Source organism: Phascolarctos cinereus, unplaced genomic scaffold, assembly GCF_003287225.1.
Source record: "Phascolarctos cinereus isolate Bilbo 61053 unplaced genomic scaffold, phaCin_HiC Scaffold_4;HRSCAF=312, whole genome shotgun sequence".
Taxonomy (NCBI): domain Eukaryota; kingdom Metazoa; phylum Chordata; class Mammalia; order Diprotodontia; family Phascolarctidae; genus Phascolarctos; species Phascolarctos cinereus.
This window is the reverse complement of record NW_027555847.1, coordinates 727,145,285-727,289,154: the sequence shown is the minus strand read 5'-3', so window position 1 is coordinate 727,289,154 and position 143,870 is coordinate 727,145,285. Positions and strand designations below refer to the sequence as shown.

General features: G+C 42.7%; 5 protein-coding genes, 3 long non-coding RNA genes and 1 pseudogene across 14 annotated transcripts; 5 read left to right on the top strand and 4 right to left on the bottom strand.

Moving 5' to 3' along the window:
- Positions 1–1,880: 1,880 nt before the first annotated feature.
- On the top strand, positions 1,881–25,841 carry LOC110202543 (vomeronasal type-2 receptor 26-like). The gene is given in 8 exon segments (XM_020978757.2): positions 1,881–2,008; positions 2,010–2,087; positions 6,059–6,347; positions 9,702–10,353; positions 10,356–10,504; positions 20,120–20,347; positions 22,328–22,451; positions 24,931–25,841. Coding segments are annotated over 8 exon segments (2,520 nt in total). The 5' UTR covers positions 1,881–1,919.
- Positions 25,842–39,443: 13,602 nt separating this feature from the next.
- On the top strand, positions 39,444–66,071 carry LOC110202539 (vomeronasal type-2 receptor 26-like; annotated as a pseudogene).
- LOC110202557 (uncharacterized) lies at positions 64,947–73,399 on the bottom strand. Of its 3 annotated transcripts, XR_013486529.1 has the most exons (4): positions 73,063–73,399; positions 72,236–72,335; positions 65,851–65,958; positions 64,947–65,206 (listed from the first exon to the last, which is right to left on the bottom strand). It is a non-coding gene; the product is annotated as an uncharacterized LOC110202557 (long non-coding RNA). The 3 variants fall into 3 exon arrangements; XR_002322752.2 differs by lacking the exon at positions 73,063–73,399 and having other exon boundaries at positions 72,236–72,823; XR_002322753.2 differs by lacking the exon at positions 73,063–73,399 and having other exon boundaries at positions 65,851–65,955; positions 72,236–72,823.
- On the top strand, positions 73,013–79,020 carry LOC110202549 (uncharacterized). The gene is made up of 5 exons (XM_020978779.2): positions 73,013–73,121; positions 73,626–73,725; positions 75,906–76,032; positions 76,551–76,646; positions 77,240–79,020. Exons 1-5 carry the CDS (start codon positions 73,069–73,071, stop codon positions 78,538–78,540), a joined length of 1,677 nt encoding a protein of 558 aa, XP_020834438.1. The 5' UTR covers positions 73,013–73,068; the 3' UTR covers positions 78,541–79,020.
- An 8,222-nt stretch (positions 79,021–87,242) lies between these two features.
- Positions 87,243–140,057, bottom strand: LOC110202573 (uncharacterized). The gene is given in 9 exon segments (XM_078154498.1): positions 87,243–87,453; positions 87,455–88,280; positions 125,510–126,033; positions 134,992–135,159; positions 135,244–137,000; positions 137,699–137,794; positions 138,337–138,463; positions 139,248–139,348; positions 139,981–140,057. Coding segments are annotated over 8 exon segments (3,609 nt in total). The 5' UTR covers positions 139,284–139,348; positions 139,981–140,057; the 3' UTR covers positions 87,243–87,378.
- Positions 91,749–97,797, bottom strand: LOC110202547 (zinc finger protein 69 homolog). Of its 3 annotated transcripts, none has more exons than XM_078154505.1 (5): positions 97,304–97,797; positions 96,182–96,280; positions 92,839–92,965; positions 92,261–92,356; positions 91,749–92,063 (listed from the first exon to the last, which is right to left on the bottom strand). In XM_078154505.1, the coding sequence occupies exons 2-5, from the start codon at positions 96,215–96,217 to the stop codon at positions 91,915–91,917; spliced, it is 408 nt and encodes a 135-aa protein (XP_078010631.1). In that variant the 5' UTR covers positions 96,218–96,280; positions 97,304–97,797; the 3' UTR covers positions 91,749–91,914. The 3 variants fall into 3 exon arrangements, with proteins under 3 accessions (XP_078010631.1, XP_078010632.1, XP_078010633.1); XM_078154506.1 differs by having other exon boundaries at positions 97,691–97,797; XM_078154507.1 differs by having other exon boundaries at positions 91,863–92,063; positions 97,717–97,766.
- On the top strand, positions 97,788–103,050 carry LOC144457167 (uncharacterized). Its single transcript, XR_013486533.1, has 2 exons — positions 97,788–98,602; positions 102,242–103,050. It is a non-coding gene; the product is annotated as an uncharacterized LOC144457167 (long non-coding RNA).
- LOC110202558 (uncharacterized) lies at positions 98,606–108,200 on the bottom strand. 3 transcript variants are annotated; one of them, XR_013486530.1, is made up of 4 exons: positions 107,231–108,200; positions 100,683–100,805; positions 99,572–99,669; positions 98,606–99,336 (listed from the first exon to the last, which is right to left on the bottom strand). It is a non-coding gene; the product is annotated as an uncharacterized LOC110202558 (long non-coding RNA). The 3 variants fall into 3 exon arrangements; XR_002322754.2 differs by having other exon boundaries at positions 107,559–108,200; XR_002322755.2 differs by lacking the exon at positions 99,572–99,669 and having other exon boundaries at positions 107,559–108,200.
- LOC110202545 (uncharacterized) lies at positions 108,246–112,666 on the top strand. Its single transcript, XM_020978766.2, is given in 5 exon segments — positions 108,246–108,769; positions 108,772–108,812; positions 109,591–109,717; positions 110,260–110,355; positions 111,055–112,666. Coding segments are annotated over 5 exon segments (1,905 nt in total). The 5' UTR covers positions 108,246–108,573; the 3' UTR covers positions 112,500–112,666.
- Positions 140,058–143,870: the final 3,813 nt, after the last annotated feature.

The window sequence follows — 143,870 nt, the reverse complement described above, 5'->3', positions numbered from 1 at the left end:
ACTCCTTTACACATCACCCACACCACTGTATCATTTTTACCTATCTCAGAGTTCTGTGGCAACAGACAAGTGACAGATAAGCAAGAGCAGGTACACTGGGAGCTGTAGTCCAACAGCACACACAGGTGACCCAGGCCTTGGCATCGCCTTCTCACCAGAAGCAGAAGTGGGATCCGGCATCCCCCTGGGCGTCTGAGAAGCATTTTAAGGACCCAACTGCTCACCTTCTGGTGGGAGGAAGGTGCTAGAAAAGGGGCCCTAAACATTGTCTGCTTTACTCACTCTGGCCTGCTTCTAGCAGCAGGTGGGGAACCCACCCTGTTTGGTTGAAACACACAAAAATGCACAGAAACTTCTGCAAAGATAATTCCACTTACCATTTGAATTAATTACCAATAATTATCAATAATAATTAATATATTAATTTAATATATTACCTATTAATAATCACTAATGGGCCTCATTTAATCAACTAACTGGGGTATAGGAGTGTTTTCAGTGAAGACTAGTACATCTGGTGTGAGGGCTGCTAAGTCCTTTTCAGGGCTGCTTTCCACCTTTGGTGTCCACCTGTTCCACCTAACTCTCAGCTGTGGCTCCAAGAAGCCATAGCAACCTCAATGGCCACAGGCCATTTTGGCAGATGGGCTTAACCAGGTTGAGGGTAACCAAGGCATCTCAAAACCTTTGGTGAGTTAGAGGGGAGTCTACCCCAAGCATGTGAAGGCCTCTCCTGGTGGAATGGGCAAATGAGAACATTTCTCAGCTGACTCATCCCTGCAATTCTCAGTTATTTGCCACCACAAACTGGTCAGAAGCTGATTACAGGGATATTTTTCAGGGTGAGTCAGAACTGCTCAGCGAAGTCTATGGGATCCTCCCTGGGGCTGGGACACTCCTTGGCAACAACCTGGAGTTCCCCAAACTTCCAGAGCTTGAAACCATAGGTCCTGATCTAGTCATTCTCCTTAGGGTTTTCACCTGGGAAAACTTTGGCTCAAACCTTAAAAGGGAGCATAGAAACTGAGGAGCTGATGGAGTCTTTTGGGAAAGGTGGGTATATTTTAGGTAGTTGGGTAGTTTGATGAGCCCAGGTACACATGATCTCTTGCTCAAAGAACATGGTAGAGACTGTGGGCATGAGTGGTCAGCTCTCAGTGCAGCTGTCTGAACAGAAAATCTTTGGTGTTCTCTGTTCATATTGAGTCCTATCTGATACAGCCAGATCTAGGATGCCCTACCAAAGCCTCCTCCCTGAAGTAGCAGCACGGGCATGCCACAGAGTCCCTTCAGCCCTATTCTCACACAGAAACACTCGAGTACCCCGTGTTAACAAGAGGTCATTAGGACTCCAAAGTTTCACCCATCGTGTGAGATCTGCTGGGAAATGGCAGGGAGAGGTTGTAAACAAGTTATTCCACTTCTGTTTTTCCCTTGGATGCAGAGACACAGCTGGAGATGCTCCAAGCAAGAACAGTCCCCAGAGCTCCTGATGATCTTAGATGTCTCTCTGCTGGCTAAGGAGAAGGTGTAAAAGAAGCAATTCCTTCCTTACCTAAATACAAAGGCATTGAGAGACACAGTGGTGTCAAATATCCAGAGAAACCTTATAAATTCAGCCTGTGTTCTTACGTCATTGTCCTTGTCCTAGACAAGGTCTTTACTTGTGTTCATTTGTGTTTCCTCAGTTAAAGATGGAAGACTCCACTGGACATCAGCTGCATTTCGGTTGCTGGTCAGCTCCCCATCAGTCAATGACTCAAGCAGTTGACTTTGCTCTGGTCAAGGAAGCTCCTTGGCTCCTCCCAGGTTTGGGGCTTTGGCTAATTTTCAGGGAGAGGGTGCTTCACATTCAAAAAGACACTTTCTGGATTCTTTCTACCCTGGCCTTGACACTGCTCCTGCAGCTTCCTGCTTCAATGTGCAGGAGTGAGAAGCTCTTCTCCTTTCCCAAAATCAGCCCCAGCCTCACCAGAGATGGGGACCTGGTGATTGGAAGCTTTCTCCCTCTATTCAGTGAGAGTGAGTAGTTTTACAAAAGCAGAAGTTTTTACAAGTCAGCCCAACAGGGACTGCAGGAGTTATCAGTAAGTACCTCTCTGTATGAAGGTGTTAATTTTAATTGAATTGACTTTTAAAGCATTCTCTTTTTAAAGAAAGGGAAAACAGGGAAGCCCCAGTTGCCATGCCCAGTGACACTTCCACCCTCCCCAACTTTTGCTTTTGAAAACTAATTTTCATTTCTCTCATTGTCTTACAAAGTTGAAAATGGTTGATATTTTACCTCTCTGTCTCATTCTTTCTCTATTTTCTGTCTACATCTCTGTCTCTCTTGTTTCTGTTTCTATCTGCTTTGTTTCTGTCTCTGTCTATATCTCTATATATCTTTTGCCCTTAGCTCTGTCTCCATGTATTTTCTTTCCTGCACTTCTTCCTTCCATGGGAGTCTTGCCCCTGAGAAGCTCCATTGATAAGAGTTAAAAGGACTCACTATAATTTATTCTTCCACCTCCCATATTCTGACCCTCAATGTCCATACTGACACTATAAATCCAGGTCTTTGTGTTCCAGCCTAGAGAACCCTAAGATGACTGGCTAGGCTTCAGCTAGGAACTGGGGGATAATTCCTGTTGCATTTCTTGGGATGGCAGAGGCAGATTTGGGAACCAGCTAGAGTAAAACTGAATCCTTACGGATATAAAACACTGATGATGAAATATCTGTCATATTTAGAGATATCTGAAGTGCCCTGATTTTTGCTTGAGTGTGAGTATTTGGTCTTTGTTTCTCAAATAAGGTTCTGCTGAGCTCAGAGCAGGAGACAAACTGGAACTGGACCTTATTTACAGAATTTTATTAGACTACGTGAACATTGTTCTCATGGCCAGGCTGACACTGAAATGTTGTCTGGGCTCTGCTCCTGGTGCATCATGAGGAGGAAATACAGCAGGAATCCTTTGTCTAGCAGTGCAGCCTTAGATGTAAACCTCTGTGAGTCTGCACATCACGAACGAAGGTGGAGGCGGTGGGGTCCAGACTTGACACACACACACACACACACACACACACACACACACACACACACAAGCATTTTTCCTCCACAATATTTCATTCCAAGCAGCTTCACTATAAGGTAGATGAGGGATTATAAGGTGGATCAGGATTGTGGAATAGGGTTATAGAAGATAGATTATGGGGGAACAAATGGTACTTGTCAGATGGGCATTATGACTATTTCCTCTGGATCTCAGCCTGCACACCTCTTGCATCTCTCTGTCTTTCTCTCACTATAGATATACTTTTGCATTTCTCTATTTTACTTTCTGCCCTTCCTTCCCCTCATCCCTAATTATACCTTCTTTAATTTTGCAACATAAGGAAATTCTGCCCCTTAGAGTCAGAAAGATCTGAATTCTGTCTCCGACATTTACCAGGTTTGTGATGCAGGGCAAAATACTCAACCTCTGTGTGCCTCTCTGTGAATAATAACAGCACCTGCTTCCCAGGGGTCTGGTGAGGATCAAATCAGATCATGCATATAAAGTTATTTGCAAACCTTAAAGCACTATACAAATGCTAACTCTTATATTACTCATTTCTATTTCTCCAATGTTTCAAGATAGTGTCCTTTTCTCTTCTTCATTATTCTCCACCTGACAGGGTTGATGATGGTTGGCTTTAGAGGGGAAAAGTGTTACCAGCATCTATGCAATTTAGAGCAAGATGTTGCTGTGAATCAAATTTCCTTCTTATCTCTATGTTGCCTTTGATCAACTTTCTTTGTGAGCCAGGGTCCTGGCTTATTCTGCACTGCCTCGTTCTAATTGCAGAGAATATGAGTGACCTTAGAAAGAAATCAACCAATTTACCTGGCATTTATTAAGCATCTCCCTGTGCCAGATCCTGTGCTACACTCTGCAGATACAAAGATAAGAATGTGAGAGTCCCTGTCCTCAAGGATCTTATATTCTAATGGAGAGAAGAACATATTTGTATATAAATATGAACAGAGTAGAATCAAAATGAATACCAGGTGTGGAGGGCACTAGCTGTGGAGAGAGCTAAGAAATACTTTGTGAGAGCCTTTGGGATGGTAGACAGCTGATTTAAAAAAAAACATGTAAAGAATGGACACAGCATCTCAAATTCTTGGAGATCTAGCAGTTAAATTCTCATGGGGTAAAATAAGGTGCTTTTTGCAGATAAAACCAGTTTGGACATGAACACAAGAGTGAAGGGACAGATTGAGGGATTCTCTTCTCAGTTACTGCCTCCCAGAAAACTGCACTGGTTGTCCTTAAAATTAGGATCTGACAGAGAAACATTCCCAGATTGTAAATCTTTGGGAGAACATTGGCATGAATAGGAGAGATCTTTGCTGTGGATTTTCTGGTTAAAAATGGGTTAGATGTGGAAGTCTTTTAGGTGACTTTGACTTTCTCCTCTTCTATGTCTTTAATAGCAAAGAGAAAGAAGAGGGGAGAAAGGAATGGAGGCCTTGATTTGGTTCTAGTTTTGAAATAAGACACAGAGGTTAAGACCTGACTGCAAATACTGCGTGCAGATTTGGCAGGCTCCCAATTTCCCAGTCTGGCTCTGATCCTTTTTCATGCAGTTCTCTCCTCGATGATAATGATGACATTTATAAATAGCTTACCTGTACATAGTGCCATCTCCTGATGGTGCCTATAAAATGCCAGTGAGCACCCACTACTGCTGTTATGTGCCTTATTATTATTGTCTCATTTGATCCTCACAAACACCCTGCCAGAGAGGCGCTATTATTATTCCCATTTTACAAATGAGGAAACTGAAATAAGCCAAGGTTAAATGGCTTACCCAAGATCACACAGCTAGTAAGATTCTGGAACTGGGTTCCAGCTCAGGTCTTCCTGACTCCTGGCCAATAGCCATGCCCACTATGGCACCTAGCTATTTGCTCCCTTATACCCATTCCATGAGCTTCTTGAGAGCAGGAAAGAAAGAAGCAAGCATCTATTCAGTGTATATTATTATGCTCTTTTCAAATATTACCTCATTTAATCTCCACAGCAGCCCTGCTAATGATTATTATCCCCATTTTGACCGATGAAGAAATTGAGGAAGACTGAAGTTTAAGTGACTTGCCCAGGCTCTGAGGCTGGATTTAAACACAGCAGCCCAATCCCAGCAATTTCTTTGTTCAGATAATCAGCAGGATTTTATTCATTCTTTACTTTGAATCCCTATTGCCTACTTCCACCCTTTGTGTTTATACACTAGGTGTTTAATAAATGTGTGCTGGCTGATTAAAGCCCATCTTTTGAAAGTTATGACAAAATCCATAAGTCTTCTCTTATGATATCATTTGAAAGTGAATGTCCCCTTACTCATCATTCCCCCATTTTTCTCTACACTATATGTGCATATATCCCCCACTCCTTTGTATTAAAGGCATGAGGGCATTTCTTGCCTCTCTTACTTTAGCATAGAGCTCTCTGGGAACAAGGACCATCTGGATCACTGACATAAGCACATTGGCTCAATATTTATTAGTTGAATAAATGGATGACTCTGACAGGCACATTCAACTTAGAAGTTCCAAGCAAATAGCCATAAATATCATAGGAATTTTGTGAGGGGAACAGTACAGGAGTAAGGGAGACTGTTATTAATAATCAGCTTGGTGCAGAAAGGTACAACAGAGGATAGAGGGACAGGCCTCAGGTCAGGAAAACCTGTACTTAAATGCAGTTTTGGACACTTGCTGGCTGTGTGACCCTGGACAAATCAGTTGACTTCTGTTTCCCTCAGTTTTCTACTTGTGAAATGGAGATTATAGTAGCACATACCTCCCAGGGCTGTTGTGAGAATCACATGAGATAGTCATTGTAAGTTGCTGAGCAGAGTGCCTGGCAACATATAAATGTTAGTTACTATCATTGTTGCTGTTGTTATTGTAAACACAAAATGACCTGGAGCGCTTCGTTTTGACCATCACATAACTGAGAAAGCTTTCCTTCTGAAATGAATTTTCTATTCAGGCTTGGTTAGTGGTTTCTGATTCTCTCCTCCTTAGGTGGCTGCACAAAAACTACCAGCAGGCCATGACCATAAGGTTTGCTGTGGAGGAGATCAACAGGGACCCTGTTCTCTTGCCCAACATTTCTCTGGGCTTCCAGGTCTACAATGCCTACCACAGTGATAAGAGGACCTTGGAGAGCTCCCTGTGGTGGCTGTCTGGGCAGGGCCAGTTCATCCCCAACTACAGCTGCAGAGAGACCAAGTCTGTGGCTGTCATTGGAGAAGCCACATCAGCCCTGTCTGTCCAGATGGGGACCCTGCTGGAGCTCTACAAGAATCCACAGGTGGGTGATATTGGGCCTGCTACCTTCTAAATTTTTATCAGGCCACTCCAGTTTAGGAGAAAATGGAGGGACCTCTCATCGACCTAAAGCCAGATTCTACAAAAAGAATAGAATCAGAGTTGCCTAATCCTATGCAGGGGTGAGGTTGGGTAGGATTAAACATTTGGAGAGTGCCTACTGTGTGCCAGGCTCTGTGCTAAACACTCTTACAGACATTATCTTACTTGATTTTCCCAATGACCTTGTGAGGCAGCTGCTGTTATTCTTCCCAATTGAAGCATACAGAAATCAGGTGACTTGCCAGTGTCGAAGGACAGATTCGAACTCAGATCTTCCTGATTCCAGATCCAACACTCTATTCACTGCATCCAAAACCTGCTTCATATGTGGCAAAAGAGACTAAGAAGAAACAGTCATACAGGCAGTAGAAGAACAAGAAGAACAGAACATCAGAAAAACTAAGATAAGACAAGTTATCAAGGAGAAGAGGAGGATCAACATTATCCAAAGATGAAGACATATCTGCATGGATGAGGATTTCATAAAGTCCATTTGATTTGTCAATTAAGGGATCATAGGTGACATTGGAGGGAACAATTTCAGATAGAATTTATGTACTATATTGTAGAAGAGAAGAAGAAAGTGAGAGGAGAGGAAAAGAGGTTGAACATAAATGAATTTGTTAAAGAATTAATCCATGAAGTGGAGGTGAGGTATAGGACAACAACTACCAGGATTAATAGAATCCAGTGAGCTTGTTTCTAGGATTTGAAATGCGGGACACGAGCATATTTGTAAGTAGCTGGGAAATAGCCAATAAATGGGAGAGAGGACAGGTTAGTGAGAGAGGGGAAATGACAGAGAAGGCAATCTAGTGAAGAAGATTGACTCAGATGGGATCAAGGGTGTGTTCAGAGAAGTTTGCCTTTACAATGAGGGAGGCTACATCCTCACATTATACAGGAGTGAAAGAGATAGTAAAGGAAGATATCTAGATATTTTACTTTATAAGAAATGAAAAAAGAACTCGTTAAAAATGACAAGTTTTTTGTGAAGTATGATGCATGGTTATCTGTTAAAAATGTGGGTGGAATTAATGCTGCAAGAGATATTAAGAAGGCTAATATTTATTTAGTATTTTAAGGTTTGCATTTTACTGTACAGGTATGAAGTGCCTGGCACACAATTAGGACTATGAGTGTTAGCTATTTTATTTATTAGTTGTATTATCTCATTTGATCCCTCACAACGGACCTGGAAAGTAGGTGCTATTGTTATACCCATTTTACAAATGAAGAAACTAAGCTATATAAAAGATAAGTGACTTATTCAAGATTTGAACTCAGATCTTCCTAACTCAAGAGCCAGTGCTCTATCAGATGAGAATTTTTGGAATAGCCACTTGAGCCAGTGAGACAGGGAAACAATTTGGAAGAGGAAAAGAATCATCTTTCTGCAATGAGTTGTTTTATTACAGTTGAGTTGTTTAATAAGAAGGATCTGTAGAGGACCCAGTTAGCACACTTTTCTTATTTTCCCCAACTTTCTTCAAAAGCATGTGAATAGAAAGAAGAGGTTGTGAATGGTAGGAGTAATTCAAAGTTGGATCCTGCCGAGGTAAAATTAGTGATAGGGTAAGGGATTTATTGGATTGAGTGTAGAGAATATTGTAGAATGGAATTCATTCACCAACGAGATTAAATAGAGCATTGAAGAGAGAGTGGCTAAATGAGGTTATTGGACTGGAGAAAGACAATCTCCAGATTTTCAGTATTCTTCCTAATATAGCATTTGTTATTTCCAGTACTGACCATGACACTCTAGATGTAGTCTGAGTAAGACAGGCTGTGATAGTTTTCCCTCACCCTGGGCACTCTATTTCTTGCTAAAGACCAAGATTTCATGAGGTTTTATGGCTGCTCTAACACACTGGTGATGCATATTGAGTTTGCAGTCCACTGTCACATCTCTTTCACATGAAATGCTGCCTACTTAACCCCCTTCTGCCCTTCTTGTACTTACGAAGTTAACTTTTTTGAACTCATGTCTAAGACTTCACATTGATCTCTGTTTCATTTCATTTCTCAGATTTAGCATGCTGTCCTAGCTGATTAAGCCCTTTTTTGAGCCTTCTTCACTCTGCCATACATGTTGAAGTTAGTCCCAGCTTTTTGTTATTTGCACAGCTAGCAATGGATTTTGGGTCATTAAATGATGAAACATAAAATAAATTGTGTTTCAATGAAAAAAGAAGACCTACCTCCAGGTTTATGTATTATTTAACAAGTCAGGGTAGAATTGTGCATTCTAACAGCAGGCCAGTCAAGTGGTGTTTGAATCCAGGGGTAAGGGACTCCTGAGAGGTAATTGTCTTTAGGTGGAAGGAGAATGTTTCCACATGATGACCTTATAAACTTTGAAAGGTCATAAAAGCTGGATTTCCTGTAATCTCCACTAGCATTGTATACTGGAGTCAAAAGCAGTGACTTTGTCAAGCAGTAGGAGACATTAACTTTTGCAATGGGAGGTGAAAGACGCATTAATAACAGATGAGACACAAAGAAAGGAAGCTGGAAATTCAGGGCAAGAAGCCTGGGAACTCAGCAGAGAGTCACACTGAAAAGGAATTTCATGCGGACTCCACCAATGGAGAAGAGGACTTCCAGAAACCCGGAGATGTGGATTAACCTTTTAGCCACATGTGTTCTCTCAATTTCAGCCGATTCTCTTCATGGACCTTGAGTGCAAGTGAAGAGTGTGCCCATACTTAGGGGGTGTGTTTTCATGAGAACTATCCTTGCTATACCTGCTTAGTAAATACCTTTTCTGAAAGCTAATTAAAATCTGGAGAGCCTGAAAATTTCTGATCTACTCCTCCATCTTCCCAGAACAAATTCCCAAATTATCTGATTTTAAATGTAACTTTTATACATGTAAAACCTATAGGGGTTTTTTTTTTGGCCGTAACAAATATGTGCAACACATACATGATGGAAGATATTTGTTTTCACAAAAATTAATGCCAACTGTTTTATTATAACACCTGACTCTGGGCCAAGAAAAAATATAACAGTACATTTGGGAAGGAGGGAGAAGACCTTCTAGGTGAAGCAGTGATAACTGAAGAATCAGAAAACTCCTTCATTACCAAGCAAGTGACTAAATGAGGGGGATAAAAATGGAGATCTGGGTGGGTTAAAATTCCCCTATAACAGAGAGCTTATTCTAAAAACCACAACAATTATCCCCACAGAGAAAGGACTACTTGATGAGAGTTTGTAATTTCCCACAATTCTATCATTACTACAATAGTCATAGAATTTAACATTTCCCATGTTTGTTCCTATTGTCCAGCTGAGCTTTGGCCCTTTTGATCCCATCCTCAGTGACAAGGCCCAGTTTCCTTCTCTCTACCAGATGGCTCCCAGAGACTCTTCCTTGCCTCAAGGTGTAGTCCAGTTACTGGTACATTTTAAATGGACCTGGGTAGTTCTGGTGACCACAGATGATCTCAGGGGTGAGGAATTTCTTTGAGAAGTGACAGGGGAGATGGCAAAGCATGATGTCTGTGCACCCTTGACAGAGAAGATCCCTGTCAGTGAGAGATCACATGAAGAATCAGAGCTGTATTTTATGCCTAGGATTATTGCATCTCCAGCTAGGGTAGTGGTGGTTCATGGTGATACAGATTAGTTAATGGTTCTCAGATATTCACAAATGCCATTTTCTCCAACAACTAAGGTGTGGATCACCACTTCTCACTGGGACATAACTATGAGACCCTACTATTTTGATAGTTATGCTTTCAGTGGAGCTCTCACATTTACGTACGTGACCAGTGAGGTTCCTGGTTTTAAGTCTTTTCTCAGGACAGTGAACCCTAACAAAGCCCCAGAGGACATCATACTTAAAAAGTTCTGGTTGTCAGTATTCCAGTGCCAGGATAAACAGGGGAAGATAGATCTACAGCAGTGTGCAAGAAATGCTTCATTGGAGGCTTTGCCGATATTCTTTTTGACATGACTATGTCTGGCCTGAGTTACACCATCTACAATGCAGTATATGCTGTGGCTTGGGCCCTTCATACAAAGCTTCTGATGAAATCAGAGATTGCATCTGAGGAAGGTGGAGAAAGCTGGGTGCCTCATCCTTGGCAGGTAAGTTGCCTTTAGGAACTGGTCTTGTCCATTGAAAATTCCTGATATTTTGACTATGGAACTTACATTACAGTTTTCTTTCACAGATTTCTCACCTCTACAAGTGATCTGACCAAGGCAGCATAGAGTCCAGCTACCACAAAACTCAAATTATAGAAATTACGTCTTTCTCCATTTTAGTATTTAAAATTGACTTAACCATCTCATACTTGTGAAGATGACTTTTTGAACCCATAAAACACTTTTTATCTCTATTACATTTCATTTTATTAACTGTAACTGAATTTCTCCCTTTCATTTCTAGGATCAAATTGAAATCCTCTCTTTCGCATCCAAAGCCCTTCAATATGTTGCTCACTCCATAATTTTCCAGTCTTCTTACATCTTAAACTCTGCTATCATGGACTTTCAGGTTGAGTGATACTGTCCTCTTTATAGTTCCTCAAACAAAACACTCCATCTCCCAACTACAAACATTTTCATTGGCTGCCATGCAGGTCTGATATTTTGTGCTCCTTTTCATCTGCTGTCTTTTCTGGCTTCCTTCAAGTTCAGACTAAGATGCCACTTTCTACAGGAAGCTTGTCTTTAGTCCTCTTAATGCTACTGACTTTCTTCTTCTGATTATCTCCATTTCCCCTTTTTATACCTTTTTTCTATACAGTTCTTTGCATGTTGTCTCCTCCCAACACTGGGAGTTCTTTCAGGGAAGGGACTGTCTTGCTTTGCTATGTCACCACATACAGCACAGTTTCTGGCACTTAGTAGGTGCTTAATTGATGCTTATTGACTCTTGGCACACTGACTGATTTGAACCATTCTCTAACCTTCCAGAGATTCTTTTGGGTCTCGTCTCCATCATATTGAAATTGGGTGTCCCCCAGTGTTCTGTCTTCAGCTTTCCTCTCTTCTCTCCTGTGATACTTCACTTGGTGATCTTAATAATTCCCATGGTTTCAATGATCTTCCCTATCCTGATGATTCTTGAATCTTCTTAGCCAGCCCTCACCTCTCTATCATATGTGAAATTTATCAAAAAAATTAAACTGAGGAAATTCTCTGAGCAAGATAATTTATAAATAATTAATATTAATAAATAACATACATATATAAATAATACATAAAATAATAATAAATAATTTATAAATTGGTCACCAAATCACTTAATAAAGGATGGGTCCAATGGCACTGGCTCTTCCCAAAAGACCCTGAATTTAAGATATAAATCATTTTTATGTGAAGAGAAGAAAGAGCAGAACAAAAATCCTGTAATCAGTTCTGAGATGAGCATCATCATGGGGTCTGAGAATTATGAGTGGTTACATAAAGGAAAGTGGGCATAGCCTGTATGTTGGATGAAGATCACCTCTCTTTATCTCTAAGGAATACCTTTGTGAATCTGTGGGTTACACCTGCATTCTGACATCACTGATAAGGACCCAGATATAAAGACAAACTGGTGCTTGGCAAGTTAGTTAAACCATGTTTGTAAAATATGGGACAAGGTCAGTTAGGCCAGCTTCTCACGGATACAAATCTTGCAGAAAATGTGGACATAAGGTTTTATGAGAATACTGAGAGCAGACTTTTTCTATGACTAACTTTGTGGAAAAGCTTAAGACTTTCATATCTAACTTCAGGGAAAGAGGAGACTGAACTTTTACAAGCGGGAACTTCTACACTTAGAAACAGAAAAGAAGCTTTTAGGTTGGTTACATAGAATACAGAATCTTGTTACAGAATAATCACTTACCAGAGCAAAATCAAATATAAAATACAGTACCAAGAATTAATTTTCTCATCTCTGTTGACCTTCAATTTTGCCTCTTCAGCCATCTATTTTACATCTTAAATGGGATGTCCTGTGCACATCCTAACCTCCACATGACCAAAAATGAACTTAGCATTATTCCTCCAAAGGACTCCTCCTTCCAAACTCTATCTCCAGGGTAGTGTTCAAACTGCTTACCTGAATGCTTTTGGTCCAAAAATACATGCTATGTTCACCATACAGTGAACACAAACTTAAAGGGCAAACAGTAGTGAGGCACAAGTGTTCAAGAGTATTCTGACTTTCAGAACTGAGAGTCTTTTATGTTCTTTTCTCATAAAGGCATTCCAAAGTTCTGCGACATATTTTGTGAATTGATTAACTAAGAGACTGTGTCTCTTGTTTCTCCAAGAATATGGTAGTTCTGTTGGCTAGATCATGCGGTTGGATTCTCTTGGGCTTGCTCCTTGATACCAGCTGAATTTATCACCACCTCTATCTCCAGCCTCAGTTGCACTCCTTTCCTGAGAAACTGTTGGGCTCTTTCCAAAAGAGCAAAGACTCCTAGATGTGGACTGGCAGAAGCCTTATGAGTTCTGCTTCCTTAAGACTTCGGTTCTGAGACTTGCCACCTCTCAGACCTTTCACTTTGACAACTCTTCTAGCAGCAAGACTGGGCCTCCTCATTGAGAGACCTCACTTTTATAACAATAACCATCCAATTAAATTTCAAGCCCAATGTCCTTGCTTTAATACACATTCCTCAAGTTCAGTTAAATTCTTTGAGGCAAGAAGAGCTGGATTTTTAAGTTAACCCATCCTAGTCTAGCTGAACTCAGAACTAAATGCAAAGACAAAGAACTGTCACTTAAGCAGTTAGAGACAGGCAGTTAAAGAACAAAAACAATTACTTGTAAATAGAAGAAATAAATTAAGGATGCAAAATCATTCTTTATGATATATATATATATATATATATATACAAAAAACACACACACACACATATATATGTGCACCATAACAATAAAGTACATAAATAAAACTATAACTTTAATAATAACTTTTTAAAGCTTACCAACAATATAAAAACCCCTCTGGGCAATACAGTTCTAAACTGAAAATTAAGAGTACAATGACAATCACTCTGAGGACATTGTTATGAAAATTATTAACATTTGGACAGATGTTTGGCTCTCTGATATCATTTACATTTATATATACCTCTACCTAATCTCTGGAATAATTGGCAAGGCAAAATTCAAGTTATTAGAAACATTTGGTAAAAAACAAAAAAGTATAGTACAGTGCCCTTTGCTAGACAAATACCAGAAAGAAAAGTTGGGGAAAGAGCAGACTCTTTCTTTGAATTTTCTTTGAATTCTCAGTCCTTGAAAAAAAAAAAAGGTGGATACATCTAGCAAGGTCAACCAGTCTCTCCTGCAGATGACCTTCCACTATCTCTCCCTTCTCTGCCTCATCTCAGTCCTACTTTCCCATTTAACCTTTTGCTTTGTGCTCCTGTCTTGCCAATGCTTTGTGGCTCAGCTCTTGATGTATGCACTCCTTTCTCTCTCATGCCAAACCTCAGACTCCCAGTTCCAACTTGCTCAATACTTTTGTACAGATTGCAGGTGGTGTAACCATATCTCTTAGTCAATCCAAAGAGTCTACCTGACTTTGACCATGCCTTTGTGGGGAGAGTATAGCCAGTGTAATTTTGGAAAGAAATAAAATAAATTATCAAAAATTATTTTACTGAATTAGAAAAAATAATAAAATTCATTTGGAATAACAAGAATAACAAAGGAATTAATGAAGAAAATGTAAAGGAAGAAGGTTTAGCAGTATCAGATCTTAAAATGTATCATAAGGCAGTAAAAATCAACACTACCTGGCAATGGCTAAGAAATGGCAACGTAGATAAGTGGAACAGAGCGGACATACAATTTACAGCAGGAAATCAGTATAGTAACCTTGTATTTGACAAGTGCAAAGACTTAAGATTTTAATGTAAGAATTCATTATTTAGTAAAAATTGTTGGGAAAGCTGGAAAGGAGTATGGCAGAAATTAGGCACAGGCCATTATCTTACAGCATTTAATAAGATATGGTCCAAATGGATACAATACCTAGATATGAAGAGATATATTACAAGAAAAATTGAAGAACATGGAACATATTACTTATCAGACTTATGTATAGACAAATAATATATGAATAAACAAGAGAGAGAAAAGAATGAGGTGTAAAATGGATAATTTCAATAACATTAAATTTTAAAAGGTTGTGTACAAATAAAACAAACAGCCAAGATCAGAAGGAAAGCAGAAAATTGAGGAAAATGTTATAGACAATTTATCAGATAACAGCCCCATGTCAAAAATATATAAAGAATTCTGTCAAATCTATAAATATACAAGTCATTCCCCAATTGATAAATAGTCAAAGGATATGAACTGGTACTTTTGCAATGAAGGATTCGAAACAAATTTATAATCATATAAAAAAATGCTGTAAATCATTATTGATTGGAGAAATGCAAATTGAAAGAACCTTGGTCATTTTACATTTATCAGATTGGCTAAAATTATTGAAGAGGAAAGCAACAAATATTGGAGGAAACATGGAAAAATTGAGACACTGATTCATTGTTGGTGGAATTCTGAACTGATCCCACATTTTGGAGAGCATTCTGGAATGCCTTATTGCCCAAAGTGTTATTAAACTGTCTGTACACTTTGACCCAGCAATATCATTACCAGGTCTATTTCCAAAGATTATTAGAGAAAAAAAAGAACCTATATATTCTAAAATATTTATAGCAGCTTCTTTGTGGTGGAAAAGAACTGGATTAATAGCAGGGATGTCCATCAAATGGGGAATGGATGAATAAGTTGTGCTATATTATTGTCATGAAATACAACTGTGCTGTCATAAATGAAGACTTCAAACATCTTAGGAAACATGGATAGACTTACACAATGTAACGAAGAATGAAATGAGCAGAACAATGACAAGGTTGTATACAGTAACATTAATATTGTTTGAAGGATAACTTTAAGTGAATAAGTCACTTTGTCTATTATAAATACTCAAATTAATTATAAAGGACACATGAAGGAAGATATTATCTACATCCAGAGAAAGAATTCATAAATAGAAGTATATAAAGAATGCTTATACATATGTATGTTTGCATGTATGTATACACACACATACGCACACACTTTTTTTTCTTTAGGGGTAGATATCTTTAGGGCAGAGGAGGGAAGAAAAAAGGCAAAAAGGCAATTTACATGATAATTTTATTATATATTTAAAGGGAATAGAAAGTTATAAAAAATAGATTTGCAGTTTCCTGTGCAATCATTGTTTTATTATACTACGTTATGGAAATGATTATTTTATTCCATAAATTAAAAATAAAATAAATTTTTAAAGTTTTTTTTGGAAAAAGAAAAGTGGATTAGAAGGAATAAGGTTTATAATGAGGATGAAAACCAGGTTTAGGAATATTCAGACACTGGAAAAAATGGAACAAGAAAAGTTTGGGATAAAGGAAAGAAGAAATAAGGATAAGGGAAAGTTTCAGTTGGTAAACGTACAAGTGGAACCCTTGTGAGTAATCATAGCATCAAGGATCAAGCGTAGCTGAGGATGACACAGCGGCACGTCGATAGATTAAGGGGCATCAAGGGACGCATGAGGCTAACTATAGGTATGTTTCAGTATTCCTGATATCCAGAATGAAATTGAAAAAAAAAGATGAAGATTGTAATCACTGAGTTCTTTCCTTAGAAAGAAAGAGAATGTTCTAGGGTCAGATTTGGATTGGGTGAATAAGATGGATATCAGAAGGTAAAAGTAAAAGTTGCTTAATGAAGGTGGTTAATGGGGGGTCCTGAAGTGGTGATGGGGAGTTTTCTGACTTCTACACCATGATAAGTAAATCAGTAGCTACAAGAGGAAGTGTAGTCAGAACTGGAAAGGAAAACAAAGAAACCAGTTTTCAGGATAGAGCTTTGTCTCAGTGAAGGCTAGAAGATGAAATGAATCAGAAAGTGGTAAGTTTAAAATGAAAAGAAGTTTGTTAATTATGGGACAAATATTCCAAAGGGCACAATGAGAATGCATATCAGATAGCTGCTGTTCAGAGACCTTTAAACTCAAAATCTACAGACACTGAGGAGCAGGGAGAGGCATCAGGATCCGACAACACTTACTGTTCAACTTGACTATTTATAATTGGCGCTCTACCTTGTTGCTTTCGAATACATCCTTTCCAAGGACATATTCTAGCCATGAGCCAGATCTCACTAAGATCATGGGATTTCCAAAAGCACCACGTTTCTAGGCAGACAGGTTCCCCTACAGAAACATTTTTTTTTGCTTTTTGGTGTGGCAATCAGGGTTAAGTAACTTGCCCAGGGTCACATAGCTAGTAACTTTCAAGTGCCTGAAGCCAGATTTGAACTCAGGTCCTCCCGACTCCAAGACTGGAACTCTAGCCACTGGGACATCTAGCTGCCCTAACAATTTTCTTTTCTACTTGTGCTCACCCCTTTCATGTATCATGAGGAATAAGAAAATGTAATGATGACAATTAAGAATAATAGTTATCATTTTTATAGTGTTTTAGGATGTGCAATGCACTTTGATATATTATCCTATTAGAAGTTTTTACTTCATTTTAGGGAGCAAGACTGAAAAAGGGTAGGTAAATTGCCCAAAGACTTAGAGCTAATAGGAGGGTAAGGCAGAATTCCAGATCACATGTATCATCACTTCAAATAGAAGTACAAAGTGGGGGGGGGGAGGGCAGAGCCAAGATGGCAGAGTAAAAGCAGTGACTTGCTTGAGTTGCCCCCAAACCCCTCCAAACAGCTATTAAAAAATTGCTCTAAACAAATTCTAAAGCAGCAGAACTCACAAAAAGACAGAGTGAAACAAATTACAGCCCAAGACAGCCCGGATGGTTTATTGGAAAGGTATATCACACCAGGCTGGGAGAACAGGCCTCAGTGAACCTGGAGCAGGCCTCAGAGGACTGAATCACAGGCAGCTGTGGTGATTTCCAGACATCTCGAGCCACAAACACCAATGACAACTTAGAAGGTCAGTGGGAAAAGTCTGTTACTGTGGTGAGAAACAGAAGAGTGGTCCCAGACCCAGTCTCCAAGCGTGGCCCTGGGGCAGCGGCTGCTTCTGGAGCTTCCAGACCACAGACTCAGTGGGGAATTGAGTGGCTGGTCGGAGGGTGATTGTAGGGATCTCTCTGCTAGTTCAGGATTCTCTTGCTTTGCCCATGCTTGGATTTGGGTCACAGTTCTTGGTGGCGGTCCTGGGGTGAGGAGGAGTGCTAGCATGGTGGAACTTGTAGTAGTGGTAGAGAGGAAGTTCTCCTCACAGTTCCAAGGCAGAAAAGAGTGCTTGTGGTCACTCATAGACCAAAGCACAGGCCAGGAAAGGAGTAAATACCTCACCCCTTATCATACCACCTTGCAAGAACTGAAAATTTACAGGTCCCTACAAGTATCTCTGAAAACAGCTGTATAAGCCTGCAAAGCTTGGGATAGTACATTCTCCACACTGGAAGCAGACTCTTACCTTAACAAAGAGTTTAAAACTCAAGTAATTGGCTGGGATCATGAGCAAGCAGTGCAAAAAGAGTCAGACTATATTATCTTACTTTGGTGACAAAGAAGATCAAAATATACAACCAGAAGAAGACAACAAAGTCAAAGCTCCTACATCCAAAGCCTCCAAGAAAAATATGAATCAGTCCCAGGCCTTGGAAGAGCTCAAAAGGGATTTTGAGAAGCAAGTAAGAGAAGTAGAGGAAAAACTGGGAAGAGAAATGAGAGTGATGCAAGAAAATCATGAAAAACAAGTCAACAGCTTGCTAAAGGAGACCCAAAAAAATACTGAAGAAAATAACACCTTAAAAAATAGCCTAACCCAAATGGCAAAAGAGGTCCAAAAAGCCAATGAGGAGAAGAATGCCCTAAAAAGAAAATTGGCCAAATGGAAAAGGAAGTCCAAAAGCTTACTGAAGAAAATACTTCCTTAAAATTAAAATAGAGCAATTGGAAGATAGTGACTTTATGAGAAATTAAGACACTAAAAAAATCCAAAAGATTGAAAAAAATAGAAAACAATGTGAAATATCTCATTGGAAAAACAACTGACCTGGAAAATAGATCCAGGAGAGAGAATTTAAAAATTATTGGACTATCTGAAAGCCATGATCAAAAAAAGAGCCTAGACATCATCTTTCAAGAAATTATCAAGGAAAACTGCCCTGATATTTTAGAACCAGAGGGCAAAATAGAAATTGAAAGAATCCACATCTCCTCCTGAAAGAGATCCCCAAAGGAAAACTCCTAGGAATATTGTAGCCAAATTCCAGAGTTCCCAGGTCAAGGAGAAAATATTACAAGCAGCCAGAAAAAACAATTCAAGTATTGTGGAAACACAATCAGGATAACACAAGATTTAGCAGCTTCTACATTAAAGGACCACAGGGCATGGAATATAATATTCTGGAGGGCAAAGGAGATAGGATTACAACCAAGAATCACCTACCCAGCAAAACTGAGTATAATCCTTCAGGGGAAAAATGATCATTCAGTGAAATAGAGGACTTTCAAGCATTCTTGATGAAAAGACCAGAGCTGAATAGAAAATTTGACTTTCAAATACAAGACTCAAGTGGAACATGAAGAGGTAAACAGGAAAGAGAAATCATAAGAGACTTATTAAGGTTGAACTGTTTACATTCCTGCATGGAAAGATGATATTTGTAACTCATGAGACCTTTGTCAGTATTAGGGTAGTTGCAGGGGGGAAAATTCTACATATGTAGATAGATAGATAGATAGATAGATAGATAGATAGATAGATAGATAGATAGATGACACAGGGTGAGTTGAAGATGAAGGGGTCATATCTGGAGAATAAAATTAAGGGGTGAGAGATAATTATACGGGAGAAGGAGAAAGGGAGAGGCAGAATGGGGTGAATTATCTCACAAAACAGAAAGAAAAGGCTTTACAGAGGAGGAAACGGGGAAGGTGAGAGGGAATGAGTGAATCTTATTTTCATGGGATTTGGCTTATGGAGGGAATAACATACACATCAATTGGGTATGGAAATCTGTCTTACCCTACAGGAAAATAGGGGGAAGGGGACAAGAGAGCAGGGGTGTGATAGAGAGGAGGGCAGATTGGGAGGGGTAATCAGAAGTAAACTTCTGAGGAGGGACAGGGTCAAAAGAAGAATAGAATAAATGGGGGGGGGATAGGATTAAGGGAAATAGAGTTAGTTTTTCACAACATGACTATGGAATTGTTTTGCATGAGTACACATGTATAACCTGTATTGAGGTGCTTGCCTTTTCAATGAAGGTGGTTGAGGAGGGAGGAAAGGAAAAATATTGGAACCCAAAGTTTTAAAAACACATGTTAAAAAAATTGTTTTCACATGCAACTGGGAAATAAGAAATACAGGCAATGGGGCATAGAAATCTATCCTGACCTACGGGAAAATAGAAGGGGAAGGGGATAAGAGAAGGGGGGAAGAGATAGAAGGTAGGGCAGATTAGGGGAAGTGGTATACAGAATGTATGATATCTTGGGGTAGGGGAAGGGATGAGATGGGGAGAAAATCTTGTGGAAGTGAATGTTGAAAACTAAAAATAAATAAATTTTTTAAAAAAGGAAAAAAAAGAAGTACAAATTCCAATTGAGCAGCCCCAGCATATCTGTCAGAGTGCATAGGTCTTAATTTATGGGATAGCTCTGGCCTCAGACACCAAGAAATGACAGCTTTCTCTTCCCTTTCAGCTCTACTCCATTCTGAAGGACCTTCAATTTAACAACAGTGCTGGTGATCAGGTGTTTATGGATGAGAAAAGAAGCTCTGAGGTTCAATATGACATTAGGAACTATATGGCCCTTCCTAATGGTACTGAACTCCTGGTGAAAGTGGGAGAATTTATCCCCAAGGCTCCATCTGCTCAAGATTTCACAATATGTGAGGAAGCCATCAACTGGGGATTGTTACGTTCAAAGGTCAGAGATTATCTGCAAATCAATTTACATGTTCAGTCATAAGAACACATCTCACTGTACCTCACTAAACTTTCCATATTTATGCATAGAAAATATCACTCAGCTTGTCTTTCTTTTTTGCCTTTAAAACAAATTTTTGGATAAAAAAGGTAAAAATAAGCAATCAGATGTATATTTCAAAACAGCAATATTTAGCCTCATAGGAGACAGTAGAGGAATGGACATTAAAAATCAAATTGTCTACCCCTTATTTTGACAGATAAGAAAATTGAGGTACAAAAAGCTTTTAATTTGCCTGAAAGCCATTGCTCTTATCTACTTTCCTGCATCTTCATGAATGGTGGTGAAACTTCCACTCAGTTCAATTGAATTAAAATAAAATTTATTTCAGCTACTGCCCAAATTTTTTTTTCTATTGAAAAGAAAATTAGTGTGACCTACATTTTTCCAATTTGGACAAATATCTAAATGCTCTCTAAGATTCTGTGTCTCCATAGTCTCTAGCCCTTATAAATCTCTGAAGGTTCTCATCCCAACTAATTCTCTATGGTCTATAATTCAAGGCTACAATCTCCCTATTGGGACTCTACAGGTGACCTAGAGGGTCATGTTGATGTCTTTACTATTAGTTGCTTCAGATTTCAATTTTTGGGATATTTTCCCTAAAATAAATTACCTGGGATAAGTACCCCAGTACTGCTTGACTGATTAACATCAATTAGTTTTTATAAAGGTACATTTACTGAAAAGATATAGCAAAAAAAAATGAGTACAAACATTTTTCCTTCCCCCACATTTTGGAAAAACTCACCCTTGCATCAGTCACATTATGCATATACATACATATATGCATGTGTATATTATACACATATATGTGTGTGTATGTGTGTGTATGTGTGTGTGTATGTGTGTGTGTGTGTGTATCCCAAAGTTCAAATAGTTTGTAAAAGAATGTACTTCACCAAATAGTTTTCCACATTCACCATTACTACTGGACAAATTATTGATTCTTATACTGTTGGACTTGGGTCTTGCTTCTCAGAGCTTTGTTCACTTCATGTGTGGCAAAAAGAAAAATTCTAGTGCAGGCTTTCATCACTGGATTTATGATCACTCACACTCCCAAGCTTGTAATACCAAAATTTGCAAGATTTCTTCAAATAGAAGGAGAACAGAAGAAATGCAAAAAGGCAAATTCAGGGGCCTGTGGTCACTGGCCACATGCTGGCTTTGGGTGGAGAGGGCCCAAAACCTTCAGTCACCCAGAGTATTACAGCATGTCTCTGACTCAGACAGAAAAAAAAAAAACCTATGTCAATTCTTGCCTTTTGAACACATTCCCAGTTCTGGCTGAGCAGCCAATCAAATAGCCCCTCGTTTTCACATAACTGAGGGGAGGACAAGCATTGGGAACGTAAGGGGTTGCTTGTAATGGAAAACAAAACATTTTCATTACACAATATCACTCTTTTCTGGAAGCAAGTAGCCCAGCCTCTTCCACATGGACTGCCCACAGACAAAGCGCAGTACTTTCCCTCTGTGTCTCATTGACTAGGTCCCAATTATGGGACAGTTAATTCACTCCAATCCTACAGGCTTATGGTCTTTGCATATTAAAATATTAAGCATAATTTTGGATGATTGCCAACCTTTCACTGAGCAACTTGGGTCATTAGCAATACAACGATCCAGGGTATATTCAGCAGTACAAAATGTAAGTGTTCTAAGATCACAGGGCCCAAAGCTCCCATTTTACAAATGATAAAACTCAAGTTCCAGAGGTCAAGAGCTTCAGCCAAAGTTCCACAGCTGGTAACAGTGATAAAACTAGAGAGTAGATTTCTTGAACATTCCATTAGTGACGCCCATTGACATGGCCAACAGAGCAGTTTCACAGGTTACACTTTCTTGGGCCACACCATTCTTCATAAATATCCCTTTAGTAAATGGTGTTCTTTCCATTCCCTGTTAATGGCTTAGATCCCCCGTTCTGTGTGCAGTGACAGCTGTCACCCTGGTTACAGGAAGACAACTATGGAGAAACAGCCTGTCTGCTGCTTCAGCTGTTCCCAGTGCCCAGACGGGGAGATTTCCAGTGAAATTGGTAAGTGTCTATAAAGGGCTTCTTTTCTGAATCCTTTAGTGAAGAACAGTGTGGCGTTGAGCTTTTGGAGACATATACAATGCAAAGTAACATCACTGCCCGAGTAGTAGGATATGAACTGCAGAGTTTGGTTGTTGTCCTTTGTTCTAGAAGAGGACTGAAACAACTTCTCTACATTCTCAAGTTATGGTGCATCTGACTGTGGCTGATCAGACCAGTACAAACTCAGAAAGCTCTACCACAAGTAAGGCATAAATACTCCATGTGAACATTCAGGGTGGATTCTCTAAACTTATACGTCTTGCATTTCTTTAGAGCTACTCCTGTTCTGCTTTGCAAAGACTACAGCACCTTCTTTGATGAGGGCATGCCATGCTGGTTGATCCTGTGCTAATGCCTTCCATATCACTCAATCAGTTCTAAAGGTCTTTGGAGAGACCTTGAGAGTGTTTTTTGTATTGCTTCTATGTGAGCACTTGTCTTGTGTGGGTTCTCTGTAAAAAAATAGTTTTTTAGGCAAGCATATGTTTGAAATTTCAATAACATGGCCAGCCCATCAGGGTTGCGCTCTCTGCAGTAGAACTTGAATGCTTGGCAGTTTAGCTCAGGAAAGGACCTCAGTGTCTGGTATGTTACCCTGCCAGGTGATCTTCAGAATCTTCTTTTTTTCCAAATCTTCTGGTTCTTTAATATATAAATTGCTAACTCCTGTGCAATCCTGACTCTAGTTTCCCACTAATTGTATTATTTCTTTCTGGCTGCTTGCAGTATTTTCTCCTTGACCTAGGAATTCTGGAAGGATGTGGGGAAAAGAGACATTAATGCACTGTTGGCGGAATTGTGAACTGATTCAACCATTCTGTGGAGCAATTTAGAATTATGCCCAAAGTCTATAAAACCATACACACCCTTTGACTTAGAAATACTACTACTAGGTCTGTATCCCAAGAGAGATAAAAAAAAAAAGAAAAAGATCTATATGTACTAAAAATATTTATAAAAACTATACAAAATATATATATATATATATATATATATATATATATATATATATATATATATTTCTGGTGGCAAAGAATTAGACATTGAGGAGATGTCCACAAATTGAGGAATAGCTGAACAAGTTGTGCTATATGATCTTAATGAAATATTATTGTACTACAAGAAATGATGAGTAAGATGTCTCAGAAAAACCTGGAAAGATGTGCATGGGCTGATGCAAAGTGAAATGTACTGTATACAAAGAAACAGCAATATTGTAAATTGATCAGCTGTGAATGACTTGGCAATTCGTAGCACTACAATGATCCAAGAAAACTCTGAAGGTCTTAAGATTAAAAAAAATGTTACCTATCCCCAGAGAAAAAAACTGATGGTAGGGGCAGCTAGGTAGTGCAATGGATAGAGCACCGGCCCTGAAGTCAGGAAGACCTGAGTTCAAATCCGGCATCAGACACATAACACTTACTACCTGTGTGACCCTGGGCAAGTCACTTAACCCCATTGCCCAACAAAAAAAAAGTCAAATAAATAAAAAAAGAAAAGAAAAAACTGATAGTATATGAATACAGATTGAAGCAAACTTTTTTTAGCTTTTTTAATTTTTACCAAGCTTATTTGTCTATGTTTTCTTTCACAACATGATTATTACGGATATGTTTTGTATGACAACTCATGTATAACCTATATCAAACAGTTTGCATTCTCAATGGGGGGGGGATGGAGAGGCAGGAAGGGAGAGAATTTGGAACTCAAAGTTTTAAAAACAAATGTTAAAAATTGTTTTTACAAATAACTGGGAAAAAACAAATAACTGGGGAAAATAAAAAGCTAAATAAAGCAGTAAAAACAAACAAAAAACAAACAAAATAACAAAAATAAATCTTTAAATATTCTTCTAGTGAAGTCTCACATCTGATAGTGAAGACATGTTTGATTATGAAAAGTAATGAATTATGCAAGGGAGGAAATGAGGCCTAAACAGGCTTTTCTATTAATGCAGATCACTTGGTTCATAAAGGAGTCCTCAGGGATCAGGCTTGGGGTTATTTTGACTTTTTTTGTTAATAAAGCATCTAAAAGTACTTCATGCAGTGAATCCTATGTAACAAACGATCTCCTAAAGTCAACCCAGAGGACACTGGTTCTAGAATATCTTGCTTAATTAGGTCATACATTATGTTAATCACAACATAAGCCACTACCAACCAAATGTGGTGCACTAATTACAGACCAGGCAAGGTAGGGTTTATTAAATACATGCTAAAAGCCAGGCAAAATGCTAAGTGCAGGGGGTCCACAGAAGGACAAAAATAGTTTCTGCTTTCAAAAAGTTCACCTTTTAATTGGGAACAAAATAGGTGAATAATAAGGTAATGAGAAGATATAGAGAGTACATGGAAGGTTTCTCAGGAAGAGGTCACTAGCAGTAGTTCCTCCTGTACAAGACATACTCTGACCATACTTCCTTCCTCTTTAGATATGGACCACTGTGTAAAATGCCCAGAAGATGAATATTCAAATAAGGATACAGATCACTGCTTCCCCAAGGTTGTGGCCTTCCTGGATATTGCAGAACCTGTGGGGATAACACTAGCATTTATAGCTGTTTCTTTCTCTCTCCTGACAGCCCTGGTTCTCTGGGTTTTTGTAAAGTTTCAAGATACTGCCATAGTCAAAGCCAATAACCAGACTCTCAGCTACACTCTTCTCACCTCCCTCATCTTCTGTTTCCTCTGCTCCTTGCTCTTCACTGGCCATCCCACTGCAGCCACCTGCCTCCTTAGACAAACAACTTTTGGAGTTGTCTTCACTGTGGCCATGTCCTCCATTTTGGCAAAAACCATTATGGTGGTCCTGGCCTTCAGGGTCACAAGACCAGGGAGTAGAATCAGGATGTGGGTGCAATCTAGGGTGTCCAACTCTGTTGTCCTGATCTGCTCTGGAATCCAAGTGATTCTCTGCGGCATCTGGCTGGGAACTTCTCCCCCCTTCCCAGACATGGACCCACACTCTGAACCTGGTCACATCATCATTCAATGTAATGAGGGCTCTGATATTGCCTTCTACTGTGTCCTGGGCTACATGGGTTTCCTAGCCCTGGGGAGTTTCATTGTGGCTTTCCTGGCCAGGAGCCTGCCTGACACCTCCAATGAAGCCAAATTCATCACATTCAGCATGGTGGTATTCTGCAGTGTGTGGGTCTCCTTCCTCCCCACATACCAGAGCACCAAGGGTAAGGCCATGGTGGTTGTAGAGATCTCCTCCATCCTCGCCTCCAGTGCTGGGTTACTGGGCTGCATCTTTATTCCCAAGTGTTATGTGATCCTGCTGAGGCCAGAAAGGAACACCCAGGAAAGGATAAAGAAAAAAGTAGATTCCAAGAGCTGAAGTTACTCTAGGATATTGCCTCACAATTCCTGCAAGAGGCATAAAAAGTTTCAATGAGAACACATCAACATGGGATGCCTATCATTCACCATCTCATTGATATTTTAATTTCATCTGGTTCTTTCACTAACTCCCCACATGTTGTCAGAGAACCCAGTTTTGTCTTGGTAAAGTTTAACAAAGAGCTGTCTGAAAATGTACCACAAACTTTTTTTTGTTTAATCGGCATCATTAACATTTTCTCCATCACTTCCCTAAGTCTAGAAATCACCAAAACAATAAATCAAGCCCTATTGGCAGCATTTTTCAATTTCCAAGATGTAATTTCTCTCACTGAAAATTTAACAATCAACTCTCCAGAGCTGGTATAACTGATTTTTGCAGAAAATGTGGTGTTAATATTTTTTAGGGTCCCACATACTATATTCTTGAAGCCACAACTGTTATTTTGGATTCTCTTGAAAGTCTATGCAACATCACCTTTTCCATACTACCCCCTTCTTCAAGTGTAACCTATGCTCTGACTCCTGGATCAGTGAATCACCCTGGTTTATCTTCACTTAGAGGTCACTCCTCTGTCTTCTACACTGTACTGTTCTGTACACATTTTTTGAACAATGATTCAGATACATACAAAGGAGACATCTTAATCAATTTTGCACATAACCAAAATCTAAGTAAGATAGCTACTATACTCAGTGAGTTCTCAGGTTGCCAAAATCCTTTTATTGGATAGAACATTAAGCACAGTTGAATCAGGTGAAATTTAATAGGGATAAAAGTAAGGTATTACATATTTGTTTAAAAATCAACTTCACAAATATCTTATAGGAGAGATGCCAGTATATAGCAATTCACTGGAAAAAAAATTTAACACGGGGTTTGTGAGATTGGAAGGAATATTAAAAATGGAGAAACAGATCCCAGGCCAGGCAAGCCAATGTGAGCTAAGGCTGCATTAAGAGTTTTATGTCTACTATTGATTAGAGAAATGCAAATTAAAACAACTCCGAGGTACCACCTCATACCTATCAGATTGGCTACTATGATGAAAAACAGGAAAATGATAAATGTTGGTAGGGATGTGTGAAAACTGGGACACTAACACATTACTGGTGGAGCTCAGAACTGATCCAACCATTCTGGAGAGCAATTTAGAACTAACCCTGGAGGACTATGAAATTGTGTATAGCCACTGATGCAGCAATACTACTGCTATGCCTATATCTCAAAGGCAACAAAAAAAGGGAAAAGGACCTATTTGTAAGAAAATATTGATAGCAGCTCTTTTTGTTGTGGCTATGAATTGGAAGTCGAAAGAACGCCCAGCAGTTGGGAAATTGCTAAACAAGCAGTGATATATGATCGTAATGGAATATTATTGCACTAAAAGAAATGACAAGCAGGATGATTTCAGAAAAACCTGGAAAGGTTTAAGTGAACTAATGCAAAGTGAAGTGAGCAAAACCAGGAGAACAATGTACACTGTAATAACAATATTGTATGAGAAAAACTGCGAAAGACTTGGCTATTCTCAGCAACACAACAATTCAAGATAATCCCAAAGGATTCATGATGAAACATGCTATCCACCTCCAGAGAAGGAACTGACACTGTCTGAATACAGATGGAAACATGCTATTCTTCACTGTATCTTTTTTTCTTTCATTCTTTTTTATTCTAGTCTTCTTGTACAAAATTACTAATACAGAAATGTTTTACATGATTGCATGTGCATAAAATATATTGGATTGCTTACAGTCTCAGGGAAGGAGAGGGGAGGGACAGAGAGAGGGATAGATTTGGGAACACAAAACTTTTTAAAAAATGTTAAATATTGCTTTAAAATGGAATTAGGGGGAAATAAAATACTATTTTAAAAAAGAGTTCTACGTCTAGTACCAAGCAAGGAGTGGGTTAAAATTTAGTTTGGCCCCACTAATTGCATAAAGCCAAGACCTTCATACTCTACCTTATCCTACCATATCTGGTTCATTGTGTTCAATTCTGGATGCCATATTTGAGAAAACACATTGATCAAAAGGAGAGCATGAAGAAGAAGACTACTAGTATGTCAAAGAGACTTCAGTTCATGCCATATGAGAGTCTGCCCCAGGCAGAAGGAAGATAGGTAGATAGATTAATCCGTACTTTAATAGAATGAAGGAGAGATAACTATATGGAAAAATAGATGAAGGAAAGAAGGAAGGAAGGAACAAAGAAGGAAGCAAGGAAGGAAGGAAATGAGAGACAGAGGGAGGGAGGGAGGGGGGAAAAGGAAAGGGGTATCTATTAAGAACTTAACATTTTCCAAGAATTGTGTTTAGTGCTGGGAGTATAAACTCAAATGAACAAGACAGTCCCTGCCCTCAAGGTACTTACTTTCTAATAAATGAAGAAAAATATAGTGGGACACTGGAAAGTGAATGGGGGTATTTGTGCTGGGGAAAGGTTCCTGGAGCAACGCTTCTGGAAAGAAAGAGAATATTTCAGGACAGTCCGTTGAGTTGGGAGTGAAGGGTCCATCATTTAGGCTTTTCAAGAAATGGTTGAATCTGCAAGGGACTTGCCAATAAGGAGAGGAAGCTCTAGGGAGGGCACCTTGAGGAGATAAAGGAATTGGTGAGTAGGTAAAGGAAGAGAAAGACTCTATGAGGGGAAAGTGAGATAGGAGTGTATTTCAGGCATGAAGAAAACTCTCTGCAAAAGAACAGGTATAAGAGATGTAGTAGGCTTGGATTCTTAAAATCTGGCCCTCTTGCATTAGCAATACAAATGCTTAGATTCATTAAGAGTCTGGCCAATATGGTGGATTCTTAAAATTTTGCTCACCTCACCACTTCCACCCCACTTCGATGTTCTAATACACCTTGCCTTGACTAAAAGAAAAGAAGGTTTTGGTCAAATTCATTTGGGCAAGACCCCAGTCTCTTGCTTTCAATATTTTAGGGTCCCAGCACCCTGTAGGCTCAACATTTTGGTGGCCCATATGGTGAAACTGCCTAACCCCAAGCTCTTCTCCAGCCAAGACTGGAAGATATGTAAGCCTTCCCCCTCTTTTTTGCCCTGCAGTTGGGATCACTCTCCAAGCACCTAAGAAGGCTTGAAGGTGCTTTTTGGACAAACAGTTAAGAGGCTGTCTCACACTCAGCCTGACGCTCTCAGGCTCTCAGTCTACTGCTTTGGTTCCAGGCCATGGACCTGGGTACACCTTCTGCAGCATAGAGGACAAGGATGGACACCCTCTCTGTAAGCTTATGCCCAATAGTGTCAATTTTCTCAATGCTGGGGAATTGGGAAAGCTGCAGGTGCTTTTAGGTTCCCTGAGGCTTACTTACTCCCTTCCCTCTACACTCCTGGATGCTGCTTCATAGAGGCTACAGGGAAAAGTTAGAACAGCTAAAAATATCTTGGCAAATTCTGGAGGTTTTGTGATGAATCTTTATGGAGTTTTGAAACACCTCCTTACAACCCTGGTCACTCCCTTCTCCCCCTCATTTTCCTTGAGTCAAGAGGGTATTTCTGTTAACCCCTCTCACAAGAGAAAACAGTTTCACCCTTCCCACTCCCCACACCTTTGAATTTGCCCTCCCCCACCTACAAAAAGGAAGGAGGGGGAGGGGCAACAGCTACAGCATGGGCCACACTGTCAATGACTGTGGGCCTTGGGGCAACCTTCACCTGGAAGCATCACCCAGGTTCAGCATATCCTGCTCACCACCCTCAGCCACCTTGGGGAGAGAGGGAAGGGAGATGGGTCAAGGTAAAGAAGCTGGCCAGCCTCTGAACTCAGGTAAGCCCACTCTTTTAAAATTGTAGTTTTAACATGTTAATGATGAGATGCTGATTTTCTGCGTAAAGTAATTTGGAAATGCATTTAACAAAATAGAAGTCACCTGAGTGGTAATGTGTTTGTTTTAAGTTTCAAACAGGTAAACTTTTATATCAGTTATATCAGGCAACTTTTCATAATTTGGTTATAGCTAAAAGAATTTGGCTATCACTTATGAAAACTGTAACATTGTTGGTTATTGCTTTAATCTGTAAACTTGTGAAAAAGCTTGTTTGGGTTATGGAGTTCCTAAACAATGGACTTGGCTTGCTGAGAATTTGCAAGTATATAGAAATAATCTCTATTAGCTTTTGCACTAGGACAAATTTAAATTTGAAGTGTAAATCCTGGAAAAGTTTTCTTTAAACTGTGATTAGTAAAACTTGCTGTTTAAGGTAAAAGTTCATGGGACTGTAAATTATTTTATTTTCAGTTGTCTGATGAATGATAATAATCCATCCATAATCAATAGTCAATAATCCAACATCTGAGAGAAATTCCATAAGCTACTCAGAGAGAATATGATACTGGTGGGAAGTCAGCATTGGGAAAAGCTGAGAGGACAATTTTAGCCTCAATCTAAAATGGGATCCTCCTGGTCAGTTTCCCCACTGTGTTCCTTTGAAAAGAAATGTTACCCACCTAGCTATTCCTGAGTCTGGCTATGAGGTAAATTTGATACTGCGTGATTGGAAAACTGTGAATTACCTGAGGTCAAGCAGAGCTAAGGATGTTTTATCCTGAAACATTGGGGCCCTACGTCTAGTTCCTGTTTTATCCTTTTATAGCAGATTTCTATAATCAGAGCAATTGATCAATAAAAGATCAATAAAAGTGTGTGAGATCTTGCTGTTTTGACTTGAATGTGTCATCATTCAATATGCCAAACAACTGAAATGAAATCAGAAACATCTGATTTTGAAGGGAGGCAACCTATTCGGCTTAACCATTACTTAAGTGTCCTCCCAAGTCTTTCGTTATAACTGAAATAAAAATTAGTCTACGGCAAATTCATTTGTGTAACCACTGAACCCAGGGGTAGAAAGCTTGTACCTGAAAAAGCGTTACCTAAACTTTTGAGAAAGTAACAAGATCAGACAATCCTGTAGGTCAAATGTCAATGATTCTAATAGGGCTCTTTTACTTCTCCCTAAATGTGGACCCTGAAAATTTGGTTGTCAGATTTGTGTCTTCCAGACTACAGGCCATTCACCTACAGTCACTAGCAAACACTGGGTACCAGCCAATGTTCCCCCCATCATCCCCTGGATGCAGCCTGTGTTCTGTTCCAGTCAACCTTCTCTTTGAGACTCCCTTGAGGCAGGGACAGTGCTACACCCCTTGTCAGTGGGAAGCAGTTTCAGAAGCTGAGAACTTCACCCATTACCCCAAAAGAATTTGGGTATCATTGTGTGGGGGGATGATTTGGATGAGATTTGAATCCTTAAAAGGAAAAGACCATGTCTTTGGGATCTGGACCCCAAAAAGGGAAAGCCCTGAACTTTCTCACATGGCCCAGGTCCCTGGCTTTCACCTGGAGGAATCAGCCCGTCCCAGTTAATTAACTGCCCTTTCATTGCCTGCACTTGGCCCCACCCTAGGCTTCTACTCCTTGATCCTATCTAGATCCCAGTCTCCCTTGGCCACATGGTCCAGGTCCCTGGTGTTCTACCTCCTCACAGTCATCCCAGATTGCTTGGCCATTCCTAGATCTCTCTCACAGTCCTTCTATATATAAGAAACATCTTGACCGCCATTAAGGTGCTGGAATTCTTAAAATCTGGGCCCTCCCCCCATTGATGTTCTAATAAACCTTGTTTTGGGCTGGAAAAAAAAAAGAGAGGGAGTAGGGTGTGTGTGTGTGTGTGTGTGTGTGTGTGTGTGTGTGTTGTGTTGTATCTGTGTTTGTGTGTCTGTGCCTGTATGTATTTCTGAAGAAAAGAGAAAGGCAAAAAGAAGAAAAGAGAAAGGCCACTTGGCTGCAATGCAGAATGAGGGATGGGAAACAGTGTCTAATGAGGCTGGAAAGATTGGTTGAGGTCCAGGTTGAAAAGAAAATAAAAGAGCTTATATTTCATTTTATGGGTAATAATAAGTAATAATAAGCCAATGTAGATGCTGATCAGTGGAGCTGCTTGGTCACATCAGTGCACTGAATGTAGTGACATGATAAGGGACTTCAGGTGAGGAGGCTAATTAGGAAACTGTTGCAATAATCAAAGTGAGAAATGAGGAAGCTCTTAACTGTGCTATGAAAAATGATGTTTAATGATCATAAAAAAATGGAAAGACTTGCAAGAAATAATGAAGAATGAAATGAGCAGAAGTGAGAGTACATTGTATACTATAACTGCAATATTGTTTTAAGAACAACTTTGAGAGATTAAGTTATTTTGACTATTATAATTAACTATAAAGGACATATGAAGGAAGCTGTTATCTCCAACCAGAGAAAGAACTGATGAATAAAAGTATGTATAGAATGTGTGTGTGTGTGTGTTTGTGTGTGTATGTGTGTGTGTATGTGCGTGTGTGTGTGTGTGTGTGTGTGTGTGTGTGTGTGTGTGTGTAATGGTAGCCATCTCTCAGGCAGATCAGGGGGAAGGGAAGAAAGAAAATGAAAAAAAGAAATTTCCACGAGGATATTGTTGTATATTTGAAAAGAGTAGCAAGTTGTGCATGGTAGATTTGCAGTTTCATGTGGAATCATCTTTTTTATTGTCCTATGTTATGGAAATGCTTGCTTTATTCCATAAATTAAAAATATAATAATTTTTTTAAAAATACCAGAGAACTACACCTAAGGGGAATCTCATGAGATTCCAAGAAGGGAGAAAATTTCCAGAGCCAGGAGATAGGAGGCAATGTAATGAATAAAAGCCCCAAGAGACAGAATGTTCAGGTAATTAATAATCAGATAGTTAATCAGGCTAGCTTATAATCAATAAATTGATAGTGATTTCCTTCAGTAACCAAAGACACCAAGGAAGACTCAAAAACACCTACATCAGAAGTGTACATTGCGACAGGAAACTACCCAGGCAAATGAAGATCAGCCTGATTACTGAGTATTTACTGAGGAGGTGGGCTTGAAGTCTTCAGCTTTTTCTGCTGAAAACATGGCTTGATCAGGAGACTCAGTAGGCTCCAGCAATCACAGCAAGGGAAACCACTTTCATCTGGACCTCTCTGGCTAGTTTTCTTCTTCTTGAGCTGGGCCACCCTAAATTTTGATCCAAGGCATCGAGGACAATGAGGCATATTCAAGGGAAGAAGATGTAGCCTAGGCTAGCTTTTGTTTACAGAGTAGGTAGAAAGCAAGAATCCCTGCCTCTCCTCTGTTTCTTTGGTTGGATGTTGTGCTTTGTAGTCAAAAGGATCAGAGTGACAACACTATATTGGCATCGAGGTACAGCATGATAGATTGTGCCTGATCAGAAGTCTCTGCCACAGTTTGGGCACAAATCACATGAACATTTGGATTGGAGGTGTCTCTAAATTTGTGGAGTTTGTGTTTCTTTTGAGATGCTGCCATTCTGCTTTGCTCATAGAGAGCACATTGCCTGCTTTGATGCAGTCACGACATGCTGGGCAGTCTGTCATCAGCTTTTCCCACGTCACAATCAATACCAAAGTTCTTCAGAGAGACCTTGAGAGTGACCTTGTATTGTTTCTTCTGACCACAGTGTGAATGCCTGCCTCATGTGAGTTCTCCATAAAATAGTCTTTTAGCAAACATACTTCCTCTGCCCAAGGAAATGTTTTGCACATATGTCTAGCTTGTTGAAGGAAAATACCTGATTGCTTTGTCAGCTCAAAAAAAATCTTTTGCTAAAAATTTACACACAAACTGATTCAAAGTAGTTTTAAATAGCAAATAGTGGTATTTTAAATAGTAGTATTCTCTCAGGAGGTAGAAGCCAAGATGGTGAAGTAAAGACAGGGATTTACCTGAGCTCCCCCCAAAAAAACCTCTTCAAATGCCTTTAAATAATGACGCTAAACAAATTCTAGAGTGGCAGAACCCACAAAAAGATAGAGTGAAACAATGTTCCAGCCCAACACAACTTGGAAAGTCAGCAGGAAAAGTCTGTTGCACCAGGGTGAGAGAGGAGCATAGCCTAATGCAGGCTCTACCAACACAGACCAGTACCCAGCAAATGAGGAGCAGGCCTCAGGGCAACTGAATCAGTGGCAGCAGTAGTGGTTTCCAAACCTCTCAGCCCACAGGTGGTAAGGGGAAAAGACAATGGATTAGAAGAAGATGTACAAAGGTCCCCTTGCTGGCACCAGGGGCAGGACTCTGTTGCATTGCCTATACTTGGATCTGGGTCACAGTCCTGAGTCTCAGTCCCAATGAGAAGAGGAGCAGTAGCACAGCAGAGCTGGTGGCTACATGGGAGCAGGGACTCTGGTCACAGTTCCAGGGTTGAAAATAATACTTGTGGTCTCTCACAAACCTGTGTACTACAGGAGAGTAGTAAATACACCTCTCCCTGAATCACACCACCTTGGAAGAACCAAAAACTTATAGGTTCCTGGAATTAGCTCTCAAAACAGCTGCACAAAAAACATGAAGCTTGGGACAGTGGCCTCTCCACTTGGGAAGCAAAGCCCCTTTAGCATAAAGTTAAAAGTCAAGAAATAGCTGGAAAATAAGCAAAAAACAGGGAAAAAAATCTGACCATAGAAAGGTACTATGGTGACACGGAAGATCAAAACACACACTCAGAAGAAGATAAAGTCAAAATTCCTGCATCCAAAGCCTCCAAGAAGAATATGAATTGGTCTCAAGCCTGAAAGAGGTCAAAAAGAATTTTAAAAATCAAGTGAGGGAGGTAGAGGAAAAATTGGAAAGAGAAATGAGAGTGATGCAAGAAAATCATGAAAAATGACTCAGCAGCTCGGTAAAGCAGGCAAAAAATACTGAGGAAAATAACAACTTAAAAACAGACTAGGCAAATGGTAAAAAAAAAAAAAGGCTCAAAAATCCAATGAAGAAAAGAATGCTTTGAAAACCAGAATTGGCCACATGGAAAAGGAGGTACAAAAACTAACTGAAGAAAATCATTCCTTAAAAGATGGAATTGGGCAAGAATTGGGAAGCTAATGACTTCATGAGATATCAAGAAGGCATCAAACAAAATTAAAAGAATTAAAAAGAAAGGAGAAAAATGTGAACTATCTTGTTGAAAAAACAACTGACCTGGAAAAGAGATCCTGGACTACCTGGAAGTCATAATCAATAAAAAGAAGTCTAGACATCTTCTTTCAAGAAATTATCAAGGAAAAACAAAGAAATTATCAAGGAAAATTGCCCTGATATTCTAGAACCAGAAAGAAAAATAGAAATTGAAATAATCCACTGATCACCTCTTGACAGAAATTTCAAAATGAAAACTCTCAGGAATATTATAGGCAAATTCTAGACCTCCTAGATTGAGGAGAAAATACTGAAAAAAGAAACAATTCAAATATGGGGAGCCACAGTCAGGATAACAAAAGATTTAGCAGCTTCTTCATTAAAAGACCAGAGGGCTTGGAATATGATACTCTGTAGGGCAAGGGAGCAAGGACTACAACAAAGAATCACCTACCCAGCAAGACTTAGTATAATTCTTCGGGGTGAAAAATGGATATTCAATGAAATAGAGGACTTTCAATGATTCCTGATGAAAAGACCAGTGCTGAATAGAAAATTTGACTTTCAAAAATAAGATGCAAAAGAAGCATAAAAACATAAACAGGAAAGAGAAGTCATAAGGGTTTCAATAAGGTTAAACTGTTTATATTCCTACATGGGAAAATGATACAACTCCTAAAACCTTTCTCATTATTAAGGCAGTTAGAAGGAATGTACATAAAAAAAGCAGAGACGTGAGTTGAATGTGATAATTATCTTAAAAAAAAATAAAGAATGTCAAAGAATACACTGGGAGAAAAGGAAAAGGAGAGGTAGAATGGGATAAATTATCTGACAGAAAAGATGCCTGAAAAAGATTTAACAGTGGAGGGTGAAATGGGGGGAGTGGGGAGAGGAGCACAGGAACCTTACCCTCATTGGAATTGGCTCAAAGAGGGAATAATATACAGACTCAGTTGGCTGTAGAAATCCATATTACCATACAGGAAAGAAGGAAAGGAAAGGGATGGGATGGGGAGAGATGATAGAAAGGAAGGAAGTTTGGGAAGGGTCAAATTCAGAAGTAAAACAGTTTTGAAAATGGACAGGGTAAAAGGAGAGAAAGAGAATAGGATAAATAGGGTCAAAATAGGATGGAGGGAAATACCTAGGTGATAATCATTACTGCGAAAAAAAATTTACAGTGAATTTCTCTGGTAAAACTTCATTTTCTAAACATATGGAAAACGGAGTCAAATTTATAGAAATGAAAGCCATTCCTCAATTGATAAATGGTCAAAGGATATGAAAAGGCAGTTTTCAGGTGAAGTAATCAAAGTTTTCTATAGTCATATAAAATGCTCTAAATCACTATTGATGAGAGAGATGCAAATTAAAACAACTTCACACCTATCAGATTGGCTATTATGACAGAAAAGGGAAATGACAAATGTTGATGGGGTGTGGGAAAATTAAAACACTAATATATTATTGGTGAAGTTGTATGCTGATTCAACTATTCTAGAGAGCAATTTGAAACCATGCCCAAAAGGTATAAAACCATACATACACTTTGACCAAGCAATACCAGTACTAGGTCTGTATCCCAAAGAAATAAAAAACAAAAAAGGAAAAGGACCTATGTGTACAAAAATATTTATAGCAGCTCTTTTAGTGGTGGCAAAGAACTGGAAATTGAGGGGATGTCCATCAATAGAAGAATGGCTGAACAAGTTATATATGAATTGTGAGGGAATACTATTGTGCTTTAAGAAATGAAGAGCAGGGTGCTCTTAGGAAAACACGGAAAGACTTACATGAACTGACGCAAAGTGAAATGAGCAGAACCAGGAGAACACTGTACACAGCAACAGCAATACTATATGATGATCTACAATGAATAACTTAGCTATTCTTAAGCAATACTGTGATCCAAGACAATTCTGTAGAACTTATGAGGGGTGCTGGCTATCTTCAGAGGGAGAACGGGTGGAGCCTGAATGCAGATCAAAGATTTTCTTTTCTTTCCTTTATTTTTCTTGCAGTTTTTGTCTGGGTCTTCTTTCACCAGAATGCTTTACATGGAAATGTGTCTTGCATGACTACACATGGATAGCCTATGTCAAATTGCTTGCCTTCCCATTTTTTTGTGGGGGGGGGTGGCGGGAGGGAGAGAATTTGGAGCTCAACATTTAAAAAATGTTAAAATTGTTTTTACATATAATTGGGAAAAAATTAAGTATTAAGATTTTTAAAAATTTACCTTCTCACAGATCAACGGTCTAGACATTCATTTTGAAGCTGTATCTCCCACAAAAACTTGAAGCACACTGTTAAGAAGTTTGGGGTTCTTAGACCGAACCTCACAATACCTCAGATCCAGGGGTGGCACAAAACTGTGCTTTAATCTAACTAGCCTACTTCAGGTGATCTCTCTCAATTAGAATACATTCTACTGATGACCCTACTACGAGAGTGACCAGGTATTAAAAGCTGCAGCACATAGAGCACACTAAGAACAGAAACAGAACATAGGGAAAGAGTCAATCCACAGCCAGAGTTTACGACAGAAAGTTCCCCCTTGTGGACAAATTTTCCACTTCGGTACAAAAAGATAAGGCAGAGTTTTCTGATAAGAATCTGGGATACAGAGCTCTGGTCCCTTTGTGACCACAAAGTTTTAGCAAATATGACCCCAAGAGATAGTTTCCAAGTAATTAATAATCGACTTATTAATTATGCTAGCTAATAATAAACTGACAGTCAGTGGTTTCTGTTGGTAACCAAAGGAGTCATACAAGATTTAAAAATATAGGATAGGATAGGATAGGATCTGACTGGATTTCTTTCCTCTTCAGATGTAGACCACTGTGAGAAGTGCCCAGAAGATGAGTATGCAAATAAGAAAAGAGATCACTGCTTCCCAAAGGTTGTGACCTTCCTAGATATTGTAGAACTTTTGGGGACAACATTAGCATTAATAGCTGTTTTCTTCTTTCTCCTGACAACCCTGGTTCTCTGGGTGTTTATGAAGTTTCAAGAAATTCCCACAGGCAAGGGATATAATATCTTTATATCTAGGTCAGATATCCATTCTGACCTTATCTTGCCAAATGGTATAAAATTTGTCAGACTGATTATCAGTTTTCTCAACAATTTTTACCAAATAATGAATTATTATCCCCAAAATTTCAAACACAAGTTTACTGTAGTCATTTCCTGCTGTAAATGGTATAACTACTCAGTTCCACTTATCTACCTTTCAATTTCTTAGGCAGGACTCAATAATTTTGATAGTTACAATTAGTTTATAATATGGTTTAATATAATGTAGTTTAAGACTTGGAAATGCTAAATTTCCTTCCTTTTACATTTTTCATTAGTTCCTTGACATTATTTTCCCAAATAAATTTTGTTATAATTTTTTATAATTAACTAAAGAAACATTTGGTAGTTTAATTGGGATGGAATTGAATCTATAAATTAGTTAGATTAAATTGTCATTTTTATTATATTGGCCTTGCTACCAATGAACAATTGATACTTCTTGAATTATTTAAACAGTTATATTTGCATAAAAAGGGTTATTTTTATAATTTCATTCACACAGTTTCGGGGTTTGTCTTGGCAGGTGTATTCCCAGCAGTTTTCTACTGTCTAGCATTGTTTTAAAGGTGGTATCTCTTAGTATCCCTTCTTGCAGGGTTCTGTTTGTGATATACAGGAACATTGGCGATTAATGTGGATTTGCTTTCTAACCTGCTACTTTGCTAAATTTATTGTTTCAACTAACTTTTTAGTTGAGTCTTTGGGATTTCCCAATTATATCACTACATTGTCTGCAAAAAAGAGATAGTTTTATCACCTCATTGTCTATTCTGATTTCCTTGTATTTCTTTTACATCTCTTATTGCTATTGCTAGGATTTCCAATACAATATTGAATAATATTAGCGACAGTGGACATCCTTGTTTCACTCGATCTCATTGGGAAGGCTTCTAGCTTACCCCCATTACAAATAATGCTTGCTGATGGTTTTAGATAAATGAGGACTTTTTAAATCAATTTAAGGAAAAATCAATTTATACTTATACTTTCAAATGTTCTTAATAGAAATGAGTGTTGTACTTTATCAAAACCTTTTCTGCATCTATTGATATAATCATATTTTAAACTTTCATTATTGACATAATCAATTATATTCATAGTTTACCCTATGTTAAACTCTCAAAGCTCTTTACATGTGTTACCTTCTTTGAAACTCAAAAAAACCCTATGAGGTAAGTGCTATTATTGTTCCTGTGAGATCTGCTGGGAAACGGCACGGAGAGGTTCAAAACGTGTTATTCCACTTCTGTTTTTCCCTTGGATGCAGAGACACAGCTGGAGATGCTCCAAGCAAGGACAGTCCCCAGAGCTCCTGATGATCCCAGATGTCTCTCTGCTGGCTGGGGAGGGAGTGTATCTAGATATCCATATCTAACTACAATGGCTGTCGAGTATCCAGAGGAGCCTTACAAATTCAGCCTTTGAACTTACATCATTGTCCTTGTCCTAGACAAGGTCTTTACTTGTGTTCATTTGTGTTTCCTCAGTTATAGATGGAGGACTGCACTGGACATCAGCTATATTTCAGTTGCTGGTCAGCTCCCCATCAGTCAATGACTCAAGCAGTTGACTTTGCTCTGGTCGAGGAAGCTCCTTTGCTTCTCCCAGGTTTGAGGCTTTGGCTGATGGTCAGGGAGATGTTGCTTCTCATTCATAGAGTCACTTTCTGGATGCTTTTTACCCTGGTCTGGACACTGCTTCTGCAGCTTCCTGCTTCAGTGTGCAGGAGTGAGAAGCTCTTCTGCTTCTCCAAAATCAGCCCCAGCCTCACCAGAGATGGGGACCTGGTGATTGGAAGCTTTCTCCCTCTGTATTCAGTGAGAGTGAGTAGTTTTGCAAGAGCAGAAGTTTTTACAAGTCAGCCCAGCAAGGACTGCAGGAGTTATCAGTAAGTACCTCTCTGTATAAAGGTGTTAATTTTAAGTGAGTTGACTTTTCAAAGCATTCTGTTTTTAAAGAAAGGGAAACAAGGAAGCCCCAGTTACTATGCCCAGTGATACTCTAATCCTTCTATCCCCTCCCCAACTTTTGCTTTTGCAAAGCAATGATCATCTCTCCAATTGTCTTACAAAGCTGAAGATGGAGAATATTCTTTCTCTCTATCTTTCACTATTTTCTGTCTATATCATTGTCTCTTTTGCTCTGTTTCTGTCTGTTCCTCTCTGCCTTTGTTTCTGTCTCTGTCTATATCTCTATATATCTTTTGCCCTCAGCTCTGTCTCTATGTATTTTCTCTCCTGCACTTCTTCCTTCCACAGGAGTCTTGCCTCTGAGAAGCTCCATTGATAAGAGTCACTAGGATTCACTATAATTTATTCCTCCACCTCCCATATTCTGACCCTCAATGTCCATACTGACACTATAAATCCAGGTCTTTGTGTTCCAGACTATAGAACCCTAACAAGGATGTCTAGGTTTCAGCTGGGAACTGGGTGACCATTAGTGTTTCATTTCGTGGGATAGCAGAGGTAGGTTTGGGAACCAGCTAGGGTAAAACTGAATCCTTAGGGATGTAAAACACTGATGATGAAATATCTGTCATATTTGGAGATATCTGAAGTGCCCTGATTTTCCCTTAAGTGATGCATGAGTATTTGGTCTTTATTTTTCAAGTAAGGTTCTGCTGAGCTCAAAGCAGGAGACAAACTGGAACTGGATCTTACTTGCAGAATTTTATTAGACTATGTGAACATTGTTCTCATAGCCAGGCTGACACTGAAATGTTGTCTGGGCTCTGCTCCTAGTGCATCATGAGGAGTAAATACAGCAGGAGCCCTGTGTCTGGCAGTGCAGCTTCAGATGTAAACTTCTGTGAGTCTGCCCATCATGAACTGGGGTAGAAGTGGTGGGGTCCAGACTTGAACACACACACACACACGTACACACACACATTTCTCCTTCACAATGTTTCATTCCAAGCAGCTTCACTGTAAGGTGGATGAGAGCTTAGAGAGTGGTAAAGGATTGTGGAATAGGGTTATGGGAGATGGATTGTGGAAAAAGGCAAATGGTGCTTGTCAGATTGACATTCAGACTTCTCCCTTTGGATCTGCCTGCACACCTCTTGCATCTCTCTGTCTGTCTCTCATTATAGAAGTACCTTTGCATTTCTCTATTTCACTTTTGTGTCCCCCTCCCCCTCCTCCCTAACTGTGCAAAATGATTCTGTTACTTAGAGTCAAAAAGATCTGAATCTTGGCTCAGACATTTACTAGATTTGTGATGCAGAGCAAAACACTCAATGTCTCTATGCTTTTCTGTGGATAATAATGGCATCTACTTCCCAGGGTTCTGGTGAGGATCAAATCATATCACACGTATTTGCAAACGTTAATACAAGGCACTGTGAGTAGATGACACTATGCTCGGGTGAGCTATATGAATGTTAGCTCTTATATTCTTACTCATTTATATTTCTCAATTATTTCAAGATGGTCAGTGTCCTTTCCTCTTCCTTCATTATTCTTCACCTGGCAGGGTTGATGATGGTTGGCATCATAGGGGGAAAATATTCCTGGTCACTATGTAGTTTAGACCAAGTTGCTGCTGTGAATCAAATGTTCTTTTTATCTCTATGTTGCCTTTGATCAACTTTCCTTATGAGCCACGGTCCTGGGTGGATACAAAAAAGCTTATTCTGCAATTGCCTCATTCTGATTGCAGAGAATGTGAGTGACCTAGAAAGAAATCAACCAATTCAACTGGCATTTATTAAGCACCTCCTGTCCTGTGCTGACTGTGGGGATACTAGAATAAGAATGCGATCATCCCTGTCTTCAGTGGAGGGAACATATTGATATATAAATATGAACAGAATATAACTAAAATGAATACCAGGTGTGGAAGGCACTACCTGTGGAGAGGGCCAAGAAAGGCTTTGTGAGGGGTGTGCCTTTGGGCTTGGGGGACAGCTGATTTTAAAAAATGGGAACAATGGACACAGCATCTCAAATTCTGAGAGATCTGGCAGGCAACTTCTCACGGGGGAAAAAAGAGGTGCTTCTTGAAGATAAAATCAGTTTGGACAAGAACACAAGAGTGAAGGGGCAGATTGAGGAATTCTCTTCTCAGCTCCTGCCTCCAGGAAAACTGCACTGGTTGTCCTTGAAAGTAGGATCTGACAGGGGCAGCTAGGTGGCGCAGTGGATACAGCACCAGCCCTGAAGTCAGGACGACCTGAGTTTAAATCCGGCCTCAGACCAAACACTTGACATGTACTAGCTGTGTGACTTTGGGCAAGTCACTTAACCCCAATTGCCTCACTTAAAAAAAAAAAAGTAGGATCTGACAGAGAAACATTCCCAGATTGTAAATCTTTTAGAGAATATTGGCATGAATAGGACAGATCTTTGCTGTGGATTTTCTGGTTAAAAAATGGGTTAGATGTGGCAGTCTTTTAGGTGACTTTGACTTTCTGCACTTCTACATCTTTAATAGCAAAGAAACTAGTGGAAAGACAGGTTCTGGTTTTCAAATGAAGACACAGAGAGAACTATGTGTATGAATTTGGCAGGCTTCCAATTTCCTAATCTGCCTCTGATCCCTGTTCATGTAGTTCTCTCCTCAATGATAATGATGATATTTTAAATAGCTCACCCATACATAGTGCCACCTACTCACAGTGCCTACAAAGTGCCACATAGTTCCCAATACTCCTGTTATATGTTTTCCAATTATTAAGTGATTTGAGCCTCAAACCACCCTGTCAGAGAGGTGCTATTATTATCCCCATTTTACAGATGAGGAAACTGAGAGAAACAAAGGTTAAATGACCTGCCCAGGGTCACATAGCTAGTAAGAGTTTGGGACTGGATTCCCAGTTAGGTCTTCCTGACTCCTGGCCAGTAGCCATCTCCATGGTGCCACCTAGCTGCCTGCTGCTTTATACCCATTCCATGAACACCAAAAGGGCAAGAAAGAAAGAAACAAGAATTTATTCACTGTGTATTATTATACTCTTTTCAAATATTACATCATTTAGTCCCCACAATAGCCCTGGTAATGATTATTATCACTATTTTAACTGATGAGGAAATTGAGGAAGACTGAGGTTTGAGTTGCTCAGGATCCAAGGCTGGATTTAAGCACAGAAGCCAGTCTCGGCAATCTATTCATGCAGAGAGTCTCCTGGATTTTTTCAGTCTTTCCTTTGAATTCCTAGTGCCTACAACCACCCTTTGCACATACCAGATGTTTAATAAATGCTTGCTGGCTGATTAAAGCTCATCTTTTGAGAGTTATGACAAAATCTACAAGCCTTCCCTTATGACTCCATTTGAAGTGAATCTCCCCTTACTCATCATTCCTACATTTTTTCTCTACTATATATGTGCACATATTCCCTGCTACCTTGTATTAAACACATGTGGCCATTTCTTGCCTCTCTTACTTTATTGTGGAGCCTTCACTGAAATAATCACATTGGCTCAGTATTTATTAGTTGAATAAATGAATATTCAAATTAGGAGTTGAATGTAGATAGCCAGAAACATCATAGGAATCCTGTTAAGGGAGCAGTACAAGAGTGAGGGAGCCTGTTATTAGCAATCAGCTTGGTGCAGAAAGGTACAACAGAGGATAGAGGGACAGGCCTCAAGTCAGGAAGATTATGTTTAAATCCAGTTGCAGACATTTACTGGCTGTATGACTCCGGAAGACCTCACCTCTGTTTCCCTTGGTTTTCCACTTGTGAAATGAGGATAACAGCAGCATATATCTCCCAGGGCTGTTGTGAGAATCACATGAGATAGTCATTGTAAGTTGCTGAGCAGAGTGCCTGGCAACATATAAATGTTAGTTACTATCATTGTTACTGCTGTTATTAGAAATACAAAATGACCTGGAGTGCTTCATTTTGACCATCACGTAACTGAGAAAGCTTTCCTTCTGAAATGAATTTTCTCTTCAGGCTTTGTTAGTGGTTTCTGATTCTCTCCCCTTCAGGTGGCTGCACAAAAACTACCAGCAGGCCATGACCATAAGGTTTGCTGTGGAGGAGATCAACAGGGACCCTGTTCTCTTGCCCAACATTTCTCTGGGATTCCAGGTGTACAAAGCCTACCACAGTGAGGAGAGGACCTTGGAGAGCTCCCTGCGGTGGTTGACAGGAGGGGGTCAGCTAGTCCCTAACTTCAGCTGCAGAGGGCAGGACAAGTCTGTGGCTGTCATTTTGGAGGAGCCACATCAGCTCTGTCTGTCCAGATGGGGACCCTGCTGGAGCTCTACAAGTATCCACAGGTGGGTGATATTGGGCCTCCTACCTTCTAAACCTTTATCAGACCACTCCTGCTTAGGAGAGAATGGATGGACCTCTTATTGACTACATCCAGATTGCACACAAAGAGTAGAATAAGAGCTACTTAACCCCGTGGAGGTTTCAGGTAGGGTAGGATTCAACACTTAGAGAGTGCCCACTCTGTGCCAGGCTCTGTGCTAAACCCTCTTACAGACATTATCTCACTTGATCCTCCCAACAGCCTTATGAGGCAGGTGCTGTTATTCTTCCCAACTAAAGGAAACAAAAATCAGGTGACTTGCCCACAGTCACCCCACCAATAAGTGTCTAAGGACACATTTGAACTCAGATCTTCCTGATTCCAGATTCAATGGTCTATTCACTGAATCCAAAACCTGCTTCATATGTGGCAAAAGAGACTAAGAAGAATCCATCATACTTAGCAGAAGAACCAGAAGAAAAGAGCATCAAAAAAAAAAAAAAAGAGAAGATAGGACATAAAGGAGAAGAGCATGATCAACAGTATCCAAAGCTACAGAGAAGTCAACATGGAGGAGGATTTCAGAAAGTCCATTTGATTTGTCAATTAAGGGATCATAGGTGACTTCGAAGGGAGCAATTTCAGATACAGACTTCAGGTGTTATATTGTTGAGGGGAAGAAGAAAGTGAGAGGAGAGGAAAAGGAGAAGCTGAATATAAATGAATTCGTTAAGGAATTAATCCATGAAGGGGAGGCAAAGTATAGGGCAACAGCTACCAGGATTAGTAGGACCCAGTGAGCTTGTTTCTAGGATTTGAAATGAGGGACACGAGCATATTTGTAAGTAGCTGGGAAATAGCCAGTAAATAAAGAGAGATGACAGAGAAAGCAATCTGGTGAAGATGGAATTGGATAGGATCAAGGGTGTTCAGAGAAGTTCACCTTTTTAACAAGAGGCTACCTCCTCACCTTATACAGAGGTGAAAGAGATAGTAAGGGAAGGTACGTGGTTCTTTTACTTTATGAGGAGTGGAAAGGGAACTCATTAAAAAATGACAGATTTTTTGTGAAATACGAGGAACGGTCATCAGTTGAGAAGGTGGGTGAAAGGAATGCTGTAAGAGACTTTAAGAAGGCTGACATCTACATAGTACTTTCCGGTTTGCATTTTACTGTACAAGGATAAGGTGCTGGCACACAATTAGCACGACATGTTTTAGCTATTATGTTTATTAGACGTAGTGCCTATTTGTTCCTCCCAACAGACTTGGAAGGTAGGTGCTATTGTTATATCCATTTTACAAATAAAGAGGCTAAACTATACAAAGAATAATTGACACCCAAGGTTTGAACTCAGATCTTCCTGATTCACTGTGCCACCTTCCTGACATTCAATGAGAATTTTTGTCATTTTAGCCAGTGAGATAGGGAAACAATAAGAAAGTGTAAAATATGTGTCTTACTAAAATGAGTTGTTTTTTTACTCCAGTTGAGTTGTTTAATAAGAAGAGTCTGTAGAAGATCCAGTCAGCACATTTTCTTATTTTCTCCAACTCCCTTCAAGAGCATGCAAATAGAAACAAAAGTAATTCAAAATTGGGGCCTGCCAAGGGAAAATCAGTGCTAGAACAGTCAGTAGTGAACATCGTAGAGTGGAATTCAATCACCAATGAGATGAAATAGAGCAGTGAGAAGAGAGTGGCCAAAGTGGAGCTGATAGACAGGGAAAGATAATCTCCAGATTATCAGTATTCTTCCTAAAATAGTGCTTGTAAAGAAGCTATTAAAGGATATTTGAAACATCAAAATAACCACATTTGTGCACACAAAAGGACTTTTAATATCTAAAAATTATTGTTTCCAAAGGTCTGTGAACAAAGTACACATATAAAGTAAAATATATATTTCTGTGTCAAAGCGGAAATCATTTAATTGTCTAATTTTATCTTATTTTATTTATGGAGTAAAACAAGCATTTCCTCAACATAGCGCAATAAAAAAGATGATTGCACAGGAACCTGCCAGTCCACCATGTACAACTTCCTATTCCCTTCGAATATACAACAAAGTTATCTTGCAAATTTTTTGTTTCTTCCCTCCCCAATCCTTGCCCTAGAGATGGCCACCATTAGACATATTTAGACATATACATAATATATATGTATAAAATATATTACATATATATGTACACATATGGAAAATTATTCTACACATACATCTATTTATCATTTCTTTCTCCAAATGCTGATAGTGTCTTACTTCACATGTCTTTTATAGTTAATTTGGGTGTTTATAATAGGCAAAATAATCTACTCACTTAAAGTCAGTCTTAAAACAGTACTGCTGTCACTGTTTAAAATATTCTCTGAATTCTGCTCATTTCACTCTTCATTATGTGATGCACATTCTCCATGTTTTTATGAGATGATTGAACTCATCGTTTCTTATATAGCACAGTAGTATTCCATCACAATTGATGGGTAGATCTGCAATTTCCAGTTCTTTGACACCAGAAATAGACCTGCTATAAACATTTTAGAACATACTGGTTTTTTCCACTTTTCTTTAATCATATTTGGAAATAGACATGGTGGTAGCATTGCTGGGTAAAAGGGGATAGGCAGTTAAATAACTCGTTGGGCATAATTCTATATGGCTCTCCAAAATGGTTAAATAAGTTTACAATTCCTCCAACAATGAATTAGTTTCCCAATTTCCCCTCAACTTTTGTCACTTTCCCTTTCTATCACTTTAGCCAATATGGTATGTGTAAAGTGATATCCCAAAGTAGTTTTAATTTGCAATTTCTAGTCAATAATGATTTAGAACATTTTTTACATGACTATTCATCATTTTTATTTCTTTACTGGAAAACCGCCTATTCATACCCTTTGACCATTTATCAATTGGGTAATGACTCATTTTTATAGATTTGACAAAGTTCTTTAGAGAGTTGAGATATGAGACCTATTTTCCAGAAACTGTCTATAAAAATTTTCCCCAATTTTCTGCTTTCCTTTTCATCTTGGCCACATTTGTTTTACTTATACAACAACTTTTAATATAATGTAATCAAAATAATCTATTTTACACCTAACTCTGTTCTCTCTAACTCTTGTTGTCATAAATTGTTCATTTGCCCATAGGTCTAATAAGTGATACGTTCCATGTTCTTCTAATTTTCTTGTAATATCTTTCTTTATATCTAGGTCATGCATCCATTTTCACCCTATCTTGGTAAATGGTGTAAGATATTGATCTAGCTCAGTTTCTGCCATATGGTTTCCAGTTTTCCCAACAGTTTTTTACCAAATAATGAATTATTATCCCAAAATCTTAACATTTGTCAAATACAAGGTTATTATGTTTATCTATTTCTGTAAATTGTATGTCTACTCTATACACTAATCTACCTGTTTATTAGCCAGTAACAGATAGCTTTGATAATTACTGCCTTATAATATAGTTTAAGATCTAGTACTGCTAAATCTCCTGACTTCACATTTTTTTCATTAATTCCTTTGATAGTCTTGATTTTTTGTTCTTCCAGATGAATTTTGTTATTATTTTTCCTAATTTAATAAAATAAATTTTGGTATCTTATTTGAGATCACACTGAATCTATAAATTATTTTGGTAATATTGCCATTTTTATTATATTGGCCCTTCCTACCATGAATAAGTAATATTTCTCCAATTATGTAAACATAATTTTACTTGTATAAAGAGTTTTATTCTTTTTAAATATAATTCCTGGGTTTGTTTTGGCAAGTGTACTCCCAGGTATTTTATACTGTCTAGAGTTATTTTAAGTGGGGTATGTTTTCTTATCTCATTGTGAGGTTTTGTTTGTGATATATAGGAGAGCTAATGATTTATGTGGATTTACTTTAAAATTTCCTACTCGGCTAAAATTATTAATTGTTTCAACTAACTTCTTACTTAAGTCTTGGGGATTTTCCAAATATATCATCATATTGTCTGCAAAAGAGACAGTTTTATTACCTCATTCCCCATTTTGATTCCTTCAATTTCTGTTTCTTCCCTTATTGCTATTACTAGGATTTCTAATAAAATACTGAATAATGTTGGCGACAGTAGGCAACCTTGTTTCATCTTCCTGGGAAAGTGTCTAATTTATCTTCTTTGCAAATAATGCTTGCTGATGGTTTTACATAAATGTTTTTTTTTATCAATTTAAGAAAAAAATCCATTTATGCCAATACTTTCAAGTGTTTTTAGTAGAAATGAATGTTGAACTTTATCAAAGGCTCTGCATCTACTGATATAATTATATGATTCTTAAACTTTTATTATTGATGTAATCAATTATGTCAATAGCTCTCCTTATGTTAAACCATCCATGCATCCCTGGTATAAATCCTACTTGATCGTAATGTACAGTCTTTGTAAGGTATTGCTGTAATCTTTTAGCTAGTGCTTTATTTAGGATTTTTGCAACCACATTAATGAAATCAGTCTATAATTTTCTTTCATTGTTTTTACTCTTCCTAGTTTAAGTATCAGTATATTTGTTTCATAAAAGGAGTTTGGTATGATCTCTTCTCTAGTATTACAAATAATTTACTTAATATTGGAATCAGCTGATCTTTAAGTGTTTGATAGAATTCACTTTGAAATCCAGCTGTTGCTGGTGCTTTTCTCTTAGGAAACTCATTTGTGGCCTATTCAATTCCTTTTCCAAAACACACCTATTTACATATTTGATTTCCTTTACAGTTAATCTAAGCAATTTACATTTTTGTAAATATTCTTCCTTTCACCTAAATTGTTAAATTTATTGGCATATTATTGAGCAAAACAACTTCTAATTGCCTTAATTTCATCATCATTGGTGATATATTCACCCTCTTAATTTTTGATACTTGTAATTTGGTTTTCTTCTTTTTAAAAATCAAATCAATTGTTTATCTAGTTTTTGTTTGTTTTATTTAAAAACTCCCAGTTTTATTTATTAATACAATGTCTTTTTTTAACTTTCAATTGATCTTTGTTTGTGGAGGAACTCTGGAGAACCTGGAAATTTCTGATCTACTTCTCCATCTTCTCAGAACACATTCCCAAACTGATTTTAAATGTAACTTTTATACATGAAAAAGCCACCGGGGTTTTTTGGCCCTAACAAATATGTGCAATACATACATGATGGAAGGGTTTTGTTTTCATAAAAATTAATGCCACCACATGATGAAACCCTAACTCTTATTATAACACCTGACTCTGGGCCAAGAAAAAATATAACAGTATATTTGGGAAGGAGGGAGAAGACCTTCTAGGTGAAGCAGTGATAACTGAAGAATCAGAAAACTCCTTCATTACCAAGCAAGTAACTAAATAAGGAGGATAAAAATGGAGATCTGGGTGGGTTAAAATTCCCCTATAACAGAGAGCTTATTCTAAAAACCACAGCATTTATCCATGGAGAAAGGACTACTTGATGAGAGTTTGTAATTTCCCACAATTCTATCATTACTACAATAGTCATAGAATTTAACATTTCCCACGCTTTTTCCTACTGTCCAGCTCAGCTTTGGCTCTTTTGATCCAATCCTCAGTGACAAGGCCCAGTTTCCTTCTCTCTACCAGATGGCTCCCAGAGACTCCTCCTTGCATCGAGGTGTGGTCCAGTTACTGGTACATTTTAAATGGACCTGGGTCGTTCTGGTGACCACAGATGATCTCAGGGGTGAGGAATTCCTTCGCGAAGTGACAGGGGAGATGACAAAGCATGACGTCTGTACACCCTTGACAGAGAAGATCCCTGTCAGTGAGAGATCACATGAAGAAACACAGCTGCTTCATACCCCTAGGATTGTCGAATCTCCAGCTAGGGTAGTTGTAGTTCATGGTGATACAGACTCATTAATGGTTCTCAGATATTCACAAATGCCATTTGTTCCAACATCCAAGGTGTGGATCACCACTTCTCACTGAGACATCACCATGAGACCCTACTATTTTGATAGTCACACTCTCAGTGGAGCACTCACATTTACGTACATGACCAGTGAGGTTCCTGGTTTTAAGTCTTTTCTCAGGACGGTGAACCCTAATAAAGCCCCAGAGGACATCACACTTAAGGAGTTCTAGTTGTCCACTTTCCGGTGTAAGGATGAGAATCAAAAGCAAGAGCTAGAGCAGTGTGACCCAAATGCTGCACTGGAGGCTTTGCCTACATTCCCTTTTGACCTGGCTGTGTCTGACCTCTGTTACATCATCTACAATGCAGTGTATGCTGTGCCTTGGGCCCTTCATACAAAGCTTCTGATGAAATCAGAGATTGCATCTGAGGAAGCTGGAGAGAGCTGGGTGCCTCATCCCTTGCAGGTAAGTTTCCTTTAGAAACTGGTCTTGTCCATTCCTGATTCTTGATATTTTGACCATGGAACTTATAGTACAGCCTTCTCTCACAGAATTTCTGAACTCTACAAGTGATCTGACAAGGACAGCATATAGTGAAGCCACCACAGAACTCAAAAAGTGGAAATTATGTCTTTCTCCATTCATTTCATGGGACTTTTAGCCTTTGGTAAATGTTGGTCCCATTGTTATCATATCTTGAACTTTGGTCACCTAAAATTGTGGATTTTATTTTCAGATGAACCATTATTTATTGTTTAAAATTGCCTCACCCAACATAAGCTTATGAAGATGACTTTTTGAACCCATGAAACACTTTCTTTTTATATATTTTATATTTCATTTTATTAACCCTAATTTCAATTTCTCCCTTTCACTTTTAGGATCAAATTGAAATCCTCTCTTTTGTATTCAAAGCCCTTCAACATCTGCCTTACCCCATAATTTTCCAGTCTTCTTACATCTTAAACCTCACTATCATGTAATCTGAGGTTGAGTGACACTGTGCTCTTTACAGTTTCTCACACAAAATACTCCATCTCCTACTACAAATATTTTCATTGATTGTCACACATATTTGATATTTTCTCTCTTCTCCTTTTCTCTTTCTTTGAATTTTTCTCACTCCCTGAAAAGGTGGACACATATAGTAAGGTCAACCAGACTCTCCTGCAGATGACTTTCCTCTATCTCTCCCTTCTCTACCTCATCTCAGTCCTACTTTTCCATTTATCCTTTTGCTTTGTGCTCCTGTCCTGCCAATGCTTTGTGGCTCAACTTTTGATGTATATACTCCTTTCTCTCTTATGCCAAACCTCAGACTCCCAGTTCCAACTTGCTCAGTGGTTTTATACAGATTGCAGGTGGTATAACCATATCCCTTAGTCAATCCAAAGAATCTACCTTATTTTGACCCTGACTTTGAGTAGAGACTATAGCCAGTGGGAGCTTTGGGGAAAAAAAAGAGGTAATTAAATTAACAAAAAAAATTTACTGAATGAGAAAAAAATAATAATAAAATTCATTTGTAAGAGCAAGAATAACAAAGGAACTAATGAAACAATGTACAGGAAGAAAGATTAGCAGTACCACATTGTAAATTGTATCATAAGGCAGTAAAAATCAAAACTACCTGGTACTGCCTAAACAATGGAAACATAGATAAATAGAAGAGAGTGGACATACAATTTACCATAGCAAATAAATATAGTATCCTTGTATTTGACAAGTGTAAAGACTTCATATTTTAAGATAAGAATTCATTATTTGGTAAAAATTGTTGGGAAAACTGGAAAGCAATATGGCAGAAATTAGGCACAGGCCAGTATCTTACACTATTTACCAAGATAAGGTCAAAATGGACATAATGTCTAGATATGAAGAGATATATTACAAGAAACATTAAAGAACATGGAACATATTACATATGAGACTTATGTATAGGCAAATAATGTATGAATAAATAAAATGGAGAGAAAAGAGTGAGGTATAAAATGTATAATTTCAATTACATTTATTTTAAAAAAGGTTTTATACAAATAAAACAAATAACAAGGATCAGAGGGAAAGCAGAAAATTGAGGGGGAAAATACAGATAATTTATCAGATAAAGGTCCCATATAAAAATACATAAAGATCTGTGAAATCTATAAACATGTGAGTCATTTCCCAAATAATAAGTGGTCAAAGGATATGAACAGGCAGTTTTGTAATGAAGAAATCAAAACAATTTATAGTCATATGAAAAAATGTTCTAAATCCTTATTGATTAGAGAGATGCAAATTACCTAGGGGTGTCATTTTACACTTATCAAATTAACTAACATGCTTGAAGAGGAAAGCAACAAATATTGGAGGGAATGTGGAAAAATTGGGACATGTTCATTGTTGGTGGAATTCTGAACTGATGCAACATTTTGAAGAGCATTCTGAAATTATGCCCAAAGAGTTATTAAACTGTCTATACCCCTTGGCCCAGCAATAGCACTACTAGGTCAATTTCCAAAGATGATTAGGGAAAAAAGAAAAGAACCTATATGTTCTAAAATATTTGTGGCAGCTCTCTTTGTGGTGGAGAAGAACTGGAAATTTCAGGGATGCCCATCCAATGGGGAACGGTTGAACAAGTTGTGGTATGTGATTGTCATGAAATACAATTGTGTTATCAGAAATGAAGAGCTCAAAAATCTTAGAAAACACTGATAAATTTGCAAAACATAATGAAAAGTGAAATGAGCAGAACAATGGCAAGGTTGTAAACAGTAACATCAATACTGTTTTAAGGACAATGTTAAGTGAATAAGTCATTTTGTCTATTATAAATACCCAAATTAATTATAAAGGCCATATGAAGAAAGACACTACCTGCATCCAGGGAAAGAATTAATAAACAGAAGTATATAAAGAATAATTATCATATTTATGTTTGCATGCATGCATATGCACACACACTTTTTTTTTCTTTAATGTTAACCATCTTTGGGGCAGAAAAAAAGGCCAAAAAATAATTTACATGATAATTGTATTGCATATTTAAAAGGAATAGCAAGTTGTACATAATAAATTTGGAGCTTCATGTGCAATCATCTTTTTATTATACTATGTTATAGAAATGCTTGTTTTATTCCATAAATTAAAATACAATTTTTTAAAAAAAGAAAGAAATGTGGGTGAGAGGGAATAAGGTTCATAATGAGGATGAAGACCAGAATTGGGAGTACTCAGACACTGGGAAAGATGGAATGATAAAAGTTGGGGATAAAGGAAAGAGGGAATAAGGATAATAGAAAGTTGCAGTTGATGAACATGCAAGTGGCACACTTGCTAGTAATAATTGTAAGGTCAAGAATCATGACCATTTCTGTGTGTAACCAAGGATGAGACAATGGCGAATGAATAGATTAAGGGATATTAAGGGATATATGAGGCTATCTATAGGTCTCTGTCATTCCTCCCAATATGAAAAATGAAATGGAAAAAAGATAAAAGACTGTAATCCCTGAGCTCTTTCCTTAGGAAGAAAAAGAATATTCTGGGGTCAGGAAATGACAACCAGCAAGATTTGGATTGAGTGATAAATGTGGATATCATGAAGGTAAAAGTAAAAGTTGCTTAATCAAAGTGGTTGAGGGAGGATCTGGAAGTGGCAATGGGGAATATTCTGATTCCTATACCATGATAAGTAAATCAGGAGATACAAAAGAGTAGTTAGAACTGGAAAGGGGAACAAAGAAATCAGTGTTTTCACAATGGATCCTTTTCTCAGTGAAGGCTAGAAGATGAAATTAATCATAAAGTAGTAAGTTTAAGATGAAAAGAAGTTTGTTAATTATGGGACAAGTATTCCAAAGGGCACAGTGAGAATGTATACTAGATAGCTGCTGTTCAGAGACCTTTAAACTCAAAATCTACAGACACTGAGGAGCAGGGAAAGGCATCAGGATCTAACAAAACTTATTGTTCAATTTGATTATTTATAATTGGTGCTCTACCTTGTTGCTTTTGAATATATCCCTTCCAAGGACATATTCTAGCCAGGAGCCAAATCTCACTAAGATCACGGCATTTCCAAAAGCACCTCCTTTCTAGGCAGACAGATTACCCTACAAAAACAATTTCCTTTTCTAATTATGTTGACCCCTTTTAGGTTTCATGAGGAATAAGAAAAGTAATGATGACAATTAAGAATAATAGCTATCATTTTTATAGCCCTTTAAAATATAATTGATATATTAGACTATTAGAAGTTTTTACCTCAGCCCAAAGACTTAGAGCTAATAAGTGGGTGAGGCAGAATTCCAGCTCACATGTATCATCAATTCAAACATGGGCACAAACCTCAGCTGACCAGCCCCAACATCTCTGGCAGAATGCATAGGTCTTACTTCTGAGAGAGCCCTGGCCTCAGACACCAAGAAATGACAGATTTCTCTTCCCTTTCAGCTCCACTCCTTTCTGAAGGACCTTCAATTTAACAACAGTGCTGGTGATCAGGTGTCTATGGATGAGAAAAGAAGCTCTGAGGCTCAATATGACATTAGGAACTATGTCTCCCTTCCTAATGGTACTGAACTCCTGGTGAAAGTGGGTGAATCTATCCCCAAGGCTTCTTCTGGTCAAGATTTCACAATATGTGAAGAAGCCATCAACTGGGGATGGTTAGATTCAAAGGTCAGAGATCATTTGCATATCAATTTACAAGTTCAGTCATAAGAACACATCTCATTCTAATTACCTCCCTAAACATTCCATATTTATGCATAGAAAATATCACTCACCTTGTTTTTCATTTTTGCCTTTAAGACAAATTTTTAGATAAAAAAAAGGGAAAACAAGCAATCAGGTATGTGTTTCAAAACACGGCAATATTTAGCCTCATAGGAGACAGAAGAAAGGACTTTTAAAAATCAATTTGTCCACCCTTTTTTTTTGACAGATAAGAAAACTGAGGCACTAAAAGCTTTTAACTTGCCCAAGGCCCTGTGCCCCCAAAGCCATTGATCTTATCCACTTCCCTGAATCTTCATGAATGGTGGTGAAATTTCTGCTCAGTTCAGTTGAGTTAAAATAAAATTTCATTCAGCTACTGGACCAAAGTTTTCTTTCTATTGAAATGAAATTTAGTGTGACCTAGATTTTTCTAATTTGGCCAAATATCTAAATGTCCTCTAATAAGTCTATGTCTCCATAGCACTCTAGCTCTTTTAAATCTCTGAACATTCTCATTCCAATTCATTCTCACACTGATGAGTCAGTGTCCTAGTGCAAGGCTGCAATCTCCCTGTTGGGACTCCTGCAGTAACCTGGAGGAGTCATGGTGATGTCTTTTATGAGTTGCTTCAAATTCCAATTTTTTTAATGTTTTTCCCAATATAAATTACCATGAATAAGCACTCCAGTACTGTTTGACTAATTAACATTAATTAATTTTTACAAAGGTATATTTACTGAGAAGATATAGCCAAAAAAAAAGGAAAGTTACAAACATTTCTCCCTTCTCTACATTTTGAAACAATGCCATGCCTATACCAATCCCGTTATACATATATTATATATATACATATGTATGTATATGTATGCATGTATACACACACATATATGTACATATACACATACACATATCCAAAACTTAAAATAGTTTGTAAAAGAATAGTTATCCATATTCAACATCACCACTGGACAAATCACTGGTTCTTATATTGTTGGACTTGGGTCTCGCTTCTCAGAGCTTCGTTGACTTCATGTCTGGTAAAAAAAAAAAATCTGGTGTAGGCTCTTATCACTGGATTTATGATCACTCACACTCCCAGGCTTGTAAGATCAAAATTTGCAAGATTTCTTCAAATAGAAGCAGAACAGAATAAATGCAAAGAGGCAAAACACAGGAGCCTGTGGTCACTGGCTACATGTTGGCATTGGGTGGAGAGGGCCCAAAGCCTTCAATCAACAACAGTATTACAGCATGTCTCTGACCCCGACAGAAAAAAAAAAAAGAGCCTGTGCCAATTACTGCCGTTTGAATGCATTCTCCATTCTGGTTGAGAAGCCAATCAAATAGCCCCTCATTTCCATAATGAGAGGAGTGCCAAAAAAAATATTGAGAATGTAAGATGATGCTTGTAATAGAAAACAAAACATTTTCATTACACGGTATTGCCCCTTTCTGGAAGCAAGTAGCCCAGCCTTTTCCACATGGACTGCCCACATGCAAAGGACAGCACTTTCCCTCTGGGTCTCATTAACCAGCTCCTGATTATGGGACAGTCAATTCACTCCCATCCTATAAGCTGATGGTTTTGCATACTAAAATATTAAATGTAATTTTGGATGACTGCCAACCTTTCACTCAGCAACTTGGGTCATTATCAATGCAATGATCCAGTGTATGTTTAGCAGTACAAAAATGCAAGTGTTCTAAGATCTCATGGCCCAAAGCTCTCATTTTACAAATGATAAAACTCAAGTACCAAAGGTTAAGAGTTTCAGCCAAATTTCCACAGATGGTGACAGAAATAAGACTAGAAAGGAGATCTCTTTAACATTAGTGATATTCATTTAACTTTCAACACTTCCATTAGGGATGTCCATTGACATGAAACAGGTATAATTATCAGAGTGGTTTTAGAGGACATATTTGCTTGGCCTGGACCATCCACCATAAATGTCCCTTTAGTAAATGGTGTTCTTTCCATTCCCTGTTAATGGCTTAGGTCCCCCGTTCTGTGTGCAGTGACAGCTGTCACCCTGGTTACAGGAAGACAACTATGGAGGAACAGCCTGTCTGCTGCTTCAGCTGTTCCCGGTGCCCAGAGGGGGAGATTTCCAGTGAAACTGGTAAGTGTCTATAAGGGGCTTCTTTTCTGGGTCCTTTAGTGCAGAACAGTGTGGAGTTGAGCTTTGGAGACATATACAATCTAAAGTAGCATCACTGCCCGAGTAGCCACAAGATAAGACAAAAAATCCATGAGAATATTTAGGGTGGCTTCTCTAAACTTATACATCTCTTATTTCTATAGAGCTACTTTGATTCTGCTTTCCTCAAAGAGCACAGCACCTTCTTTGATGAGGGCATGTCATACTGGGTGATCCTATGCTAATGTTAATGCTAATTGCATGCCTCAACCTCATTATCAATGTGTATATCCCTAGAAAGTATTTTTGAAAGGAATAGCAAGTTTTGCATAGCAGAGTCACAGTTTCATGTACAAATGTCTTTTTTAGTGTTCTGTTATGGAAACACTTGCTTTATTCCATAAATTAAAAATAAAATTTTTAATGGCATCTTTTTATTTGTGCATAAATTGGATTTAAGTGAGGCAGAGTTGCAAGAAGCCATTGACTTCACTCTCTCTTTCAGAGTCATCACAGTCCAATGGCAAGACAGAGTCAAAATGACTAGCAAAGGCTTGGGATGCAGTGGAAGACCTTGATAACTCCCACATACAACCAAGCTATAAACACTCAACAAAGGCTGCTTCGTCTGCCTTCATGGCCATTGGAACAAATTGTTCTTATCCTCCCATTCCATTGAGGGAGTCTTCACATTCTGGGGATAGATACCCCCTTAATTCACTGAAGGGTTTGAGATCCTTTGGTTACCATAAAACTGCTTGAGCCCATCTGCTGAAATGGCTTACCAGCCTATGGTCACCATACATGCTATACCTTCTTCGAGTGACAGATGAGTTAGGTGAGTCAGGTAGACACCAAACGTGGAAAGCATCCCTGAAAAGGGATCAGAAGCCCACACATCAGAGGTAGTAGTCTTCCTTGAATGCTACATACCCTACATCCATGGGATATAAACCCCTTCTCAGACTGTTGTTTTTTATTTAAAAATGAAGGAAAACACTAACTTTCAGGTAGAATTAGTGAAAATATTGATGTATTTTTATGCAGCCAAATTTGTGGACCTTCTGAAATCCTCCCACAAACCTACTTAGAGATTTGTGGACCCCAAGTTAAGAATCACTGTTCTAAAAACATACGTTGCAGACAAGATACCTCTGCCTGCATTGGTAATAAGAATAGCTGGTATTTGTATTGTTCTTTAATGCTCACAAAGCACTTTACAAATATTGTCTTATTTGTTCCTTACTACTAAGATGATATATGGTATTGTTTCCATTTTACACTTGAGGAAACTGACACAAGCAGAAGTTAAGTGATTTACCCAGGATCACTCAGCTAGTAAAGGTCTGAGGCCACATTTGAATTCAAGTCTTCCTGATTCCTTGCTATCTTCAAATGTCAGAGTAAAGACATGAGAAAGATTTACTATAATGGTGAAAGCACAACCTCATTTAAAGAAACAAAACAACAGAGGAGACAGAGCCAAGATGTCAAAGTAAAGGCAGGGACTTGCCTGAGATCTCCCCCAACTCTCCAAATATTTTTAAAAGTGACTCTAAACAAATTCTAGAGCAGCAAAACCTACAAAAAGATGGAGTGAAACAAACTTCTACCTCAAGACAACTTTGAAGGTCAGCAGGAAAGGTCTGTTGCACTAAGGTGAAAGGAGCACAGTTGACACCAGTGCAGATCGTGCCCAAACAAACCCGAAGCGGGCCTCAGGGCAACTGAATGAATGGCAGTAGTGGTGGTTTCCAGACCTTTCAGCCCACAGAAGCCAAAGACCACTTAGAAGGTCAACAGGAAAGGTCTGTCAGACCTGGGTAAGAGTGGAGCACAGACCAGTGCAGGCCACCACAGCCCCTACCACAGCAAACCAGGAGCAAGTCGTGGGAGTGACTGAATCAGCAGCTGCAGGGGCAGCAGCTGCTTCCAGAGCTCTCAGATCACAGATGGTAAGGGGATTCAACAACTGGTCTGAAGGAGATTACAGGAGTCTTTTTGCTAACACTGAGACAGAACTCTCTTGCTTTGCCAGTATTCAGATCTAGGTCACAGTCTTGGGTGGCAGTCCCAGGGCAAAGAAGCATTAGTGTAGCAGAACTCATGGCCAGAGTGGAGGAGGCACCGTCCTCACAGTTCTAGGGCAGAAAAGAGTGCTTGTAGTCACTCAGACCAGAGAACAGGACAGGAGAGTAGTAAACACCTCTCCTTAGATCATACCACCTTGGAAGAATTGAAAATATACAGGTAACTAGAAGTATCTCTCAAAACAAGTGCACAAAACCCCTAAAGCTTGGGACAGTGTGTCATCCACCCTGGAAGCAAATCTCTACTTTAACAAAGAGTCAAAAGTCAAGTAATAGGCTGGGGAAATGAGCAAACAATGGGGGAAAATTCTGACTATAGACAGTTACTATGGTGACAAGGAAGATCAAAACATACACTCAGAAGACAATAGCAAAGTCAAAGCTCCTATATCCAAAGCCTCCAAGAAAAATGTAAAGTGGTCTCAGACCATGGAAGAGCTCAAAAGAGATTTTAAAAATTAAGTAAGAGAGGTAGAGGAAAAAATGGGAAGAGAAATGAGAGTGACACAAGAAAATTATGAAAAATTAATCAACATTTTGGTAAAGGAGACAGAAACAAACAATGAAGAAAATAACACCTTAAAAAAGAGACTAGATCAAATGGTAAAAGAGGTCCAAAAAGCCAATGAGGAGAAGAATGTCTTTAAAAAGCAGAATTGGCCAAATGGAAAAGGAGGTCCAAAAGCTCACTGAAGAAAATAATTCCCTAAAAATCAGAATGGAGGAGAGGCTGAGGGAGGTAGGGAGGAGAGGTGGAGGGAGGGTAGGGGGAACTCGGGAGAAAGTAACTACAGGAACCCACTCCAGAATCCAAAAACCAGAAAAAAGGAAGCCCAAGCAGCCTGGACACAGGAGACCCCCAGCAGCCGAGGGGCCAGGGCGGGGGCAGTGACCACGCTGCTTGCCGGCTGCCACTGCGTCTCCCATGTCCAAGAAGAGAAGAAGCATGTCTCTCTCACACGGTCCCCACAGTCTCTCCCCTGGCAGCTCAGGGAACCCCGCTCTCAGCTCAGCTCACCAAGTCCAACGCTCCCATGCGTATCGACCCAGGGGGGCACACATACACCAGCAATCTGGCTACCCTCCCCAAGTATCCGGACCCAAGGATGAGTCATCTGTTCAACGGCACTGAGCCCGTAGTACCGGGCAGTCTGAAGCAACGTCATTTCATTGCTCGGGAATGGGGAAATTCAGAGACGTCCTTAGCTTCCTGCGGACCAGACCGAGCTGCAGCTGGAGGTAAGGGAGCCAGACCGCAGCAAGCAGGAGAAGGAGCAGGAGCAGGAGCGAGGCTTTGTGCTTCGTGGGACCCTTGACCTAGGTGAGCACATGCCCTCAGTGGGCGAAGGCACTTGTCGAAGAAGCCTTTTTGGACGGATGTCACGTGCACCTCCGTGCATGCTGGGGGGAACCGGGACCTGCTTCCCAATGGACGGCTATTGCTGGCTCTTCTCCGTACAGGTGCCTGACCACAAGCTGCGGAGGAGGGTGGATTCCTCCCAGTTCAGGAAATGTATGCTGTGTCGGCAGGACAGACGGCTTGAGCAGGCTCCGCGTACAATCTGGATAGAGCAGGAGCCCATGGACGAGGCCTGCCATTGCCATCTCGGTGCCAAGCCATTCCCCCGGGAGGGAACAGGGGGGTCGCAAAGCAGTGTTAGCAACTCGAGCGTGGACTCCTTGTCCAGTTAGGGGTGGTCACCCAGTCAGTCCTCACTGCAAAGCCCTGGAGCTTACCTGGCAGGTGGCTTTGCAAGAACCCAACTGAATGCAATTTCTTCCCAGTGGCATTGGACCTAACCAGCACCTGGCCAGTGCTCGAGGGATGTTTGATTGGGCCTTGGTGACAGGACCTGTATGGAAAGAGCCCAGTCGACAGCCTTCCAGAGCACCCATTCCCCTGCTGACCTGATGCCGAAGGCCCTGGGAGGGGCTAAGGCCAGTGTGACACTGCTGGCTGTTGTCCCATCTGAGGCATCATGTCGGGCCAGACATCTCCACGCATGTGTCCAACGTCTCTGATTGCTCACGCTAGGCTTATTTTTCTACAATATTTAAAATGAAAGTGGCTTCTCTGCCAAAGGTCGGAGAAACAGCAAGGGCTGATGCCTATTTATCTGGTGCTCAATACTTTTAAAAAGGCAAGTGTCGGTGTGACTAATTGCAGACTATTTTCAAAAGTAAGATCCACCTTGGGAGCAGCCCCAACCCCAGGACAGGACCCCAAAAACCAAGGCCAAAGTAGGGAAGCTTTCAAAGTAGCAAAGCAGGTCAAGGAAGATGCCAGCCCTATGTCCCCCACTACTCTTTTGTTGTGTGTGTAGGCATCTCAGGTCCTGGTGCCCCTGCAGGGGGTGGGGGGGTGACGGAGGGGGGTCAGTACATGTTCTGTCTGAGCTTTAGAAGAAAGAGCCACCCTTTATGTTCTTATACTGCAGGACAGGCCACATCATTGTTTCTTCTTTGTTAATTAAAAGTATTTTTGAAATACTGATGGCATACTCGCCCTTATGCTATGAGTCTGTCTCTTAAGGTCTCTCCCCACCCCCTTCACTTGGCCCTTACACTGTGTCTTTACTGAAAACAGTTATCATCTCTTCTGACTTAAGCTGCAGCCGGTTCTGTAACTCAGGAGACAGCACTGTATTTGCAGGTGCCAGTCTAGCATTCTGTGAAATCCTACTTATTGATGTGTGGCATGATGGCGGGCCTCAGTCACTAATTTGTGTGCTAATCACAAGTTAGTTTCTCCCACGTTAATTTGTAGAATCCTGTTGTAGACACTGAACTTTAATTAAACTGCTTTTAGACAAGCATGGTCATTAAGGAGAGGAACAGGTGATCTAGGGCCCTCAGTCCAGACGATGAATTCGACAGAAACACAGACCCAAAACAGGAACAAACGAGCCCATTGAGGGCCTGTTCCCTCCCTTGTGCAAAAAAGGTACTGAGCCAGGCTTGTCTGGTGTTGGGGGGGCTGTGAACCTAAGCTATTCCTTCTTTGATTTTATATAGGGTGACCCTTTACAAACTTACTGATGGAAAAAAGCTACCTTGTCCTGCCATATATGAACAGATGGCACACCACTCACCTTACTCTGTAAGATACCTGTAGAGATATGTATTATACATTTACTATTATAAAGATCCTAATGTATATTGTTGTGTATTCCTTACACAGTACTTCATGCCATAAACATTTCTCTAATGGAGTGAAATGCAGTCCTGAGGAATGAAAAATAGATTGGAATGGAGAAAATGGAAGCTAATGACTTCATGAGAAATCAAGAAACAATAAAACAAAGCCAAAAGAATGAAAAATAGAAAACAATGTGAAATATCTCAGTGGAAAAATGACTGACCTGGAAAACAGATCAAGGAGAGATAATTGAAAATTTATTGGACTACCTGAAAGCTATGATCAAAACAAGAACCTAGACATCATCTTTCAAGAAATTATCAAGGAAAACTACACTGATATTCTAGAACCAGAGAGTACAATAGGAATGGAAAGAATCCACCAATCACCTTCTGGAAAAGATCCCAAAATGAAAACTGCCAGGAATATTATAGCCAAATTTCAGTGTTCTCAGTTCAAGGAGAACACATTGCAAGCAGCCAGATCGAAACAATTCAAGTATTGTGAAGCCACAGTCAGGATAACACAAGAGTTAGTAGCTTCTACATTAAGGGTTCAGATGACTTAGAAATGATATTCTGGGGTGCAAAGGAACTAGGATTATAACCAAGAATCACCTACCCTGAAAAACTGAGTATAATCCTTCAGAGAAAAAATAGACATTCAATGAAAGAGAGGACTTTCAAACATTCTTGATGAAAAGACCAGGGCTATATAGAAAATTTGACTTTTATAGAAAATACAAGACTCAAGAGAACCATAAAAAAGTAAGCAAGAAAGGAAAATCACAAGGGACTGAATAAGGTTAAACCATTTACATTTCCAGATGGGAAGATGATATTTGTAACTCATAAGACAATTCTCATTATTAGGGTAGTTAGTGTATATATATAGAGAGAGTAGGCACTGCACTGAGTTGTATATGAAGGGATGATATCTAAAAAATAAAATTAAGGGTTGTCAAAGGAATGTACAGGGAGAAAGAGAAAGGGAAGGGTAGAGTGAGGTAAATTATCTTAGATAAAAGAGGTGAGAAAAAGCTCTTACAATGGAGGGGAAGAGAGGAAATGTGAGAGAGAGTGATGCACCTTACTCTTATCAGAATGGGCTCAAAAAGCCACTCAATTGGGCATAGAAATCTATCTTCCCACACAGCAAAGTAGGAGGGGAAGGGGACAGGAGAAGGGGGAGGATAGAAAGAAGGGCAGATTGGGGGAGGAGGTATTCAGAAGCAAAACACTTTTGAGGACGAACAAAGTGAAAGAAGAGAGAGAATAGAATAAATGAGGGGGATAGGATGGAGGGAAATACAGTAAGCAATCATAACTGTGAAAAAAATTTTCAAGCAAGTATCTCTGATAAAGACCTCTTTTTTCAAACATATAGAGAACTGAATCAAATTTATAAAAATAAAGCCATTCTTCAATTGATAAATGATTAAAATATGTGATCAGTTTTCAAATAAAGTAACCAAAGTTTCTATAGCCATATGAAAAAATGTTCTAACTCACTATTGATTGGAGAAATGTAAATTAAAATAATTTTTAGCTACTACCTCATACCTATTAGACTGGTGAATAGGACAGAAAAGTTAAATGATAAATGTTGGCAGGGATGTGGGGGAAATGAGACATTAATGTACTCTTAGTGGAGTTGTGAACTGATTCAACCATTCTGTAGAGCAATTTGGAACTATATCCAAAGGGCTATAAACCATGCATACCCTTTGACCTAGAAACAATACTACTAGGAAAAAAAAAAGAAATAATCCTAATACGACTGTATCCCAAAATAGATTTTAAAAAAACAAAAAGGAAAAGGATCTCTAGGTACAAAAATATTTATAGCAGCCCTTTTCTGGGGGCAAAGAATTATGAATTGAGAGGATGCCCATCAGTTGGAGAATGGCTGAAAAAGTGATTAAAATGGAATACTATTGTACTATAAGACATGATGAGTAAGATGTCTCAGAAAAACTTGGAAAGGCTTGCGTGGGCTGATGCAAAGTGATATGTACTGTGTACAAAGAAACAGCAATATTGTGAGATAATCAGCTCTGAACGACTTAGCTATTCTCAGCAATACAATGATCCAAGAAAACTCTGAAGGACTTAAGATAAAAATGCTATCCATCCCAAGAGAAAGAACAGACGATGTGTGAATACTGATTGAAGCAAACTTTTTTTTACTTTATTTTTCCTGAGGCTTTTTTTCTCTGTTTTCTTTCACAATATGATTATTATGGATATGTTTTGCCTGACTACACATGTATAACTTATATCAAATTGCTTGCCTTCTCAAAGGGGATGGGAATGGTGGAGCAGGATAAAGTGAGAGAATTTGGAACTCAAACTTTTAAAGACAAATGTTAAAAATCGTTTTTACATATAATTGGTGGGAAATAAAATGCTAAATAAAGTTATAAAACAAAAAAGAGAGAAGCAAAATAACCAAAAAAATCTTTAAATGTTCTGATAGTGAAGACATGTTTGATTATGGAAGGTAACAAATCATACAGGGGGAAATGAGGCATACATAGACTTTTCTCTGATTGTAGATTTCATGACAGTCCCACAGGGATTAGGACTGGGGTTATTTTCATTTTTTTTTTGTTAATCATCTCAAAGTATCTTACTGCAGTGAATCCTACCTACCAAATGATCTTCTGAAGTCGACCCAGAGGAAACTGGTTCTAGAACACCTTGCTTATTCAAGTCGTACATTATGTTAATCACAATACAAGCCACTACCAGCAAGATGTGGTGTGCTAACTACAGACCAGGCAAGAGGCAGTAGGGTTTCTCAAGCAATGCTAAAAGCCAGGAACAGTGCTAGGTGCTGGGGATCCATAGAAGGACAAAGATAGTTGCTGCTTCAAGGAGTTCACCTTTTAATAGGAAACACAGTGTGTGAATAGTAAGGTAATGAGAACATATACAGAGTAGGTGGAAGGTAATCTCAGAGAGGTCACTAACAGTAGCTCCTCCTGTACAAGATAAGACCTGACTGTATTTTCTTCCTCTTCAGATGTGGACCACTGTGAGAAGTGCCCAGAACATGAGTATCCAAATAGGGATAGAGATCATTGCTTCCCCAAGGTTGTGGCCTTCCTGGATATTGCAGAACCTGTGGGGATAACACTAGCATTTATAGCTGTTTCTTTCTCTCTCCCGACAACTCTGGTTCTCTGGGTTTTTGTGAAGTTTCGAGACACTCCCATAGTCAAGGCCAATAAACCAGGCTCTCAGCTATACTCTCCTCATCTCCCTCACCTTCTGTTTCCTCTGCTCCTTGCTCTTCATTGGCCATCCCACTGCAGCCACCTGCCTCCTTAGACAAACAACTTTTGGAGTTGTCTCCACTGTGGCCATGTCCTCCATTCTGGCAAAAACCATTATGGTGGTTCTGGCCTTCAGGGTAACAATACCAGGGAGTAGAATCAGGATGTGGGTAGAATCTAGGGTGTCCAACTCTGTCATCCTCATCTGCTCTGGGATTCAGGTATTCTCTGTGGCATCTGGCTGGGAACTTCTCCCCCCTTCCTAGACATGGACCCATACTCTTAACCTGGTCACAACATCATTCAATGCAATGAGGGCTCTGATATTGCCTTCTACTGTGTCCTGGGCTACATGGGCTTCCTAGCCCTAGGGGGCTTCACTGTGGCTTTTTTGGCCAGAAGTCTGCCTGACACCTCCAATGAAGCCAAGTTCATCACATTCAGCATGGTGATGTTCTGCAGTGTATGGGTCTCCTTCCTCCCCACGTACCAGAGCACCAAGGGTAAGGCCATGGTGGTTGTAGAGATCTTCTCCATCCTTGCCTCCAGTGCTGGGTTACTGGGCTGCATCTTTATTCCCAAGTGTTATGTGATCCTACTGAGGCCAGAAAGAAATACCCAAGAAGGGATAAAGAAAAAAGTGAGTTCCAAGGGCTGAAATTGTTCTCCGCCATTGTCTCACAATTCCCACCATAGACATAAAAAGTTTCAATAAAGCTCACATCAGCATAGGATGCTTATATTTAACTATCTTGTTGATATTTGAATTTCAGCTGGTTCTTTTTCCAATCCCCATCTGTTGTTAGAGAACGCAGCTTTGTGCTGGTAATTGTTTAGCAAAGAGCTCTCTGAACTTCATTTTAAAAAAATCATTATTACTATCCTTTATTTTTCTGAAGAGTTTTTTTTTAAACATTTACATCAGTCTTTTAACAAATCTATAACTCAAAAGAATCAAAGAGTTATACTTTTCTAATCTGTACTTCAAATGCAATAAATTATCACGTTTATGTTAGGAATTATTTTTATGCAGTTAACAAATTGATAACCTTTGGTAATCTCGCTTAAGAACACACAGCCAATAAGCTTCCTGATCCATACATTTTTCCAATTTGTCTTAATGCCATACAGTGCAATAAAGTCTAGTAAAGACACATTTCACTTAAAATGAGACCCGAACAAATCCAATTACACAGAGATCTATGTTTCCAAATGAAATCATACAGAATACTTAAGTAATAATTTCAATTATTTTGTATTATTCTTTACAAGCTATTTATTTCAAGTACTTCATAGGCCCTACAATTTTTAGCTAATCCACAGCCAAAAATTTAAAGTGGCCATCCCTCTCTTTTTAGATCCTAATCTACCATATTTATCCTAATAGAGGAGCACATTTAAGACCACATTCTGATTTAGCTTCAGGATATATTTTGAACCAAATGAAATCTGGGTTCAGAATCAGTACTCTAAACACTTAAATCTCATTTTCTCTAAGAGTCACTTGCTACTAAAGCTTCAAAAAGGAGAGTCAATTATAGTCTACAAACTCATTTTATAAGACACATAATAACATTCCCAGCTCTCTCTAATCTTTTCCCCCCCAATTCCTTTCAAATCATCCAAAGATCCTGACTCTGTTCTCATTCCCATCCTCTTACTTGACCTGACGGGGAGACATAAGGTGCGGGCTAAGGCTTGGGGCAGCTTGGAATTCCCTTCCCCTGCTTCCTTTTCCCTGCTTCTTTCAATGAAATCTCTAACCTTTTTCAAAAACTTATTTACCAATAACACTAACCTACGTTGAATTATTTCTTGACTAGTACTCAGTTATTAACATTCAGGCATCTTCTAGGAGATTAAAACACCTCAAATTTCTCCCATTCTCCCCAAAAAGGGATAGAAACCTGCACAGCCTAATCCTAGTCCCAATATATCAAAGAAGTCTCTGGGACAAAACTCTCAAAGATCCATTAAGATATTCTTAGTAATTACAAACTTTTAGAAGGTCTGCTTCTGCTCCTGTTTAAGCCCAGAAGTGGGATCTGGGTTCTTTCAGCCCTTGTTAACAGCTTACCAAAGGTTTGACTGGCCCAATGAACAGTTAAGGTCTGTTATATTGTCTACAAAGAATTTTTTTCCAAATGAAGTCATAATTACTCTCTTCTCTTTTCTGCTTGCTTACTTTTCACTTTTCAGAATCTGGAGAGAGTGAATATTTTGTAATTCACAAGTCAAGAGAGTTATTTTCAATTTTTAAAAATATTCCTTACACTAAGTTTTTACAATGGTAACAGACATTTTGAACATAAATTGCTAAAATTCCAAACTGATTGAATTTAAGGCCACTATGGAGAAAATTTGATCAAAGGTGCCATCAGATGACTGAATTTTAGTGGCCAGATCTGTCAATCCACTCCCAAAGTACCAACAGTTTAATTGCTTAAGATTTTTGTCCCCTACAACTGGCCTTAAATCTTTCAATGTCTGACAGTTAAAAGATCTATACCTGGAAATATGAAAAACATATTTCCACTTTTGTCATGTTGTGAAAAATAAAGATTAAAAAAAAAAGAAAACAAAGAAAGTAAAAGAAGTATGCTGTGATCTGCAGTCAAACTCCATTAGGTCTTTCTCTGGAAGTGGATAGCATTTCTTATCTTAAGTCTTTCGGAATCGTCTTCGGTCCTTGTATTACTAAAAATTACTAAATCATCCACAATTTATCGTCATAAAATATTGCTGTTACTGTGTACACCATTCTGGTTCTGCTCACTTCATGTAGATCTTTCCTGGATTTTCTGAAAGCGTCATTTCCTATGGCACAATAGTAGTCCAACATAATCATATGCCCCAAGTTGTTCAGCCAATAACCCAATTGATAGGTATCTCCTCAATTTTCATAAGAATTGAAGTCCACTACAAAAAGAGCTGTTAAAATATTTTACCCATATACATCCTTTTCCTTTTTTTTAATATTTTAGGATACAGATATGGCAGTGTTATTGAGGAGTCAAGGGCATGCACAGTTTCATAGTACTTTAGGTAGAGTTCCAAGCAGCTCTGCAGAACGGTTGGTTCAGTTCACAACTTCACCAACAGTGCTTCAATGTCCTGGCTTTCCTATATCCCCTCGAACAGTTGTTATTTTTCTTTTCTATTAGCCAATCTGGTAGGTATGAAGTGGTATCTATGCGTTGTTTTAATTTATATTTTGCTAATCAATAGTGATTTAGAGCATTGTTTTTTCATATGACTATGGACAGCTTTGATTTCTCCATCTGAAAACTCTGTCCCACAGCAAGTGGATTGATTGTTTGGTTGAAACATACACAAAAAAAGAAAAAATGTACAGAAACTTCTGCAAAGATAATTCCATTCACCATTGGTGCATGGAATATTAATAATCACTAATGGGTTTCTAGTGCTGCAAGGTTTGCAAAACATCCAGTGGGAGAGGGTGACAATCTTTACACACAATGTTAATGTCTTACAACAAATGGAAAACCCATTTGTAAAGATGTAAAAGGAGCCTGCTTCTCCATTATTTTGTAGTATCTCTCAGCAGCATATGACTAACAGTTTGGGCAAGAAAGAGACATTCGTATATAGCAACAATGAAGGTGATGAGAAACCTGGAATCCCTGCCATATGAAGAGTGTTTGAAAGTTCTGGGAATGCTTAACTACAGAAGAGATGAAAAGGGATACAATGACTATCATTAATTATTTATTTAGAAATTTAATTTTATTTATATTTTGTTATATTTTAAGTTCTGAACTGTCTCCCTCCCTTCCTCACACCTTGTGCTAAAGAAGGCTACCACTGGAGACATACACACACACACATATGCACACATACATGCACATACATACAGACACATAAAACCCTACTCTACCTACTCCTATTTATTAGTTCTCTGTAGATAGATCGCATCTTCCTTCATGGGTCATTTGTAGTTGATCTGGGCATTTAAAATACTCAGAATGATTTAGTCACTCACAGTTATTCTTTGAACAATGTTGATGTTACTGAATACAACATTCTCTTGACTCTGCTCATTTCACTCTTCATAATTTCATGCAAGTCTTTCTGTCCTCATCAACCTGCTCCTCATTTCTTACAGCACAGTAGTATTCCTTCACAATCATATACCCTTGTGTGGCCATTCCCCAAGTGATGGATATCTCCTCAATTTCTAGCTCTTTGCTACCACAAAGAGGGCTGCTATAAATATTTTAGAACATGTAGCTTCTTTTCCTTATGCTCTTGATCATTCTGACAAAGGTAATAGGGTATAAACAGTTTTAGGTATCTTTGGATACAATTCCAGATTGCTCTCCAAAATGCCTGGATCAGTTCACAGTACTACCAACAGTGTATTAGTGTCCCAATTTTTCCAGAGCTCCTCCAGTATTTCACATTTTCTTCTTCTATCACTTCATCCAATCTGATAGGTGTGAAAGGTTCCCTCAAAGTTGTTTCAATTTGTAATTCTCTAATCAATAACAATTTAGGGCATTTTTATATGACTATACAATTTTTATTTCTTTATCAAAAAACTACCTGTTTGTATCCTTAGACCATTTATCAACTGGAGAAAAACTCTTATTCTCATAAATTTTATGGAGCTCTCTATAGATTTTATGTATCACACTTTTATCAAGAAACTGTCTTTAACCCCCCACCCCCACAATCTTATTCTTTGCTTCTAATCTTGGCTGCCTGCAGTGCTTTGATTTGTACAAAACCTTTTTAATTTAAAGTAATCAAAATTATCCAGTTTATATCTCACAACGCTCTTTATCTCTGTTTATTCATAAATTCATCTCCTATTCATAAGTTTGATAGTTACCATATTCCATGTTTTTCTAAAATACTTATGATATCTACCTTTATATCTAGGACATGTATCCATTCTGATCTTATCTTGGTAAATGGTGTAAGATATTGCTCTATACCCAATTTCTGCCATATTGATTTCTGTTTTTCCAAAAAAAAAGTTTTTAACCAAATAGTGAATTCTTATTCTGCAAGCTTAAATATTTACTTTTGTCAAACACACGGTTATTGTAATAATTTACCAGTATGTCTACTCTGTTCCACTGATCCACTCTTCTATATCTTGTCTAGTGCCAGATACTTTTGACAATTACGGCCTTACAATACTTGGTACTGCTCAACCTCTTTCCTTTACATTTTTTCATTAATTCCTTTGATATTCTTGAAATTTTTATTCCCAATGAATTTTCTTATTAATTTTTCTAGCTCAGTAAAATAATCTTTGGTCATTTAATTGGGATGACATTGAATAAGTAGATTAGCTTAGGTATAATTGTCATTTGTTTTGTATTGGCTTTGCCCACCCATGAACATTAATATTTCTCCAATTATTTAAATCTGTGTTTGTAAAACAAAAAGTGTTTTATAACTACGTTCTTCTATTTTCTGGGCTTATCTTGGCAGCTATATTCCCATGTACTTTATGCTGTCTCTCATTATTCTAACTGGGGTATTATTTATCTCTTCTTGCAGGGTTTTATTGGTGATACATAAAAAACCTAACGATCTATGTGGGTTTATTTTATCCTGCCGCACTGCTAAAATTATTAATAATTTCAACTATCTTCTTAGTTGGAATTCTAGGATTTTCCAATTATATCATTCTATCTTCTTTAAAATAGTTTTATTACTTCACTGCTACTTAATTTTTTCTTCTTCTCTTATTGCTATTATCAGCATTCCTAATAAATATTGAATAACATTAGTGGTAATGTGCATCTTTGTTTCACTCCCGATCTTCTTGAGAAGGCTTCTAGCTTATCCCCATAAAAAATAATGTTTGCTGAAGGTTTAAGGTAGATGCTTCTTATCATTCTAAGGGAAAATCCACTTTTACCTACGCTTTCAAGTTTGTTTGTTTTCAAAGAGGAAGAAGTGTTGTATTTGATCAAAAGCTTTTCCGCATCTATTGACATAATCACCTGATTTTTCTTACTTTTGGCATTGATACAATCAATTCTGTTAATAGATTTCCTCATACTAAACTATCCCTGCATTCCTGGTATAAACCCCAGTTGGTCACAATGTTAACACGTTGTTGCAATAGTCTAGTTGGGATATCATTGAGGATGCTTTGCCTTTGTATTCATTAGAGAGATTGATTTCTACTGTTCTTTCTCTGTTTTTGCAATATTCAGGTTGCAGAGTGTTCAAAGGAAAATCACAAGGAGCATTTATTACATGCCTCAGGTTCTGAATCATGTAATACAAGAACACTCATTGTCAAGCCCATAAGCACTTGATGGAGTGTCTGCCCTGTGTCAGGCTCTGTGCTGAGCCCTGGGGATACAAATGAGGACAAAAGCAGTCCCTGCCCTCAAGGAGCTCACAGTCTAATGGGGAGACAGCAGGCACAGAAGCAGTCCTGAGGGTTCAGCAAGGCCCCAGCAGCTGAGGAGACCAGGAGTGGGTTCCTATAAAAGTCAGGGCTTGAGCTGAATATTGGTAGATTAAGTCAGTGCCTCCAAGAGGGGCAAGGTGAGAGGAGAAAAGCATTCCAGGCAGGGAGGGAAGCAGAGGAGAGATGGGGATCACGTGTGAGGAACAGAAAACAGGCCAGGCTGGCTGGGCCACAGGAAGCAGGGAGGACTTTAACATGCTAAGACACAGGAAGGTAGAAGGGCTCAGTTTGTGCAGAGCATTAAATGCCAAATGGGGGGTTTTATCTGGCCCTGGCACAGTCAGAGCTCTAACCACTGTGGTCTGGGGACTGAATCTGCCCAGGTGCTCTGAGGACAGAGAGCACTGAGAAAGGACCTGTCTACACACTGTGACCTGAGACACCTGTCAGGGAGGAGGACCATGCTGCTTACCTGGGGGGGCCTGCTGGTGAGGAACTCGGGGCCCATTCTGGCTCCTTGCTGCTCCCCGCTCTGTCCCACACCCAGGCCCCTGGGGTCCCACGAGGCAGAGCTGGAAAGGAAAAGGCAGCCATGAGTGGGGTGGGCCCTTCCCCCTCCACCCCGACCTGCCTCTGCCTGGGAAATGCCCAGAGTGACCCCGGCGGCGGCCTGTCTGTGTCCAGGACTCGGGTCAACTCAACGTGCATTGGTGAGGCGCCCACTGTATGCCTCGCTGCATTCTAGGTGCTGGAGATGTCGAGACAGAAAAGCCCATACTGGGCCCCTCCCCCCAGAAATGCCAGGTCACGTGAGGGCGAGGGGGCGGTGACACCTGTGGGGAGGGTGTGGGGAGCAGGAGAGGAGGAGGGGAGGGAAAGAGGAGCCGGATAGTGGAGGGAGAAGAGAGGGCGGAAAAGGAGAGAGAGAAATTTAGGGGGGACCCCGCGCTGAGGATCCCTCTGCCCCCCGGGCCCTCCCTGTCACGTAGGGACACCCCAGGCGCCGGCAGGGGCACCGCAGCCTGGTTCTCTGCCTCAGGACAGCAGGGGACGGGAAGGGGGCGGGGCCGTGGCAGAGGCTGCGCCTCTGATTGGCTGGAAGTTCCAGGTCTGATGGGGAGGAGGAAGAGTAGAATGCGCAGGCGCGTCGGGAACGCATTCCTACTTCCAGTAGTTTGCGCTGACTACTATGAAGGAGCCCCGCCTCCCCCCGGGGGAGCTAGCCAATGGGCGCCACCCCCGCTGAGGGAGCGACTGCGCAGACGCGGAAGTTCCCTCCTCCACTCCAATCTCTGATACCTGTGGATGCTGCGAGGTTCTTGTTCCTGCTGGGTCCGCAGCGCTTGTGCTGGGTTGGGGTAAGGCCAGGGGACGCCAGGGGGGACGGGCGCCTGGGATCCCCGCCCCCACCCCTCCCCGGCCTCTCCTCCCTCTTTGCCTTAATTGGCTTGTCTCTGAAGTGGGGAGAAGGCTCCTGGACCCTTGGGGGAGCGGGGTCTCAGTAAGGCGGGACCGACCGAGGGCCTCTCCCCTTTTTCTGTCGCTCCTTCCCCGGATCTTCTTCCATTCTCACCTCTTTCCTTTCCCTCCCCTCTCCTTCCCTGCTCTAACTTGGAGGATCCCCCCAGCCCATGCCCTCCCCTTCCCCCCCCCGTGTCACTGCCCCTCCCTCCTCACGTGACCTGGCTTTCTGGGGGGAGGGGCACATTGAGTTGGCACAATGCACGTTGAGTTGACCCGAGTCCTGGACACAGACAGGCGGCCCCCGGGGTCACTGTGGGCATTTCCCAGGCAGAGGCAGGTCGGGGGGGGGGTCAGGGGGAAGGGCCCACCCCCCCTCATGGCTGCCTTTTCCTTTCCAGCTCTGCCTCGTGGGACCCCAGGGGCCTGGGTGTGAGCCAGGGCACGGAGCAGCAAGGAGCCAGAATGGGCCCCGAGTTCCTCACCAGCAGGCCCCCCCAGGTAAGCAGCATGGTCTTCCTCCCTGACAGGTGTCTCAGGTCACAGTGTAGACAGGTCCTTTCTCAGTGCTCTCTGTCCTCAGAGCACCTGGGGCTGATCAGCCATTCAGTCAGCAGACCACAGTGACTGTCATCCAATAGGCACTTAATAAATGCTGGTTCACCTCACTTGACTCAACACCTGGGGGGACCCTGAAAGGTGGCATCTCCAGAGAGACTGTCTCTGATCGTCCCAGTGGTTACTCCCTCCCCAAATCTCCCAATCCAGTGGCCTCTTCTCAGGCCTCAGCTTTAATCCCTGACAGTTTCATGGCCCTGCTCCCTTTGGGTCCCTTCCTCCTTCCTGTCTGACCACTCCTCCCTTCTTTGCCCCCTTTGCTGGGTCAGCATCCATGGCATTCCTCCTGTCTCAGAGGCTTCTCCAAGACTTCTCTCTTCTCTCTCCACCTCACTTGGGGGTTTCATCCCATGCCATGGGCTCCACTTCTGAATCTACAACAAATAACTAGGACTTTTTAAGCAGAATTTCCCATAGGCATCTCCCACTTACCATCTCCCAGGATAATTCAGTATCTCCCCCCAAACCCTCCCTGTTTCTGAACGGGGCTTATTCCCTAGGAGGACACCACCAACCTCCAGGTCACCCAGGCTGGCAGCGTCATTGTTCCTTTTGAATGTTCCCTCTCTCAGCCCACATATGAGGTTAGCTGCTAACTTGGAAGGATTTCTTTTTCTACATAATCTCTTGACTGCACATGTCCCCTCTGTCCAGTCCTCAGTCCTCCCCCCTAGTGCAGGTTCTGGTCACCTCCCACTGGGTTCTTACCAGAGCCTGCTCTTTGGTCTCCGAGCCTCCAGCCTCTCCCCATTCTAGTTCATCCTCTACTCACCTGCCAAAGTCATTTGACTTTTACTTTATTAAAATTCAAATTATTTTTAAGCTCTAGTGTCCTTATTCTTCAGATGGTATTTTTTGGAGTTTCCCTCTCTGGGCATCTCCAGTAAAACAGATGTTTTCAACTATGTTTCCTAATTTTTGTGTTTGAAGTTCACATTAAATTTCAAGCTACCCAATTTCCCTTACTTCCTGTCTTGAAAAGTTGTGTCCAGGGCGCTGAAATCTGATCTCAGCATGAGCACATTTACAAACACTGTTCTGAAAATGATGGTTAAGCAAAAAATCAAAGGCAGAGGGAAATGATGTTCTAGAAGCATGGCTGGCTAATCTAGTCTCATAATAAGGAGGAATTGTCCTAATGCTTACACAAAGGGCTAGGGCTCTGGACTCCCTTCAGAGACCCAGCTGGAATGTCAGGGAGTGAAAAGGCCGCGTGTTTTTGAAACAAGAACCAGCTCTGGCTCCTTCAGGAGGCTTTTTCCAGGCCCCCCATTTTTGCTTTTTCTTTGCATTCCCATCATGTAACCCAGTACCTGGAACATAGCTAGTCCTTAACAAAGGCCTGTTGTTTGGTTCTGCTGCCTTGGGAGAAGACTTCCAAAGGTAAACCTGAGCTGCTGAGAAGGAGGCATCATGGTCTGGTGGAGAGAGCTTTGGACGGGCTCTGGAGGCAGGGGTGGGAGCCATAGCTCCAATCCTGTGTGTGAACGTGAGCAATCCACAAAGCGTATCTTAGCCTCGGTTTGCTCATCTGTTAAGCACGGATGAGGAATGCTGGCCTTCCCAAGGTGGTTGGGAGGAAAGTGTTGTCTAGACCTTGTTTGTCAGTGGTCAGGTGCTTGCTGTCTCCCCCATTAGACTGTGAGCTCCTTGAGGGCAGGGACTGCTTTCTTTGTATCCCCAGGGCCATCTCCAGTTGTCCTGATCTAGATCTAGCCATTGGACCCAAATGGCTCCGGAGGAGAAAGTGAGGCTGGTGACTTTGCATAGCCATCCGTCTTGTAAATCCAGTTCACTTCCATGACATGACCTCCCTGATGTCATCATCTTCAAGAAGGAAGGACAAACAACAACATTGACTTGACAATGACTATTCATTTGTTACATGATTCAGAATCTAGTACAGCCTGAGGCATGTAGTAAATGCTCCTCAAGATTTTGCTTTGAACACTGAAACCTGAATATAGTAAGAATCAGTCCTTCTCATTCCTGCCCCCTTCACCCCCCTTTCCACATCCATCTGGGTTGTGGTCCCTGGCCAAGCACAGATTTATTTGTTTCAGGAATCAGTGACCTTCAAGGATGTGGCTATGGACTTCACCTGGGAGGAGTGGGGCTACCTGGACACTTCCCAGAAGGAGCTTTACTGGGAGGTGATGCTGGAGAACTACAGGAACCTGGTCAGCCTGGGTAAGGAGGCTCTTCTGGGGACTTGGGATCTGCCCCAAAAGGTTGTTTGCTTCCTTCTGGCTGGGGCTGGGTCCGCTGTTCAGCACTGTTGCTTTGGCCTGTAAGAAAACCAAGCATTTGTTACTTGCAGTGAGGCCAAGAGACAGGGTTCTTGTGCTCTGCCTGGTCCCAGCTGAAGGGCTCTTGCTTTGTATGTTTGGAACTGGCTGCCTCATTGTGTGAGCTCACTCCACATCTCTCTGTTCAGGCCAGCAAGGTATTCTCGAGTCCCACTGCAAGTACTTGAAAGCTCTGAGACCTCAGTATTGAGTGGATCATATGAACTCATTGTCTTTGTGAACCCAACTCCATTCTTTGTCCTATTCCTCTGTCTTCCCAAGAAAACAAACCAGATCATCCTTCAATTATTTTCTCTTTCCTTTTCCATGCCCCCAGACTCAGTTGACCTTCCTAGTTTGCCCCTAGGGGCCTGTGAGGTGACCATACCTGTCCATCACTTTACCATTTCCCTTGACTAGGCCTTTCAGATTCCAGTCTAGATGTGATTTCTCAACTGGAGTCAGGGGAAGCACATGGGATTCCAGTGGACAGTGTCCTAAGAACCTGCTGGCCAGGTGAGTACATGATTCCCCACCTCTCAGCTGATAATCTATCTGTATGCTTTCTGAAAATGGACACAATTGTGATCTTCTCAATGAGTTTTGTAGTCATGAGCTCTTCTCCCAGCCATAGATCTTACAGATAATTTCTTCCCAACTCCTTCCTTTTATTTGGATGTTGTCAACTTTTTGGAAAGCAAAGTGGAATTCTTCAGTGTCAGAGCTCCACATAACTTCCCCTTCTTAGATCCAGTGATCACATTCCCATGATTTTCTGAGGTTTGAGATTCAGATGAAGAATTTTCGGTGAAAGAAAAAACTACTTCGAACCATAGTGTTCATTTTGGTTTAGGGGAGCCAGCAGTCTTCCATGTTCCCATTAATTGTGCATCATCTGCATCAATTTTTGTGCATTCACCTAATATACTATTATTGGACTATATTAAAGAATAAGCATGGTGAGTGCAAAGAAATAAGAATTGTTTTCTATTTAAATGAAAACAATATGGACATTGCTTATAAAAGCCAGAATATTGGGGAAAGTAACACACAGGCAAAAGCTTGTTCATCCATGGAAAAAATATATTTCCACTTTTTCTTTCTTTCAGATTGGAATGCCAGGCCTCAGACCAAGGAGTCACCTCCAGAGATGGGTATTTCAATGGAGGACTTATCCCAGCAAAATTCCTTGTGGGATGACCCATGCATCTTCAAGATGGGGAAAACCTGGGAGTGTTATGGCAGGTTAAATAAAGAGTGGAACAATAAGAAACATTCTAGAAAAAGAAAAGTAATCCAAACAGAAATTGCTGACAAAGTCAGAGGCTCTGAAGACAGTAAATACAGGCAAACATCTAGCCCAGAGCCAGTCCTTTTTCCACAACAGGAGGTATCTATAGTAACGAGTTTCCATGAAGGTGATCATCAGAGAAGGAGCTTTACCATGGAGTCAGACCAAAGACAGTTTAATCAAGTTTACTCAAAGAAGAAATATTATGAGGTTAACAAAAGTCAGAAAGCCTTTGGTTATCATTTTGACCCCATTAAAAAATATGGAATTCATGCTGACCAGAAACTTCATGAAAGTAGAAATTCTTTCCTTGTGAATAATGAACTTATTCCATACCAGGGAACTGATTCAGGAAAAAAATGTTATGAATTGACTAAATGTGGGAAGATATTCTGTCAGAAGGTAGATCTTAATCACTCTAGTGTTCAGGGTAAAAACAAATCTTATGAGTGCAGTGAATGTGGAAAGGCCTTCCAGTATAAGATGAATCTTACACAACACTACAGAATTCATACTGGAGAGAAACCTTTTGAATGCATTGACTGTGGAAAGGCCTTCCACCAGAAGACAGACCTTATTCGACATTACAGGATTCATACTGGAGAAAAGCCATTTAAATGCAATGATTGTGGGAAAGCCTTTCCGAGGCGCACAACACTGACTCTACATCAGAGAACTCACACTGGAGAGAAACCCTATGAATGCAGTGAATGTGGGAAGACATTCCGATCAAGCTCCAACCTTACTCAGCACCGGAGTACACATACAGGAGTAAAGCCTCATCAGTGCAGTGTGTGTGGGAAGGCCTTCTCTCAGAAGTCTGATCTTACTCATCATGGTAGTATACATACGGGAGAGAAACCATACGAATGCACAGAATGTGGGAAGATCTTTCGCCAGAAGTCAGATCTCACACAACACTTCAGCATTCATACTGGAGAGAAACCTTTTAAATGCAGTGATTGTGGGAAAGCCTTTCCCCGCATCACAACGCTGGCTCGACATCAGAGAACTCACACTGGAGAGAAACCCTATGCATGTAATGAATGTGGAAAGGCCTTTACTCAGAATGCAGGTCTTTCTTTCCATAGAAGAATTCATGCCAGAAAGAAGTCTTAGGAATGCAATGAAAGTGCAAAGACATTGCCACTAGATCAGAATACATATTCAACATATAGAATTCATGATGGACAAAAATTAATACATTAATATAATCATTGGAGCAAATTTTTTCTCTGGAAGAGATTGACAAATTTAGTTAATATTGGAAAGGATCTGTGGACACATAGTGCATAAGGAAAGCCTTTTGCTGGTGAACCACCTCTTCTTCTACCGGGGTCATTGCCTAGAAATGCAAATGAGGCACTTTATTTTTTCATTTTGAATAGCACTTTATTTTTTTCCCAATTCCATGTAAACACAATTTAACACTTTTTTTTTTGCAAAATTGTGAATTCCAAATTTTCTACCTTCGCAAGACAGTAAGCATTTGATGTAGGTTATAAATGAGCTATCATGTAAAACATTTCCATATTAGTCATTTTGTGAAAAAAGAAACAGAACAAAAGGGGGAAAATAAACACAATAAGGTGAAAATTATATGCTTTGATCTCCATTCAGACTCTGTCAGTTCTTTCTCTGGATGTGGATAGCATTTTCCATCATGAGTCTTTTGGAATTGTCTTGGGTCACTGTTGATGAGAAGGGCTAAATCAGTCATAGCTGATTAACACATAATGTTCCTGTGTACGGTGTTCCCCCAGTTCTGCTCAATTCACTCTGCGTTGGTTCAGGTAAGTCTTTTCCAGGTTTTTCTGAAATTTGCCTGCTGCTCATTTCTTATAGCGCAACAGTATTCCATTACATCCATATGCCACAACATGTTCAACCATTTCCCATTTGATAAATGTTCAAAGGATATGAACAGGTGGTTTTCAGATGAAGAAATCAAAGCTGTCTATAGTCATGTGAAAAAATGCCCTAAGTCACTGTTGATTAGAGAAATGAGAGAAATGGAAATTAAAACAACTGTGAAGTACCACTTCATACCTGTCAGATTGGCTAATATGACAGAAAAGGAAAATGATAAATGTTGGAGGAGATATGGGAAAATTGGGACACCAGTGCATTATTGGTGGAGTTGTGAACTGATGTAACCTTTCTGGAGAACAGTTTGGAACTAAAAAGGCATTCAAACTGTGCATACCCTTTGATCCAGCAATACCACTACTTGGTCTGTATCCCAAAGAGATCATAAAAAAGGGGAAAAGACCTACATGTACAAAAAGGTTTATAGCAGCTCTTTTTGTAGTGACAAAGAATTGGAAATTGAGGGGTAAGGGTGAGGTATATACTTTCACAAGTAACCAATGTGTTGACTTATTTTCCTTGATGATATTTAATTGTTAGTCTTTATTGGGAAGAGGAGAGTCAGTGGTGAGTGGCAGAGATGTGTCCAAAAAGTAGTGGGACCATTAGTAAAACAATACTGTAGCCCTTCAGCCAGAGCACACAGCTTCCTGAATATCATGCTTCCAACATGAAAGATAGAGCTAGGGGAGACAATAGTATCGTAAGTGAGATTAGAACAGTTTAGTGGCTGCTTGAGTAGTTAAGAGTGGTCTGATAGTCAGCTCTCAAGGGCCTTTAGGAATTTGGGCTTAGCCTTATCATGTTGAATTTTTTTGTCAATGTCTGGAGATAATATGTGTAAAATGCTAAACTTAAAGCCCCATATACACATAATCTTTTGTTAAAATCTTTTGTGCTAATCAGATTTGTTGATGGAACAGGAAAAGGTAACTTGGTTTTGTCCTTTACCCCAAACTCCTTTGAGGGAAGCTTCGGATTGCCAGAAGGTAACAGGTGGAGGGGATGTGTTTCAGGCCTAAGTGGGACATGGGACGTGTGCTAAAGGCATTACTGATGTCATGTGACCTTTACATAACCCTGTGCTGGGTGTCACTATGCTCCCCGTTTTACACTTGAGGAAATTGAAGCTGACAGATTAAGTGATTTGTTCACAGTAAATATCTGAGGCCAGATTTGAACTCAGGTCTTCCAGTCTCCAGGTCAAGGCCTCTAGCCAAAGCACCACCTAACTGCTTCAAGTCCAGCTCCACAGCTGACCTACTTGGACAGTGCTCTGACGCCTCCTCTTTGCTTCCTCAGATCTTTGGCTTATCTGTTTGGATGTTATGTAACCGGGACAGTAAGGATCCCAGAGGCCAGAGATTGCTTGTTTTGTCTCAGTATGCCCGGTGGTTCCCGTGAATTAGACACGAGGCTTTATCCAGCATTTAGCACCGTGCTACGTGCAGGAAGTAGAAAGAACAGCAAAAGTACTCCTTGCCCTTAAGGATCACACAGTGTAATAGGAGAGGCAACCTAAAACTAGTGAGATCCTTAAAAGATAGATACCAAGCAAAGAAAAGGTCATCTCAGTCACCAGCCCCTGAAGGACCAGGAAAGCCCTTCTGTGGTGGGCGGGATGTGACCAAGGCAGGAAGACAAAAAAGAGGAAGCAGAGAGATCATGCCAAGGATGGGTGACACCCTTGAAGACAGGTGGCCCTGGAATATTCTCAAGAACAACTCAGCCTTCATAGCTTCATCCTCTGTGTTAGCAAAGACAACGTGGCAGAGTAGTTAGAAACATCAGGTCAAGTTCCAGCCCCAACATGTTTGAACTTGGGAAACTCACTTGACACCCCAGGGCCCCAGGCAACTTTCAGAGGGTAAGTTTGCAGAGCAGGGAGTGAGCTGCATTGGCAGACCACACTCTTCAGCACGTTTGCCGTTCTGAGGAATTCACAGCTGTATTCAAAAAATACACATTATGGATGTACTCATTTTGTCCATTCAAACACGTGTACAACTTGTCTCCCTTACAGAATGCTGGTTAGTTGAATAGTAAGCCAAGCGCTGTGTGCAGCACTGGGAATAGAAAGAGTAAGAGTCTTTGCCCAGCTCCCTCAGGGACGTGACTTTGTCTTTGTACCCCAGAGGTTGGCACAATGCCTGGCACATGGTTTCACCCTGGATTCTTAAGTTCTGCAGAATTCCCAAGTGCCCCCAAACCTTGTCTGAGGTAGGCATCCGTGTGGCTTCCCAATACCTGGCTGCCTCTGTGTCTTAGGTGGAGGGTTGACTTGTCCCCCGGGGCCTGGTCTGTGCCAAGAGGCCCATGGATCTTGTAGTCTCCCCCAGAAACTCACAGTCCTGTTTCAGTGAAGCATCTAAGTGACCTAACGCCAGGGAATGCTTACAACACTGAGACCTCTGTTGTGTTACAGAGGTTGCCAACTGTTTTCTAACAGTGTCCCTGGAATTAGGCCCAAATTGAGAATGGAAATGTCCTTAGTTTACCACTGACCAGATCAAGAGAGAGAATGTCTTTCATGTAATTGTTTTCTGTTTGTCCTGTATATGGCTTGTTCTGTTTCTCCCATTAGATTGTAAGCTCCTTGGAGGCAGATTCTGTCTTTTGCCTCTTTGTATCTCCCAGTGCCTGGGGATACAGTGCCTGCACACAGTAGATACTTAATAAATGTTTGTTGATATTGATCCCCAAGAACGGCCATCTTCCTCAGGATATGCCCACTTTACCATTGTTTTCTTAGGTAAAACATTGAAAATCCTGGGGTTTTGTTTGTAATTTGCTGCAGAATTCCTTCATCTTGGCTTCATGTTTACTATGAAATATAAGTGGAATATTGCACAAGGCACAGGGTTCTCTGATTACAGAGTTAAGTCTGTTGGCCAGCTCCTCTGTCTAAGTAAATTGCTTGTACATTCCTATGTCCCTGTCAGACTTTAGCTAAAGAATGTGTCCAGGATGTCCCTGGACCTGTCACTCATGGCCTGACCCCACCTATAGTGTCCTATCCTACTAATATCCTCTAAGGATACAGTCTTAACCCCCTTATGTCCTGCCTCCCATTATCCAGAGTCTATGTCTGCAGGCCCATGAAAACTCAGAGAAGAGAGAAAGTCTTGGAGAAGATGAGTGTCGATAGTATCAAATACAACCACAAACTGGTTGGTATTAGGGTAAAGAAAACACTCTCAGACTTGGCAAAGGAAGAGGTCATCAGTAACTTTGTGGAGAGCCGTTTCAGTGGAGTGATGAGGTCAGAAGCCAGATGGCAGAGTTGAGGAAGGAGTAGAAGGAGAGGCAATGAGGATGGGCAGGCTGGGAAATAACATGTAGCATTTTAAAAGCACAAGTCAGTAGGCAAACATGGCTCCCACCCAAACATCAGGAAGGATGGGATAAAGCCAGTGGCATTCTTCCCACTAGTGTTGTATATGTGCTTCAGAAATCATGCTCGACTCCACTGAGGTTTCTGCTCTGGCTTCAAAGTCTATCACGTTTCAGCAGTGGGTGGTCAAAAGGATCAGAATGGAGAATGGTCTTCCTGAGGGTAATAAGATCAGGTACTAGACTTCTTGACTCCCATCAAGGTGATCATTTCCCTAAGTTGTTTACTTTCAAAATCTCTTATCTTGTTCAGAGAAAAACATAGCTGGGAAACCATAGTCTAAGAAATATAATCCAGACTTTGGGAATACCTTATATTTCCCCCCAGCACTTTAGCAAAATGCAGGAGCTGGCTGGTTCCTGGTTGGGGATGGCTGGACCCACCAGGTAAATGGTCAGTAACTTCTAGGATATGGCTCGTGTTCTTACTAGCACCTTCCAAAGATGAGAAGGTCAGGGCGCCCAGACCCAAAGGCTGACTGGTGCTTATGCCCTCCTAGCGTGCAGCAGCAATTGGCCTCACTTTCCTTTGAACACGTCGAGCACCACTTGGACACAAATCCCACTGCCATTTAGGACCAGAAAAAAAAAATCTCTCTTTCACTAGTTCAAGTGTCCCTTCTGGACCTAAATGTCCAGAATCATAATGTAGTGCTTCTGGGGCCATAAGCAAAATGACCAGGGAAGCCACCAACAGCTTCCTGGTGGCTAGTCTGGGATCTGTCGTGGTCTGGCACAGCACACCACTGCGCAGCTCCGACTGCTGCCATTGGCTCAGTGCTAAGGGGCCCTCCCACCAAAGAAATGTGAATTCTTCCATGTCTCATTTTGGCTTGTATCAGCTTTCAGTCCTTCCTCATGTATCTGTTCTTCTTAACACCAGTCATCCAGAGACAACTGACCCCAGGAGGATTGCTTCAGCACCACAAAGACCAGCAGCTCCTTGAAGCAGGGACTGTCTTTTGCCTTTCTTTGTGTCCTTGGTGCTTAGCATAGTGCCTGACACTTAGTAGGCACTTGATAAATGCTCATTGACTGGCTGAGTGAAAGTTCTAGACCCTCATGACATGCTTTTGGGCAGAAGTCTCATATTCTTGGCTGCACTTCCATTTGCCTCACCTTGCCTACCACACATATTCCCAGATCCATCTCTTTCTATGGCTATCGCCACACTTTCAGTGGCAGCTAGGTGGTGCAGTGGGCAGAGACTCCTCTTCCTGAGTTTGAATTTGGCCCCAGACACTTACTAGCTGTGTGACCCTGAGTATGTCACTTCACCTTGTTTGCTTCAGTTTCCTCACTGTAAAATGAGCTGGAGAAGGAAATGGCAAACCATTCCAGTATCTGTCAAGAAAACCTCAAGTGAGGCCACAGAGAGTTGGACATGACTAAAAATGACTGAACAACAATAGTTTCAGTGTCATGTGATCCACAGGGCAGAGTACCTGCACCTACAGTAGTTTTTCCTAGCCAATAGAATGTGCTGAACTCATGCCTAGCTATTGCCTCTGCCTAACTCTGGCAGGGAGTAACCAAGTTAATAATGATGAAAATACTCATCTGTAGACTGTTTTCCAACCACACGCAAAATCTGCCTCCATAGGCAGTCTTGGAACTTGTCAGACAGCCCACTTCAGAATCAAGAACACTGGTTTGTGTGTGAAATACTGAGCCTTGGGATCTTTAATTCCTCAGCTGGAAAATGCAATAGATTTCTGGTGACCAGCATTCTCTGGGTACAGATCCCATGTCTCCTGTGAGAACAAGAGTGCAACACTAATGGCTTGCTTGGATCTGCACAGGCCAACAAAGCTTGCAGGAGTCAGTTGACCAAATCTCTAAAGTTTGTTCGTGTTCCTCATTCCAGTGATCTCCAAATGACTTTAGAGGGTCTAGACCAATGGTGTCAAACTCAAATAGTTTGGAGGAGTATAATGACTTAGAGAATCATAAGTTAACATTATGTATATTGCATTGTATTTTTATTTTTGTTAAACATTTCCCAATTATATTTATTTTAAGCTGGTATAGGCCGTGCTTTGGAGTTTTGCTGGCAGGAGAGGCATAAAACAGGGAGGTAGCTGTTCATCATAGGTGTTCGCCACTGTGATGGAGATCCATCATGGCGTCCAAGAAGAAGTGGGATTCCCTGTAGATGGTGAGGTCCTTTAAATGCTCCTGTTTGTGGCTAACATTGTGCTAGTTGCACCAGGCCTGGGAACCTTGCAGAGCCTCCAGGAAGAGACCTGTAATCACTCAAAGGAGTTTGGTTTGACCATCCACATAGGAGAAAACAAGTGGATTGTAGCCTGTATTTAGATGGACAACCTATAGAGCTTTCCATTGGTATATTTATCTGGGATATGGATGATGGATGATTTGGACCAAGAGATGAGAGAGGTTGAGTCGACTATGAGAAATTTAGAAATATTTTCAATGACCCCAAGCTTCCATAGAAACCAAGGCCCATCTTATTAATACCAGCATTCTACTGGCGTTGGTGACAGCATGGCATGGAAGATCACAGACTGAATAATAACAAAGATCACACACAGGACAATAGAGAGGTGCAGAGTAGGTGTGAGCAGCCTGTAACATGTAACCAATGAGGGCTTCAAAGAAACAGAAAGAAAATATATTAATCATATGATGGGAAGAGTGGTTGGTCACATTATAAGAGATGACAGGTGGACAGCTGGAGTGCTCCGCTGGTATCCTTGACTTCCCAAGAGAAACTGAAAAAGGCTTCCAGTATGTTAAGTGGGCCCCTCCCACACCCACCCCCCGACCAGCTTATGGGAGGATGTGAACAAGAGGGGCAGACATTCATGTCTACTGTTCTAAGCATAGGAAAGAAGAATGAAGACCTCAACTAGGGTGGCGGCAGCATGAGTAAAGAGAAGTGGTCACGTAATGGGAGACACTGAGGGGGTAGAAGTGATAGGACTTGGCACCAGATTAGATGGGTGAGGTGAGGAAGAAGGGATCCCCCCTCCATATATTAAAATCATTCAATCCCTTTATGTGTTGGCTTCACTCACTAGAATGGAAGTTCCTTGAGGGCAGGGACTATCTTACTAGTTTTCATATTCCCAGCATTTAGCACAGTGCTATCGCCAAGCCCCTTAAGAGGAAGAACTGGGGTGCACTTAGCAGAAATAGCACATTGCTGCATTTCCAGCATCAGCATAGCAACATCATGTCATGAAAACAAATAGACAAACCCTAACTGCAAGCAAATTCCCAGAAGGGGGCTGGCTCCTTCAAGTGCATTGTCCAATCCAAGAAAACCCCTCCTGCTCTGAGAGGCAGCAAGATCTGGGCCCAAAGCCTACCTTCAATACCTACTAGTTGTGTGAGCATGGGCCAATCATTCAGCCCATCTAATCCTGTTTCCTCATCTATAAAATGGGGGCGTGTGTAGACTCTGCTGCTCTGGACTGCTGTGAGCCTCCAGTGAAGCCCCTAAAATCACTCTGGATCCCTTGAAACAGTGTTAGCCATTGCTCTCTGAGTAACGCTCCCTCGGAAAGCCAAGAGGCAGACTAAGAGGGAGAAAAAACCCTGGAACAGAAGTTCTGCTCATCGTTCTCAGGTGCATACGTGCAGAAGGGAGGGGGGAGGAGGAAGAGGAGGCAGCTGTCTAGGAATCTCAAGGATGAATGACAAGAGCAATACTCACCAATCTGGCACTGCAAAGCCTGAGGACAGGAATGGCGTTAGACTTTCAATGTGAGCATGTACACCTCAGAAACCTGAAATGCTATAAATCTGGGCTTGATTTATTATTTTGTTGATTGTCTAGACTTAAGAAAGTGATAGAGAAAATGTTAATAGTGCAAATTAAACTTTAAAAGTGTGTTCCCAAATCAATTGTTTATAAAGGATCAAAATGGATCTGTCCTTCCTCAGCCGGCCTGATGGTCCCTGATGATCAGACTCACACTCATCTTGTTAACCTGCTGGCTAGCTGGCCTATGCATTCCTAAAACTGTAAAACATTCTTTCTCAGTGACAATTTAGGTAGTTCTGAGGAGAGATACTTATTCCTAGAAGGGAAACAGGAGGCTACAAATTTCTGTCTTCCTGCCCCTTACCCAAAGAAAATGGAATCATAATGTTCCATCATGCTGCCTGCATGACACTGGTGTGCAGCCCACCTGAGCTTTTTACAAAAATGAGAAATTCCTTTCCTAATTATCCAGCATATATGGGGATCACCAAGTGAATACTGGTGTCACATGATCTGGCTGAGATAAATTAGCAGTAATAACATAATTATGTGCCTATATTCATAGATTATACACATAATAGCTTTCCGACCCAAAACATGACCTCCATACTACTAGTCAACTAATTTTGGTGACTATAAGTATCCCTGAGAAAGTGACAGAGTAGAGTGTTTATTTGCAGGTTGAAAGTCCATAGCAAGCGTCCACTAAGATAAGCCTGAGGGAGCAGTGGATTTTGTGTGGCTTCAGTGAGGGAAACGTGAGCTTCACAAGCCTTCTTGCTAGCATAAATTCTCTGAAATGATGTACTAAGTTCTGTGCTCAGGCTGAAGGGCTTTGCACATAGTTTTGTTTATTTAAAAAAGTTTCTCTTTCCAGCGTTAAGCACCTGGTGTTGGATGTTTGCTTTTGCCAAAGGCCTACAATCATTCAGTACACTTATAAGGCTTCTCTCCAATATGAATTACCTGGTGCTCAGTAAGTTGTGTGCACTGGCTAAAAGTCTTTCCATATTTATTACATTCATGAGGCTTTCCCCCAATATGAACTCTCTGATGGCGAGTAAGTTGTGTGCTCTGGCAGAAGGCCTTACCACACACATTACATTCATAAGGTTTCTCTCCAGTATGAATTCTTTGATGAGAAGCAAGGGATGAGCTGCGATTGAAGGCCTTCCCACAGTCACTACATTCATATGGTTTCTCTCTGGTATGAATTCTTCGATGGTAAGAAAGGGATGAGCTGTAGTTGAAGGCCTTCCCACATTCACTACACTCATAATGTTTCTCTCCAGTATGAAGTCGATGTCGGTTAAGCTGTAAGCTCAGACAAAAGGCCTTCCCACATTCATTACATTCATAAGGTTTCTCCCCAGTGTGAATTCTTTGGTGTTGAGTAAGTTGTGTCCTCTGAGGGAACGCTTTCCCACATTCATTACATTCAAAAGGTTTCTCTCCAGTGTGAACTGTCTGATGTCGTATAAGTTCAGTGCTCCGGCTAAAAGCCTTTCCACATTCATTACACTCATAAGGTTTTTCTCCAGTATGAATTCTCTGATGCCGTGTAAGGTGTGAGCTCTCACGGAAGGCTTTGCCACATTCACTACACTCATAAGGTTTCTCTCCACTATGAATTCTATGATGGGAAGCAAGAGATGAGCTGTGTTTGAAGGCCTTGCCACATTCACTACATTCATAAGGTTTCTCTCCAGTATGAATTATGTGATGCCGGGTAAGCTGTGCACTCTGTCGGAAGGTCTTCCCACATTCCTTACATCTGTATGGTTTCTCTCCAGTATGAATTGTTTGATGTCGAATAAGATGTGTGCTCCGATGAAAGCCTTTCCCACATTGCACACATTCATACAGGTTCTCTCTGGTCTGCGCTGCCTGAAGGGAAGTGATGAGTGAGCTACTGTAAAAGGTCCCTCTGTATTCGGTGCACTCATCAGCTTTCTCTCCAGAGGTCAGTCGATGGCCAAGAAAGTCAGAGAGGTAAATGGGGGACTTATCACATTCACCATACTTATAGCCTCTCTTCTCTGAACAGATCTGCTGACCTCTACTCAGCTCAGAATAAAAGCTGTTACACTGATAGAGAATCTTTCCTACAGAAACTCCTTGTGGACTGACGTGTTGGCCACATCTAATATGTTCCTGGCCTTTTCTTTTGTTGGTAGGATTCCTTACACTGCTCTTTAATTGCTGAAGATGCTCTTCTTCATCTCGCTGCTTCTTCTCCAACCAGACGTCATACTGCCAGGCTTCTCCCACTTTGGGGACACAGGGACAATCCTTGGGGAGTGTTTTCTGGGATGATTCTTCCATACAAACCCCCAACCCTGGAGATGACTCTTTGTTTTCAGTTTTGTTTCCCAGTCTGAAAAAGACATGTAAATGTCACACGCAGATCTTATTTCTGACCTCACCCTCTAGAAAAATGTAGGACAAAGTAATATTCCACTCTGCCTCAATACAGTCACTTGTAGTTTGCAGAAGGCTTACCCAGTGACCCATAGGACACAGCACAAGACACTCCATGTCTCGCCTCTGGGCATCTTCTCTGACTGTCCCCCTGCCTGGAGGGCTCTCCCTTTTATCCCCACCTCCCAGCTTCCTTCAAGTCCCAGCTAAAATCCCGTGTTGTGCAAGAGGCCCTTCCCAGTCACCCTCACTACTCATGTCTTCTCTCTGGGATCATCTCCAGTTTATGTCTCTCACCTATATTTGTACGTACATAGCTGTTTGAATGTCATCTCCTCCATGAGACTAAGCTCCTTGAGGGGCAGAGGCTATTTTTGCCTTTCTTTGCATCCCCAATGCTTAGCATGGTACTTGGCACATAATAGGTACTGATTAAATCCTTACAAAAACACTGTGAAAGAAATATATGAATTATTATATTCTCCAGAGGAGGAAATTTAGGCTCAGAGTGAGTCAGTACCTTGGCCAAGGTCATACAACTAATTAATCGCTAAGGCAGTAACAGAACCTCATTTCTAGCCCAATGCTCTTTCCTCTACAATATTATCTCCCCACAATGGAATCAACATCGTGCGTGAGAATATTTAAACAGAGGCTGGATGAATGTCACTGAAAGGCGATCTGCAGCTTTCTGCATTGAGAGAGGGATTTCCACCCTTCCCTTACAACCCTGGGATTCTAGGACTCCAAATCTCCCTTATTTATCAGACACACTTCTGAGGCCAGGGAAGACACTACCAGGACTCAGGTTGATTTCAGATATCTGAGCTAACCTCCTTCTGTATTCTGGAGGGGCTCCGTATCACATGTCTACTTTAGGGAACTCAATAAGTAAAGTCACAAGTACAAACGGGAAATTTAAAGGGAGACAAACTAAGGATTATTATATTTCTAAAACTATAGAGTAATCATCCTACTTCATTAAACCACAGATCACTAGCCCTAAATTCTAGTATTTTTATGGAAAAAGGAAGCCAAGGATAATGCCTACAAAGAGCATACCTTTACATGGAACAAAGAGATTAAAACTCATAATTAAAAAGAGTATGTGGCTTTGAAAGTTTTCAGATGCCAAATTGCTATCTACAGTGAACGTACACATAGTGATGCTTGGGGGTGCTAGGGCAGGGGGAGCAGCAGAGAAAACATATTTCAAACCCAAGACAAGGAAGATCTGAGGAGGGAGGAAAGACAGAAAGAAGTACCAGGGAACAGACTAAGAAAACAAACTAGGGTTGATGGAAAACATAAGGGGAAAAAAAAAGCCCAAACCTAAATGGAGACTGTCTGGGATATCTGGGATCAGAAGCTAGGCCTTATGATCTGTCATTGAAGGGTAGTATAAGACAGTCTTAGCTGGCCTCTTATTTCTCCTTCCAATCCACCCAACATGATCTACTTATATCATCATCATCCTCATACCACTACCACAGCAGAATGAACTGGTTTTCTCCCTCTTTTTTTGGGGGGGGGAGAGGCTGGGAGAGTTGATTTTTTAAAAAATTATTATTATTGAATAAAAGCATCCAAAGAAACACCCAACTAAATCCCCTAGAAAGTTCTTTCCCCCCAAAAAAAAATCTAAATCAAAGCTAATGGCATGACCACAACTGGGAGCACACATGTTCTATATTAAGAAAAAAGGAAGGAGACAGAAACACATGTGATGGTTTCACTCTGATACGCTAAATCTGGACAGAAACAGGAAATGTATTTAGAGAAAACAAATCACAAGCCTGGCCCAGAATCATGATATAGGTATCCTAGGGGACTTGAAGTAGCCAGACAACCCCTGAAACATTCTCAACTAGCAAAGCAGACGAGCTAATCGTTTCTTGTCTTTCCCTGCTGCGCATGCCATCCATCAAAATGTAAAGCAACTTCCATAATGGATTGGATGCTTACCACTGAGAAGGAACTGGTAGCTGGGGTGTAAATGATGGAAACCTTCATTAGGGAGGAAGCAACTCCATCAGAACATCTGTTACAGGGCAGGAAAGGAAAGCTGAGCACGGTCTGCTCTACAGCCTTGATTTTAGGTGAAACTGCGAAGGCCTGAAGGAAGGTTAGGGAAGGTGCTACGAATTAAGATGCTCCTAGGGAATCAGATGAAGAGGGAAAACAATGCCCTGAGAAGGAACTCAAGCCCGCAAAGAGAAATATTTCTAAGGAGAGGAAGAGGAGGCACTTTCCAAGACAACCAACCTGGACTTTACAAAGACCTGTCGAGAAGGCAGAGGATCTAGAATGAACACAGTTTAAAGCAGGGTATCAGAAAAGTGGAGAGGATCCAGAGGAGGGCAACCAGACCAGCGAAGGGCCTCACACTCACACCATATGAGGACTGGATGAAGCCCGGAGGAGAGAAGACTCAGGAGAGGCAAGAGAGCTTTCTTCGAGCTCAGGCTTATTTTGTTTGACTCTGGAGGGCAGAAGCCTCCAGGAGCAAAGGGGGGAGATGCCCAGAGGCACAGTTAGGCTCACGGTCTGGAAGAACTTTCTAACTCCTGCAGCTGAACAAAAGTGGAGCACAATGCCTTCATAAGCAGTGAGGCCTGTCTCGTTGGAGGAGTCCAAGTAGAGTGTGGACAGCCACCTGACAGGGATGCTTGAGTGAGGATTCCTCCATGTATACGTCAGACTAGTGGCCAATGAAGTCCTCTCAGGGTCTACGATTCTGGGGCATGTACGATATGGTTATTTTTTACTTTTGCACAATGAGAAAATATTCAGCCAAAATGAGGAAAATAAAACAGAGAGGAAACAATTCTGCCCTAGTACTTCTGCTAGAAGTCTAACATTCAAAATTCACAAAGATTTTAAATAAGCGTATAAGAATAAGATGCATCTCTCAAAGGTAAGTGGTCAAAACACTTTTCAAAGAAGCACAAGTCATCCATCAGCTACTAGGTCAACAAAGAAAGAGAAAAACGATCATACTTAAATGCTGCTCCAGCGCTGGGGAAACTGGTAGAGCTGGGAGTCTGTATCATCTTGGTGGGAAGTGGGGAGGGGAGTCAGAAGGGCGGAATGGCCATTTCAGAAGAAACCAAAGGAAGGTGGGGAGCTTGCCACAGAGGCTGAGCAAAGAACACAACATCCAAAGGGCCACACAGGTTACAGGGCTCTTTCCAAAACCTTTCAGCAACATGGTCTTGGTTGGCTGCTAAAGATGAGAAGCCCAAAATCAGGGAGGAAGAGAAAGACCTCCCCCCTCCTGAGCCTTGAGGAACGCAGGAGTGGGAGAGGGGCTAAGTGGCCTGTTTAGGCCGACTGGAAGCTGTGGGAAGGCCTCCTGTGATTCCCCCAGAGGGCCCGGCTGAGCTGTCACTGGCCAAGCCTTGCCCGCTGCCCCTCACTCACCTACACACCTGCATCTCAGGCCGTTTCCCTCTGGCATCCAAGGTGCTTCCCCTCGCTCCAGCTGGGAGATCACATCTGGTTTGGACATGGCAAGCCCTGCTCATAGGAAAATATTTCTTACAGTGACTCCTAATGAGACTTTCCCTTCTAACCACCCAAAATTAACTTTCACACACATTTTCTAGCCAAGCATCAGAAGTCCATAAACAGCACTCCCCCCAGATTTATCTTATGCCTTGGTCAAGAAGTAATACAAAGTATTGGGACAGAAAGATTGTACTCTTCCACCCTAAATCCATCTCTAACCCCCTCTATCTTTGGGAGAAAGGAGACATTTGGGAAAACTCTTGGGAAGATGATCTGTACTGTGTCTCTAAAAAGCGTGGAGGAATGGGTCACAGAAAGAAAATGAATTTGACATCTTTACTGCCATTCTGGATGACCCTGAAGGACCTTTCCAGCCCTAAATCGTGATCAAATGACCCAAAGAGGATGGGATCCTTTCATGTCCTCCAGCCTGCACCAAGAGGAAGGAAAGGCTCTTCCACCCCAGGGCCGAGCAGGGGAAGCATCCTCACCCAGACACACCAGGTTCCTAAAGTTCTCCAGCATCACGTCCCTATAGAGCTCTTTCTGAGAGAGACTGAGGTGCCCCCACTCCTCCGGGGTGAAATCCACAGCCACATCTTTGAATGTCACCCATTCCTGAAAAGGACATACATTTCAGTTTGGCCAAAAAGCTGTATGTCTTGTAATAATGACTATTAACGCTTACACAACTTTGCAAAACTTTTACAAAGCAAAATTACAAAAGAAGAAACATTTGTCCTATAGGAATTCATTTCTGTCTCCAAACTCCCTTCCCATCCTGACTTAATTCAGCTGCATGAACATTTCTTCAGCACCTCCTATGTGCAAGGCACTGGGGATCCCTGGATCACAGAGTTAGAGCTGGAAGTGACCAAGAGTCATCTAGTACAAACACCACCCCAACTCCGGAAAGAGACAAAGGGAAGTTAAGAGATTTACCCAGAACCCCACAGCTAGGAAGTCTCTGAGGTAGGATTTGAACTCCGGGGGTCTCCTGACTCCAGGCCCAGTGCTCTAGCCACTCAGCCACCTAGCTGGACAGGCAGTGTTACAGAGTAGATAGTGCCGACCTAGCAGCCAGGAAGGCCTTAGTTCAAATCCTGCCTGGAACACTGAGGGAGTCACTGAACTCAGCCTCAGTTTCCTCATCTGTAACATGAGGATAAGAAGAGCACTTGGCTCCCAAAATTGTGGTGAAGATCAAATGTGCTAATGCAGGGGCAGGACCCTGCGGCAAAAAGGCCACATACAACAGGAAGGCTGTGGGGTCTCCACCCCGAGTGTCAAGTGCTGGACAGCCCTCACAATCAGGAGTGCTGGAGAGACCCGACAGGCAACAGGAAGACTTTCTGAGGAAGACACTGGAGGCAGGAGGAGGCCTGTGCTCTGTTCTCCCCAGAATCCCCAAAGCTCAAAGGTGAACAGGCCACTGAGCCTGATCCAGCAAAGAGGACTCCCCCGCCTCACCTGGTCCCGCCTCCGCCTCACCCCCAGGCCTCTTGAGGCAGCCCATTTCCCTTCCTGACATCCAGCCTAAAGCCACTTCCTGACCACCTACACCGCCCACTCCTAGTTTTGTCCTCTGGGACTGCCCAGAACAAGGCCGACCTCCCCTAACCTCCAGAAGAGAGTCCTTCAAAACCCTGAAGATGCTCACCAGGCGTCCCTCAGTACTCTTGTCTTAGACCTCGAAGCCCTTCACCAGGCTGAAGCCATGAAGGATGAAAAACAATTGTGCTGCCAGTAAAGACGAGCAGGGGCAGATGGGTGGCGCAGTGGATACAGCACTAGGCCTGGGGCCAGGAAAACCCGAGTTCAAACCAGGGCTCAGACACTCACTAGGTGTGTGATCCTGGGCAAGTCACTTAATCCTGTTTGCCTCAGTGTCCTCATCTGTAAAATGGGCTAGAGAAGAAATGGCAAACTCCTCCTGTATCTCTGCCAAGAAAACCCCCAATCGGGGTCACGGAGAGTCAGACAAGATTGAAAAATGGCTAAGTAACAACGACAAGAAAGAACAGCAGATATCCTGACTGCGCTCCCAGATGTACAAAGCACTTCCCTCGTACAACCTCACAGGAAAGGAGTGCAAGGTCTGTGATCTCCATCTTACAGATGAGGAAAATAAGGCACAAAGGCGAATGTCTGTTGAGCATTACACAGAGGTTGAGGGTTGGAGCCAGGATTCCAAAGGGTCCTGGACAAGTTAGTGACTAACAGCTCCTGGTCACGCTTCTTTGGACGCCCTCCAACTTATTAACACAGTGCCCAAGACTGAGCCCCCGACACCAGCTACAGAAAGCCCAGCCAGACCATCCCCTCTCCAACTCTGGACACTGACAGGCTTCACTCACACTTGTTTCAACGTTCACTGAGAAGGCCTGATCTTTTTCAGGCACACTGCCCTGTAACCATGGCTCCCCCAGCTTGTATGGCAGAGGGACTCTCTCCCCTTACTATGTGCAGGCCAACATTGTAGCCTTATTTATTAGCTCGTCCAGGCCTTAAAAACTCCTTGGAGTCCTAGCTGTCACAACAATGATCCTAGGAAAATCATTTATAATAATGACAGCTAACATTTCTACAGTGCCTACTTCGGGCCAGGCCCTGTGCTAAGCATTTTACAATTACCACCTCATCTGATCCTCACAACAACCCTGGGGGATAGGTGCTATTATTATCCCCATTTTACAGATGAGAAAACTGAAGCAGACAGAGGTTAAGTGACTTGTCCAGGGCCACAGAACTAGTAAGTCAGGTCTTCCTGACCCCAAGCCCCATGCTCTGGCCACTCTGGCTCCCCTTAGAGGCATCATAAGGAATTAGCCCCTTCTGACTTCAAGCCCAGCTGTCTGTGCATTCTAGGCCCCACCCCCACCCCAGTGCCCCATTTCTACTTTTGAACTTTATTTTCCTTATTTGTAAGAGGCACGTTGGGACTACTGAGCCTGGAGTCAGGAAGACTCATCTTCCCAAGTTCAAATCCAGCCTCAGACACTTAGTAGCTGTTGAGGGAATTGAGGGGATCAGGACGGCAAGTGGATAATTATGGGAATCGAGTGAACACCACTGAATCCATCTTGTGACTCAATTCTGGAGCAAACTCAGTTTCCTTTCTATTCAATTACAGGCCTATTCCAATTTCTGTCTTGTGAGAAAATTTTATTCAGTTGTGGGAACTAAGAGAAAATCTGATTGCATTGTTTGAACCTAGCCCTGCAGGGCTGGAAAACTGGACCATTTCTACCTGCTGTCCATAACTAAGGACCTCGGTTATGCTGACCAGAAACCTGATCAGATCCAAATTCTGATGCAAGGAGCTTTCTCACAACTGTACATCTCAAGCAACTCATTTGTCTTATGTGAAAACTGGCCCCATACTGATCAATCTGTTCTTATCTCCATGTTCTTTTGATTGAATACAGATACTCTGGGGGAGTGAGACACCTTCTTTCCTGATTTCAGGAAATTTCACCTGTTGACTCTCCCCCCCTCAACTTGGAAAGTCCCTAATCCTTCCTCCAATTAGAAATCAGATTACTTAATTGTTTCTTTTAAAGTGTATTGTTTCTTAAAAGTGTGCTCTGTATCCTGGTTACTAGGACAGTATAGCTTATTTTGCACCCTCCCTCAAAGTAAGTTTGATACTGTACCTAGAGTAGGCCCAAATGCTGTTCAGAATGGGTGAATCCCTGAATGGATTAGTGAGGGACACAAGTCAGATGGGAAGGATTCTGTATGGAGAACATCACACAGAACCCTGTGTTAGAGGACACAAACCTACTTTTCAGACAGAGACAGCTTTTGAAGAAAGTGGAAACTCCCACTCACCTGGGGAACTGTGGCTAAGAGGAGCACAGGGGCCATGGCCTCCTCCTAGTCCACAATGTTCCCTCCTGTCCTGGAAGAGCAGAGTCCTCAATGGCAGACCTGCGGAGAAAAGGAAAGTGTGAGTGTGCCTGTATGTCACTTGCACCACAAATACAGTGCAGAGATGGAGGTCGGAGGAAACCCATGCACATTCTCAGCATTTGATAAACAATACGTGTGTCTTGCATAGGCAAGGCACTGTTCTGGGAACTAGGGCATATATCCCAAAGAACAGTCCCTGTCCTCCTGGTCACATTCAGCTAGGGTCTCCATCACATAAACATGCAAGCAAAGACGAGATCGGCCAGGGAGGGACAGAGCACTAACAACAGGGAACTGGAATCAGGGAAGACAGCCTTGAAAGATGAAGACTTGGAGAGGCAGAGGTATGAAGGGAGGAGATTCCAAGAAGTAGAGATTCAATTTGTGAACTTCAGAAGTTAGAAGCAAATGGAGCTTAGGGAGCTTCCAACTGAGCTGGAAGTGAGAGTTCAGGAGAAGAGGGATGACAAACTAGGCTGGCCGGGCAGACAGGAGACAGACTGTGGAGAGCCAGAAAGGCGGCAGGAGGGGTTTGTAATTGACCCTATCCTGGGAAGCCACTGAAGGTTTTTTGAACAAGGGGGTGCCACAGTCAGATCTCATGGATCATGAGTATTAGGGTGGCAGCTGGGTAGACAGTTTAGGGCTGGGGCTCTGGGCCTTTTTTGTGGCAGTCTGGTGAAGCCCTTCCACCCGTTTAAGAATGACGTTAACAAATAAAAAAGAAAATGCTAAATTTCAGTTAGGAGTTAGTGTGAAATAACCCCCCCCTTCCAAGTTCAAGGACCCCCTGACATCTCTCCTGAGACTCCCTTGGCGATGCATGGACTCCAGGTGAAGAACCCTTGGTTTGGAAGGAAGGGAGGTGGGCATCGGGCATTGCATGGGGGGCACTGCAGAGGGAGGAGGGGCATAGCCCCTGGTAAGTGGGGCAGCCTGGAAACGGCCAGGCCAGTGAAGCCAAGCCATGGAGAAGAACAGGAGTGAGGACCCACCAGCCCTGGCCCCCGCAGGTTCCCCAGCCTGGGCACAGGCGCTCACCTGCCCCTGGAGTTGGCCTGGGCTCCAGGGCCCAGGGCATCAAGGTCCACGCTCCAGAGCCCCGCCCCCAGCACATGGGAGAACGCGGGTCACGAGCGGCCCCCGTGATTGGCTCAGAACGAGGAGTCTAGGGCCATGCCCATCTGTCAGTCTCGGATTGGGTTAGAGTTCCGTTAGCCCTGCCTCCTCTCACAAGGCCCAATAGGGACGGCTCCGGTGGGGGCGTGGCCAGGGCAGGAGCAGACTGACGGTCACTGCGCAAGCGTGCCGGCCGGCCCTGCCCTGTCCCCGAGCACGGAAACTACCGGGAAAGAGGGAAGGATGTTCAGTCTGGGCAAGGGGCCACAGCACGGAAACAAAGCTGGGCGGGGAGTCATTCAGACCAACCTCCGGCCAGGCCGGCCCTGCTTCACCTCAAGGTGCTAGAATCTGGCTCCGGCTCTGGCTCGCCACGGTCCAAAGACTGCCTGGAGGACTTGACTTCCGGGAAGATAGGCTGCCCAAGAAGAAACGGAAGTTGCGTACTCACCGCTGTCCTGGGCAAGGCCTTCTGGGAAATGTAGTGCCGCGTTCAGAAGGGGTTGGCGCGCGTGCGTAGTGGGCCGCTGCGGCCAGTGGGCACATGGCCTGGTGCGCCTCAACCAAGGTGGGCAAAGGGAGATTGCGAAGCCGCTGTGAGTGCCAGGCCAGCCCCTCCGCAATGTCTCCGTGCGGAGGCCCCTCGCGGGTTCCCACCGTGATACCCCCGTGGGCTCACCCTGCCCCACTAGGGATGTCTTCAGCACTCCGGGCCCAGCGCTGCCGGGACATCCTCGACCCCTCTGGAAGCCAGCAACCATGGTGTGTTAGGCTTGCTGAGCACCGAGGCACGGAGTTTAGGGACTTGCCCAGGGTCACCCAGCTAGGAAACATCAGAGGTTGAATCCAGGCCTCCCCGCCTCCAGGTCCCAGACTCTGTCCGCTGCACCACCCGGGCCCAGCGGGCACATGTACAGAGATGGTCCTGGCAGCCTGGGCTGGGGAAGGAGCGGCCCCTCCCTGATCTGTCAGTCTGCAGGCGTTTGCCAGCTGCCCGCACTGTGCCAGGCCTGAGGAGGCACAGACATGGGGAAAGACCCTGCCTCCGAGGTGCAGGCCTTCCTTGGGAAAGAAGGGCAGCGTGACCTACAGTCAGTGTCCCAGCCCTTCGGCTGTGCAAGAGCAGACACTGTCCTTCCTCTCCTGCACCCCCCTCCCCAATTCCCACTCTGGTTGTCACACCCACTGAGGGGAAGAAAAATAGGATAGCCAGTGAGCCTGGTATGTTATCAACAAATCAGTCAATATTTATTAAGCACTTACTGTGTGCCTGGCACTGTGCTAAGCGGGGGATGCAAAAAGAGGCAAAAGACAGTCCCTGCCCTCAAGGAGCTCATGATCTGGTGGGGCAATATGAAAATAATTACACTTGTGATATGTAAATATTACATTTTATAATATCATATGTAATTTGTAATATATGAATAATTAGGTACATACAAGATAACAGAATCTATGAAAAGCAATCTAAGAGAGGGATGCACTAGCCCCCGGGGGGAACCAGGAAAGGTTCCTGCAGAAGATGGATTTGATCTGAGTCTAACAAGAAGCCAGGGAAATTAGAAAGTGGAGGTGAGGGAGGGGACAGAGCATTCCCAGCTTTGGGGGAGCTCGTATAAAGGCATAGATGAAATTTTGTGTGCAAGAACATTGAGGAGGCCAGTGTAGCTAGATTATAGAGTATATGGAGGGGATTAAAGTGTAAGAAGGCCTCAGAGGTAGGGAGAAATTAGGTTTTGAAGACCATGCTAGAGAACTTATATTTGATTCTGGAGACAATAATTTGCTATTAGAACTCATTGAGCAGTGGGCAGTATTGCCAGGAACACATTTTAGAAAAATCTGCTTGGCAGCTGAGCAGAGAACAGATTGGAAGAGGGAAATGCTTGAGGCAGGGAGACCGATGAGGCTATTGTCATAGTCCAGATGGTGAAGGCTTGAGTTATGGTGGTACTCTATAAAGAAGAGAAAGAGATGTACGTGAGTTACATTATGAAAGTAGCAACAAGATTTGGCCATGGACTGGATAACTGAGGTGAATGTGAATGAGTGGAGAATGATGCCAAGGTTGCAGCTCCCATATCTAATCTGTTGCCTCTCAGTCCATTTCACCTTGGGAAACACCCACCCCCACCCCCCCCGCCTTCTCTGCCCTGATGCTGCCTCTACCATGGTAGGAGTCCTCATTACCTTGTGCTTGGACCACTGCAGTAGTGTGTTGGTGAGTGCCTGCCACAAGCCTCTGCCCACTCCAATCCAGCCTTCATGCAGATGCCAAAGTGATTTTCCTAAAGTGCAGGTTCAACCATTTCACTCCCCTACTCAGTAAAATCTGGTGGTTCCCTATCACTTCAACATTTAAACCCCTTCATAAGCTAACCACACCACCTTTCCAGCTTCTTTCCACCACATACTGTTTGCACCAATGACACTGACCTCCTTGCTATCCCATAAGAAAAGACACTCCATCTCTTAGCTCTTGCTGTCTTCCTACTTATGCTACTATTACCCGTGCCTTCAGCTTTGCCGCCTGGCTTCCCTGGCTTCATTCGAGCTCCAAATAAAATGCCATCTTCTGTGGGAAGCCTTTTCCCATTCTTCATTTTAGCCTCTTCCTGCTGTTCCTTATTTCCTTTCTGTCCTGTGTGCCTGTTGTCTTCCTCATTACATTGTGAGCTCTTTGAGGGCAAGGACTCTTGCTTCACTATCCTTACCACTTTGCATGGTGCCTGGCACAGAGTGTGTGTTCAGTGAATACTTATTGACTGATTGGCTGGCAGGATGGTGGTGCTATAAACAGGAATAGGGCAGTTCAGTAGAGGAGAGGGTTTGAGCATGTTTCAGATGCTCATATAACATTCAGTTCAAGCTATCCAAAAGGCATCTGGTGATGTGAAACTACCTCAGAAGAGGGACTAGGTGCAGGGGTGGGGAACCTGCAGTCTCAAGGCCACATGTGGCCCTCTAGGGCCTCAAGTGTGGCCCTTTGAATCCAAACTTGACAGACCTAATCCCCTTAGTAAAAAGATTTGTTCTGTAAAACTTGGACTCAGTCAAAAGGCTGCACCCAAGGACCTGGAAGGCCACATGTGGCCCCAAGGCCGAAAGTTCCTCACTCCTGTACTAGGGGGACACACACACACACACACACACACACACACACACACACACACACACACACACACACACACATCCTAAAGCTCATTGGTATGGGATTGATGGAGCTCAGTGCCCTGCACCTGTGGGAGAGTTGTGGAGGAGTTGGTGAGAGCAGAAGAGAAGAGAGGAGGGGTTTGTTTACCTTTTCATGGTCAAGAGGTCTCTTCAGACTATCTTCAGTCTTTTTAGGCTTTGGGCTCTTCTGGCTTCCAGCTTCAAGAGAGAAAATGGAAGATGCCAACCCACTTCAGGTTGCAAAAAGACTCTGGGAAGAAACCAACATGAAAGGAACAGTCTTTACCATATCCCTATGCCAGCTTGCTGTTACTAGACACTTTGGAGAGCTTCTCTCTCTCTCTCTCTCCCTCTCTCTCTCTCTCTCTCTCTCTCCCTCTCTCTTCTCTCTCTCTCTCTCTCTCTCTCTCTCTCTCTCTCTCTCTCTCCCTCTCTCTCTCTCTCTCTCTCCCTCTCTCTCTCTCCCTCTCTCTCTCTCTCTCTCTCTCCCTCTCTCTCTCCCTCTCTCCTCTCCTCTCTCTCTCCTCTCTCTTCCTCTCTCTCTCTTCTCTCTCTCCTCTCCCTCTCTCCCTCTCTCTCTCTCTCTCTCCCTCTCTCTCTCTTCCTCTTCTCTCTCTCTCTCTTCTCTCTCTCTCTCTCTCTCCCTCTCTCTCTCTCTCTCTCTCTCTCTCTCCCTCTCTCTTCTTCTCTCTCTCTCTCCTCTCTCTCTCCTCTCTTCTCTCTCTCTCTCTCTCTCTCCCCTCTCTCTTCTCTCTCTCCTCCCTCTTCCTCTCTCTTCTCTCTCTCTCCCTCTCTTCTCTCTCTCTCCTCTCTCCCTCTCTCCCCCCCTCCTCCCCTCCCCTCCTTTCCTCCTTCTCACTCTCCCAATGGGAGAATTCCTTCACTGTGTGTATTCTATGTGTGTTTTCTCTGATTTCTGTTTGTTATGGACTTGGATAAATAGGTTTCTTTGCTAGTTGCTATGTGTTCACTGGGGAACTGGTGTTTTATGGAAAGGGTGTCAAGCTTTGGATATAAAGCTTGGGGTCCTACTTCCCCCACTAATGAAACAGTGATGAAAAGTTATATTGAACATGAAAACTATACTCTTTAGACTAACAACATTTAAGGGACCATAGATAGAATTCTAGGCTGGTATCCCTTCTGTCTGAGAAGAGCAGAGTGACCAAGCATCTGGCCCAAACCTCCTGCTTCCCCTTCTGGCAGATATTAAAGCCTCCCTTAGAGAAGGTAGTGGGAGAAGAGGCTATAGATGTCTGTTCTACCTCTCTTCAAGCTATATAATGACATTTCCATTCTATGTGGGGGGACAGGCCTCACTATAGATAGATCTGACAATTATTGGCATAGAGATGATAACTGAATTTGGAGAGCTGATAAAATCAGCACGTGAGGCAATACAAAGGAAGAAGAGAAGAGAGCTCAGGACTGAGCATTGGGGTGCCCCCAAGGCAAATGGAAGTAATGTATAAAGATGTGGAGGAGTGGTTTAGACTAGATTGTCATGAAGGTCTAGACTAGCTTGTTAAGAAGATCTAAATCAGATGACTGTGGAGATATAGACTAGATTAGTATAAAGGTCTCTTTCAGCCTTAACGTTATTTGATGTTGTAAGACTTCCTTTTTTTTTTTGGTCAAAATATGTTTTCCCTGTCGAGCTGAACGCTGCCTCACTATCATTTCTAGATGTTGTTCCTCATCCTGTGTTTTGCAACTTCTTTGAACGAGCTGAATGTGTTTCATGGAGAAGCAGTGTCGCAGTAGTCAAAAGAGCAGTGAGTTTGGACACAATGACTTTGCAGCGGCTTTCACTTTGACCATTCAGTTCCCTCATTTGGGAAAATGTAACTGGCCCATACGTCTTACAAGGTGAAAGGTTTCTGTAAATTAGCAGTAACTATACAGCTATCAGATGATCATACTAATTTGCTTGATCTCAAAGACTGATGACCATTTTTGTTGGTGAAGGTAACAAGGAGAGAAGTCTAAGTTTACAGCAGAGGGAAAGGCTTATGTCCCCTTTTATTCTCTTATAGATCAGGAGACCAGGCCTGAAACCAAGAACTCCACTCCAAATCTGAGCATTTCTCTGAAAGAATTATCAAAGGAAAGACATGTTCCTGGTGTCTCTGTGCTGGGAAAATGTGATTACAGATTGGTGAAGCAGCAAAACAATGAGGAGAGATGTTCTCCACAAATAAAAATCACCCAGAGTAAAAAGGGAAGGCAGGCCCATGAATGGAATGATTATGGCAACCCCCTGGTCTGCAGCAGAGAGTAGCTTCAGGAAAGGATAGGAAGGCCTTGGCTTGTTGCTGAGTCCTAAATACATGAAATACTGGAGACCAATCTTAGGGATGTAATGAGTGTAGGAAAGCCTTCAAGCACAGATCATCTTATTTCCCATCAGAGAATTCTTACAAGGCATAAACCTTACAAATGTATGGCCTGTAGGAAGGCATTACACTCAGTGCCTTCAGAACATTCATACTAATGGAATCCTGGAAGGTCACACTTGCAGGATCACTGAATTCATACAGGAGAGAAGCCTCAAAGATGTAAGGATGGTGGGGAAGCCTTCAAATATTCAAACTTGGGATGACACGAAATAATTTATGATGCAGAGAAACTTTATGGATACAATGGGATTTGGGAAGACTTTCCTCACAAAGTCAAACTGAACTGAATATCAGCTAATGCATTTAGGAGAGAAACTTTATAAATGTAAAGGCCTGAGGGAAGGGCTTCAGTATAATAAGCTCCAGCCTGAGAAAATATGAGAGATTTCATACTGAAGAGAAGCCTTATGTATGTAATCGATGTGGGAAGGCCTTCCACTCAAGGTCAAGTCTGACTAATCATCAGAGAATTCATATGGGAAAGAAACCAGAGAACAACAGGGAATCCATATTTGAGAGAAACCTTATGAATATAGAGGGAAGCCCTTCCATAACTGCTCAGATGTCAAATACTTAAGAGAATTCACACTACAAAGGAGTGTGGATGTAATGCGTGTGGAAGGCAAATCAAGAACATGCATAATTATTTTTTTGGCTAGGCAGTGGGATTAAGTGACTTGCCCAGGGTCACACAGCTAGTAAGTGTCAAGTATCTGAGGCCGGATTTGAACTCAGGTCCTCCTGACTCCAGAGCCAGTGCACTGTCTGCTAGGTCCCCTAGGTGTCCCCCATGCATCATCTTTTCAATCTTATCACAGAATTCATACTGAAGGGAAGACATTACATTTTATTGTGCTTTGCATTAATTTTCATCAAGCTCCAGCACAAATTATAAACTGATTGGTATACTGCAACGTCTCTTACTTGTTTCATATGCTAATTTTTAATGGTCCAAATAAGGAAAGATAATGTAACAGTATGAGCAGAACATATGTGCATAACAGGAACCCTGTGATCAAGGATTTGGAATAGATGTGGGAGGTCGCTGCTGGTGGGGCTGGACAGAAATCACCAGTGAATTCTGATGTTTTTCTGTCAGAAATGACGCATTCTGTCAGCTGTACCCAACTTCACATTCTTCTTATTTCTCCTTCATTTTCAAAGAGGACCAATGACATCATGACATTGGGATGACAGTATAGTGTGTTTGGCTGTGGCCAAATAAGAGTTGCGAAGGCTCTACCACAGATCAGCGCAAGGAGTTCATTATCTTGAGGAGATTTGCCTCAGTTTGCCATTACCAAAAGAGACAGATGGTGAGATGTGGAGATCAGAGTTCCCCCATCTCCCACAAATCCTTATCAGAACCTTCCCCTTATTCTATTGGGCCCAAGTGGAACAAATTTTCCACCAAGGGAGAGTCTCTGTTAGGAACTCTGTGGCTGTAGATTGGCTCTCCACATATTCACAATAGTTTCAGATCTTCTCTGGGCAAAAAGGGTGACTGTTATATGATTTATGTGGAGAAAAGATCAAGAAGAGAAAACATAAGAATAATCAGACTGCCTGAAAGCTATGATCAAAAAAAGAATCTTGATACAATAATACAAGAAATAATTAAATAAGATTACCCTGAAGTATTAGAATAAGAGGGAAAAGTAGAAATAGAAAAAATCCACCTATCACCACCTGAAAGAGTTCTTATGAGGAAAACGCACAGAAATGTTACAGGCAAATTCCAAAATGCCCAGGTCAAGGATAAAACATTATGAGGAACAAGAAAAGACAATTTAATATGGTGATGCCACAATTAGAATCACATAAGACTTAGCAGTGGTAACACGAAAAGACCATAGGTCTTGGAACACTGTATATCAAGGAGCGAAAGAACTGGGAATCCAGCTGAAAATATCGCACCTAGCAAAGCAATGCATAATCCTGAATGAAAAAAAAAATGAACATTTAATGAATTGTCACACTTTCAGAACTGTGTTTAAAAAAAAACAAACAACCCTGAACTTAATGGAAGATTTGACATATAAGAGCCAAGAGAACTATAAGGTACATATCAAAGACTAAATAAATACAAGGGACTCAGTAGGGACAGACTGTTTGCCTTTTATGTATATAAAATGTAAAACATATGTCTAAGATTGTTATTAGCAATTGGGTAGTTCCTAAGAAAGATCGGGGTAGATCTGGGTATGATATGACTGGGAAAAGGTAAAAAGAGTAATTATACTAATGAGGTGTAAGAGGAAGGACCAACACAGAGTAATTAGATGGGGGAGGAGGGCTGATAGTTCTGGAAACTTACTTTCATTGGAAATGGGTTTAAGAGGGAACAATACATATATACCTAGAAGAGTATAAAAGTCTTCTAAACTTAGAAAGAAATAAAAGGCTAAGGGGATAGGGAGGGGGTAGAGGATAGGGGAAGGATCTCTAGAGGGGAGGGTGAAGGAGTAGGCCAAAGAGGGGTACGGAGGATAAGAGGGGGATCCCGGAAGGGAGGAGAGGTTAAATAATAGGAGGGCAAGGTGGAACGTAGCAGTAAAGTGGAGGAGTCAGTAGGGACAGGAAATAAGAGATACCCACATATATAAAAATAAAAATTAGAAGTAGAATTGTTAGGGAAAGTAAATTTCTATATACATATATATATGTTATATATATATACACACACACACAATAAGAAAGCCTGTGTAGTAAATACTAGGCATAGCACAGGAAGAACAAAAGAAAACTTACAAGGAAGCAGAGAAAAGCTGGACAGCTCTGAACACAATGCCTAGTATTTACTACATAGGCTTTCTTGAAATGGCAGTTTATTGCCTTATATGTTGAATCCTTTCTGCTTTGCACATGACATGTATTTTTCTTTCCTTATTTTGTATTTAAGTTTTAATACTTCAGTTTATAATATGTTTCTTTTTCTTTTTTCATTGTGTATTTAAGTTTTAGTATTAAAGTCTAAAACAAAAAAAAAAGGATTTGAAAAAGGACTGGCTCTGGACTAATGGTTTGGCAGTATCTACTGTATTCAGAGCCTCTGACCGCATCAGCAGTTTCTGTTTGGATTACTTTTCCTTCTCTAGAATGTTTCTCCTCATTCCTCTATTCTTTCTTTAACCTGCCACAATACTCCCAGGCTTTCCCCATCTTGGAGATGCATGGGTCATCCCACAAGGGCTTTGGACAGGATAAGGCTTCCATAGAAAAACTCAACTCTGGAGCCGACTCCTTAGTCTGAGGCCTGGTGTCCTCATCTGAAGGAAAGAAAAAGTGTAAATGTCCTTTTCCTTGGAGGAATAAGCATTTCTGCATACTTCACTTTCCCCAATATTCTATCTGTTATAAACAATGTATGTATTTTTTCACTTGAATTAAAATCAGTTCTTAAGGTTTCTAAAATTAATTTGAATTCACCAGGCTTATCCTTTCATTTAGCCCAATAATATTAGGTGAATACGTCAGAACTGCTGCAGATGATCCACAATTAATGGAAAATGAACAATTACTGGCTTCCATACACCAATATGAACAAAATAGCTTCAAGTATTTTTTGAGAAAATTCTTCATATGAATATCACCCCTAGGAGAATCATGAGAGTGAGATCACTGGCTCTATGAAGAGGAAGTTATATGGAGTTCCTACACCACAGAATTCCACTTTGCTTATAATTCAATGTCCCATCTACATTGGAGCAGCATTCCTGCATTCTGAAAGCACCAACAGCATCCCATCTATCTAGCCATACCAATTCACTTTGGTATAAAAGGCAAAAGCATCCACACAAACTAGAGGAGTGGGGAGAAATTAACTGCAAGATCTATGGCTGGGAAAAGACAGCAGGACCAAAGAAGTCATGGAGGGCATCACAAACATGCCCATTTTCAGGGGGTGCACAGGTGAATGATTAGCTGAGCACTGGACATTCATTCACACATTCACCTGGCCAGCAGCTTCTTAGGACGCTATATAATGGAATCCCATGTGCTTCCCCTGACTCTAGCTGAGACATCATGTCCACATTGGAATCTGCAAGGCCTAGTCAAGGGAAATGGCACAGTGATGGACAAGTATGGTCACCTCACAGCCCATGCCTCATGGACAGCTGGGAGACAGTGAGGAAGGGCCAGGCAGTCTGGGGACTGTGGTGGAGGAAATCCAAACTGCTTTCTAAAACGGTCATACCACTTCACAGCTCCCCATATTGGCGTGCTTACCATCCCACAACCCCTCCAATACTATGACAATTCTTGTCATCTTTACCTGTTTGCAGAGTTTAAAGCTGGAAAAAAGGACCCCAAGACTGACCATGGGAACATATGGCCCCTGAAATCCGCCCAGCACCAAGTCTGACTTGAGCAGGCAGGAGCCTTGAATGTTGTGATCAGGCTGCGAATCCTGGGAGACAAGGTGGGAACCCTTAGTAGGGATGGCATCAAAGTCAACAGGCTGAGGATGGGCATGGGGGCAGCAGGGGGGAGTGTGGGATGTGGATTCAAGTCTAGCCCCAAACGCTGCAACAAATGTGCCTCAGTTTCCCCTCTGTACAATGGCTGTGGTGAAGGTCCAAGGACACAGGGCAAGTACAGACCTTAGCAAACCAATCCAATGACCAGCAACTCTTCTGGGAATGACAGACTAGGGTTCCATCCACCTGGGGGGAGGGCAGTCAGGGGAGGTCGGGGGTCATTTCTTGCTCTGCTGTCTCCCCCGTACCCCTTGGGGAAGGCAGGGGCCTCTCGTGGGGAGGCAGAGCTGGGAAGAGGGTGCTCCTGAAGGAAGCACCCACAAAGCCAAAGGCGCGGTGCGGTGAGGGTACCCTGGGCGCCCCAGAACCAGCTCCAGGGCGGGGGCCTCGGCAGCGGCGGCGCCTCCGATTGGTTCAAAGTTCCCAGCGCCTCTAAGGCGGTGGGAAGGAGGGAGTACCCCAAGTCCGAATTCCACCCAACCAAGAAGCAGGGGCGGAGCCCGGAAAGTTCCTGCCCCCAGGACCTAGCCAATGCGCGTGTCCCTGGCTGAGGGACAAGCTGCGAAGACGCGGAAGTTGCCGATTCTTCCTGATCAGTTTCATATCCTTGGAGAAGCGGCGAGGTTCTTGGTCCTGGGGGGTCGGCAGCGTCTGTCCTGGGTCCGGAGAGGGAAGGCCATGGTGGGGGACGGGCACCAGGGACCCCCGCCCCTTCCCCTCTCTTTGCCTCAGTTAGTTTGTCGCTGAAATGGGGCGAAGGCTCCTGGTCAGTGACGAGGGACCGCCCCGCCCCCTCCTTCCTCTCTTTCCCCCTCCCCTCCCCCATCTCCCCCTCTGTTCCCCAAATCCCCCGCCCTGACACGAAGGCCCTTGGCCCCCCACACTCCTCTATCTGTCAGCAGGCCTCCCTTCTTTATTCGGCTTCACGCTCCCCTACCCCACGCTCCTGCTCCCCTCTAGTTCTTCATTTTGTACCCTCAGGCCTCACCTCCCCAGGCCCCGCCCCCAGCTGTCACCGCCCCCTCGCCCTCACGTGACCTGGCATTTCTCGGGGGGAGGGACACAGTCTGGGCTTTTCTGTCTCCTTGGCATCTCCAGCACCTAGAATGCAGCGAGGCATACAGTGGGCGCCTCACCAATGCACGTTGAGTTGACCCGAGTCCTGGACACAGACAGGCCGCCCCCGGGGTCACTGTGGGCATTTCCCAGGCAGACGCAGGCAGGTCGGGGTGGAGGGGAAGGGCCCACCCCACTCATGGCTGCCTTTTACTTTCTAGCTCTGCCTCCTGAGACCCCAGGGGCCTGGGTGTGGGACAGAGCGGGGAGCAGCAAGGAGCCAGAATGGGCCCCGAGTTCCTCACCGGCAGGCTCCCCCAGGTAAGCATTATCGTCCTCCTCCCTGACAGGTGTCTCAGGTCACAGTGTAGACAGGTCCTTTCTCAGTGCTCTCTGTCCTCAGAGCACCTGGGCAGATTCAGTCCCCAGACCACAGTGAATCGAGCTCTGTGCCAGGGTCAGATAAAACCCCCCATTTGGCATTTAATGCTCTGCACAAACTGAGCCCTTCTACCTTCCTGTGTCTTAGCATGTTAAAGTCCTCCCTGCTTCCTGTGGCCCAGCCAGCCTGGCCTGTTTTCTGTTCCTCACACGTGACCCCCATCTCCTCTGCCTCTGCTTCCCTCCCTGCCTGGAATGCTTTTCTCCCCTCACCTTGCCCCTCTTGGAGGCACTGACTTAATCCGTCCATGTTCACCTCAAGCCCTGACTTTTATAGGAACCCACGCCTGGTCTCCTCAGCTGCTGGGGCCTTGCTGAACCCTCAGGACTGTTTCTGTGCCTGCTGTCTCCCCATTAGACTGTGAGCTCCTTGAGGGCAGGGACTGCTTTTGCCCTCATTTGTATCCCCAGGGCTCAGCACAGAGCCTGACACAGGGCAGACACTCCATCAAGTGCTTATGGGCTTGACAATGAGTGTTCTTGTATTACATGATTCAGAACCTGAGGCATAATAAATGCTCCTTGTGATTTTCCTTTGAACACTCTGCAACCTGAATATACTAAGAATCAGTCCTTCTGATTCCTGTCCCCCTTCACTCCCCTTCCCACATCCATGTGGGTTGTGGTCCCTGGACAGGCACAGATTGATTTGTTTCAGGAATCAGTGACCTTCAAGGATGTGGCTGTGGACTTCACCTGGGAGGAGTGGGGCTACCTGGACACTTCCCAGAAGGAGCTTTACTGGGAGGTGATGCTGGAGAACTACAGGAACCTGGTCAGCCTGGGTAAGGAGGCTCTTCTGGGGACTTGGGATCTGCCCCAAAAGGTTGTTTGCTTCCTTCTGCTGGGGCTGGGTCCACTGTTCAGCACTGTTGCTTTGGCCTGTAAGAAAACCAAGCATTTGTTACTTGCAGTGAGGCCAAGAGACAGGGTTCTTGTGCTCTGCCTGGTCCCAGCTGAAGGGCTCTTGCTTTGTATGGCTGGAAACTGTCTGCTTCATTGTGTGAGCCTGCTCCAGCTCTCTCTCTTCAGGCCAGGGAGGCTTTCTCAAGTCCCAGGGCAGATACTGAAGTCAAGAAAGCTCCCAGATGCCTCAGCATTGAATGGGTCAAATGAACTCATTGTCTCTCTGAACCCAACTCCATTCTTTGTCCCATTGCTGTATCTTCCCAGGAAAAGAAACCAGATCACCCTTCAGATGTTTTCTATATGCTCTTCCACAGTCCCCAGACTCCCTGGCCCTTCCTCACTGTCTCCCAGCTGTCCATGAGGCATGGGCTGTGAGGTGACCATACCTGTCCATCACTGTGCCATTTCCCTTCACTAGGCCTTGCAGATTCCAATGTGAACATGATCTCTCAGCTGGAGTCAGGGGAAGCACAGGGGATTCCAGTGGATAGTGTCCTAACAAGCTGCTGGCCAGGTGAGTGTGTGAGTGAATGTCCAGTGCTTAACTGATCATTCACCTGTGCACCTCCTGACAATGGGCACATTCATGATACTCTCGATGACTTTTTTGGTCCTGCTGTCTTTTACCAGCCATAGATCTTACAGTTAATTTCTCCCCACTCCTCTAGTTTGTGTGAATGCTTTTGCCAAAGTGAATTGGTATGGCTAGATAGGTGGGATGCTGTTGGTGCTTTCAGAATTCAGGAGCACTGCTCCAGTGTAGATAGGACATTGAATTGTTCTTATCTTTTTGGAAAGCAAAGTGGAATTCTGCGGTGTGGGAACTCCATATAGCTTCCTCTTCTTAGACCCAATGATCACACTCTCATGACACTCCTAGATATCATATTCAGATGAATTTTCCTGAAAAAAAAATACCATAAGGTACTTTGTTTACACTGGCATATCAGAGCCAGAAGTTGTCCATATTTCCATTAATTGTGGATCATCTGTAGCCCCTTTGGCATATTCACCAAACATGACATCATTGGGCTGAATGAAAGGATAAGCCTGGTGAATTTAAAGAAATCTTAGAAGCCATAAGAATTGATTTCAGTTCAAATGAAAAAATATGTACATTGCTTATAAGAGATAGAATAATGGGGAAAGTGAAGTGTACAGAAAAGCTTATTCATACAAGGAAAAGGACATTTACACTTTTTCTTTCCTTTAGATGGGGACAGGAGACCTCAGACCAAGGAGACAGCTCCAAAGTTGAGTATTTCTATGGAAGCCTTATCCCAGCAAAAGCCCTTGTGGGATGACCCATGCATCTCCAAGATGAGAAAAGCCTGGGAGTATTGTGGCAGGTTAAAGAAAGAGCAGAACAACGAGGCAAAACTTTCTAGGCAAGGAAAAATAATCCAATCAGAAACTGCTGATGTAGTCAGAGGCTCTGAAAACAGTAAATATCACCAAACCGTGAGCCCAGAGCCATATCACGGAGTATCTGTAGTAATGGATCTCCATAAGAGAAGGAGCTTGGAGTCAGACCAAAGACAAAGTAATCAAATCCATTCACAGAAGAAATATTCTGAGATTAACAAATGTCAGAAAACTTTTGGTTATGATTTGAACCAAATTCAGAAACATGGAATTCATGCTGAAGAGCAACTCTGTGAAAGTGGGAATTCTTTCCTCCCAAATAATCAACTCGCTTTACCCCAGCGAACTCATCCAGGAAAAAAGTGTTCTGGGTTGACTAAATGTGGGAAGACATCCTGTCAGAAGGCAGATGGTTCTCAACAGGCCTCTATCAGGAATCCAGACAAATCTTATAAATGCGGTGAATGTGGAAAGGTCTTCTGGCAGAAGAGAAATCTTACACAGCACTACAGAATTCATACGGGACAAAGACCCTTCCAATGCAGTGACTGTGGAAAGGCCTTCCACCACAGGACAGATCTTACAAGACATTACACAATTCATACTGGAGAAAAACCTTTTAAATGTAGTGATTGTGGGAAAGCCTTTCCCCTGAGCACAACACTGACTCGACATCAGAGAATTCACACTGGAGAGAGACCCTATGAATGTAATGAATGCGGAAAGAAATTCCTACAAAGCTCTACCCTTTCTAAGCACCACAAAACGCATACAGGAATAAGACCTCATCAGTGCAGTGTGTGTGGGAAGGCATTCTCTCAGAAGTCTGACCTTACCAAGCACAGTAGTATTCATACTGGAGAGAAACCATATGAATGCACGGAATGTGGAAACTTCTTCCGCCAGAAGTCAGATCTTATACAACACTTCAGCATTCATACTGGAGAGAAACCATTTAAATGCAGTGAGTGTGGGAAAGGCTTTATCTGGAATACGGCACTGACTCGACACCAGAGAGGTCATACAGGAATAAAGCCTCATCAGTGCAGTGATTGTGGGAAGGCCTTCTCTGAGAAGTCAGATCTTACACAACACTGGCAAATTCATACTGGAGAGAAACCTTTTAAGTGCAGTGACTGTGGGAAAGCCTTTTTCTGGAGCGCAACACTGACTCGACATCAGAGAACTCACACTGGAGAGAAACCCTATGGATGTAATGCATGTGGAAAGGCCTTCACCCAGAATTCACACCTTTCATTACATAAGAGAATACATACCAGAGAGAAATCTTAAGAATGTGATTAATGCAGGAAGGTTTCCCCCAGATCAGAGCACATAGAACTCATGATGGAGAGAAACCTCATTAACTTAATCACTGAAGCAGAACACTCTGGTGGGCTGATCTGGATTAAAATGAAATTGGGGAATATTTTTAAAAAATAAAACCACAATAAAACATAGATGATGGTAGTTTGTGGTTGTCTAGGTCAGTACAGCTGTTTTGGTCTTTAAAGTTTTGATATTTTGTGTCCTCACTTTCTTTGCTGAAATGATCTTGTTTTAGTCCATCTTTGTATGGCCAGAAGGAAGGGGCTGTCATTGGCTTGTCCCCCTGTTACTGTGGAGTCATAGACTTAGATATGGAAGGGAGGCCACTGGGACCAGCCCCCTCGTTTTGCAGATGAGTAAACCAGCATCAGATGAGTTAAGTGACTTGTCCAGGGTCACAAGGATGACCCTCACGCCAATTCCCTGAGAGCTGAGGTTTGTGCAGAGTGTTAAATGCCAAAGGAAGGACTTTGTATTTGATCCTAGAAGGAATAGGGAGCCACTACACTTTACTGAAGGGCAGTGGGGGTGACAGTCAGACCTGTGGTATAGGAAAGTCACTTTAGTGACTTGTGCAGGAAGGGCTGGAGTGGGGAGAGGCTTGAGGCAGGAGACCCAGATAGGAGGAGGCCGTTTATAAAGTTCAGGTGAGAGAGTAAGAAGGTGGTGGAAGGGAAGGGCACCCATGGGAAGATGTCTGGAGACAGAAAGGAGGAGACTTGGCCAGGGATTTGGTGGAGTCAAGGACGACCCTACAGCTGGATTCTCCCCATATTCCTCACCTCCAGGCTTCCCCAGGTAAGTAGAATTGTCCTCTTTCCTGAAGTGGTATCTCAGATCATGGTGTAGACAGGTCATTTCTCCAGTACTGTCTGTCATCAGAGGGCAAGAAGCCATTCCATCAACAGATCACAGTGGATTGAGCCCTTCCTGCTTGCCAGGCCCTGGGGGAAGCACAGAGAGACCCAGAAAGACACGTGGACTTATTTCAAGGGGATGAACAGGTGCACACTAGATCTGTAGGGAGCTGTAGGAGCCAGCTGTCGAGGGTCCCTGGCTTCCTTCGGGCCCTGCTCCAGTCACCCCTTCTGTAAGGAGCTTTTCCCAGTCCCCTTAATGCCAGTGCCCTCACTACCACCCAATGGACCTTTGCTTTCACTATCTCATTTGCACAGTGCCTTTTGTAGGTTGTCCCCCACCTTAGACACTGTGAGCTCCTTCAGGATAGTGCCTGGGTTTTCCCTTTCCTTATATCCTCTGTGTTTTAACAGTGCTTGGCACACAGTAGGCACTTAATAAATGCTGGTTTACTTCACTGGACTCAGCAGCTCAGGGAGGTCTTCAAAGTGGCATCTCCTGGGAGACTCTGTGATCTTCCCAGTGGTGTCTGCTAACTCCCTTCCCGAATGTCCCAATCCAGTGGCCTCTTCTCAGGCCTTAGCCTCTCCTCCCTGACAGTTTCATGACTGTGCTCCCTCTGGGTCCCTTCCTCCTTCCTGTGTGACCACTCCTCCCTTCTCTGCCTCCTTTGCTGGGTCAGCATCCACGGCACACCTCCGTCTCAGAGGCTTCTCCAAGACTACTCTCTCATCTCTTCAAGCTCTCTCACTTGGGGGTTTCATCCCATACCATGGGCTCCACTTCTGAATCTACAACAAATAAACAGAAGTTTTTAAGCAGAATTTCCCATAGGCATTTCCAACTCACTATATCCCAGGATAATTCAGTATCTTCCCTCAAACTCTGTTTCTGAACCTGGCTATTCCTGTGGAGGCTACTACCACGGCCTCCAGGTTACCCAGGCTGACAGCGTCATTGTTCCCTTTGAATGTTCCCTCCCTCTCTCTGCCCACATGTGAGGTCAGCTGCCAAGTTGAGTGATTTCTCTTTTTACACAATCTCTTGCCTGCACACGTCCCCTCAGTCCTGTGTCCCAGCCCTCCCCCTGGTGCAGGCTCTAGTCACCTCATCCTGGAGTTTTACCAGAGCCTGCTTGTTGGTCTCCCAGCCTCCAGCTTCTCCTCAGACCAGTTCATCCTCCACTCACCTGCCAAAGTCATTTTCTTTTTTAAATTCAAACTACCTCACTTAAGCACTAGTGTTCTTGCTCTCTGGATGGGATTTTTCTGAGTTCCCCTCTATAGGCATCTTCTTCAGCACAAAGACCATTTTCTACTTTTTCTTCTCCAATTTTTCCATTTGAGGTTCCCATTCAGTTACAAACTCTGCAGTTTCTCTTATCTCCTGACATGAAAAGATGTATCTAGGATGCTGAAATCTGATCCCAGCAGGAGCACATTTATAGAGGCTTTCTTGAAAATGCTGGTAAGGCAAAAGTTCTAAGACAGATGGAAATTATATTCAGGAAGCGTGAACAGCCAGTCTAGCCTCATATTCTGAGAGGAGATTGTCCTGTTGTTGACAAAGGGCCGTGGTTCTTGACTCCATTCACGTATCAAAGTGGAATTTCAATGAGCAAGAAGGCCCTGCATGATTGAAAACAGGAGCCAACTGTGAGCGTAGAAGACAGACAGTAGTGACTGGTGAATAGATCCAAAGAAAATTCTGTGAAAATCCTATAGGTATTATCCCCATGAGGATACTGTAAGCTCCTTGAAGACAGATTCTTTCTTCATTTCATTTTCTTAATAGCCCCACTTCTTGAACAGTCTCTGGTTGATTCTTACAGAAGCCATACAGCACACAGAAAATAAAATGTTAGGAATGAAAGAGACATGAGTGATGTTCTACTCCAACTCCTCATCTTCCAGGAGGGCAGAAATTTCCAGAAGACAATGAGGGCCAAGCAGATTAAAAGAAGTGGCCAAGGTTATTTCTCTACTTAGCTGCAAAGACAACCCCATCGCCTAGCTGAGTCTCTTACCATCTACCTCAGAAATCTTTTTGCCACATTATGCTCGGTTTCCACAAGGAAGTGGTACCCACACACTGAAACATCACTCAGGACCCAGTAACTGTGAGGGAAACTCAGTAGTCAACAAAAACTGTTGGGAAACTTGGAAAGCTGTCTAGCAGAGACTAGGTGGAGATCAATATTGTGGGGTCCTGATTGGAGAAAAGCCATAAAATAAAGTAATAAGTGAAAAGTCATAAAAACTTAAACTCTGTGCAAGGCGGAAGCCCAAACACGGTGACCAGTTTAGAATCATAACTTAGATCCTGAATTCTATTTTAGACACTGAGTCACACCTTAAGATTCTGTGACCTATGAAAAGCACAAGGAGAACGTCAGGAACCGTTTGTGACAGGTGCGTGATCAATAACAAACTTGTATCTGGGCACAACGTTGGCTTGACTCTCAAGCTCATTCCGAAGCAAAAGACCAAGACTATTTGCAATCATTAGTCATGCACTCGCTAGCCCCTCCGGTCCTTGTCTGTTTTCTATCATTACCACGGAAATCTGGGGGGTTTTGCGGGGATCCACTGAACTGTCTGGCTGCCACCCCAAACCCAAGATTGCCCTGTTTGTAACTCTTCATAATGACTGATTAGACTACTTACTATAATCAGTCTAGAGCTCCATGGCTTCTTCCCTTGTTCTCAGAACCCCCCGTGGTCACGGGGGGAGGCACAGTGCTCCCCAGCCAGGGAAATGCTGGAGCTTACAAACATCTCATCCCATACACTGTGGTAAACTCCAAATGTGGAAATGACTTAGACATAAAGGGTAATATCAAGATATTAGATGGTCAAGGAAGAAATTATCTTTTAGATCTATGGATGAGGAACAGGTCATGACCAAAGAGAAGACGGAGAAGCTCATAAAAGGTAAGAGGCTAATTCTTATTACTTAAATAATAATGACTAAATTTATTTAGCAGTTACTATGTGCTAGGTACTTTAGGATTATTATCTCATTTTGATCCTCACAATAACCCTCAGAGGTAGGTGCTATTATTGCCCCCATTTTACAGATGAAGAAACTGAGACAGAGCTTAAGTTACTTGTCAGTGTCACACATGAAGGAAGTGTCTGAGGCAATTTGAACTTAGATCTTCTTGACTCTAGACCCAGTGTTTTACACACTGAGCTATCTACCTTCCCTACATAAAATGAAAACGTTTCTGCACAAAGAAAAATCAATGCAACCAAAATCAGGAAGGAAACTTCACTGGGGAAAAGCCTTGTAACCAGCTCACCTGATGGTTGTTTCATTTCTATGATACATAAGGAACTGATTCAAATTTGATGTGTCATTTCTGTACTGATAAGTGGTCCAAGGATATGAATAGGCTGTTTAGAGAGGATGCAATCCAAGTTAGCAATAGCTATAGGAAAAAAAAAGACACTGGGGCAGCTAGGTGGTGCAGTGGGTAGAGCATTGGCCCTAAAGTCAGGAGGACCTGAGTTCAAATCTAGCCTCAGACACATAATATTCACCAGCTGTGTGACCCTGGGCAAGTCACTTAACCCCAATTGCCTAAAAAAAAAAGAAAACAAAAAAAACCCACTCCAAATCAGAGAAATGCGAATTAAAACAACGCTGAGATTCTACCTCACAACTACAAGATTGACAAATTTCATTCAAAAAGGAAAAAAACAAATGTAGGATAGGATATGGGAAAACAGTACACTAATGAGCTGTTGGTGGTGGGCCAACCATTCTGGGAAGCATTTTGGAAATATGCCCAACAACATTATGTGATGCCAACATTACATCGGTACCCCAAAGAGATTAAAGGAAGAGGACTTGTAAGTTTAAAAAAAATTATAGGGGCAGCTAGGTGGCACAGTGGATAGAGCACCAGCCCTGAAGTCAGGAGGACTTGAGTTCAAATCCGGCCTCAGATCAAACATTTGACACTTACTAGCTGTGTGACGCTGGGCAAGTCATTTAACCCCAATTGCCTTTAAAAAAATTATAAAAGTTATTTTGGGGATGAAAATTTAGGGGGTGCTTCTCAATTAGAGAATAGTACCAATTAAGGGCTATGAGTGCAATGCAATGGAAAACTTGTGCTCTAAGGGATGATAAAGAATATGGTCCAGAGAAACCTGGGAAACATATCATAAACTGATGCAATTGAACCAAAACAATGATTTTGTAAAGAAAAACTTGAAAAGACTTCATTGCTCTTATGAATAAAATAAGCAGCCAGAATTCCAGGGGAGTGATGATGAAACATGCTGCCCATCTAGTGACACAGAAGTGATGTGCTCAATGTGAATACTGAGATATTGGCAGAGGGTGCGGGCTGGGGTGGGGGGGAAGAAAAATGACCAATGTGGGAATTTGTTTTGCTTGGCTATACATCAAAGGTTCCCAAACTTATTTGGCCTACCTCCCCCCTTTCAAAAAAAATTACATAGCACTCCCCCACCCTAGAAATCTTTCTTTAACCCTTTAATGTTTTTTTATTTGCATCATATGAAAAAAATATAAAATGTTTTCAAAATGATGCATTTTAAATTTAATAATTTATTACAAATTTGTGGTTTTTTCCTGCATTGACATTTTGATGACACAACATTATGTCATGTAACCATTTATAGTATCGTTGTAAACAAGTCATTACACGCACATATTCCTGCTGATGCATGCTGGACTTCCCAACAATGTGCAACACTCTTGCAGTCCAAAACTTGCTTGTCAGGACCTGTTGGTGGACTTGACCACTGATCAGTTATAAGCTGTGTTTATAATCACTACGACTTTGATTCTGTTACACAACAGATGAAACAGGGGGCAGCTAGGTGGCTCAGTGGATAGAGAACCGCCCCTAGAGTCAGGAGGACCTGAGTTCAAATCTGGCCTCAGACACATAACACTTACTAGCTGTGTGACTGTGGGCAAGTCACTTAACCCCATTGCTTAGCCAAAAAAAAAAAACACACACACAACAGACGAAACATGTACGAATGGTTTTTCAAAATTTTCTTCTCTTCTTTCCTTATGCTTCCACTGTCCTCTTGTTTTTATTCAATGCTCTCCAATTGCACCTGAGGTTACTACCACCTCCCCAGAGCCCACTTTGGGAACCTCTGCTATACATGTTTGTAATGGGTTTTGTTTTTCTTACTTTCTCTATGGATTGGGTGCTGGTGGCAGGGAGGAGGCTGGAGGAAGAAAAGTAGGATTTTTGTGGAAATAGAGGGGGAAATTCCTGGGCTGTACTGTTGCTAGGATTTCAAGGGGGAGAAACCTCCTACAGGATATACAGTTAGGAGTATAAACCCCTCAGAGTTAGAGGATGTTGTTGGACAGCAGGCTCCTACAGAGGCAGCTGGAGGATAAAGCTAGAAAAGCAGAGACTAGGAAAAGCTGCCCACTCTCACTGCCTGCTCTACCTCTTGTACTTATTCTTTAACCCTTTTCAACCCTGCTTCCAACCTCATCACTCAACTGAACCTGCTCTCTCCTAAGTACCCAGTGGTCTCTTAAGTTGCCAAATCTGATAGCCTTTTGCGGCACACACCTAAATGTTTTCTTTTCTGGCCTTGACACGTCCAGTTCCTTCAGTCAGTGCATGTGCAGTCTAGAGCCCCTCGACATGTTGGTCATTCTCCATAACCGTCCCCCCTGCCAGCTGGCCTGGAAGGAAGGGGAATACAACAGGAAGAACATTGGAAATTGGTTTGGAGCTATCATGTAACTGACTTGTATATGGTGCCTATAAAACCCTTTACATGATCTCATCTGAGCCCCAATCGGCCCTTGAGGAAGGGACAAGCACCATTATTGAGGGTCAGAGCAGATAAGTGACTTGTTCACAAGTATGCTGTAGGTTTGTCCTCTTGACTCCAAATCCAGCAGCTTTCCCATGATCTCACACCACCCCAGCCACTAACTGAGGTAGTCAGGCTATCTCTTAAGGACGAACTCTGAACGATGGCCACAGTGCTGAGAAGAAAGAATACAAAGAAAGATCATAGCTAGTCCCTACTCTTAAGGAGCTGCCAGTCTAATGCGGGAAGCAGCATGCGAAGGGGACTAAGGGGAATAAGGCGTAGGAACCTGGGAAGGGAAGGAGAGAGCCAGGTTAGGAAGGACTGGTGGCCAAAGTCAGGGTTTTGCATTTGATCCTGGAGGAGGTAGGGAGCCCCTGGAGTTTATTGAGAAGGGGACTGCCATGGAGAGACCTTTTTACAGGGAAGGAAACAGGTTCAGAGAGATTATATGACCTCCCCAAGATCACACACCTGGTAAGAGAGCATATTTCAAACCAGGCTTCCTGAATCCAAGTCTAGTACTCTATCTGCTTCTTCCCCTAGCCCCACATGCCACAGGGATTAAGAAGCAAAGGTGGGATTCTATCTCAGGTCTTGTCACTCTAAAATAAGTATTTTTCCCATTGTATCACACCACCTCCTAAAATCTCAAGTAGTGACTTTAGGGAAAAGAAATGTCACAATTCAATCTGTCAGTCAATCAATGAACAAACAATTCTTATTTACCTACTGTGGTCCAATCTTTCTATCTCTGTCTCTGTCTCTCTCTGTCTCTGTCTCTCTCTCTTCCCTTCCCTCCCTCCCTCTCATGCATGTACACAATCACAGACACACAGACACACACAGACAGACAGATAGACAGACACACACACACACACACACACACACTTTTCTAAATGCTGGACTCAATTTTCTAAGGCCCATTGGCAGCAGAAAATAGCTTAGCTTCAGCCAATAAGGTAATTCTTTTACAATCTCTACAAAGGATATGAGTGCTAAGAAAACTAGTTTTTCAAATCACAAGACCCTTGTGCTTTAACAGAGACCTGGGTAATGGGACCTTCATCCTCAGAGCCTATGTAACACACTCTGTCTATTGCCAGCTTGTGTGGAGGGGTTGGCAAGCTTGCTTCCAGCAAGAAGAGATGTCACATGATGGGATGTTACCCCTTTCCCTGTGATGAAATCCCTGATCATGGATGCACAATCCAGAGTACACACAGACTGGGTTCAGCCTCCTTTGCTGTTCAGTTTTTTCAGTTGTTTTCAATTCTTCATGACCCCGGTCGGGTTTTCATGAGAAAGATAGACTGGAATGGTTTGCTGTTTCCTTGGCCAGCTCATTTCACAAATGGGGAACTGAGACAAAGGGGATTAAGTGACTTGCTCAGGGTCCCACAGTTCTAGGTGTCCAGATTTGAACTCAAGAAGACAAATCTTCCTGACTCCAGGCCTGGGACTTTATCCACTGTCCATTTCCTTCAGTCTCCTTACCACGTCATGTTGTCCAATGGCTGCTGAGCTGGAGCTAAGAATGCGACAAAGGCACTGACCAGATGGCCTTGGTCCCGCTGGTGAGCAGGGAGGAAGGGCTAGGGTGCCTCTCTTCTGGTGAGAGACAGAGCTGAGGTCCTCTGTCACTGGAAGGTGCCGTGAAGGAAGGCAAGTGCTCAGAGCGCTGTTGCTGCTAAGGAAGGTGGTGGCCATGGAGACCCTTTGTTGCCAGCTGCCTCCTTACCCAGGCTGACATGTGGACTATGAATTGAGGCCTCTCTCCATGACCTCTTTGTGCTTTCCAGCTTGTAAAGGAAGGAGCACAGGAAAAGTCACTGATGTTGGGAGCTTTCAAAGGTTGGGTCCTGACAAGTCCAAGAACTGGATTTGATAAAAGTTAAGCACCAGAAGGCCAAGCTGCTCTGCCCTATCTGGAAGTGAACATGGTGGGGTGAAGGCTTCCTAGCCACTGCTCTGAGTCTGAGCCCTTTCTTCTCAAGGACATAAGTAATAGATATAAGCATGTGACAGGGATTTGTTTATGTTTATGTTCTTGTTGTATCTTCTCAGTAAAAGTCCTTTCATAAAAGAAAACTGATTGAGTGATATAAGAGTGCTTATCTCTGAAAAGGACACATGATAAGAGGGAGATACCCAAAGTAAATGATGATTGATACTGGAGAGGAAGGGAGAGGAGAGGAGGGAGGGGAGGGGAGGGAAGGGAAGGACCTGTTAAAAATATTTATCACAGCTCTTTTCTGGTGTCAAAAGAATTGGAAATTGAGGGGATACCCATTAACTGGGGAATGACTGAACAAGTTATGGTATGTGATTATAATGGAGTACTATTGTGCTATGAGAAATGAGCAGATTGCTCTTATGAAAAGGAGAGACGTGCCTGGGCTGATGCAGAGTGAAGTGTCCTGTGCACAAAGTAGCAGCAATATCGTAAGATGATCAGCTGTGAATGATTTGGCTGTCCTCCATAATACAACAATCCAAGACAATTCTGAAGGACTTGTGGTGAAAGATGCTCTCCATCCCCAGAGAAAGAGTTGATACCTGAACACAGGTGGAAGCATACTTCTGCTGCCTGATTTTTCTTAGGTTCTTTTTGTCTATGTTTTCCTTCAGAAAATGATTATTATGGAAATATTTTGCATGATTACACATGTATAACCTATATCACATTAGTTGCCTTCCCAATGAGGGGGGTGAGGAGGGAGAAGGGAATTTGAAGCTCAAAGTTTTAAAAACAAATGTTAAAAATTATTTTTATATGTAACTGGGGAAAAACAAAACACTAAATTTTAAAAAGAAAAAAAGAAATATTGTTAGAAGTGTGAATTCTTCAGTTCTTTTGGGTTATGGATTTAATTGTTGAAAGACATAAAAAAATCAGTAGCAGATCAGTGAGCGAGCTAGGGTGTCAGTATTTTAAGATTTCAGGATTTATCTATGTTAAGTGGTTAAAGTGCAGTGATTTGACTTCAATTAAGAACTAGAAATCCCAAAGGAAAAGATTTTTAGAAATCAGTCTGTAACCAGCTTTAGTCTAAGAGTTAGGTTAGATAATTACCTGATTAATCATGTTTATCTACCTTTCAGGATAAATCTGAAGGCCTTATTGAATCTAACACTACATAAATATTGGATATGGTAAAGATACTTGTTATTGTGATTTGTGATTATTATGTAAAATCTTAATGATTTCTTTGTACTGTTCAATCATTTAATTATTATTTAAGTAATTCTATGAAAGGTCTTAAGGTTTCTGCCTGGGGACTGGCCATGCCCTGCAGCATTGTATCAAATTCCTTAGGTCTCTGCCTGGGTCAAAAAACAGAACCTTGGGGTAGTTTAGCCCAGCACACTTTGAGCTAACCTGGTAACGACAAAATCTCCTCTCCCAATATGAGGCTACATTGGCTGTTCACACTTCCTGAATATGATTTCCCTCTGTCTTAGAGCATTTGCTTTACTGGCATTTTCAAGAAAGCCTCTATAAATGTGCTCCTGCTGGGATCAGATTTCAGCATCCTAGATGCATCTTCTCACGTTAGGAGGTAAGCAAAAGTGTAGAGTTTGTAGCTGAATGAGGACTTCAAATGGAAAAATTGGAGAAGAAAAAGTAGGAAATGGTCATTGTACTGAAGAAGATGCCTATAGAGGGGAACTCAGAAAAATCCCATCCAGAGAGCAAGAACACTAGTGCTTAAGTGAGGTAGTTTGAATTTAAAAAAGAAAATGACTTTGGCAGGTGAGTGGAGGATGAACTGGTCTGGGGAGAAGCTGGAGGCTGGGAGACCAACAAGCAGGCTCTGCTAACAGTCCAGGATGAGGTGACCAGAACCTGCACTAGGGAGAGGGCTGGGACACTGGATTGAGGGGACGTGTGCAGGCAAGAGATTGTGTAAAAAGAGAAATCACTCAACTGGGCAGCTGACCCCATATGTAGGCTGAGAGAGGGAGGAACGGTCAAAGGGAACAATGATGCTGCCAGCCTGGGTGACCTGGAGGGTGGTGGTATCCTCCAAAGGAATAGCCAGGTTCAGAAACAGGGAGCGTTTGGGGGGAGATACTGAGTTGTCCTGGGAGATAGTGAGTGGGAGACAACTATGGGGCATCCTGCTTTAAAAGTCCTATTTATTTGTTGTAGATTTGAGTAGAACCCATGGCATGGATAAAACCCCCCAAGTGAGAGAGCTTGGAGAGAGGGGGACCAGAAGGCTTGGAAAAGCCCCCCAGACAGAGGGCATGTCGTGGATGCTGACCCAGCAAAGGAGGCAGAGAAGGGAGGAGTGGTCAGACAAGAGGGAGGAGGGGACCCCAAGGGAGCAGAGCCATGAAACTGTCAGGGAAGACAAGATGAGGCCTGAGAAGAGGCCACTGGATTGGGACATTTGGGGAAGGAGTTAGCAATAACCACTGAGAAGATGAGACAAAGTCTCCCAGGACAGGCTCCTTTTCAGGCTTCCCCCCACCTGCTGACTCAGGTCAGGTAAATGAGCATTCATGAAGTGTCTGCTGGGTGCCAGGCACTGTGCTAAGCACTGAGGATACAAAGAAAGACCAAACCCAGGCACTGCCCTCAAGGAGCTCCTGGTGTCTAGTGGAGAGACAACCTGCAAAGGGTACAGTACAAATGAGACACAGAAGGCGAGGGTCCATCTGGGGAGGGGGTCTGTGTGGTGGTGCTGCACTGGCATTAAGGGGGACCAGGAAAAGCTCCTTACAGAAGAGGTGACTGCAGCAGGGCCCGAAGGAAGCCAGGGACCCTCTAAGGCCGGCTCCTACAATTCCCTATACATCTGGTATGCACTTGGTCACGCTCTTGAAATAAGCCCAGGTTTCTGCCTTTCTGGGTTTCTGATGTGTTTCCCCCAGGGCCTGGCAAGCAGGAAGGGCTCAATCCACTGCGATCTGTTGATGGAATGGCTTCTTGCCCTCTGTTCCTCTGATGACAGAGAGCACTGGAGAAATGACCTGTCTACACCATGATTTGAGAAACCACTTCAGGACAGAGGACAATTCTGCTTACCTGACAAAGCCTGGGAGTGAGGAATATGGGGAGAATCCAGCTGTAGGGTCGCCCTTGACTCCACCAAATCCCTGGCCAAGACACATCTTCCCAAAGATGCCCTTCCCTTCCACCACCTTAGTGCACACCTTCTTACTCTCTCACCCGAATTTTATAAACAGCCTCCTGTTATCTGGGTCTCCTGCCTCAAGCCTCTCCCCACTCCAGCCCTCCATGCACAAGTCACTCAATGATTTTCCTATAGCACAGGTCTGACTATGGCACCCCCACTGTCCCTCAATAAACTCCAGTGGCTCCCTATTTCTTCTAGGATCAAATACAAAGTCCTCCCTTTGGAATTTAACACTCTGCGCAAACCTCAACTCTCAGGGAATTGGCGTGAGGGCCACCCTTGTGACCCTGGGCAAGTCACTTAACTCATCTGAGGCTGGTTTACTCATCTGCAAAAAGAGGGGGCTGGGCCCAGTGGCCTCCCTTCCATATCTAAGTCTATGACTCTACAGTAACAAGGGGACAAGCCAATGACAGCCCCTTCTTTCTGGCCATACAAAGATGGACTAAAACAAGATCATTTCAGCAAAGAAAGTGAGGAAACAAAATATCAAAACTTCAAAGACCACAAGAGCTGTACTGACCTAGAAAACCACAAACTATGTTTAATTGTGGTTTATTTTTTTAAAATATTTCCCTCTTGACTTTGTACACAATAACAGCCACATTATGTGATGACTAATATTGTTAAACTGAACCCTTCTCAGCATTACAAGGATCTAAGACATCTCCAGAGGCCTGGAGATGTCCACATCCAAAGAAAGAACTATGGAAGTCGAATCGCTATCACATATTTTTCCCTTCTGTTGAGTTTTGTTTCCTCTTTCTAAGAGTTCCTCCTATTGGTTTTAATTTTTTACTTACAACTTCAGTAATGTGAAAATATGTTTAATAGGAATGTAAATGTAAAGCCTATATCAGATTGTGCACCATCTTGGGGAGGGTGGGGGGAGGAAGGGGGAGAAAAATTTTCAACTCAAAAGCATATGGAAGTGATTGTTGATAAATCAAAATAAATTAATAAAATTTAAAAAAATTAAAATATTTCCCTCTTACATTCTAATCCAGATCAGCCCATCAGAATGTTCTTCTGCAGTGATTAAATTAACAAAGTTTCTCTCCATCACAAGTTCTGTAATGTTGAATATGTGCTCTGATCTCTGGGGGAAGCCTTCCTGCATTAATCATATTCCTAAGATTTCTCTCTGGTATGTATTCTCTTATGTACTGAAAGATTTGAATTCTGGGTGAAGGCCTTTCCACATTCATTACGTTCATAGGGTTTCTCTCCAGTGTGAGTTCTCTGATGTCGAGCCAGTGCTGTGCTCGAGAAAAAGGCTTTCCCACAATCACTGCATTTAAAAGGTTTTTCTCCAGTATGAATATGACTGTGTTTTGTAAGACTAGACTTCTGAGTGAATGCTTTTCCACATACACTGCAGTCATATGGTTTCTCTCCAGTATGAATACGACTGTGATTGGTAAGACCACACTTCTGAGAGAATGCTTTTCCACACACACTGCACTGATGAGGTTTTCTCCCTGTATGAGTTCTCTGGTGCAGAGTAAGCTCAGAGTTTGATTGGAATGTCTTTCCACAATCACTGCACTTAAATGGTTTCTCCCCAGTATGAATGCTGAAGTGCTGTCTAAGATGTGACTTCCGGCGAAAGCTCCATCCACATTCAGTGCATTTATATGGTTTCTCTCCAGTATGAATATGACTGTGCTTGTTAAGATTAGACTTGCGACGGAATGCTTTCCCACATAAACTGCATTTATGTGGTTTTACTCCTGTATGAATTGTCTGGTCATTGCTTGAAAAGAATGTCTTCCCACATTGATTACATTCATAGGGTCTCTCTCCAGTATGAGTTCTTCGATGTTGAGTCAGTGCTCCACTCCTGCGGAAGGCTTTCCCACAATCACTGCATTTAAAAGGTTTCTCTCCAGTGTGAATGCTCAAGTGGCATCTAAGATCTGCCTTCAGGCGAAAGATCTTTCCACATACACTGCAATGATAAGAGTTTATTACTCCATGAGTTCTCTGGTGCAGAGTAAGGTTAGGGCTTGATCGGAATGTCTTTCCACATTCATTGCATTCATATGGTTTCTCTCCAGTATGAATACTACTGTGCTTGGTAAGACCAACCTTTAAAGAGAATGCCTTACCACATATACTGCATTGATGAAGTTTTATTCGTGTATGGGTTCTAAGGTGTTTAGAAAGGCTACAACAAGATTGGAATCTCTTCCCACAATCTTTACATTCATAGGGTCTCTCTCCAGTGTGAATTGTCTGATGTCCAGTCGGTGCTGTCCTCCCACAAAAGTCCTTTCCATACTTACTGCATTTAAAGGATTTTTCTCTAGTATGCATGCCTTCCCACAGTCATTACATTCATAGGGTCTTTCTCCAGTATGAAATCTGCAGTGTTTTGTAAGACTTTTCTTGTGCTGGAAGACTTTTCCACAGTCACTGCACTTGTGAGATTCGTTTTGACTTTCCATACTAGTGTGTAGAGTACAATCTGCCTTTTGACAGGATGTTTTCCCACATTTAATCAATTCAGAAGACATTTTTCCTGCATGAGTTCTCTGCCATAGAGTAACTTCATTATTTGGGAAGAAAGAATTCCCATTTTCTTGAAGCTGCTCTTCAGCATGAATTCCATGTTTCTGAATTTGGTCCAAATCATAACCAAAAGCTTTCTGACATTTGTTAACCTCAGAATATTTCTTCTGTGAATGGATTTGATTACTTCGTCTTTGGTCTGACTCCAAGCTCCTTCTCTGGGTATCACTCTCATGGAGATCCATTACTACAGACATTCCACATTTTGGAAAAAGGACTAGCTCTGGGCTCACGGTTTGGCTGCATCTACTGTATTCACAGCCTCTGACTTCATCAGCAGTTTCTGCTTGGATTACTTTTCCTTGTCTAGAGAGTTTCTCCTCATTGCTGTTGACACAACACTCCCAAGTTTTCCCCATTTTGGAGATGCATGGGTCATTACACAAGGACTTTTGCTGGGATAAGACTTCTATAGACATATTTAACTTTGGCATTGACTCCTTGGTCTGAGGCCTGGTGTCCCCATCTGAAGGAAAGAAAAAGTGTAAATGTCCTTTTCCTTGTATGAATAAGCTTTTCTGTACACTTCACTTTTTCCAATATTCTGTCTCGTATAAGCAATGTATGTGTTTTTTCCAAGTGAAGTGAAATCAATTCTCAAGGTTTCCAAAATTACTTTGAATTCACCAAGCTTATCCTTTCATTTAGCCCAGTATTATAGGAGGTGAATATGCCAGAACTGATGCAGATAATGCACAATTAATGAAACTATGAACAACTGCTCTCCCATACACCAATATGAACAAAGTACCTTAAAGTATTTTTTTTTTGGGAAAATTCTTCATCTGAATATCACCCCTGAGAGTCATGAGAATGTGATCACTGGGTCTAAGAAGAGGAAATTCTGAGGAGCTCGTACGCCGCAGAATTCCACTTTGCTTTCCAAAAAGATGGAAATAATTCAAAGTTCCACCCACAGTGGAGCAGCGCTCCTGCATTCTGAAGGCACCAACAGAATCATTTGTATTTCTCCCTATCAAGTGACTTTGGTATAAAAGGCAACAACATCCAAACAAACTAGAGTAGTGGGGAGAAATGAGCTGTAAGACTGCTGTCTGAGGGGCAGCTGGTAGCACAGTGGATAGAGCACTGGCCCTGCAGTCAGGAGGACCTGAGTTCAAGTCCAGCCTCAGACACTTGATACTTACTAGCTGTGTGACCCTGGGCAAGTCACTTAACCCCATTGCCTAGCCAAAAAAAAAAAAATCACGTCTGGAAAAAGATCTCATGACCGAAAAAGTCATCCAGAGGATCACAAATGTGCCCATTTTCATGAGGTGCCCAAATGTACTGAGTTCGGGCACTCACACACTCACCTGGCCAGCAGCTTCTTAGGACACTATCCACTGAAATCCCATGTGCTTCTCCAGACTCCAGCTGAGAGATCATGTTCACATTGGAATCTGCAAGGCCTAGTGAAGGGAAATGGCACAGTGATGGACAGGTATGGTCACCTCACAGCCCATGCCTCACCAACCCCTAGGAGCAAGTGAAGAAGGGCCAGGGAGTCTGGGGGCTGTGCAGAAGCATACAGAAAACATCTGAAGGGTGATCTGGTTTCTTTTCCTGGGAAGATACAGCAATGGGATAAAGAATGGAGTTGGGTTCAGAGAGACAATGAGTTCATTTGACCCATTCAATGCTGAGGCATCTGGGAGCTTTCTTGACTTCAGTATCTGCCCTGGGACTTGAGAAAGCCTCCCTGGCCTGAAGAGAGAGCTGGAGCAGGCTCACACAATGAAGCTGACAGTTTCCAGCCATACAAAGCAAGAGCCCTTCAGCTGGGACCAGGCAGAGCACAAGAACCCTGTCTCTTGGCCTCACTGCAAGTAACAAATGCTTGGTTTTCTTACAGGCCAAAGCAACAGTGCTGAACAGTAGACCCAGCCCCAGCAGAAGGAAGCAAACAACCTTTTGGGGCAGATCCCAAGTCCCCAGAGGAGCCTCCTTACCCAGGCTGACCAGGTTCCTGTAGTTCTCCAGCATCACCTCCCAGTAAAGCTCCTTCTGGGAAGTGTCCAGGTAGCCCCACTCCTCCCAGGTGAAGTCCACAGCCACATCCTTGAAGGTCACTGATTCCTGAAACAAATCAATCTGTGCCTGTCCAGGGACCACAACCCACATGGATGTGGGAAGGGGAGTGAAGGGGGACAGGAATCAGAAGGACTGATTCTTAGTATATTCAGGTTGCAGAGTGTTCAAAGGAAAATCACAAGGAGCATTTACTACATGCCTCAGGTTCTGAATCATGTAATACAAGAACACTCATTGTCAAGCCCATAAGCACTGATGGAGTGTCTGCCCTGTGTCAGGCTCTGTGCTGAGCCCTGGGGATACAAATGAGGGCAAAAGCAGTCCCTGCCCTCAAGGAGCTCACAGTCTAATGGGGAGACAGCAGGCACAGAAACAGTCCTGAGGGTTCAGCAAGGCCCCAGCAGCTGAGGAGACCAGGCGTGGGTTCCTATAAAAGTCAGGGCTTGAGGTGAACATGGACGGATTAAGTCAGTGCCTCCAAGAGGGGCAAGGTGAGGGGAGAAAAGCATTCCAGGCAGGGAGGGAAGCAGAGGCAGAGAGAAAAGATGGGGGTCACATGTAAGGAACAGAAAATAGGCCAGGAAGCAGGGAGGACTTTAACATGCTAAGACACGGAAAGGTAGAAGGGCTCAGTTTGTACAGGGCACTAAATGCCAAATGGGGGGTTTTATCTGACCCTGGCACAGTCAGAGCTCGATCCACTGTGGTCTGGGGACTGAATCTGCCCAGGTGCTCTGAGGACAGAGAGCACTGAGAAAGGACCTGTCTACACTGTGACCTGAGACACCTGTCAGGGAGGAGGACAATGCTGCTTACTTGGGGGGGCCTGCTGGTGAGGAACTTGGGGCCCATTCTGGCTCCTTGCTGCTCCCCGCTCTGGCCCGCACCTTGGCCCATGGGGTCCCAGGAGGCAGAGCTGGAAAGGAAAAAGCAGCCATGAGTGGGGGTGGGCCCTTTCCCCTAGCCCCCTGACCTGCCTCCAGGGCAGCCTGTCTGTGTCCAGGACTCGGGTCAACTCAACGCGCATTGATGAAGCACCCACTGTATGCCTCCCTGCATTCTAGGTGCTGGAGATGCCAAGGAGATAGAAAAGCCCAGGCTGTGCCCCTGCCCCCTCAGAAATGCCAGGTCAAGTGAGGAGGGAGGGGGCAGGGACAGCTGGAGGGAGGGGGGGCCCCCTGGGCTGGGGCTGTAGGCTTCTTTCCTAGGGTGTCTGAATCCTAGAAAGGCATGGTCACGTGAGGAGGGAGGGGCGGTGACACCTGGGGGCAATAAGGGGTGGGGCTTGGGGCTGGGAGGGGGTCCTCCATGTCAAAGCAGGGCAGGAGAGGGGGAGATGAGAAGAGAGGGAAGAGAAGAGAGGTGAGAATGGAAGAAGATCCGGGGAGGGGGCGAAAGAAAAAGGGGAGAAGAGAGGGGGAAAGTGAGGAGGGAGAATCAAGGAAGGGGGCAGGGTGGTCCCGCCTCACTGAGAGCCCTCCAAGGGCCCAGGAGCCTTCTCCCCACTTCAGAGAGGGACCAACTGAGGCAAAGAGAGGGGCAGAGAAGCCTGGTAGAGGAGGGGGCGGGGATCCCAGGTGCCCACCGGGCACACCCCTCCCCCCCACAGGCCACTTCACTCTTCATCAGTTCTCAAAAATATTCCCAGGTTTACCCAGGTGCAGGACCAGCATCTTTATCATTCCTTAGAGCACATGTCTTCCATTACATTGTATTCACAGACCATAATTTGTCCATTTCTTCTTCAACTGGGGAGCACTCCCTATGTTTTAATCACAAAAATAACTTCTATCAACATGTTTTTACTTATGTGTCCTTTTCATCTCCCTTTCATTTCTTTCGGTACAAACCTAGTGGTCTGTTATCAATGGTGGTGTTTGTTGGGCATATTTCCAAAATGCTTTCCAGAATGGCTGGACCACCACCAACAGCTCATTAATATGCTGTTTTCCCATATCCCATCCATCATTTATTATTTTCTTTTTGGAATGAAACTTGGCAATCTGGTGCTTGTGAGGTGGAATCTCAGAGTAGTTTTCATTTGTATGTCACACATTAATAGTTATTCACACTGGGTTTTTTTTTTACCATATAGCTACTAATAACTTGGATTTTGTCCTCTGTAAACAACCTATTCATATGCTATGACCACTTATCAGTTGGGATATGACACATAAAATTTGCATCACTTCTTTATATATCAGAAAAATTAGCCATCAGGTAAGGTGGTTACAAAGATTTTTTTCCCAATAAACTATTTCACTCCTAATTTTGGCTCTATTGATTTTCTTTGTATGTAGAAGCCTTTTCATTTTATGTAGAAAATTAGCTGGCTCAGTGTGTGGAACACTGGGTCCAGAATCAGGAAGATCTAAGTTTAAATTGCCTCACACACTTCCTTCATGTGTGACACTGATAAGTAACTTAAACCTCTGTTTGTCTCAATTTCTTCACCTGTAAAAGGGGGCTAACAATAATACCCACGTCAGAGGGTTATTGTGAGGATCAAAACGAGATAATAATCCTAAAGTGTCTAGCACAGTGCGTGGCACATAGTAACTGTTAACTAAGTGTTAGCCATTATGTAACTAATCAGAATTAGCCACTTGCCTTAATGAGTTTCTTTATCTTTTCTTTGATCATGACTTGTTCATCATTCCTAGATGTGAAAGATAATTTCCTCCTGGACCCACTATTTTGTCTCGATATCACCCTTTATGTCTCAGTAATGTCCACATTTGAAGGTTATCTTTCTATGTGGGATGAGATACTGATCTCCACCTAGTCTCTGCTAACCAGCTTTCCAGTTTTCCCAACAGCTTTTGTTGACTACTGAGTTTCCCTCACAGTTACTGGGTCCTGAGTGATGTTTCAAAAGTGGGTAACCACTTCCTTGTGGAAACCTAGCATAATATGGCAAAAAGATTTCTGAGGTAGATGGTAAGAGACTCAGCTAGGAGATGGGGTTGTCTTTGCAGCTAAGTAGAGAAATAACCTTGGCCACTTCTTTTAATCTGCTTGGCCCTCATTGTCTTCTGGAAATTTCTACCCTCCTGGAAGATGAGGAGTTGGAGTAGAACATCACTCATGACTCTTTCATTCCTAACATTTTATTTTCTGTGTGCTGTATGGCTTCTGTAAGAATCAACCAGAGACTGTTCAAGAAGTGGGACTATTAAGAAAATAAAATGAAAAAAGAATCTCTCTTCAAGGAGCTTACATGATCCTCATGGGGATAATACCTATAGGATTTTCACAGAATTTTCTTTGGATCTATTCACCAGTCACTACTGTCTGTCTTCTACACTCCAGTTGGCTCCTGTTTTCAATCATGCAGGGCCTTCTTGCTCATTGAAATTCCACTTTGATACTTCAGTGGAGTCAAGAACCACGGCCCTTTCTCATCAATAGGACAATCTACTCTCAGAATATGAGGCTAGACTGGCTGTTCACACTTCCTGAATATGATTTCCCTCTGTCTTAGAGCATTTGCTTTACCGGCATTTTCAAGAAAGCCTCTATAAATGTGCTCCTGCTGGGATCAGATTTCAGTATCCTAGATACAACTTTTCACGTTACGCAGTAAGGGTTTGTAACTGAATGTGAACTTCAAATGGAAAAATTGGAGAAGAAAAAGTAGAAAATGGTCTTTGTGCTGAAGAAGATGCCTATAGAGGGGAACTCAGAAAAATCCCATCCAGAGAGCAAGAACACTAGTGCTTAAGTGAGGTAGTTTGAATTTAAAAAAGAAAATGACTTTGGCAGGTGAGTGGAGGATGAACTGGTCTGAGGAGAAGCTGGAGGCTGGGAGACCAACAAGCAGGCTCTGGTAAAACTCCAGGATGAGGTGACTAGAGCCTGCACCAGGGGGAGGGCTGGGACACAGGACTGAGGGGACGTGTGCAGGCAAGAGATTGTGTAAAAAGAGAAATCACTCAACTTGGCAGCTGACCTCACATGTGGGCAGAGAGAGGGAGGGAACATTCAAAGGGAACAATGACGCTGCCAGCCTGGGTGACCTGGAGGGTGGTGATATCCTCCAAGGGAATAGCCAGGTTCAGAAACAGGGAGGGTTTGGGGGAAGATACTGAGTTGTCCTGGGAGATGGTAAGTGGGAGATGTCTATGGGGCATCCACTTTAAAATGTCCTATTTATTAGTTGTAGAAAAACAAGTGTAAAGGAGTGCATCAGATGAGATCCCCAAGTGAAAGAGTTTAGGGAGAGAAGAAAGAAGGTCCAGGCCAGAGCCTTGGAGAAGCCTCTCAGACAGAGGGTATGACGTGGATGCTGACCCAGCAAAGGAGGCAGTGAAGGGAGGAGTGGTAAGACAAGGAGGAGGGGACCCCGAGGAAGCAGAGCCATGAAACTGTCAGGGAAGACAAGATGAGGCCTGAGAAGAGGCCACTGGATTGGGACATTTGGGGAAGGAGTTAGCAATAACCACTGAGAAGATGAGACAAAGTCTCCCAGGACAGGCTGCTTTTCAGGCTTCCCCCCACCTGCTGACTCAGGTCAGGTAAATGAGCATTCATGAAGTGTCTGCTGGGTGCCAGGCACTGTGCTAAGCACTGAGGATACAAAGAAAGACCAAACCCAGGCACTGCCCTCAAGGAGCTCCTGGTGTCTAGTGGAGAGACAACCTGCAAAGGGCAAAGTACAAATGAGACACAGAAGGCGAGGGTCCATCTGGGGAGGGGGTCTGTGTGATGGTGCTGCACTGGCATTAAGGGGGACCAGGAAAAGCTCCTTACAGAAGAGGTGACTGCAGCAGGGCCCGAAGGAAGCCAGGGACCCTCTAAGGCCGGCTCCTACAATTCCCTATACATCTGGTATGCACTTGGTCACGCTCTTGAAATAAGCCCAGGTTTCTGCCTTATTGGGTCTTTGATGTGTTTCCCCCAGGGCCTGGCAAGCAGGAAGGGCTTCTTGCCCTCTGTTCCTCTGATGACAGAGAGCACTGGAGAAATGACCTGTCTACACCACGATTTGAGAAACCACTTCAGGACAGAGGACAATTCTGCTTCCCTGATGAAGCCTGGAGGTGAGGAACATGGGGAAAGCCCATCTGTAGGGTCGTCCTTGACTCCACCAAAGCCCTGGCCAAATCTCCTCCTTTCTGTCTCCACACATCTTCCCATGGGTGCCCTTCCCTTCCACCACTTTAGTGCACACCTTCTTACTCTCTCACCTGAACTTTATAAACGGCCTCCTCCTATCTGGGTCTCCTGCCTCAAGCCTCTCCCCACTCCAGCCCTTCCTGCACAAGTCACTAAAGTGACTTTCCTATAGCACAGGCCTGACTATGTTACCCCCACTGTCCCTCAATAAACTGTAGTGGCTCCCTATTGCTTCTAGGATCAAATACAAAGTCCTCCCTTTGGCATTTAACACTCTGCGCAAACCTCAATTCTCAGGGAATTGGTGTGAGGGCCACCCTTGTGACCCTGGACAAGTCACTTAACTCATCTGAGGCTGGTTTACTCATCTGCAAAAAGAGGGGGCTGGGCCCAGTGCCCTCCCTTCCACAGTGAAGTCTATGACTCTACAGTAAGGGGGAACAAGCCAACGACAGCCCCTTCTTTCTGGCCATACAAAGATGGACTAAAACAAGATAACCTCAGCAAAGAAAGTGGGGACACAAAATATCAAAACTTTAAAGACCATGGTGTCACACTCAAATGCAAAACAGCTGTATTGACTCATACAGCCATAAACTAACCTCATCTGTTTTATTATGGATTTATTTTCTTAAATACTTCCCAATTACAATATAATCTGGATTATCCCACCAGTGTTTTGCTTCAATGATGACATAAATGAGCTTTCTCTCCATCATGAATTCTATAAAGTTGAGTAAATGCTGTGATCTGGGTGAATACCTTCCCAAATTTATAATATTGCTAAGATTTGTCTCGGGCATGTATTCTCTTATGTGATAGAAGCCCTGCATTCTGGGGGAAGTCCTTTGTACATTCACTGTCTTCACAAGTTTTCTCTCCAGTGTCATTTCTCTGATGTTGAGTCAGTGCTGTGCTCCGGAAGAAGACTTTCCCACAATCATTGCATTTAAAACATTTCTCTCCAGTATGAATACTACTATGTTTTGTAAGACCAGACTTCTGAGAGAATGCCTTTCCACATACACTGCATTTATAAGGTTTCTCTCCACTATGAATGATATTGTGATGAGTGAGAATGAACTTCTGAGAGAATGCCTTCCCACAAACACTGTGTTCATGAGGTTTTATTCCTGCATGATTTCTATGGTGCTTGGAAAGGCTAGAGCTTGACTGGAATGTCTTCCCACATTTGCTGCATTCATAGGGCTTCTCTCCAGTATGACTTCTCTGATGTTCAGTCAGTGATGTGCTCCAGAAAAAGACTTTCCCACATTCATTACATTTAAAAGGTTTCTCTCCGGTATGAATTCTACAGTGTTTTGTAAGACCAGACTTCCGAGAGAATGCCTTCCCACATACACTGCATTGATGAGGTTTTATTCCTGTATGAGTTCTCTGGTGATGAGTAAGGTTAGAGCTTGATCGGAATGTCTTTCCACAATCACTGCATTCAAATGGTTTCTCTCCAGTATGTATAAGACTGTGTTTGGTGAGACCAAACTTCTTAGAGAATGCCTTCCCACATACACTGCATTCATATGGTTTCTCTCCAGTATGAATAAGACCGTGTTTGGTAAGACCGAACTTAGTAGAGAATGCCTTCCCACAAACACTGCATTGATGAGGTTTTATTCCTGTATGAGTTCTCTGGTGATGAGTAAGGTTAGAGCTTGATCGGAAGGCCTTCCCACAAACACTGCATTCATATGGTTTCTCTCCAGTATGAATAAGATTGTGGCTGGTGAGACGACACTTCTTAGAGAATGCCTTCCCACATACACTGCACTGATGAGGTTTCATTACTGTATGAGTACTCTGGTGATGAGTAAGGTTAGAGCTTGATCGGAATGCCTTCCCACATATACTGCATTCAAATGGTTTCTCTCCAGTATGAATGAGATTGTGGCTAGTAAGATCACACTTCTGAGAAAATGCCTTCCCACATACACTGCACTGATGAACTTTTATTCCAGGATGAGTTCTAAGGTGCTGAAAAAGACTAGAGCTTGAATGGAATGACTTCCCACATTCATTACATTCATAAGGTCTCTCTCTAGTGTGAGTTCTCTGATGCCGAGTCAGTGTTGTGCGCCGAGAAAAAGAAATCCCACAATTGTTGCACTTAAAAGGTTTTTCTCCAGAATGAATCTTACAATGTTGCATAAGACTTGTCTTCCGGTAAAAGGCCTTTCCACAGTCACTGCATTTGAAAGGTCTTTCTCCACTATGGATTCTGTAGTGCTCTGTAAGAAATCGCTTCCGCCAAAAGACCTTTCCACATTCACCACATTTATAAGATTTGTTTGGACTCTTGATAGGGGCCTGTTGAGAACCATCTGCCTTCTGACAGGATGTCTTCCCACATTTAGTCAACCCAGAACACTTTTTTCCTGGATGAGTTCGCTGGGGTAAAGTGAGTTCATTTTTTAAAAGGAAAGAATTCCCACTTTCACAGAGTTGCTCTTCAGCATGAATTCCATGTTTCTGAATTTGGTCCAAATCATAACCAAAAGTTTTCTGACATTTGTTAATCTCAGAATATTTCTTCTGTGAATGGATTTGATTACTTTGTCTTTGGTCTGACTCCAAGCTCCTTCTCTTATGGAGATCCATTACTACAGATACTCCGTGATATGGCTCTGGGCTCACGGTTTGGTGATATTTACTGTTTTCAGAGCCTCTGACTACATCAGCAGTTTCTGATTGGATTATTTTTCCTTGCCTAGAAAGTTTTGCCTCGTTGCTCTGCTCTTTCTTTAACCTGCCACAATACTCCCAGGCTTTTCTCATCTTGGAGATGCATGGGTCATCCCACAAGGGCTTTTGCTGGGATAAGGCTTCCATAGAAATACTCAACTTTGGAGCTGTCTCCTTGGTCTGAGGTCTCCTGTCCCCATCTAAAGGAAAGAAAAAGTGTAAATGTCCTTTTCCTTGTATGAATAAGCTTTTCTGTACACTTCACTTTCCCCATTATTCTATCTCTTATAAGCAATGTACATATTTTTTCATTTGAACTGAAATCAATTCTTATGGCTTCTAAGATTTCTTTAAATTCACCAGGCTTATCCTTTCATTCAGCCCAATGATGTCATGTTTGGTGAATATGCCAAAGGGGCTACAGATGATCCACAATTAATGGAAATATGGACAACTTCTGGCTCTGATATGCCAGTGTAAACAAAGTACCTTATGGTATTTTTTTTCAGGAAAATTCATCTGAATATGATATCTAGGAGTGTCATGAGAGTGTGATCATTGGGTCTAAAAAGAGGAAGCTATATGGAGTTCCCACACCGCAGAATTCCACTTTGCTTTCCAAAAAGATAAGAACAATTCAATGTCCTATCTACACTGGAGCAGTGCTCCTGAATTCTGAAAGCACCAACAGCATCCCACCTATCTAGCCATACCAATTCACTTTGGCAAAAGCATTCACACAAACTAGAGGAGTGGGGAGAAATTAACTGTAAGATCTATGGCTGGTAAAAGACAGCAGGACCAAAAAAGTCATCGAGAGTATCATGAATGTGCCCATTGTCAGGAGGTGCACAGGTGAATGATCAGTTAAGCACTGGACATTCACTCACACACTCACCTGGCCAGCAGCTTGTTAGGACACTATCCACTGGAATCCCCTGTGCTTCCCCTGACTCCAGCTGAGAGATCATGTCCACATTGGAATCTGCAAGGCCTAGTGAAGGGAAATGGCACAGTGATGGACAGGTATGGTCACCTCACAGCCCATGCCTCATGGACAGCTGGGAGACAGTGAGGAAGGGCCAGGGAGTCTGGGGACTGTGGAAGAGCATATAGAAAACATCTGAAGGGTGATCTGGTTTCTTTTCCTGGGAAGATACAGCAATGGGACAAAGAATGGAGTTGGGTTCAGAGAGACAATGAGTTCATTTGACCCATTCAATGCTGAGGCATCTGGCAGCTTTCTTGACTTCAGTATCTGCCCTGGGACTTGAGAAAGCCTCCCTGGCCTGAAGAGAGAGAGCTGGAGCAGGCTCACACAATGAAGCAGACAGTTTCCAGCCATACAAAGCAAGAGCCCTTCAGCTGGGACCAGGCAGAGCACAAGAACCCTGTCTCTTGGCCTCACTGCAAGTAACAAATGCTTGGTTTTCTTACAGGCCAAAGCAACAGTGCTGAACAGTAGACCCAGCCCCAGCAGAAGGAAGCAAACAACCTTTTGGGGCAGATCCCAAGTCCCCAGAGGAGCCTCCTTACCCAGGCTGACCAGGTTCCTGTAGTTCTCCAGCATCACCTCCCAGTAAAGCTCCTTCTGGGAAGTGTCCAGGTAGCCCCACTCCTCCCAGGTGAAGTCCACAGCCACATCCTTGAAGGTCACTGATTCCTGAAACAAATCAATCTGTGCCTGTCCAGGGACCACAACCCACATGGATGTGGGAAGGGGAGTGAAGGGGGACAGGAATCAGAAGGACTGATTCTTAGTATATTCAGGTTGCAGAGTGTTCAAAGGAAAATCACAAGGAGCATTTATTACATGCCTCAGGTTCTGAATCATGTAATACAAGAACACTCATTGTCAAGCCCATAAGCACTTGATGGAGTGTCTGCCCTGTGTCAGGCTCTGTGCTGAGCCCTGGGGATACAAATGAGGACAAAAGCAGTCCCTGCCCTCAAGGAGCTCACAGTCTAATGGGGAGACAGCAGGCACAGAAGCAGTCCTGAGGGTTCAGCAAGGCCCCAGCAGCTGAGGAGACCAGGAGTGGGTTCCTATAAAAGTCAGGGCTTGAGGTGAACATGGACGGATTAAGTCAGTGCCTCCAAGAGGGGCAAGGTGAGGGGAGAAAAGCATTCCAGGCAGGGAGGGAAGCAGAGGCAGAGGAGATGGGGGTCACGTGTGAGGAACAGAAAACAGGCCAGGCTGGCTGGGCCACAGGAAGCAGGGAGGACTTTAACATGCTAAGACACAGGAAGGTAGAAGGGCTCAGTTTGTACAGGGCACTAAATGCCAAATGGGGGGTTTTATCTGACCCTGGCACAGTCAGAGCTCGATCCACTGTGGTCTGGGGACTGAATCTGCCCAGGTGCTCTGAGGACAGAGGGCACTGAGAAAGGACCTGTCTACACTGTGACCTGAGACACCTGCCAGGGAGGAGGACCATGCTGCTTACCTGGGGGGGCCTGCTGGTGAGGAACTCGGGGTCCATTCTGGCTCCTTGCTGCTCCCAGCTCTGTCCCACACCCCAGGCCCCTGGGGTCCCACGAGGCAGAGCTGGAAAGGAAAAGGCAGCCATGAGGGGGGTGGGCCCTTCCCCCCTCCACCCCGACCTGCCTCTGCCTGGGAAATGCCCACAGTGACCCCGGGGGCAGCTTGTCTGTGTCCAGGACTCGGGTCAACCCAACGTGCATTGGTGAGGCGCCCACTGTATGCCTCGCTGCATGCTAGCTGCTGGAGATGCCAAGGAGACAGAAAAGCCCAGACTGTGCCCCTCCTCGCAGAAATGCCAGGTCACGTGAGGGCGAGGGGGCGGTGACAGCTGGGGGGGGGCCCTGGGTTGGGCCTGAGGAGGTGAGGCCTGAGGGGGACAAAATGAAGAACTGGAGGGGAGCAGGAGCGCGGGGCAGGGGAGCGTCAAGCCGAATACGATGGGAGGCCTGCAGTCAGATAGAGGAGTGTGGGGGGCCAAGGGCATTCGTGTCAGGGCGGGGGATTTGGGGAACAGAGGGAGAGATAGGGGGAGGGCAGGGGGAAAGAGAGGAAGGAGGGGGCGGGGCGGTCCGGACCCAGGAGCCTTGCCCCATTTCAGGGTCGAGTCAACTGAGGCAAAGAGAGGGGAGGGGGTGGGAGTGCCGGGCGCCCGTCCCCCGCTCTGGCCCCCGTCGCGCGCCCTCCCCTCCCCTCACCTCGCACAGAGACAAGCAGTGGAGGCACAGCCTGAGTGAACGTCCCCGCGCCCAGGGATGGAGCCGCAAAAGGAAACTCCGGCGCCTGCGCAGACGCTCCCTCCGGGGGGACGCACCCATTGGCTAGTTTGCGGAGGGGCGGGCCCTTTCGGCTTTTCCTCCCGGGCCACGCCCCCTTTCCCTGTTTCCCAGGATTTGGGGGAGGGGAAATCCGCTCCCTCCCACCGCCTTAGAGGCTCTGGGAACTTTAAGCCAATCAGAGGCGCCGCCGCTGCCGAGGCCCCGCCCCGCCCGCTCCTCAGCCGGGTCCAGTTGGGAGCTCATCCCAGTCTGGACTTGTTGCGGACTGTCCTTCTACCTTCGGTTCCTCTCTGTAACGTGGGGCCGCCCCATTGCGCTGCGGGAGGCGCTGCAGCCTCACTCTCTGGCTCAGGGAGATGGGTCCAGGGCTGCCCACGGTCAGCGCCGCCCCTCGACATCCGGGCGCCTGCCGGGGTCTCTCCGGGGTCCCCAGGGATCCTGAAGCTGGTTCTGGGGAGCCCAGGGTCCCCCACCCCGCCGCGCCTTTGACTTTGTGGTGCTTCCTCCAGCAGCACCCCCTTCCCCTAGCTCTGCCTGCCAAGGACAGGCCCCTGCCCTCCCCAAGGGGCGGAGGGGGAGACAGCAGGGCAAGAAATGAACCCTGACCTCCCTAGACCTGCCCCTCCCCCCCAGGTGGGTGGGACCCTCGTTCCCCCTTTCCCAGAAGAGTCTCTGGTCATTGGCATTGGTTTGCCAAGCTCTGTACACGCCCTGTGTCCTTGGACCTTCATTGCACAGAGGGGAAACTGAGGCACATTTGTTGCAGTGTCTGGGGCTAGACTTGAATCCAGATCCCACACTCCCCCCATGCCCATCCTCAGACAGCCTCCTGACCTTGATGCCCTCCCTACTAAGGGTGCTCCCCTACCCCCTGCCCCTCTCTTCTTCCCCAACACTCATAGCCTGATCACAACATTCAGGGCTCCTGCCTGCTCAAGTCAGACTTGGTGCTGGGTGGGTTTCAGGGGCAATCATATGTTCCCATGGCCAGTCTTGGGGTCCTTTTTTCAGCTTTAAACCCTGCAAACGGGCAAAGATAACAAAAATTATTATAGTGTTGGAGGGGTTGTGGGATGCTAAGCACACCAATATGGGGAACTGTGAAGTGGTCTGTTTTAGAAAGCAGTTTGGACTTGTGGGAATAAACAGCTAAAATGTCCACACCCTTTGAGCCAGAGACTCCATTGCTAGGCTGGTCCCCCAAGGAAGCCATTGGTAAGGAGAAGGCACCAGGAGAAATCAGGATGTTTATTGAAGCAACTTTGATGACTGCAAAGAACTGAAAATAAAATGGAAGCCCACTGATTGGCAGGTGGCTAAACAAAGTGTAGTCTGAGAATGTTAGAGAATATTACTGAGCTGTAGGAAATGATGCATGTGATGAATTCGGAGAAGCCTGGAAAGATCTGTGTGAACCGATGCAGAGGGATGTCAGCAGAGCCAAGAAAACAGTGTGCAAAGTAACCACAGCACCAGAAATGGGAAGAAAAGCCACCCATCCATATCAGAGTGACTCAGAGATGGGAGAGGATACCGCCAACTCCCCCTTTGCGGAGGTGGAAGGCCAGAAGCACACGGGTTGAGCATGTTTGGGGCTTTCTGGGTGGAGTGATCCCTTTAGTGGATCTTTTCCTCTTCTTCTATTCTCTTGTCTTTAAAAAATATTATCTGTTATATGGTACAGTTCTCTAGGAAAGGGAGAGGGAATTGGGGGAAAGTCTGCTGCTGTAAAAACAAAAGACATCGATAAAAGGTTTGGTTCTTTAATGTGTAATAGAGATTTACAGGACAGGGGGTCTACTGCTCATACAAAAGCTGACCGAAACCTCCCAGGTTAAACGGCAAGAAGAGGATCCCCCAGGAGTTCAAGGACACCTCCACTGTCTCTCTTCTCTTAAGGAAAGGAAGTAGGTTGTCCTGTGACAATCGCCGGGGAATCTCTCTTACTTGTGGCTGGCAAGATTCTTGCTGAGGTCTCTTTGATCTCTGATCCTTCCCTGGAAGACAGTCATCTACCTGAGAGATGCTGTGGCTTCAGATAGGGCTGGGGAACAGTCCATGCGGTGTCTGCTGCCTGACAACTCCAGGAGAAAGGCCAGGAGCAGAACAGAGGTCTGTATACAATGTTCATCAATCTGACCAAGGTCTTTCATACTGTCAATAAGGAGGCCTTACAGATCATGACAAGATTTGGTTGCCCAGAAGTTCATCAGTATTGTATGCCTGGTTCTGGATAATAGACGATGTTTTCCAGCTTTCCTAGTTGCCAACAGTGAAGCTGTGTGCTTCTCCCATGGTTTTTAGCAGGATGTTTTCAGCTATGCCAGATGCCTTTAATTAGTACAGAAATGGCATCAGGAACAGCTACCACACTAACGCTAAAGTGTTTGCCTTGAAAAGGCTACACACCGAGACTAAAGTGGAAGAAAAGGTAGCAGACTTTTTGTTCCCAGATGGTTAGGCACTCAATGCATCTGATGCTGACATGCAAGAGTCCAGACTGATTCTCGGCTGCTCGTGCTAATTCTGGCCTGACAACGGACACCAAGAAAACAGGCTCTCCACTGGCCAGCAGGACACCATCCATACATGGAACCATCAGTTACAGTAAATGGAGACATTTTGAGCGCTATGGCTAAATTCACTTACTTTGGCAGTGTACTTTGCAGAGATATATGCATAGATCATGTGCCTGACACACACATTACCAGACCTAGTCAGTGTTCATGAGGCTCCCAAGAGGAAAGTGTGGCAGAGAAGAGTTACCAAACTACCAAACTAGAGCAGCTAGGTGGCACAGTGGATAGAGCTCCGGCCTTGGAGTCAGGAAAACCTGGGTTCAAATCTGGCCTCAGACATTGAGCAGCTGTGACCCTGAGCAAAAACCACCCAATCCTGTCAGTCTCTCAGCTTTCTCATCTGTAAAATGAACAGAAGGAAATGGCAAATCCCTTCAGTATCTTTGCCAAGAAAACCTCAAAGAGGAGTCACAAAGAGTCAGACAATGCAATAACAAAAACTGAACTGAAGACAAATGTTTGCCTAAAAGACTGTTTTAGGGAGAACGTACCCGAGGCAAGCCCTCACACAGAGCCTAGAAGCAGCAATACAAAGACACTTCCAAGGTCTATCTGAAGAACTTCAGAACTGACTGGCAGATGTGGGAGACTGACACAGGATGCTCTGGCCGGTTGTATCCACTTCAAGAGGCACTGTGCTCTCTGAGCAAAGGAGAGCTACTGTAGCCCAAAAGAAAAGTGAGCTGTGCACTTCAGATGTGCATCTGGACAGTTTGTGCCTGAGCTGTGATAGAGCCCTCAGATCCGTGCTGATCTGATCAGCGCCAGTTGGACGCATGGAACCAGGAGCCCAACCTAGAGATGGCATTGTGGTCCTTTTCAAGCACGAAGGACAGCTACCAGAAGTAAGCAGGGTCTCTTGGCTAGTGTTTTGGAGAAATTGAGGGTTAAATTTTTATGTATGACTGTAAGAGAATGCTGTCATATGGGGAAATAATTTGGGCCAACACATAAGGTTGTCCAATAGAAAAAGGATGTCACAGAGATGCTGATAAACAACAGGATGGTCTGTACAGGAGACCTCTGGATTCTCTCGAAAATATTGTCTTCAGGATAAGTAAAGGAATTTGTGTCAATATTTTGTCAACTGGAGAACGATGTTTGGTAAAGAGAAGACGCCACGGTTTTGTGATTAAGAATAAAAAATGGGGTTTATTTAGGGGGAATTTTGTAGTGTCTTGCATGGGCTACCTGCATATATGTATTCAGCCTACATGTATATATTCTGGC

What these genes read in the sequence shown, in the direction of transcription:
- LOC110202549 (XM_020978779.2), top strand. Translation starts at nt 73,069, where the DNA reads ATGCTGCGAGGTTCTTGTTCCTGCTGGGTCCGCAGCGCTTGTGCTGGG. An exon ending in AGCGCTTGTGCTGGGTTGGG is followed by an intron (nt 73,122 to 73,625) that starts GTAAGGCCAGGG and finishes TTTCCTTTCCAG; the next exon opens with CTCTGCCTCGTGGGACCCCA. An exon ending in CCTAAGAACCTGCTGGCCAG is followed by an intron (nt 76,647 to 77,239) that starts GTGAGTACATGA and finishes TCTTTCTTTCAG; the next exon opens with ATTGGAATGCCAGGCCTCAG.
- LOC110202547 (XM_078154505.1), bottom strand. Translation starts at nt 96,217, where the DNA reads ATGGCCCCTGTGCTCCTCTTAGCCACAGTTCCCCAG. An exon ending in TAGGAACCTGGTGTGTCTGG is followed by an intron (nt 92,357 to 92,838) that starts GTGAGGATGCTT and finishes TCCTATGAGCAG; the next exon opens with GGCTTGCCATGTCCAAACCA. An exon ending in CCTGAGATGCAGGTGTGTAG is followed by an intron (nt 92,064 to 92,260) that starts GTGAGTGAGGGG and finishes TCTCATCTTTAG; the next exon opens with CAGCCAACCAAGACCATGTT.